Source organism: Lepisma saccharinum, chromosome 2 (genome assembly GCF_977018435.1).
Source record: "Lepisma saccharinum chromosome 2, izLepSacc3.1, whole genome shotgun sequence".
NCBI lineage: Eukaryota > Metazoa > Arthropoda > Insecta > Zygentoma > Lepismatidae > Lepisma > Lepisma saccharinum.
The window spans coordinates 205940976-206085154 of NC_139230.1; the positions used below are offsets into that span (position 1 = coordinate 205940976).

Here is a 144179-nt window from a genome sequence, read left to right on the forward strand (position 1 = left end):
TTGCGTGAAGTTAAAGAACTGCGCACAGAGCAAACCGCCGGTCTTTCATTTATATGGATGAAAGTTTCGTGAACACACACCACACTGTCCCCAAAGTTTGGCTGGATTCCAAAGATTCGGGGGGGGGGGGGGTGTTAAAAGTGCCAACAGGAAAGGGTCCCAGGTTTATTATTGTGCATGCCGGTGGTGAAAGTGGATTTGTGGAGGGGCGAAGTTAGTGTTCCTTTCAAAAACAACTTCTGGTGACTATCATGGGGAGATGAACGCTAACCATTTTATGTTGTGGTTCGAAGAACAGCTTCTTTCCAATCTGCCCCCAAACTTGTTATTGTGTGTGACAATCCTCCATACCACAACAAGTTACTGAAAAAAATCCCAACATCAAACAGCAGAAGGATGAAATGAAGTCGTGGCTATCATCTCACAATATTCCGCATGCAGAAGGTTTGCTGAAAGCCGAATTATATGAAATAATTAAAATAAACAAACATAAAATAAACATCTAACAGTGCTAACATTAAATTGAAGATTGGTAGTTTGCACCGCGATCCTTGCTGCTCGTACTCTTACTCGTGCTATGGTTCCTTTCATAGTAGTTGGCAACGCTGACTTAGCAGGGAGTGACGTTACTGCCAGGTTATTTCTTCCCGGCTGTAAAATTCTTGCAAATCTAGAAAATCGTCAATGATGTTTTTAAAGGTTTTTTCATAGGTACACATTAAATATTTCATCGAGGCTTTGGGAGCTTTGCGTCTGCGCTAAGGGTGACACACCTCCTCCTTCGCGTGGTCAATATTGTTCCCCGCCCCCAATATTTTCCCCCGCCCCTCATCGACGACGCCGGCGCACAATAATTAAGGCTGAACCATATATTACGGTGCCGGTTTCGGAACGACAGGCATTTTATTTCCTGATCGCATCCGATTCGAAAACGAGGGTGTCACAATGTGCCGGATCACGGATGAGAAACGAACGTGTAATGTAACGTGAGCGTTGTTGACACTAGGGATGGACACAAAATCCGGATAACGGATACCCGGATTTCAAATTATCCGATGTCCGTTTCGGATGCAACGGATAATCCGAATATCCGGATAATTCTAATATAGCACGGAGAGTACAGATTTGATGGGGAGTTTGTAGAAAATCCGTACAGTGAAATACGAACATTACGAATAAAAGAATATGTGGATAGCCCGTAAAGCGGACAAACTATAAAATTGTTCAGATAATGCACAAACATCGAATATCCAGACATTTCGCATAATTCGAATATACCGACATCGCTCATTCCAATCTTCGCAAATTAGCCAAAAGTGGCACAAAAGCGAAGTATAATAAAGCAAATCAATCATTCAATCAATCTAAGCCAATCAAACCAGTTAAACCCGACTTGCAGAAGTTTTGAGTTTGAGATTTTGTTTTATGATCACTTTATGCACAGATAGGCTAATTGAGGCTGGATTTACTCTTTAAAGTGGGATTCGAACCACTGTGCGCCTCTACCCTGGACCCCTTGATTAGAAGGCGACTTGCGGAAGTAACTCGGAAGGTGTTATTTGCCGAAGTAGCTCGACGGGCATTACTTTATGAAGTAACTGAAAGGGAGTCACTTGCCGGCGTAACTCAGAGTAAATTACTTACCGTGACGAAACAAACCAGAGGAAGTTGGTTACTTGCCGATGTAGCTCGGATGAAGTTACTACTGTAAGCGGAAGTTACTTGCCAAAGTAACTCAGAGGTTGTTATTTGCTGAAGTAGCTCAGAGGGTGTAAAATCCCGAAGTAACTTGTCGAACCAAGTAAGACGAAGTTACTTGCGGAAGGAACTGAGAGGAAATTATTTCCGAGGTATCCCAATTTCAAAATAAAATATGCATTTATGGTCAAAATTGCCAAAATGTGTATAACATAGAGCGCAAATGTTGTTTTATTTACGTTCATTTTTGTTAAAATTCATAAGAAAACAATTACTTTTGAAATATGCCTTTTCAATGAAACATGCATTTGCATAAATGCTCAGCCTATACACAACTCAGTCACTTTTCTTTCTTTCAATCTTTTATCTTGTAATTTTTTAATGAATGTTGCTAGTTTGTGTCGTTTGGTTATCCGTGACGGGACAGCTAGAGGGAAGGGAAAAACAAGGAACTCGAAGAATGAATACATGGCCATTTGTAAAGGTACCATCGCAGCGATCAACTTGATTGATTGAGAAAACTATGGAAAATAATTTTAGATTCTTATGCAACAAATGAAAGTACTGTGTACTCAAAAATGGACTCCTAACAGAAATGTATCTTCGAAGATTTTTTTAAAAATATAATACCGGGTGTTTCAACAGAAATGCCGTGATTTCAAATGGCATTTTAAAATATTTATGATAACTACCCAAAAAAAATAATTACATAATGTGATAGAAAAAACCCAAAAGTTTAATGGAAAACATGTTCGAAATGTCCACCTTGACGATTTATCACTTCTTGCACCTGGTTGCACATGTTGTCAAATACCTGACCAAAGGTTGCACGACTAACTTGTGCAGTACACTGTTCGATGTTTTCTTTCAAATCATCTAGTAATCGCAGTCCTCGTTTGAAAACTCCCTGCTTTAGGAAACCCCACAAGAAATAGTCTCACGGGTTTAAATCAGGGCTAGTTGGAGGCCACTCTAAACCATTTTGAAATAAATGTGTGTAGCGATTGTCAGGACAGGTTGAGTTGTATGCGGCCTAGCTCCGTCTTGCTGGAACCATTGCTGACGAATTGGACAACGTTTCCGTCGAAGACCAGGAATGAAGTATTCCTGCAGCATTTGCGAATAATTTTCTGATGTGACATAGCCATTAAAAAAGAAAGGTCCAATCAAGCCACGTTTCGATACAGCACCATACCAAAACCTTTTGTGCGTATATAGGTGTCTCCTTCTTTTCATGTGGATTATAATTTTTTAGACTTTTGTCAATAATAAGTTCATAACATATACAAATTATTACTGTGAATATACTAATTATTTTTTTAGGGTCATTTGAAATCACGGCGTTTCAGTTGAAACATTTCGCAAGTAGGCTACATATTTAAAATTATTTAAAGATATTAAGAATGTTATTTAAATATTGACCACAATCCATTTAGTAATTGGATTATTAATGAAAGTGCTGTCATTAAATACCATCCAGTTTAAATTTTAGCCGGCACGGTGGTCAACCTCTTTGAGGGTGCGATTTTCGATCTCGCCAGGCCTGGCCGAGGGTGTTCTTGGTTTCTGGGTTCCTTCATCATTTCATCTAATCATCACTCATCCTCATTGTCGCAATTAGCCACAAGTGGCAGAAATGTGACGTACAACAAAACATTGATTGATTGATTGATTTGTTTTATTTTACTTCGCTTCTTGTGCTACTTTTGGCTAATTTGCGAAGATGGGGATGAGTGATGACGATGAAATTGATGAATGGACATAATAATAACATAATAATTCCCTTTATTACATTACATTACATATTGAATTTGCATTATCATATAATTATAGACAATTATCAACCATAAGCAACCAATATACACGTATTACAACTTTTCAATACATGTAATAAGGGGGGGACCCCCGAAGTAAGCCCGCCTCCTCCCGCATACATTCGAGGGTGTGCTCTTATTGTCCTGGTTCCTAAAAATATACCAGGACGTCAGTTGCTCCGAATTTGACGGTTTCCCCAACTTTATTTTCTCTATTTCATTTTAAAATAGGTATAATAATAAATTGTAATGCTATACAAAGGAATATATACATGACATAATTGATATGTACAATACTTTATGTGATATTATTTCTGTTCTGGGATCCAGAACATAAGACATGAACCTCGTGAGTGACATTACATGTATACATATATATATTTTTTTAAACCAATTGTGAATAGTGTAAATATAACATTTTCCATTATTGTACGGTTTCTGATTTCGACTCTTATGTTTACATGGTAGGACAGTATTAACAATATTAATAATAATAATATTTTTTAATAACATTATCAATAACATTCTCAATAACGTTTCCCGGGCAGCGAGACAGGCATGCACAATCTCGGAGTGGCAGTGGATTCCGTTCCGGCATTCCAGAGCGCTTTGATATACAAACTCGCAGAACCCAACTCACAAGTCCTGAACCCCAGTCTGGCATACCAGAGCAGGGAGCCCCAAAGAAGGCCGCATTCTGCGCCTGCACTGATTGCCATTCATTCAGTAAGGAAGGAGAGATAAAATAAAATTCGGAGTGTGAGATTTGTATTTTGGTTTGAGTTGGTGTTTTAAGTCCACTTTATGCACAGTAAGGCTAATCGGGACTGGACCTACGGTTTAAAGTGGGATCCGAACCACTGTGCCATGTGGCTCCACCGGGTATCGAACCCGGGACCCCTTGAGAGATTTGTATTTAAATATTGGTTCCTTCTCCCTTGTTCTTTAGGGTCTTTGCCGCCGCGTGCACAAATCACGACCGACAAGTCCGTGTGAAGAACGATGCTTTATTGTCTTTGCGTCTCCACATTATTCTAAGGGCCGTGCATTATGTTTCCTGCATCGATTTCGTTTGGAAATGCCAAAAATAAGATAACGTGTAATTAAAAGAAAATGGCATCCTATCACGCCCGTCTCACTACCCGGGGTCATATCAACGAAAATCAAGTCTGATATCATATTGTAGATTTAACTAATTTAGACTGGTAGAGTCGGTGTTGAAATAATTTGAATTTGCTCCAAGTATGAGATTAACATCATATAACTTAATTTGGAAAACGTAAATGACTCAATTATAAGAACTTTTTGTTTTATTACATTATTATTTAATTATTTAGTCAATGTAACGGGAGTAAAAGTACGTGATTAATGTTTATGAAAGTAAAATATACGATTACCTTCACCTGTTAAAATTATATATGTGTAAAGTACAGAAAATATAAACATATTAATATTACATAAGAAAAATAAAATACCAATTTTGCATATTGTTTGTGAATATTATATTGTGAGATATATACAAAATGACAAAATTACGTTATATTATATAGTGTAAAGAAGAAAGAAAAGTATGTAATTATCATTTCCCTGCGTTACCTTCCCCTATTGCAATAATATATGCGTAAGTACAGGAAATATGAGCATTTTAACATTTCATGAAGAATAAAAACTAATTTTGCAAAGTTTTAACGAATATTATCACACAAGATACATATATTGAACACTGAAAGTATGTTAAACCATCCTAAGCGTACAACACAGGTTGTACTTGTGTAAGTTAATTGAACGCAGTGTACATAGTTATTACAAAAATTGCATAGAGCTCTATAAAACATTAGATAAATATGTTAGTTGTTGTTAAATTATAATCTTAAATTCTAATCTCAGTCCCGAGCCCAATTCCCAGGGAGTCCACTGGCTTCCAGCAGTGATTCATTTATTCGATTTAATTTGATCAGATAAGCTTTCATAATTAAATTTAAAATCTCCGGAAGGGAAGCTCTCGGGATGTCAGTTTCTTTGTTTTGGGAGTTTTGTTTTAAAGTTGTTTCATTAGCATTTTTTGGTCCACCCGCGGATCGAGCTGAGATCGTTTACTTAATACTGCTTGTTCCTCCTAACGCCGTCCCGTCCGTCTCATGTAGTCCCTGTGTCTTCCCCAGGCGTGCGGGGTGGGTGGATTCCTCTCTCGGCCGCCTCCCTTCGTCCAGCGGCGACAACGCAGCAGCGACGCCCCGACGCACCCTCCGGCAACTCCTCTTCGTGTCGCCCCCGTTCGGGGAGGAGCTCGGAAGGGGGTGCATGGATTCCTCTCCTCGGATTTCTTCTTGGTGTTTCGGCGGGGGCTGGGCGGGGCAGGGGGGCAAAAGGTCGCCGGCGATTGTTTCGCATGAATATCTTCAGCTCCGCATCGGACACCGTGTCTGCCAGAGCATTTAGTTTATCAAAATGTGGACTCCTTAGCAGATTGTAGACGTCCGTGTGGGGAAGTTCCAATTCGCTACGAGGATACTTTCGTCCGAAGCTTGGCAGAAAAATACCTTGTGCTCTGGGGTGTCGATTTCCGTCGTGCAGGACCTGCAGAGATCGTTGTCTCGTCTCTCCGTTTTTAAAAGATGGGTGCCGTATGGGCCGTGGCCCGTGAGAAAATGGATCAAGCCCTTTGAGAACCCCTTGTTTTTATGCACCAAAGGCTCGTTCGTGTTCGGCATGAACTGGTAGAGTCTCCTACCCTTCTCGGAAGAGCTCCATTCCCTCTGCCAATCCTCTCTTACTCTCTGCTTTATGTCACGGAATGTTGGGTAGAAGTTTCCTAGCATCTCGGTTATCTTTCTTTCGTTGCCCTTCCTGAAAAAGTAGGAAAGGGCCCGGAGCTTTATAATGTAATCCAACGGCAAGGTGCCCGTTACTGTGAGCAAGGCTTCTGTAGATGTTGTTCTGAACGCCCCGGTTAGCCTGAGCAGAACCTTTATCTGCGACGATCTGAGTTTATGCACGTATGTCGATTTCCCCGGGGACGATGCCCACGCAGATGCACCATACGATACTATCGAGTCATAAATGGAGACCAAGTACGTTTTCCAGGTTGAGGGTGGCAGATGGAATTTGTTGGCGGCTATCGTGGCCACCTTGTTCATTATTAGTTCTGCTTTAGAGGTAATGTTTTCGATGTGCCTCTTAAAAAGCAGCCCCTCGTAGAGAGTGACTCCGAGATATTTTACTTCCTTCACTCTTTTGATGGAATTATTATTTATTTTAATTGTATGGTTTCTGTTAAAACTTAATTTTCCTTTTAGTAAAATATAGTTGGTTTTATTCGCAGAAAGATCCAATTTGGCTTTGTTACACCATTGCGTTAATCTATAAGAACAGTAGAAGTACGTGATTCAATCTCCCGTCTGGAATTTCCAGTTATCACCAGCAATAAGTCATCTGCATACGCAAGAGACTTATGTACTACCTGTAGGCCCTTCATGAGTTGGAGACATGGTTCGAAATTAGCATTACACAAGTGTGGACCGAGGACCGATCCCTGTGGCACCCTTTAGATGTAAGTTTGTTGATTTTTCCTTCTGGAAGAGATAAAAACATTCTCCTGTCGGTGAGGTAGTCAAGTAAGATAGTGTACAGTGTCCCAGGATAGTCCAAGTTCCGCAAAGTTTGGAAGAGGTGGGGCCACCAGAGGTTGTCGAAGGCCCCCGATATATCTGCCAGCACCGCCACTGCATATTTCTCATCAACCAAGCCAATCGTGTTTAATATATTGTTTATAGCGTCTTCGGTAGATCTGCCTTTCGTGAAGCCGAATTGAGTGCCTGAGCTGTTTGTTAGAGCTGTGAATTCCAAAAGTCTTTTAGTCAGTAATTTTTCGAATATTTTTCCCAATATATTGATAAGACAGATCGGTCTGTACGACTTGGGGCGCGTTTCCTATTTATTTCCGTCTTTTTAAATAATAATAAGTTCGGATTCCTTCCAAATTTTCAGAAATTCCTTAACAATGAGACATTGATTGTATAGAGACGTTAGAAAGGGGGCGATTGCCGGGGTTGCCATTTTAATGATTTTTGCAGCAATTTTGTCTGGACCAGGCGATTTTTTGCTTCTTGTGGCCGTGATTGCAGTTATGACCTCCTCCACGCTGAAGGGAAGAAGGGGTCTGTTGTTGTTTTTTCTTTATAATTACTTCTGATGTATTTATGGGTGTCGTTATCTTCATTTACGTTATCATCTGGAAGTAGAGTGTTAAGTAGAAATTCCGCTGTGTCTTGCAGGTCCTTGGTGTAGGTGCCGTCTTCTTTCTGCAGAGTTGTAAAACCAGTTCAAATCTTTATCTTGTCCATTGCAACCCTATAGGGGAGTCCCCATTTGTCATTTTTAAATTTTGATTCGACGAAGCGTTTCCAGCTATTGGTTTTAAAGTTCTTCAGCTCGGCTTCGTATCTGCTCTTGGCCCTCCTGTAGAGATCTAAGTTTATTACCCTGAGAGCGTGTATTCGCGTCCTCTGGTACAGCTTACGCGCTTTCTTCATGACTTGCTTTAGGTTTTTAAGTTTTTTGGGCCAGAGCTTACCAGATTGTCTCCCGCTGGACGATAATTTCGGGGTTGATTGATCCATTGCATTTTTTAGTTCTTCTGTCACGTATTTTGCCCATTCGTGCACGGTCTTTGTAAAGTCCACCTGTGGTGGGAGATTTATTGCTTGCACAAGAAGCCTATGATTAGTTTTTCTCCAGTCGTACGTACGTAGTTTCGGCATTGGTTGTGCGTTCGTTGATGTCAGTTAATAAAATGGTCACTCCTGGTTTCCATGTCGAAGACCTTCCACTCTCGCACTTTTCCTGAGAGTTTGTTGTTTGATAAAGTGATGTCTATATTGCTGAGTCTCTTCCCCTGTACGTTGGCGGATTTCCAGGAGCATTTTTGATAAAGAGGTTGGGGCTCGCAATACAATCTTCCATCAACTCTCCGTTAGGATCCGTTGTGTCGCCGTGCCACCAAGGGGAGGGAGAGTTCGCATCCGCAGTTATCAGTAATTTGTGGTTGTTGTAGGCATCGCATGCTTCCCCAATCTTGTCAAGAGAAATTTCAAGGTTAGTGCTGAATTGACAGTAACTATTTATAAGGATGAACGTAAAGTTCTCTAGGGAGAGTTGTACGCAATTAATGTGCGAGTTCGAAAATTTACTGATTTTGGTTGGAATGATGTTCTTGTTCATTAAAATTATGGCAGCTTGTGGTTTCTTGCTGTCATGTAATACTTTTATTCCTGACGGTACGTATGGTATTTTACTATTAATAGTATACGGTTCTTGTGTGGACAGTATATCAATTTTATTTATAGCGAATTCGAATATTTCCTACGTAGCTAGTTTTGCGCCATTGAGGTTGGCCTGTAAGACTCTTATTTGGCTGTTCATGGATGCCTGACGCTCTGGTAACATTGCGGCTATTCTTTATGGTAGATAAACACGACTCTTCCGTACGCCCTTGCGAAGTCAGCATAAATGTCTTCCAGCTCGAAGGGCACTTCCTTACGTGAGAAAACTTTCTCAAGGAGTTCAAAGAGTTCGTTCTCCGTAATTGGTATGTTATTCGACGCTAGAGTTATTTTGTCTATAGCCTCCGGGTATGGAAAAGTAATGTTTCTGCCGTTCTTATGTTTATATCTTATTAGTCTCGGTGCGGTTGCCAGGTTATCTTTCTGTTCCAGCCGACTGAGGCGTAAAGACGTTTCGAAATCTTTATATATTGTATCTGGGTTTGTGTTATTGAAAGTTACTTCCGGTTTAGGTGGGTTTAGGAGTGTCGGTTTGCAAAAGTTTGGGTATTTATTGGAAGGTTGGAACTCAGGAACGTTGGGGTTGAGGTTCTTTTCTACAGCAGAGGTTGTGTTTACAAGGTTTGTTCGCGGAAGTTCTGAGGGGATGGGCTCCAGGTGCAGTTGCCTAAGGATGTTTGTTGGCGAGGGGGGGGGGAGTGGTCCTTTTGAGTTTAGGAGAATAGTTGATAGTGTGAGGTCTCTCGGGTGATTCCGATGGGGAATCGGGTGGGGTCATAGGCAGAGTTAAAAGATTGTTTGTATTAGGTTCATGGACTGGTGAGGCACAAACTGGTGATGGCGGGGTGGATGAGGAAAGTGGGGAATAACTGTGTGGCATTTCCGAGTAGGATGACTCCGGAGAGCCATAAGGAGGGTTATGTGTGGGGAAAATGCAGGGCAAGGCGGTGAAAACGCTCATGGGTAGCCCGGGAATGTTTTGACTAATTATTTGGTAAAGTAGATCGTCAATCGGTTTCTCTTCTTTAGTAGCTAAGATTAGTTTCCATTCTCTTATCTTTCTTTCTCTGTATGCTGCCGCCCTTGCTGCATCGCGGCGAACGCGGCTGGGTGTTTTCCTGTTCTTGGCCCAGGATGACTGTTTGGAGTTTGTCTTATACTCCATAATCGGTTCTTTCAATTAGTCTTTGTAAATGGATGTTATATGTGGGGCAGTCTTTGCCGTCACATTCTTTTTTCCTTCTGATTGATTGATTGATTGATTTGGTGTTTTAAGTCCACTTTATGCACAGTAAGGCTAATCGGGACTGGACCTACAGTTTAAAGTGGAATCCGAACCACTATGTGCCTCCACCGGGTATCGAACCCGGGACCCCTTGATTACAAGGCAACGACGCTACCACTGCGCCATCGGGGAGGCCCTTATTTCCTTCTGAGGCAGGGTATACACTTCTTTGGTTCTTTGATCCTGGGACACTTATTTCTGGTATGTCCCTCGCAAGCACAGTGATTGCAGATTTCGTTGTCCTTGCAGTTTTTGCTTACGTGTCCTAAATTTCCACATTTATGGCAGTTTGACACGGCAATGTAGTCTTTTATAGACAATGACTGGAAGGATATGAAAACCTGGCCTGTTTTCAGTAGGATCTTTCTTATCAGGGGTAGCTTCCAATACGCAATGACAATTTGCCCTGTTGCGTGGTCCTGTTTTAAATCTGAGATTAAACTTTTTGATGTAGTCCTCCCATGATATATGATTCTCTAAATTCAACAAGAAAATCTCCTCATTAAGTTCCATTTTGGTTTTATTTGAAGGGACATCGTAGACAATGAGAAGTGGATTTCTCTTTTTAGGATATTCGGCCCTGATCTTGAGTTTGGCAAGTTCGCGATGATTTATTATTTTCTGTGCCTCTTCCTTGGTCTCTGTTTCCACTATAAGCATTTTGTTGGTCGTTCGCATTTGGGGGGGTTAATTGACTTTGTAAATACCTCCTGCACCTTTTTTGAATCTTTTGTTCGATTCTCATCTGATATGAAGACAGTGTGCTTGGGTTTCTGCACTGTCTTCTATATTTGTGCAGTTTTCCCTGATTGTGTTACCGCCGGTTGGGCCAGCGTTTGAGCGTAGGAGGACTTGGAGTCTGCTTTGGCAGTGCTCTGCAGAATGTCGCATGCTGTTTTCAGAGACTTGTTCTCCGCCACTGTGTCTTGGTGTACCTGAGCCATTTTAGCAACTATTTCCAGAATAGATGTCTTATTCTCTGATGCGATGTTCTTGTCTTTGGTTATTATCAGGTTTAGCTCTAATGACGATGAATGGACACTCACAAACATCCATGCCCAGGCCGGAATTCGAACTCGGAACCTCTGGCGTCGTAGCGCGATGTACTAACCACTCCGCCACGGGGGCCGGCATACAACAAAACAAATACTTGGTTAAGATTAAGAATTCCTTTTCCTGTGAAACCTTCAAATTACAAAAAAAGGACCGGTTGATTACTGGAGTGATTATAAGCCGTGAAGATGGCAGTAAGCTCTACCCTCGGGTTTTAAATAAACTAAAGTGTATTTGATACTCTGGGTTGTAACGACCCTATTGAAAGAGCATTGAAGAAGCACAGATAACCAACCCGTGATTGAAGCAAGCTCTCGATTTCTGCCTGACCACCAAGCGCCTTGCGTATAGATAACCCAACCAACATTGCAATTCTGCGGGCTTGTATACCATTCACGTCAGAGGATGGAGCAGTGCTGTGAAAAGAGAAATACGAGATAAACCTTGTCAGAACTTATGTCTCGTGTTCTTGACATGGAGTAATACTCGATTCACGGTATGTTGGTTTATTTAATGCTCCTTGGGAACGAACCTAACAAACTTGCTTTATATTTATACTCTGTACATTAGTGCAAACTCTATATTTGAAAATTATATTAATGTAGTTGGAACATAAATTAAGAGTCATTGAATTAGGCACACACAGGAGACGTACTACGTAGAAGTTTCGCAGGCTCGACCAGGAGAGTATTTGAAAGAAAAATCCTTAGAAACATATTTGGACCTAAAAGAAATGAGGAAATAGGTGAGTGGAGAAGGTTGCATATTTAAGAACTGCATAATTTGTATTCCTGTCCAGATATTATTAGAATAATTAAATCAAGAAGACTTAGATGGGCAGGCCATGCGGCACGAATGGGAGAGCAAAGAAGAGTTTTCAGGATTCTTGTTGGGAAACCTGATGGTAAGAGACCTGTAGGAAGGCCAAGACGAAGATGGAGGGATAACGTTGAGATGGACCTGAAGGAAATCGGTAAGAATGGAAAGCTTTGAATGATCATGCCCAATATAGAATTTGTATTGCTGCAGCCATAAACTTTCGGGTTTATGAAAGGTAGAGAGTTAGTAATTAGATAGTTAGTTATTTGAGAAAAACAATACCTAGAAGACCCAACACACACACATATGAAAACACACAAATCTAAGTTTTAATTTCCAAATTAATGTCTTAAGAACGTAAAATGGAAAGTACGATATGTAAAACGTGGGATTTTTCATAGTAAGAATGCCTTACCCTCTGCAAGGTATGTGCAATATATAGACGTATTCTCCGAATTCTCATTTTTACATTGATGTATAATACACCGCACAATTTTGTTTCATGACTGCTGTCACAATTTTAAAAGTTTCCCCTTGTGATGGATTTTCCAATGCTATCGCGCAGGGAAACATCACGTGACGTTTTTTTTTACTCAATCTTGCTCAGTGACGTCACACTAATATGGTCCATTAGAGGCAACATCTCAACGTTTCTTGTCACGTCAGTAATGAGACGTGATCACTTGTGTTTATTAGGCAGAACAACTTTATACATTTTAATTAATTATATTTGTAATAATTTTGAACGGGGTAGTTACATCTCTTAGAAAAAAATTATATTCATTATTTGTACACGGTGATTCACAGAAAGATTAATTCTATACTAATATTTTTGACAGTCTTATGAAGTGTCAACTTAATTTTGAAATAATTACACAAATCTTTTGTTTGCTGATAATTCTGTAAAAAATCCATCTGTGTTGGAAAAAAATATCCACCAAAGTTCACTAACATGTGGAGTGCATGATTGGTCCATCTTTAGAAGCTTTAAGCTTCATACACTCCTGTTCAGATAAAGTGGCACATACTTCAACTCTTCAACCTTACATGTGTCATTTTATTTGAACAGGAGTGTACATTTCTAGACTTCGATTATTCCATGTGCAAAGTTTTGACCCTTTTGGTACAACCTGGGGGTGCAACAGCTGAGAATATTTTTCTGGTAGAGGTTTAAGCGCTAGTCAAGAATTTATGTGATAGCAATGTCAAAGGAGTAAATTTCTATGAAAAGTGGATTCAAGATGACTGTTGAATCATTCCGCTTCGATGGATTGAAGTAATGATTATTTTTTTAGAGAAAGAAGAGATGTCCTATCTTCAAAACGTAGAAAGTAAAATATGGAATATATTTATAATTGAAGCCCCCCTCCCCTATCATTTCACCACAGTGATATATTAAACTTTAATAATCATGTTGAACATTGGCTTCATGGAATGTTTGGAGCAAGTTATGTAATTTTTGTCAAGGAGTTCTCATTTATGTTGTACAGTGACGGACACTTATGGGCTGTAACAATTCAATTTATTTTCAAATTGTTACGATCCAGAAGTATGCATGACTGTACCTGCCATAAATAAAAAAATATATATTTCTTAAGGTTTCCTGTTGGCGAATGATGAAGAGTTTTTCTCTGGATATCAACCAGGTGATTTTCTGATAGACTTCCAAGCTTTCAAGAGCTAACGTCACCGTCATCCTTCAGAGATTGATGCGAGATGAAGATGAGAATCTTCAATCCCTGAAGATGAGAGTGACGTTAGTTCTCAAAAGCTCAGAAGTCTATCCGGAAATCACATGGCTGATTCCGAGAAAACCTCTTCAAAATATTTTCAAGTTCTTGTATGATGATGTAACAACATATCTTATTGGCTGGTGAATATATCCTACCTTTACATAATTTGACACTTACCAGCCCATTTCACTCTTTCGTTTCTTCCATTGAAAATTACTAATGCTATTTTTTTAAGAGACTAGTATTATCTTTATTCAATTTCTATTGAAATATACAAACATCATTTTATGAAATTGATACAAAATCAGGTACAAATAGCAAAGAAAAATAATTGCAAAAAGGTATCCTGAGTACATCACAGCTAAACAGCTAATAGAGAGAAGTGGTGAAAGTGATAGTATCTTAGACGTATTTAATGTCTGTTTTGATTCATATTAACATGATATTTTCACATTAATTAACTTGACAGTTACAGGAATAAAAATACTACATGTGTATTTTATAGTGTCAGTTCTCTGTCAGTCAGTAATCTGTCAGTTCCCACACTAATACTGTTGGTACTAAAGATGTCTAATATGAACAAATTTCAACCATTAATGTTAGCTCTCTGAATACTGAGTGAAATGACATATATTTTGAGTACATTTCTTCATTAAACACAATTTGTGTTTTAAAAATATAATTTGACTAGTGATATATACCTGCAACCCATAAATGACAACATTTTTCTCAATGTAGATGACAAATTATTGAACATTTTGGACGAAAATATATCTTTTCACATACCACTAAAATCTCATACACCCATAGTTAAGATATCTTTGATAATTTACTGCTTTCATCTGGCCTAATTTTCCACTCACATGTTAACAAATGTGAGTAAAAAATCAACAAACTTTCTATATAAAATGACTATGAACATACACATCACAAATGACAAAAGAACATTCAGTAAATGTATAATCTTGTGCTGTGAGTTATGGAAGAAGAAGTGTAATCAAAATAAGACATGGAAAACCAATATAAAAATCATATCAAAACTTGAATATGAATATTTTCACATGTCATGCTACATTGCTACTAAACACATCTCTGAAAAATCCCCACGCATTAATAATTTTTTAAAAAAATTAAGATATAATTAGAGGCTGAATCTCTAGGCACAATAATAGCCACTTAAAACAAAAAAGCATATAATAGGTATTACCACCTCATACATACTAAAAAAAAACCTAAAATTCAGAATCACTCTTCCAAAACTTAGTATGTCCATAACATCAACAATGGTAACTTTGTAATATGGGCAGAATGTGCTAAAACTTTTGCATTGTCATAAATGGCATTATACAGGGGTCGGCAGTCAGTTTACCAAAAATGCAATAAAGTAGAGTGCTTCTGCAAACTGACTTATGCTGACCTCTGGATGTTTATTCATTGTTTATTGGCTTTCAAAACTGATACATTTTTTTTAAAAAAAATCTGTTCGAACATCCTCGAATAATAAAACACTTTCATTGTATATCAACAATTAATTAATTATGAAGTTAGAAAATATTGTTAAATTAGAAAGAACATACTGGAGCATATTTCAATCTAAAGTTTGTCTCGTGTGTTTGAAACAATATTTACTTTCACTTATGCAGAGAAGCTAATCATGGCACATAAAATACACAAAAACACCAGAAATAAGATAACATACTTGCAAGTATTTAATAACATCCCCTCTCAATCGACTTAATTTTCATGTACAAAGAAAGCCTTTGCAATTAACAATGACCAAATTAAGGGTGTCACTACCTTTTGCCCATTTGTCTAAAGCTGACTATAAATTTTCAATTAACATAAGAGTAAATGACGAATTCCTTCTTCTCTGACATCCCCCATTTGAGATGTCTATAACAATGAAACTTCAATGAACATAGTGTCCCTTCAAGAGAAGACAATTATTACAGCACTGAAAGTAATAAATTATTCTAATTTTCTAGAACTTGAAAGCTGTAAGTTCAACAAGCAGGGATGGATGTTTTTTCTCTTGATGCTTGAGAGGACCAACTTTTTTCCAAGTTATCACCACCAGTGAACACTGAAGATGGATGGCATCAAGTACGCGATTGTGCATTTTTCTTATGTTCTCTGAACATTTATTGTAAGTTCAGAGATGATCAATCCCGACCTGCCGTAACCTTCGCTTAGGCATGGGGGTAATAGTATCCCTCAGGGGCCTTCATTGCGAGATTGAAACACTGTGAAATATACTGCACACGAGTGGTTTTGTGTAGCTTAATGTTCTTTCTTTGTCTTTGTTCTAAGCTTAGTTGCACAGTTCTGCTGCACTTCTATGTAATGTTAAGAAATATATTATTATTATTAATAATAATAAATAATAATAGTAAAATGCCATGTAATATTATAAATTTAGTCGCATGTTTCTAAATATATGACAAGAAAAATATTAACGCGTTGAAAGACAGAGCACATTGCCAATTCTGATGTTATATGGAAATGAGTTAGTGAGGTAGGGGAGGGCATGTAGTTTTGTGTTGTGTTAACTTTATAATATTACGACATTTAAAAAGTGCAGCAGAATATTGCAGCTGATCTTTGAAGAAAGAAAGAGAGAATGAAAGAACATCTTGCACATATGTGCAATATAATTCACAGTGTATTTCATATCTTAAAAATAGTTTAGAGCATGCATGCTACCCAACAGAGGGTTAACAGGACAAATACATACTTCAAGGGTTAACAGAAGGACAAAAACATACTTAAAGGGTTAACAGGAGGACAAAAACATACTTAAAGGGTTAACAGAAGGACAAAAACATACTTAAAACATTATTTTGTCTCTTTCAAAAACACTGTAGGTACTGATAGTCGAAAAGCAGTTGAAATATAGAATATACAAGCTCACATGAACCTTGAGAGCAACAAAACAGAGTAATGGAAAAAACCCTGCTCTACTTATAATTAACACACAAAAAATAAAGCTTTTGTTTTGCACAAACCAGAGTTAGCTTTCAGTGAAGACTATGTCTCCATGGAATCGATTCCAATGCCGCATCTGAAAGTGGAAGGAAAGAAAAAAATATATAAATTAAAGCACATTTTAAAAAAATCAGTATAAATATGTAGTTACAATGAAACATCTTAAGTGCTTCTGTTTCTAGGGTCTGCCAGAAGTGGGTATTTCGGGAAGTTACTTCCCCCCTCTCAAAATATCTGTGAAATAAGAGTGCTAAAGAAAACATATAAAACCTCCTTTCTATGTTCACTTCTCTCACATATGTAATACTACATTACAAAGCTCTCTGCAGTGGAGTAGAATTATATGTAAACAACTGACGGCCCTATGTTGCAATGAAAGTTTTCTAAAATTTTAAATACATTCAAATAATTAGAATATAGCTCAAAAAGTATTGTAGCTCTCACACAAGAAAAGGGAGAGCTAGATAGATATTTGTTCACCTTCCACCACCAGTGACAGGGAAAATATCATCAGACGTTTCAAGTGTTTGCAAATCACCAGGAGTATTTCAGGATTCCCAAATTTTGCTACTGGATTGGGGAAAAAATCTGTCACTTCCAATTTCAGGAAATCTTTCTTGTGATTTCTGGGGACCCTGAATAGTCCTCCAGGAATTTTGAATGATTCCATATTAAGACGGCATGTGTGTCAAAAATTCTTTGAAGATTTCATATTTTTATTCCAGAAATGAGGAAATAATCAGTTCAGGGGAAAAAATGTGATTAGAAGTCGAGATTTGTGTGTGTGTGTGTGTGTGTGTGTGTGTGTGTGTGTGTGTGTGTGTTTTATGAATTGTCAGGCCTGAAAAAATATATGTCAATGGCATATGTTGGGTTCAAAACCTGGACTATCTGACAATACTATAGTTTTCCGATGGACAAAAGAGTGTCTAGAGGGGTATTTATTGTACATCCGGGGGGGTGAAGTGACAATGTGATTAAAAATAATTTACATACCTCACAAAGAATTATGAAAATATATCATTAAGAGAACAACAATAAGGAAAGAAGGATTTTGATTTTTTCATGCATTTTATTCTCCATTGTTGATTCTGGAAGGAATGGCTGATGATTTGAATGTTATCGTCATATGGAAGCCAATTAAATGGTGTCAATGTTAATAGTTCTTTAATTACTACACACATATATTATATCATACATTTTGAGTTCACTACACACAACACACCACATAATGTCATTCACAAAAACATATTTCAGTCGCTCATTACATTTCAAGCACTACTGAACTGCAAACGAATTATCTTATAAGACTGCCCAATGTGGTTTTGGCTCCAACCAGGGACGTAGACAGAGGTTCTGGCAACTTTCACTTTTCTTGTTTTAGCTGCAGTCATAAACCAACAGTATATTCTCACTCCCCATGGACAAAATGAAACTTCTCTCATCACTATGGTAATGCACCTTGCCTGTTGTTTCAAGGAGTCAATGCCTTCCTCATCTATTTATCTAGAAATGTTCATTGGAACAGTGATATTCCTGGGAAATTCCAGAGGAAAATTCTGCTGTCATACCACAAACAATTCCCTTTTGTACCTTGAGAATCCTTGTTCTTATGTATTTGTTCAAAATCTGGTGTCTTTCTATTCAATCTGGCAACAAACTATGGTAGGAGGGGAGAACCTTCTTTGATGTTTCTCCTTTTTACCCTTTTGTGTAATTTTTGGCTCCAAAATACCCCATTCATAGGAAACTGCTGGGAAAAACACTGGTGACAAATAGAGAAAAAGGCCCTAAGTGTAAGCAAGCTGCAAGAGTGGGAGAGTGGGGACTACACTTGACAAAGTTCAACTCCTGAAGCACCATCAACTTATTGAAACAAATAATTTTATGCAGATTTTCTAATTGATTTTTCTTCTGTATTGTATTCTCTGGGTTTGAGGCTTAACAGATAATCTAGCGAAACTAGAATATATTCTCCTCATATACACATACACCATTTATGACACTGGCAAAACCTCTCCCAATATTTTTTCCAGGCATGACCTGTAATTTTCTTTAGGTTGGCCATACTGCCCTTTGCACGTGCATGTCAATAGAGTGTATATGAACATTTGCTATATTAATATTAGCCTGTGGCACAACAGCACATTGAGGGCCTAGGCCAACTTATTGACTGCGGGCCTCACTCCCACGTCGGGAGGGTGGGAGATCATTCAACCAGACGGGGTGACATGTGGTCAGCACGTCGACCCCCAGTTGTTTTTCAGGGTCCTATTACGCTACTCATTTATGATGGTGGGTGGCCGGCCACCAGTCCCATAAACAGGCCAAAATCTCAAGCGAAAAGTTGTTATGCTTCCCCTAGGAGACTCGAACCTGCATGCATCCCATAGCCGAAGCCCAAAGCATTGTGCTTTAGACTGCACAGCCATGGTGCGGGGCACATTTGTTATTGCTTAGTGCACATTTGACTTTTCTTACTTTTTTCATTCTTGCTGGGTAAACATGACCACACCAATCTCAATTTGCACCAAAGAAGAACAGCATGCAGTGATTATTTATTTATTTATTTATGGTCTGATGGGTGTACCAGAGGCTGAAATCCACATAAGGCTTGAATCAAAATATGGGGAAAGTGCTATTCCATAGCGAAGTGTGCTTGAATGGATTGAGGAGTTCAATAACAGTCAGACAAGTGTTACACATGAAGAAGGAACAGGATGTCCATTCACAAACATAACAGCATTGAGCAAGACTGTGCCACGATTCTGGCAAAACCAATGCGTGACTAACAATGAAGTGGCAAGTCATATGCACATTAGTCCCTTGTATTGCGATACAAGTCTTTGACCCAACCTCTGTGAAAGAGTGGTTAGCACACCAGAAGTCTCGGGTTTCAATCCCAGCCTGGGTATTCTTTGTGAATCTCCCTTCATCAATTTTATCACACATCTTCATCTACACTATTGGCCAAAAGTGGCAAAAATAACCTCATTCAATCAAGCAAGCAAGTCTTCAGTAGATTTTGGCTCATGGTACACATTCAGACCACAAAACATAGCGGGACTTGGTTTTCCATGATGGGCACGTGGTGTTATACCAAGTCTGCCCAGTTTGTCATAGGTCATCTGGGAAGGGTCACACTCAGATCACTGCTCACTGTTTTTCTTTGGTGCAAATGTAGAGTGGCACGGCCATGTTTACCGTATAACAACAAGAAAAGAGAATGAGCGATGAAGATCACATAAGCACTAAAGCAATGACAAATGTACATTCAAGAGTGTAGAAAGCAGTACAGCCAACCTAAAGAAAATTACAACAAATGTGCGGATAATTCTTGACTTCCTTGAATATATGTTTATTAATCAATTCAACTTATTGTCCGAGAGAATGAAGCATGAAGAATGAATTCTTAAAATTGAAATGACAGTAATATTATATTTTAAAAAATAAAATCCCTAAACAAATATTTGGACCCAAAAGACATGAAGCAGCATGTGAGAGATAAGGTTTTATGATAATGCATTTTATGCATGACTACATACCATACAAAAGTGTATATTCTGGGCTGAAACAGCATTTATTTATCTAGTTTTTCTTCTTTTCTGGAGGTAGAACAAACAAAGTGATAAGGTAACATATTGAATGATGAAGTTATTTAGTTATGTATTTTTAGCAGAATGTTAGGTAGTTGACTACACATCACCTCGTAACTGGTTGGATGACCTTCCACCTCTGGTAGGAGTGAGGCTGGCAGTCGGTAGGTAGGCAATGTCGTCCCTCATGTATTGTTACACTACTGGTTGCTGTTGTTGTTGTTGTTGTTATTATTATTATTAAATAAGATTATGTTTTTATTAGCTCCTTCCACATGAAAATATTAGCGTCATGCAGCGGCACCTGGTTAATATGTGTTGTAGCACAAAAATAATTATTTAAAAATTTGTAGCATGTAAATGAATGTTTCAAGTTTGGTCAGTTTTCTGTTCACATTTAGATTCTTTGTCTTCTATGCAATTCAGACACATTCTCATGCTCGTGCAATTTCTCCTAAGAATGGGCTATCATCATTGTGCCCAGAATACTTACATGGATTCTCATGTGGAAAGTAGTTTTTCAGTATAGGACATTCCTCTGGAACTGGTCTGCTGCTACATCCTACATGTTTAGTGTTGCCAACACAAAGTAAGGAAAAAGTTTCAGAAATTACATTGGTTGTGTCTACAGTGAATAGATCACATATTTTTAAACCCATTGATGGCTGTGTAACTGAATTACTTAGTTCCATGAATTATTTATTTATTTCTTTTTCACAAGGAAAACTTTCGCATAAGCTTTCATTATTTTTATTTTTGACATCTAATCAGTGCTCGAAGGGGAAATTTCTAGCTGGGGAGGATGCTTGATGCTTAAGCAAATTATCCTAACTGGGGGGTGTTTTGCATTGAATTGTTGTTTCAAGTCCGCTTTATGCACAGATAGGCTAATCAGGACCTACAGTTTAAAGTGAGATCCGAACCACTGTGTAATTGGCCTCCCCCATGTGTCAAACCCAGGCCCCCATGATTACAAGGTAATGATTTACCAGTATGCCATCAGGCATCGAGGAGGCTCTGGGAGATGCTTTAACTGAGGGATAGCATCCTCTGCAACCCCCTCCCCCCACACACACTTAGACCACTGCATGTAATTAGAAATAAAGAAGGTGCAGTTCCTGACAGCCCTTTTTGAGTTCATCTGTAGCTTCATGGTGTTGGTCAACTTGGAGGTGATAAGGGCAGGTTGTAGGTTATGATAGTCATTGTGGATATTATAAATAGCCGCTAGGTAATGTGTAACAAGAAATGAATCTGATATGTACTGTAATGATTTTTAGAGTAGTATAGACTCAAAATGTGGAAAATAATCACACATGTCTCTGAGCTATGAAAGATGATCAAAATTAGATCTACAGGGTGGGTCATAAGTCTCCATACAAATGGTGAAAACGGTGACTAATGTTTATTTTTCCTTTTCAGGCAGGTGAACCAATGAAAAAGAAATGGCACTAATGAAGGAAGAACGGATTGACATCATTCTGTCGGCTGGGAGTGGTACCTGATGGGTGGTACCACTCCCAGCCAACAGAATGACGTCAATCCATTCTTCCTTTGTTAGTGGCATCTCTTTTTCATTGGTTCACCTGCCTGAAAAGGAAAAATAAACATTAGTCACCGTTTTCACCATTTGTATGGAGACTTTTGACTCACCCTGTATAAAACATTTTGATTCAAATGATCCAGGTTTGAAAATTTGGAAGCAAATGCACTCTATGGACACTTCAAGTTGCACATTCGTATACTGTGATATTAATTTATTTTTATGTGGAGATTTAAATTTCCATTAACTTTTGCATTAAGCAGATATGATAATTGAACTGTGAGAAGGGCCTGAATATTTGTAGCACACATTCTTGAAAGCAATAAGCCAGCCACTAGCATTCCAGAAAAGGGGGGGGAGGGGTTGGTGGGAGTCATAACCTCCCTCCTCTGGCCTAGTATTCCTTAAAAAGAAAAGAACGTCAAAAAAAGGAAAAGATGGCGAAGTGAGGGCTGACTACTAAGAAAAGTATATCTGTAATCCCCCCTTTTGAAAATCCTAGGCACACCACTGAAGCCAGCAGTAGTAACTTCATTTTTCCTTCATGCACTTCAGTTAAATTCTCTACTCAGATGCTAGTAAACTAAATCAAATAACTTTCCTACATGCTGTGATTTCCAGGTTCGTATTGTTGCTCGTAATTTCAATATAGCAAGTTACATTAACTACGTTGAAGATAAAATTGGATGAAATTTAATTAAACAAATACAGTGAAATACATATCAAAGGGAGGGGTGGATAGAGAGCATAATTTTAAATTTCATTTTCCTGTTCATAACTGCATTCAATTTTTTTAAGCAGGTGTTCACAGTAGATTCCTATGCTCAAACCATTCCCTTAGGTGGCAAGATTGAAATAGTTATTCCACCCAGCTAGCAAGATATGAAGTGTGAAGTTAATTAGGCTGTGAGAATTAATAATGTGGTGTCATTCAATTATGGAATTGTTTTCTCTCATTATCAGCATCAGTCCCATGACAGATAAAGACAACATTCATTAGAAATATTAATTTCTCCATGTATATATATATATAAATCAAATAAGGTAAAAGGAAACACTCACCGGACAGTAGGAAAATTCAAAATTTTCGCTAATTTATAGCATCATCGGTGTGAGAAGAAACAGAAGACGGAACCGGAAGTTGGGGTCCTGCAGAGTTGCCAGGTCCCCATTGAAGAAGAAGTGGTGCGTACAACGAAAAAAACACTGTTTCGTCACCAGGCTCGTCGTAAACTGTGAGTGTGTAGGATGAGTTGGGAGGGAGGGCGGGAGGGTGGGTGAGGGTTGGGCATTACTGGGTGGCCTTGTTCAGGCCAGGTGGAGTGGTTGCACTCATGGCCGATATATAGGCCCTCTCCCATCTTTTGCGAACAGAGGTGTTGGCTGGTTGGGGTAGAAGGTGGATGATCGCTACCCGGAAGCAGTCGTTGAAACTGATGTTGTGGTGGTTGGTGTGGACGGCGACAGTGAAGTCCAGGTTGTGGGTGGAGGAGCGGTGGTTATTGATGCGGAGGTTGAGGGCCGTTGATGTTTCCCCCAGGTAAAAATCACCACAGATGTTGCAGGTGAGGATGTAGATAAGGTTTGAGGCATGGCAGGTCCCTTTGGGATGGAGGGTAAATTTGCCAGTGGCCGTGTGCACCTGGAGGGTGTGAGAAGTGATGAGGATGGGACAGGTCTTGCACCTGGGTCGGTTGCATTTATGGGCAGGAGGGTGTTGGATGTGTGGTGAAGGAGTGTTGTGGACCAGGATGTTTTGGAGGTTAGGGGGGCGTTTGAAAACCACCCTGGGTTTGTTGGGAAATATGTTTTTGGTTTCGGGATCACTGTGGAGGATTGGGAGAAGAGAGTGCAGTGTGTGCCTGATTTTGTTGAGGTGGGGATGATATTGGGTGATGAGTGCAGGTGGGTTGGTGGCAGCAGGTTTCTTGGTGGTAGTGGTATGTGAGGCAGCTCGTGATATCATATATATATATATATATATATATATATATATATATATATATATATATATATATATATATATATATATATATAATATGTCGCCGTCCACACCAACCACCACAACATCAGTTTCAACGACTGCTTCCGGGTAGCGATCATCCACCTCCTACCCCAACCAGCCAACACCTCTGTTCGCAAAAGATGGGAGAGGGCCTATATATCGGCCATGAGTGCAACCACTCCACCTGGCCTGAACAAGGCCACCCAGTAATGCCCAACCCTCACCCACCCTCCCGCCCTCCCAACTCATCCTACACACTCACAGTTTACGACGAGCCTGGTGACGAAACAGTGTTTTTTTTCGTTGTACGCACCGCTTCTTCTTCAATGGGGACCTGGCAACTCTGCAGGACCCCAACTTCCGGTTCCGTCTTCTGTTTCTTCTCACACCGATGATGCTATAAATTAGCGAAAATTTTGAATTTTCCTACTGTCCGGTGAGTGTTTCCTTTTACCTTATTTGATTTTTACTTAGCCCTTTTGGCCCTCCTTGCTTTTATCCATTATATATATATATATATATATATATATATATATGTATGTCTTCTGGACAAATGCCAAAACTTGTGCACCCTCTTCAAATTAATCTTTCGCAAATTGGCAGTGTCTCTTCCACAAATTATTTGCAGAGTTTTCTGTCAATTTCTGTTGCACCATGAAGTTAAGTTGTTTTTTTTTATTTAAAGAACAGATTTATTTTCCTTGTTCAAAAGGAGCCATGATTTACTGTCCCCCAATTTGTTTTTGAATATTAAATAAAATAAAATTAGAAAAATTTACCCAAGCTTACGGTGATGCTTCCATCATGTACCTTGCAATTACTTCTTTACAATTGTGTCCAATTCAAATACATTTTCTTGCAATGCTATAGTGGAACCACAGGCAAAAAAGCCTGCACAGACCCTCGACTCCTGTGCATGCACCATACTTCTGCAAGGTGGGGAGGGGCAGGGTGAACCATGTTTCCTTATGGCCCAAGCTGAATAGATCGAGGAAAAGGTGCGCAACGATTTTAGTCCAAGGTTTTTTTGTTTGTGGTCGGAAGAGGAAAATGTTCATCTATTTGGTTTTTCATTGGAAAACCTGATTTTATTTTACAGTAATAAATCAATCAAAAATAAATTGATACACTTCAAGTGAGTAAATTTTGGCAATTATTGACACAAAGATTTGTCAGTATGGTGGAGCCTGTGCTCAAAATAAATAGACAGTTTGTTGGTCAGAGAATGAAGAGATTCTGTAGTTAAGAACTTACCCAACAAATATATGAGCAGCAGAAATCTTTATTACAGATTATGCAGATGAAATTTGCTGGTCTATTACACCAACTGCAGTAGTGGCTCACATGCTGAGGACTATAACCAGAACCAGCAACCTACAGAGAAAATGTACGCATATTAGTAAAATATTGCAAAAAAAACAAACACATAATCACCTTATATCATGCATAAATAACACTAGCCAACAAATGTTAACCTTTTTTCTGTAGAAGTCATGCTGCTGGGTATTCTTAAACAATTCAGATGCAATGAATACCAAAAATCATGTCAAAAAATGTGTGTCTCATCAGTAGCGGCTACTGCCTATTCACGCACTAGCATGTGCACACCCAAATAAATGTGCAGTGTAATTGAATTTTATTATATTTATTCATTGAAAGCCATTTCTTCAAAACAGCAAATGTTCCCAGGCCACACCACCTTTCATTTACTTCCCTACGTCATCTTTTCTATCTGAGTAACTCGCGTGTAACGGGCATGAACCAGCAGGAACACAATTAGGAAGTGCACGCAGCTGCACATCGAAATGCCACTGTGTTCGACGGTGGGTAGAGGAACTAGAAAGGCTCTTATGGCTTGGATCAAGGGCTTTCGGACTTGCTTCGCACAAGTAATTGTAACATGGTAGCTACGCACATGCGCTGTTCCCTCTTCGTCATGTAGTGTTGCAATCTTTCCACTCCTTGCTGTGTGACAGAGTCAGGAACAACCCATGCATCATTGCAAATTGAGGGATTTTTTTCTCAGCAAGGGAAATTTTGATCTCTCTCACCTCACGCGGTTCTGAGCAAAGCATTTAAATCCGAATGAGGGGAGCGTGGGAAAGGAAGGGGAGAGGGCATGGCATGTAGTGACCAGCATATTAAACCATGCAAAGGCCAGATGCGATGAGTGGAATACGTTGATACAGGTGCTGGAAAAATAGTCTATAAAATGTTAGTGGTTTGAATTAAAAACAATCACAATGTCATAGGAATTGGTGCATTTAGACGCTCTGACTTGCATTTGGAAGTTGAATGAAAATTTCAAATAATCAGAGTTTAATCTTGTATTTTTGTCACAGAACAGTCAATCCAATTCTTTATTCAGTTCATACGAGAATCTGTAACTTGTACTATTATGTCAATGATTTGAGATAATATTTGTAAAGGTGCTGGCATGAATTAGCTGCATTTGATTAGGATCCTCATTACAATGACTAAAGTGAATAAGTACATCAAAAATGGTAATTAACTAAGTGTAAGATGAAATGTTTATGTGGCATTAAACTTGGGTTTCTGATGGGACATATTTACATTGAAGATAGATAATGTACATTATTAAAACACGGCAATTACACAAAATTATGTCAATATTATTATCCCTTACAAACCATAGCAGTTTATCAGTATAGCGTTGTGAGTGATTTTGTCAGGTTGTCGAATGCTGAATTTTCTACATGTCACGAAAGAGACCAAACAACACATCTTCTCTCGTGATCGATTAAAAATGTCACTAGGGTATTTTGCTTTAGTTATAAACTTTACTTTTTTAAATTTTCATGAAATATAACTCTGCTATTGTCTATTATCAGGGAAATGTGTGTCATAACTTGGATTGCAAATGCGATTAGCAGAAAGGGCAGGAATAATTGAGTGGGAATAACAAAACTTCTCCTGGACGTGAGGCCAAAGTGCACATCCATAAACCCAGATCAGAAGCCGCCACTGTGTCACATTACACTTCTTGTCTATAGGATGTCCCAAAAATAACAATGACACACAGTAGCGTACGCAGGATTTCATCAAGGGGGGTGTTATTTCGAAAACTTTCTACAAATTCACATTACCATTGTTTTATTATACTTTATTTAATTAATAATAATAATAAATTAATTAATAATTCTTATAATTAATTAATTAATTAGTTTAATTACTACTAATGCAGCTGCTATTTATGAAAGAAATAGAACAAAATTACATTTCTTTTGTTTCTTTGTTACAAAATAATTGTCTAGTCAACGGTTATTTGTATATGATAAGTGAGACATTTTAAATGTGAAGAAAATCCATAAAAACAAGCAAATATATTAAATTTATTGAAATAATCGAAATATGAAACTCATTCAAGGAGCCGCACTGGTCTAGTCTGACAACTTCGTGGGATATACGGGTTCGATTCCCGTAATTGGTTGGAATTTATCCAGTCTTGTCTCCGTAGCCAGCCTCATAGCAATGGGTACCTGAGAGCAACCCTGGGAGATGAAGGCTGCCGGAGCATGGTGCTGACCACATCACCTGCAAAATAGTTCGAGATCGAAAATCTTTGGGGCCCACCACACCACTACGTGTGCCTTCATGGCACGGTGCTATATACACGGGGGAATTTACATTACCTTTACCTATGGAACTCACCCAGGATGATGATGAAGGGTGAGAATACATGTTGCTAATTTCCACTGAGTCTATGTTTTCGTTCAAAAGTAAGTTTATAGATATTCCAACACATTTATCACTTCTAGGTGATTCACAAAGCACTTCTTCAACATTATTTAATGATGTGGATGTAGACTCAGCATCACTTGAGAGTTCACAAGGGGATGTGAAATCAGTACAGGGAAGAACGTTTGCAATGAGGTCAGCACACTGCGACGAAGCAAGGAATTTTCACAATTCTCGCGAGAGTCACTGCGCGACTTTTTGCAAAAAAAATATTGCAAAATTGAACTTGGCGGCCGCTTAGATTGTGTTTGGAATGTTGTGTTTTTCTTCATGCTGCATGAGAATAATAATTCAAATTATTATTATTATTATTATTATTATACTGTCGCAGATGTTTGACTGATAAATTATCCATTTTAATTTTTTTTCTACAGCATTTTCCATAATATTTCAAAAGCACAAGGGGGGGGGGTTAAACCCGGTAATCCCCCCCTTGCGTACGCCACTGATGACACATATATGTGATATTTACTGTAACATTTGATGCACCTTTACCTTTAACATTTCAACTAATAATACTTAAAAAAGATTTTGTTACTATACTGTAATTTGAAATTCACCATGTGTCCATATAAATAAATATTCAAAATATAAAAATAGAGACTGTGTTGCACAGAAATTATGTGTATCAAGCCATTATTCATACAATTTAAAAGTGTAACAAATTACACAGGAAAGAGATTAGTGAAAATTTCAAACAATTCTATTCCACCACACAGACCATCAAGTGGATGTTGCAAAACTAAGAAAAATGCAAAAGAAGAGGGTAACAGAAAATTAAAAACACTGAGAAATAATTAGATAGAAAAAGGTTGAAAGATTAATTAGGAAACGGAAAAAATCAATAATGATTAGAAAGAATTAAGAAAAGAAAAAGAAAGAACATACATTTATATTTTATGCAATGGGTCAACCTAGGGAGGAAACGAGAAAGAGGGCCTCCTCTCCAATGGTGTAGTGGTAATGTCATTTCCTTGTAATCAAGAGGTCCCAGCTTCAATACCTGGTGGAGGCACAAGTGATTTGGATCACACTTTAATCTGTAGGTTCATTTCAAATTATCCTTCCTGTGCATAACATAGACATAAAACAAAAAACTCAAACTCAGAAAAAGAGAGATAGAGAGAGAGAGAGAGAGAGATGGAGAGAGATAGAGACAGAGACAGAGACAGGCAGACAGAAGGGATGAGTGAAAGAGAAGAACTGAACAAATCAGAAGAAAATATATTATTTCTGTGCAGAATACACAACAAAATGTCATTGCTATAATACGCCATATCACACCATTGATACCAGATGACACAAAATGGCAACCTGGCCCTAATAATTAGAAATAACAATTAAAATATTTTCTTTTACATTTTCAGTGGAATCACAATGTGTAATATGTATAAATTCTTACCTCTAAATATTAACATCACATCTATTTTCCATTGAAATGCCAGCTAATTGAAAAGATAGGTAAAAGTAGAATAGCTTGATGATAATTCAACTTGGCATAAAATCATTTAACCTTAATAGAGATGAGATTAATACACAAATATAGAAACCAGTTTAACACAACCTGGGGCAAATAGTTCCAGGATTTACTCTAGATCAGTATTGAGCTATTATAATTAATTGAGTTAGAGGACTATTCCTACAAGAAATAAAAAATGTTAGTTCAGCAAATCTGACAAGAGCAACAATAAGAGTTGACATGTTAGAAACACATTACCTGGTCAAATTCTATTTATGAGTCCTTAATTCTCAAAACCTGTTAAATCAGTTTAACTTTATCTTGTTACTTGGGCTTCTATCTTGAAGAATTGGTAGTGCACAATTTCTTTAAGGGCTCCTGAATAACTGAATGGTTAGTGATCTTGCCTTTGGTGCAAGCAATCCTGAATTTGATTATTAGTGGGAGCTTTAAAATTTTAGTATTGCCTCAAAAGCATCAGGACAATGAAGGTGCTGTTGAAATTAATAGCAGACTCCAGTCTCAAAGTCCAGGAAACAATTGTAATGGAACACCAAATGGAAGTTAATGTAGAACAATACAGAGGTTGTTCGCTTTATATCCGACCATTGTCGATTCGGTGCTGCCACCTGGCATATCATGCTGGAACTATGGGTCTGCTGGTGGGAGCAGTGTTGTGTCTGACCTTGTAGGTGCGTGAGTGTTGGTAGTGAATGTTATGAACTGGCGCCGAAAATCAACCGGTATTGGGAGGGTTACGTAATGGCCCTTTTCCACGCTAAGTTTTCATATGTGCATTGTGAACCTGTATGAAAGGTACCTGGCGGGTTCCAAATGGAAGAAAGTTGTCACAATGGATGAATCATATGTCCATCTCACTGCTGGTGGTCACATTCGGGCGATCACATACCGTGATATTGACAGCAAGGAGTGCAGCAACTTTGTTCATCAGTGCAGGGAAAGTTTCCCTCGTGGCTTTATGGTTCTGACAGGATTCGGATATGAGGGTAAGTTGATGATACGCAAGGTGGACAAAAATGTGAAGGTGAATGCCAGATACTTCCAAAACTCCATTCTGACACCTATCTATCGGAGAGACATCCCAAAATTGTATGGAATGGACGCGAACCAGGTGATGATCCATATGGACAAGGCTTCGAGTCATACCGCCAGAACATCACTACGTTTTTATCAGGAAATGGCAGAGGAACTAGGAACTCATGTCATTCCGTTTGAAGACATTTCTGTGAAAAGCCCAGATGCCAGTCCAATGGATTTTTGTGCATTTGGACTGTTGTGAAACGACGTCTTCAACATCGCTGCCCACGCACCCTGGATGGTGTATGGAAAGCTTGCAGGGAGGAGTGGGACAGAATTCCCATGCCTGTCCTGCACCGGAGCTTGCTGCAATGGAAACTGCAATGCCGGGCGATAGTCCACAATGCTGGGGGTCCAATAGAACATGATCAGTGGTGGCGGCACGGTATCTGTTAAGGTGGGTACCCGTCAAACATGGTCGGCTATAAAACGAACGACCTTCTATATAATTAAAATTAAGACACATGTGCAGTCAATATTATTTTATATTTCATTGATGCCCATGTACAGGATAAACCTTTAAGCTGAACTCTGCAAAACTTTGACATCAAGAATTATACAGGCTGTTCCCCTCCCAAAATGAATGATTTTGTTTACTTCACTTTTATGCCATTTTGGTTAATTGCAAAGATGAGGATGAGCGATAATATTATGAAAATTGATGAAGGGACACTCACAAGGAACACCCATGCCCAGGCAGGGATTCAAACCTGAGACTCCTGGCATTATAGCACAATGTGCAATGGAGTTTGGCTCTGCCCCAAAAAAGGCAACTCAGATTATTAAGTGGTAAATATTTTGGTTACCTTTTTTTAAAACACACTATTGTGCAAGAGAGATGGCATTCAAAAAAGTAACATGAAATATGAAGGATAACAGGTATTTCTCACCAAAACAATCCACAACATGTTGTCCAATTATAAAGAAGAACAGTTTATATTGTACAAATTGAATTTGTTAAGACATCACATTATTCTTGAATAGCTAGTAAAGTTATGACTACCTGCCCATGTGGTCGAGCTGCAAATGCCATAGGAACTTGAGTTGAATGTGGACGCTGAAGCATCATAGATGGATGTACCTTTTAATAAGAAGATTGGCAAAATTATAGCTATAGGTAAGTGCGAGAAGTGCATATATATATATATATATATATATATATATATATATATATATATATATATATATATATATATATATTTCAAATCACGACAAAAATGTTTTCTTTCCTTAGTTACTGCCCATATAAGGAACTTACATGTTAATTTCAAAATCACTGCTGGTCAAAAGAATACCCTCTTTCTAGGGCTGAGCCAATACCACTTCGAACTGATACCCATACTGATACTGATACTCTTACCGATTCCCGCCAATACTGATACAAATGCTTGAAAATTGTAACAATTTAAAGTTGTTCAAAATATTGATTAATATTACTGAATGTGTATTCCACCCAATTATGAGCATAGATTTATCAGAGTTTTGCTTTAAAATAATCAAAAATTACATCAAAATGTGGAAATACCTGTTATATATTAACACAAAATACTGTATATTCACATAACATTGGTACAAAATCAATGGAAAATTCAAATTGTGCATAAGTTTCAGGATAATTAGTGTCACATGCCATTTTTGTGAAGCCCGTGAATGAACAAAAGTGCTGGAAAAGTATCAGCTGGTATTATTAAATAAAATTCAACCCATATTTTCCAATACTGATACCGATTCACTCACATTGGTATTGGCTCAGCCCTACCTCTTTCACATCATAAAAATATTCTATAAATCCCAAGAAAAAATTTCAATTGACATTATTTTGGGCTTATTGCACCATGTTATGAATGCATGTAGCCAGTTGTGGAAATACAACCTGATCTTTGTTCACGTGGAAATGAGTGTGATCATCATCATACCATAATCACAATAATTTAGCATGTAAATATTACATAGTACCTATGATATATTCCATTGTAGCATAAACTACTCAACTACAAGTAATTTCTGAAAGTTTCCTACGGATTAAAACAAAGCTTGTCACGTGAAAAAAACAAACACAGTGGAAGTTTACAATTGAAATTGTCCACAATAACTATCAAACTGGTAAGTTATATTAATATGTAAGTTCTGTTCAGCAGAGGCTAAGATATAGTACAAGCAATGCAAGCACTCCTTGCGTTATTCGAATATCATTTAATGTACTTAATGTTTTAGCCTTATTTAGTTTCCATCACACTCGATTTTGTGAAAATTACCGCTGCAAACTCCCTCAGCAGCTCTGTAGCAAGCACCAACCTCAATGCTTGCGGCTGCTCTTCAGGAGAATAACAAGCACCCGAAGGAGTCACATGCGAAGCGTGAAATTTAGGTGGAAACCGTCCACGATGCTTCTACAAAAAGCTCTGCTTCCTCAGCTTGCGTGATTCCCGAAATTAGACGAGCTCAACCGAAAGCAGAAGGATATATTGCCACCAAAAACTAGTAACGAATATTTGTCTTCATGAACACGTAAACAAGGTCGCGAATATAATAATAATTCTTAGTCATAAAATAACTAAAAGAAGTTATTATCACTGTGCTAATTTCCATATACATCATATTATTTGCAAATTATTTTAGATTTCGTGAAATGTAAAATGCGTAAAAAATTGACATTGGGAGTTGGGGCGAGATGGCAAAGGGCGAGCGTTTGTATCTCCAGGAAGTGGAATGTGCACCCCCATGAAGAGTTTCCCCAAGGAGGGGGAATATTCGATGGACCTTGGTCTACACCCTGTGTCCAGCTCGGTCCAGCTCAAATTATGTCAGAAGTGTTGACCGCTACCAGTGTTTGCAACTGTCAAATTATTAACACAGTAATTCAAGTGGGCTGTTTCTCCAATTTTACAACCACATTCAATAAACTGACGGCTTTTGAATAGAACTTGGGGTGAAAATAAAGCTATCTGATAAAGAACTATCTACTGATATTTGAACACAGCATGGAAGTAAATAGTATACATTGTGCACATTGTGAACAGAAGAACATGTTTTAAGTTTTATTGTTGTTGTTGAGTTCGTGTCTTAAGTCCACTTTTGCACAATAAGGCTAATCGGGACTGGACCTACAGTTTAAAGTGGGTACTAAGAAATAAATAAGAAATTCCGTACACCTTTAGTCGTATGCAGAAAGTTCGCATATGCAAGACGTTTACTACCATACGAATAACGTTACCTGGAATTTCAAAAGTAAATGTGACGTTTCCGGATCATATGGTTTATTTTTAGTACTGTCACTTATTTATGATATTTTGTCAAATCCAGCGAACGGGTCAATGAGGCTATAAACCTCGACCCCCCCATTCCTTTGGCACACCATTGTACTACTTGTTTTGCTGCACTGAAACATCGCTTGCCTCCTTCGAAAGACTACGCTTTGCTACTGCTGTCCAGGATTCCTACATAGCTGCTTTTGCTAGTCACCTTGCCTTTGGTGCATGCAGTACAGCATTCGAACCCTGGTGAAAAAAACGCTATTGATGGCACTCGAGGCAGAAGTCGATGTAGAAGAGTATGCATGTGTAGCTAATATTATTTAACATTACATTGATGCCCACATAAAGGAACAAGCCTATAAAGTTAATTTAAAACATACTCTGCCAAACTTAAACATCAAGGTGCCATACCAGAGGAACATAACTCCAAAAATGCAGTTTTCAGTTTAGTTTTGTTTAAATAAACTACTCTGAACAAATACATTACTTTCTCTCTCCAGTAAATTAGATCAACTGAAGTTATGTGCTCTGGTTCTCACATGATGAAGGAATATGCAGGCTGTCCCAAAAAAGTAACCAACATTATTTATTAAATGATCTGTATTTTGGTTACTTTTTGGATACCTTGAACTATTGCTGTAAAACAGATGTAGTATCCATTCCAGCAACATGAAATAGGAAATATAACAGGTATTTCCAATAGAGTATAACATCACACGCAATTGTATTTCTATTTTGTGAATTCAGTTCTTGCAGATCTCCTTGTAGATCACACACAAAAATAGACAAATATGTAACAAAACAACAAAATAAAAATAGAAAAAGCCTATAAACAACAGTATATAATTATACTGTCCCATACTGTGGCTGTGTGATCTAAGGCGTCATGCTTTGGACTCCAGCTACAGGATGCATGCAGGTTTGAGACTCCTGGGGGAAAGCATAACAACTTTTCTCTTGAGATTTTGGCCTGTGCATGGGACCAGTTGCCACACCCCATTGTGAGGAAATTGGGGAGCTATGAATGAGTAGTGTAACCTGGTCATGGAAACCTACATCATTGTGCTGACCACACATCGCCCCATAACTGGTTGGATTATCTCCCACCTCAGCAGATGGGAGTGAGGCCAGCAGTCGGTAGGTAGAACCTGGCCCTCATGGGCTGTTGCACCATGGGTTATCAGTATTAATAATAATAATAATAATATTATTATTATTATGATTATTATTATTATTATTATTATTATGCCACATGGTAAAATTATATATGTTGCTTCCAAATTTTGTGTATGGAAAATGTATAAATCAGAGGCGAGGCATCCTGTCATCGGGAGATGCAGCGATGACAGCAAAATAATAAATATATTGCTTTTTAAATATTTTAGAGACGAGGTAAAGAAAACAAGTAAGAATATTCACATATTTGAGCAAAATTTTCAGCCCCATGTTTACAAATGCAGCAGGGTTTCTATGACGTCATCAAAATGAAACTTCTCAGAATGTCCAGCAATGTAAAGCATGCAATGCTCATGTTTTTAAGAGAAAAATATATTGAAGAGCATCGCAACACAACTTACACAGAATACATGAAAAACAATATAAGCAAAAGCATAAATTTCCCACGGTTAGTGCTAGAAGGAACTCGAAAAAAAAAGAGTTCTGGATCCATTGTATTTCCTTCATAGCATTTCTTTTATCTTTGTTGGATCCTGTGGTTCAAATATCGATTTTGGAAAAATATGTTCTTGTTTTACAAAATATGAAGTGCTTCCTGTCGTTTTGTGTTTACTATGTTTACCAATGATAGGACTCGTCAAAATTTTTGTTCTCAAGGTGACAGACATACTTACTCAAACAGAACCTTTTTCCTAACATATCTTACCTTCACACCAGGGATGACCAAAAATATCAGGATTCCGTAAAATTTAAATTCGGAAATTTTACTACCCGGATTTCGGAGGCAATCTTAATTTTGGAGAGAGATGTTTAACATTTTTTTCCTTTTTTTCTGGTAGAACGTATTAAGAAAGTTTTGTCTTCCTTATTTTTCGATCATATACTACACAGAAAGAAAAATGGATTTGGCTATCTCTACTTCACACATCATGTAGGAACACTGTTATCATCATTATCAATGTACGAATATCCCCCACCACCCAAGTTGAAAGACTGACCCTGATGTTTGGCAAGTCTTGCGATGACTATGTCAAAATGTCATGCTTCGCCACTGTTACAAATATGTCATACATATGTGAGGGGGTTAAGAGGTGACCCTTTGTGAAGACATGTCAACATCCCCACGTGGTACACCCTGGACTGTATTTTGAAGACTAGTGTGGCTCTGGCATCTGCACACATGGCCAATATAATCCTCCGAGGAATGTTTTTCTGTCATCCCTACATGTTTGTGACTGTCCCCTCCATTCATCTTCAGAATTAGCCAAAAGTGGCAGAAAAGCAAAGTAAAATAAACTAAATCAATCAATGTATGTGTCTGTGTTAGTGCTAATGAATTATTCTCTTACACACAGTATCTGACTGTGTTCTCACTTACTTCTCGACACAATACTACATAATATGCTGTCAAATTTTGAAATATATGAAAAACTGTTTATATTGCAAAAATTGCAATTTTTAAGACCAGAGCACTGCACCTCCGCAAGATTTGCTTACTATGCTCACCTGGCTGGCGAGTGAGTGAGTAAAACTGTATGCCTGAGTTTTGAACTTTCAAGCATCGAAAGCCCATGGATAACTGGCAGTCCTTGCGAGACCCAGCTCGCTTATCTGCAGCAAACAATCATTCCGGTTTTGCACCATCTCCAGATACATGATTCATGCAGTCACTGTTGCCAACTTTTAGATTCTAAACTATTCAAGGTGCACTTGAAATGTTCATCACTTTTATCAATTTGAAATTGCAGAGATTTATTCCGTGGTAGAAAATATTTGTATCAACACACCTAGTGGCGGCAACTGGGTTCCAAAACTAGGGGGGTAATGTGCAAAAAAGTGGGGAGCAAGGACAGATTAATTTCCCTAGGTACATAAGGTTAGCATGATTCGAGGGGCAAAAGTGGTAAAAAGTGGAGGGCAACTGCCCCCCTCCCTCCCCCTCCACCACTGCTGACACCTGTAACGGAGTACGAACAAAGTTTTGCAAACAGTGCCATTGTAAATATTTTGGAACATTGTGTGTCTGGTGGTTGTTCTACATTAGATTATTTTGGGTGGGCTCCCTGATGGCAGGTAGCATTGTCGTCTTGTAATGCAGGGGTCCCAGGTTCGATACCCGGTGAAGGCACATGGTGGTTTGGATCCCATTTTAAACTGTAGGTCCAGTCCCGATTAGCCTTACTGTGCATAAAGTGAACTTAAAACACCAAATCAATTAGTCAATTAAACTATTTTTTTTCGAAGAACTTTGCTACAGATTTTCTTTCTGGTGTAATTTTGCCAATTCAATATCCGAATTAGTTGCTCAAGATATTCCATTTTGAAAAGTTATACTGCTCGTGACTTGCTTAGTGTTATTATCCCCTCGATGGCACAAAGATAGCTTCTATTGTTTTTGTAAATTGCATTCTGAAGGGAATTTTATACTCAATATAGGTGTAATGTAGTACTTTTTCAACAATTACATTTCTGATATCACGTGGTGCTGAATACTAAAGTACGGGTGTCCATAAAATGAACATGAAATCAGAATTTACATTTCAAAAGGTTTATGCATATTGCCATCTATTTCAACAAATTGTTGTTCTCTCATGCTGTTACAAGTTAACTAGTTGATAGTAATTGTTAGCTTCAAGGCCGCTCACAGGACCTTTTTTCAGGGGTGGGGGAATCAGTATTTAAAGTGGGGTGATGCTTTCCCCCAGTTAAGAGAATTCTCATAAAACATCTCCAACACTAGGATAATTTGCATAGGCACTTATTCTGCTGTCTTTCACGGCACCTCTCGTCTATGTTTTCATGCTACAATTTCAAAATTTGATTATATTATCCAGAAATCCAAAGAGGGGGGGTTCCCCCCCTCCCTGGGCACCCTTTGTTAGCTTGTATCTTCAGACAGGTGCAAATAGCACGCAATGCTATTTACACATTTCAACAAACAAACAACGTAAAAATGAAACCGAGAGAAAATTTACAATTTCAAGACCAGAAATGTGACATAAAAATGAACAAAACACACATAACTATTTCAAGTTCTTGAAAACAAATTTGGAAAATATGTGGTAGTCAGTTTTACATAATAATGAAACTAATTTTAGAAGTTACAAAATCTAACAGTTACACAACCTCAAGGCATCTACGACTAGCATAAATTCGAATGTCTCCATGTGTAGTGAAATATAATGGCCATTGGAAACACTGACAGTGGTGCTTGAGTCTGACTGCAGATACTACATTGGGTCTCACGTGACTTCTTAGTGCCCAGGTAAAGAGAAAAACCTGGCAAGCATTGAGGCCTGTGGAAGGGAGGCTCACTTGCGCAATGTCGAACACCTGTCTTGAAGTGCGTGTTGCATATTATTGTAAGCGCGACTCTTTCTGGAGGGGTTTCTTCCGGGTCTCGTGCAGGCCTCTGGTTAGGACATCACATTATGCATGCAAATTCTATCATATTTATGGAAAAGTTATTTCATTTCACTCAATTAAATTGAAACTAGAATTTTAAAATTGATTTCTTCTAAATATTACACTAATGTGAATCTTCTACTCAAATAGAACATATTCAGAGAATTCACAAACAAAATTAATAACAGCTAAATTTATGCCTACCTGAATATGTCGTCTAGCTGCAGATCCCACAGGAACTTGAGTTAAAGGTGGAGGCATAAGTATGGTATCTGGATCAACCTTTAAATGATAACATTGTCAAAATTATAGTGATAAATAGGTGGGAGAAACAAATAAAGCATTAAATATAAACATTATATAAACCAAACATATTAATAAAATTCAGTGATTCATGAAAGTCTGCAAATTTAATATTATAAGGTAATCTTTAACAATAAAACATATTTTAATGTGAAAAGAATGTAAATTCCAGAGGATCTTCCCCTCTGGACTACGTTTTTCAACAAAAGTAGGTATTTTTCCTTTGACACAAAAAACATTTTTACAATGTAACCATGTGATCTAAAAGATAATTAAACGAGCTTTCAAAATATGTATAAAATATTAACATTCGTTAATTTCAAGGATGTGCATGCACACTTTTCTTACTTATCTTAATATAACGACAACTAATCTCTTTGATCCCTGACACAATATCTTACATAAAATGGCTGCTGGCAGCCTGAGACAGTTTATTTTCTGCACAGTGCACCAGAGGGGGACTGGGTATACTGAAGTAGTGCCATTTGTTAACTTTGTTAAATACCTAGGTACTAATATGATTTTCATGAAGTGGGCCACCTTGGGAACTATGGCCACTTTTGGCTCACCAACCTTATGTAGAGGAAATAGTTAAGGTACTCGCATGTCGAGCAAGATGGAGCTAAAGCTCTTTTTTTTTTAAATTCACAATATATTCCAATTATTAAGCGTGTCTATTCAGTTTTCACTTTCTTTTTTTTACATTAACAAAGAACCAATTAAACTATTTGTGATGATAAAAATCATACATGATTTCATTTTGTAATTCAAACATGTAGTAAAACATTAGTCAGCTCATCTTGCCACACCTTCCCCTATGTTGCCTTCAAATGTTATGTCAGTAGTTTTAGGAAATTCTGAGATTTATATCAATATATCATATATGTATATGTGTGTGTGTGTGTGTGTGTAGGTGTGTGATAATGATTTATTCTCACATCTCACATATGCAGGGCTTGATTGTGCTCTCAGTCACTTCTGAACACAATAATCCATAATATGCTGTTCAATTATGAAATATGAAGATCTGTTTATGTTGAAAAAAATAAATTTGTTTGGAAATTCTAACATTTATGGAACATTTATTTCATTTCACTCAATTAAATTGAGATATAATTTTAAAACTTATTTCTATAACATTTCAAACTAATACCCAAATTCTTCTGAAGTGTTTCCAAACAAAATGATTAGCCTGTAAAAGTTAAGCCTACCCGCCCATGTAGTCCAGATGTAGAGGCCATAGGAACTTGAGTTAAAGTTGGAGGCTGAAGCATGGAAAATGGATCAACCTTTAAATAACAACATTGGAAAAATTATAGTAATAAATAAGAGAAGAACATTTAATCACTCAACAATACATAAAGTACCTAGGTGTTTCCCACAAGAATATGAACTACAATACTTCAGTATCCTAATGGAGTATGCAATACATGCCACATCCAAAGTTTAGAAGCTTCCTAGCTTGTGTGATCCTGACATTGGCAGAAACACAATCAACATTCCTGTCAGAGGATTAAATTTTTAGAAAATTTTCCTTCATGTCTTGTACTTGTACTTCACCAAATTAATAGACTTTATAATATATAATAACATCTGATAATATTTTATAATATCAGAGATACTGATAAAGTCACCAGGTATTCAATGTTTCAAAGGATCACCAATAAAGTGTCAAATCACACTTATTTTCTCTCCCCATACACTTTTATTCACAATGTTGATATTTTCTGAATTTAATTCAGAAATGACAATGTGAATGCAAATGAAGCTCTCCAGACGAGATACAACATAAAAACAAAAAAACACCATTTTTGGAGATACATTCCTCAGGTTCTCATACGACAATATGTTGCATCCAAATTTTATGTTAGTATTATAGTTTTAAAACTTTTCAGTTACACACACATGTGTCTGTGTGTGAAACATATTTATACATGTGTGCGTGTGTGTTATTTATTCTCACACACAGATGGTCTCTTTGTGCTCACACTCACTTTTCAACACAAGAATCCATAATTTGCTGTTTAATTCTGAAATATATGAAGATCTGTTTACATTGAAGAAAATGAATTTCTTAAGACCTCACATTATGTATTGAAATTCTAACATCTTTATAGAAAACTTATTCATTTCCCTCAATTAAATTGAGAGAGAGTTAAAATTTATGTTTTTAAATTTTACCCTAATGCCCAGCTTATACTGAGTACAATATATTCACAGCCTTCACAAACAAAATGAATAACAATTAAATGTATGCCTACCTGAACATGTGAACCAGCTGCAGATCCCATAGAAACTTGTGTTAAAGGTGGAGGCATAAGTATGGTATCTGCATCAACCTTTAAATAATAACATTGTCAAAATTATGGTGCTAAATAGATGGAAGAAGTAAATATAGCATTAAATAACTGATCACTACATAAGTACCTACCCTAGCCATAAATACTGTCAGAAACTTTCAACTAGACTGTACATCCAGTTGTAGGTCACCATACTTGTGCCTAAGCTCACTCTTGGACATTGTGTCTTCAACTGTGAAAGAAATAGCATGTATGTTCTTGCACTTAGCATGTTCTGAAGAGAATATGAAAAAACAGAATAGCCAAAACTGTTCTCCATAAAGCAGGAGTTTAACAATGAGCCCTGGAGCTTCCAGCAAGATACTACCCCTGCTCATAATGCAAGGATGGCACAACCTGATTTCATCTCCACTGCTGATTGGCCATCTGCTAGCCCTGATCTCAATCCCTGGACTACAAACTGTAATCAGTGTTAAAGGGGATTGCATTGTCTGCAAGAAGAGACACCCTACAATTGAAAGTTTAAATGCTCTTTGATGGCAGCAGTGGCAGATTCTACCAATGAGTTTGTTTTTTAAGTCCACTTAATTCACAGAAAGGCTAACTGGGACTGGACCAACCAATATGCAATGTGCCTCCACTGGGTATGTAACACAGGACCCCTTGATTACAAGGTGATTTTCCCATTGAGACCACCTGTGCCACAATATATGTCTGGTCAGACACTTTGAGCCTGTGTGAGGGCATCTGTATCATCCTTATGAGCGGCCGCCCCTGTCTAAGTATTATAGTTTTAAAAACTCTTGATATATTGATATAGGAATAGGATGAGAAAAAGTACCAGAAGGCAGAATACTGTGCCCCTGCACTACGTAACACAGTGATACTTCTTTCTTGTCCGATGATAATGCGGTAAATACCGGTGTGTGATTTATTCTCACATATAGATGGTCTTATTGTGCTCTCAATCACTTCTCAACATAATGTACAAATTTAAAGTATATGAAGAACTCTTTATGTTGAACATATGGAATTTCTAAAATTGATCTTTTTAAATTTTACACTAATGCCTAGCTTATACTGCAGTAGAACATAAACATTGTGGATAAGGAAAGAGAAGAGAGAACTAGTGAGAAAATGGAAAGAGACCAAAGAAATAGAAAAGAAAGGAGAAGACATAATGAACTGGAATGGAGGACTTATGATAAACAATGAATGAAAGAGAGTGTTAGAAAAAATGAAAGGATGAGAAAAAGGAAGGAGGAAAGAAGAACAAAGAAGAAAGAGAAGAGAAGAAGCCCAGGGGATGAGGCATCCATACCAGAGGTGAAGCGTCCGGTCATCGGGAGATGCGGCGATGACAAAACAAAATAATACAAAAAATTGCTTTTTAAATATTTTAAGAGAAGAAGTAAAAAATAAGTCAGAATACTCGCATATTTGAGCAAAATTAGTCACTCAACACCATGAAACAGCTAGAAATACCCAAGAGATTCGCTAAGTTTAGTAAATCGAAAGGAGAGCCCAGTTCAACCCCCCATGCCCAGCCGTCCCGCTATGTTTCCTGTTGAGTGCAATGGTGTCAGGCAGGCCAACTCATCGCAGCAGGTTTGCGAATCCATGGTCCTTCGACCACTTTTCCCCCCGGTCTTGAAAGTCTGGTTATAAGAGGCCTTTTTTCAGCCCCCTTGTTTACAGACACTGCAGGCTTTCAGTGACATCATAAGTAAGCAAAAGCATAAATTTCCCCACGGTTAGTGCTAGAAAGAGCTGGGGGGGGGGGGAAGCAGTACTGGATCCATTGTATTTCCTTTACAGTATTTCTCCTTTTCAATTTTTTTCTTTCTTTTGATCCTGCGGTTCAAATATCGTTTTCTGAAAATAATGTTCTTACTTTACAAAACACGAAGTACTTCAATGTTGTTTTGTGTTTACTATGCGTATGATGTTCTCAAGGTGACAGACATACATACTTAGACAGAACCTTTTCCCTAACATATCTTACTTTCACACCAGGGATGGTCAACAACATCAGGATTCCGGAAAACTTAAAATCTCGATTCGGAACTTTTACTACCCACATTTCGGAGAGAGACGTTTAAAAAATTTTCCATTTTTCGGGTAGAATTTAAGAAAGTTTAGTCTTCCTTATTTTATGATCATATACAACGTAGAAGAAAATGAATTTGGCTATCTCTACTTCACACGTCTGTAAGAACACTGTTATCATCACTCTCAATGTAGAAATCCCGAGGGCTCCCCCTCCATGGTTGAAAGATTGACCCTGATGTTTGGCAAGTCTTGCGATGACTACATAAAAATGTCATGCTTTGCCACTGATCCATACACATCCAAAAGGCAGGAGGGGTGGGGTAGGTAGTCCCAGACACTTGCTAATCTTGACCTGTCAATCATCTGTCAGTCAGAGATAGAGAACCATTAGTCACCTGTCAAGAGATGGCATTCATGTAAGGGCCTCTCCATTGGCGTAGTGGTAATGTCGTTGCCTTGTAATCAAGAGGTCCAGGTTCGATACCCGGTGGAGGCACAAAGTTGTTTGGATCCCACTTTATAAACTATAGGTCCAGTCCCAATGAGTCTATCTGTGCTTAAAGTGGACTTAAAAACAACAATTCAATTCAATTCAAAATTCATGTAAATTCCTTTAGAGAAATCATCCAAGACAAGGACTGTCAACATGATGGTTTTTTGTGTCTAGACATCCTGCTATGTGTATAAATACTTTCTGATTATCTATTCCATCATTTTGATTTAGTTTTCTGTCTGAGGAAGACCCTGATATAGGGTAGAAACATAAAGTGTAAAGTGTTTTCCTTTTATTTTTAATAAACTGACTTGGTAAGGAACTTTAGTGTACTCAAGATGAAGAAGATTTGGAATGTATGTGCAGTCACTTATGAGCAACAGTGAAGATCTTTCCATTCATCTGCATGTGGACTGAGGGAATTGTCGAACTTCCTACTCTATTTGTAAACTTGCTGGCATGGTAAGAATACATACACACATTGAACTTTAATTTGCCATAGAATGTCTAGGCTTGCAGAGTAAGAAACCACTGCTCTTTGCTGGTGCATGTGCATGCAGGAGGCACCACCTTTAAAATGACAAAAATTGTGTTGTGAAGTTCACTTGATAAGAGTTGCAGTCTTGAGGTCATTCTGTAAATAACAGTTGACACCTCATTTAAGTTTGTCCTGTAATTTGTGTCGGACTTTTAAGGTTTTCATTTGACTCTCACTTGTAAACCCCATCTGATTGATTGATTTGTTGTTTTAAGTCCACCTTATGCACAGTAGGCTAATTGGGACTGGACCTACAGTTTAAAGTGGGATCCAAACCACTGTGCCAAGTGCCTCCACCAAGTATCGAACCCGGGACCCTTTGATTACAAGGTGACGATGCTACCACTGCGCCATCGGGGAGGCCTAAACCCCATCTGGAAGCAGGTGATAATGACATGGGAGGTGAACATCTTACAATGATTGATGTGGATGTACTTAATGAGGACCTTGGTCTTTGAGCTTACCGGTGGAGTACTGCAACTGAAGACGCAATGGAAAGGGGACAAATTCTTCAGTGGTACTGTGACAGTGGGCATAGTAGGATTCTCTTCATTTATGGGAGTGCTCACCTATAAAGAGAGTTTTAATGGCCAAAATAACAATATATGTGCTTCAAGCTCTCGAGAATTTCATGAGAGAGTTCCCAAAGTTCAAAGAGACCACCACCCCTCTTCGGTCATGTTTTTTTTTTGGGGGGGGGGGTGAGTTGTGAGGGTTTCACCAGGGTTCATTTTTGTGAAAAGGCTTAAATACTGGTGCTAACAAGTATGTGGAAAGTGTTCTCGACCCTCTTGTGATGCTGATGAACCAAACCATGTTTAACAATGGAGCCTGAAGCTTCCAGCAAGATTATGCCCCAGCTCATAAGGAGAGAAGGCCAATATACCCATCATTTCCACTGCTGATTGGCTATTTGCTAGCCCTGGTCTCAATCCTCTGGACTACATACTGTGCTTAGTGCTAGAGGGGATTGTCTGCAAGAAGAAACACCCTACAATTAAAAGTTTAAAGTGCTCCTTGATGGCATCATTGGTGGATTTTCACATAGTGTTTGTTTTTAGGTCCACTTTATGCACAGAGAGGCTAATTGGGACTGGACCTACCACTGTGCAATGTCCCTCTATTTGGTAACCAACACAGGACCCCTTACTTACAATGTGTTTTTTCAAGTGAGACCATCTGTGCCACAATAGATGACTGGCCATACACTTCGAGCCTGTCTGAAAATTGATTGTTGCCAATTTTGTGTAATATATATAAGTGTAATATACTAAAAGGAAATATAAAATCTCAAACCACATTCAACTTATTCACAAAACAATGCAAGACAGTATTTATGGCTATCTAGGTATTTCCCACAAGAATATGAGATATTAATAGCTCGTGTGTTCTTGATATTGACAGAAAGACATTCAAATCATCAAGATTACTGAGAGGCGCCAAAAATTTAATACAATTTTCCTTCATATCTGTTCTTGTATTTCACCAAATTAATATTTTTTATAATGCCTAATAACATCTGATAATATTTTATAATATCTGATATACTGATAAGATCACCTGGTATTTATTGTTTCAAACAATGACCAATAATGCTTAAAATCACACCTATTTACTTCCCCATACACTTCATCCAGAATGTTGATATTTTGTGAATTCAGTTCATCTGGATCTCTTTATTGATAAAAAAAAGTTCAATTATGTAGAAATACAGCAAAATATAAATATTATAGAAAGAGCAGAAAGAAAAGAGTATATAATTTTGCCACATTGTAAAGCAATATGTATGTTGCCTCCAAATTTCATGTCAGTAGTTTCAGGAAATTTTGAGATATATATATCAATATGTCATGTGTGTGATAATGATATATTTTCACACATGCAGGGTCTGATTGTGGTCTCAGCCACTTCTCAGCACAATAATCCATAATATGTTTTTGTTTATGAAATACGTGAATATCTGTTTACGTTGAACAAATAAATTAAATTTGTTTGACATCACATTATGTGTGGAAATTCTAACCATCTTTACAGAAAATTCATTTAATTTCAATCAATGAAATTGAGAAAGAATTTTAAAATTGATTTCTTCTACATTTTACACTAACACCCAAATTCTACTGAAGTAGAATATAGTCACAGTTTTCACAAACAAAATGGATAGCCAAAAAAGTTATACGTACCTGCTCATATGGTCCAACTGCAGATGCCATAGGAGCTTCCATAGTTAAAGTTGGAGGCTGAAGCATGGGAGATGGATCAACCTTTTAATAACAACATTGGAAAAATTTTAAGAGAAGAATATACAACATTTAATCACTCATCAATACATAAGGTACCTAGGTGTTTCCCACAAGAATATGAACTATTAATAGCTTGTGTGATCCTGACATTGGTAGAAAGACAAATAGAATAGAATAGAATAGAATACTTTATTAGTCATTAGAGTTTGTCATAATAAGTATATAAATGTTAATATAAAAATTACAAAAGAAAAGAAAATTAAAAATACATATGAAAATATTACACATTCAACAATACAGTTTGCAAATTATACTACATGTTTTATTAGAGCAAATGCAATTGAAAAATAGTACTCTATTTTGATTACAATACAAGCCATGTACAAAAACCCATTTTACAGCTCTGTGATGCATTATGAGTAGACATTTACATTTTACAGGTCCTGACGGAAGTGTTCTTCAAATACCGTGACACTATATACACAATATCTTACTAATATATTATTAATGTATTCAGCAAACTGCTTGTTTCACCTAATGTCAAGGGGGCTGAAAGCAGTGCCAGGGGATGCTGAGCCTCCCCTGGCCCCTCCATAGCTATGGGCTTGCAATGAAGTATCAAATCACACCTACTTAATCCCCCATACACTTTCATTCACAATGTTGATATTTCATGAATTCAGTTCACCTGGATCTCTTTATAGATTGCACAAAACAATATACAATTATGTAACAAAACAATGAAATGTAAAGAGAAAAACAAATACAGTATATAATTATGCCATATGCTAAAATAATATATCGTTGTGCGAAAACCAGAGGGACGTAACTCTAATTTATCAAACTTACAGGAAAGAGTAAATAATGTATTCTTAAGAATATGCCTGACTCTTAAAAGCGTCAGTAAATTAGAGATACATGATTCCACCTCACTGCTAAGGATTTAGAAGTGGAGATATGTCAATCTGAAATCCAAAGAGAGCTTTTCAGAGGAGATATGTTCAACAAAGCCTAAAAGAGCATTTTTGGAGTTATGTTGCTCTGGTTTTCAAACAACCACCATATGTGCTTCCAAATTTTTTGTTAGTATTATTGTTTTAGAAACTTTTGATATGTAGAGTAAAGTAGACAAATATGGAACACATTTTTTGTTTTGGGTCATAACTAGTAAAAGAAAGAAGTATAAAAGGAAGATTTTGCTCTGATGTGTATGGAGATATGTTAGGTGTAACATGGTATATATCTTGTTTAGTAAAAGATAGATACTTAGCAAAAAAAGTAAACAAGAGTAAAAAAAAGGACAAATGTGTACATTTCGGAAAGGGTCAACAATTATGGAATACCTGGTGCTATAGTATATAAAAAATAAAATTCAAGAACTAAATGTTATCTTTGTACACCAAAATAAGGAGAAATATATTGACAAACTAATACAATTGTGGAACATGACAATCTGGTCAAATATACTATGTTAGATAGCAATGAGGGATTTAACAGCAGAAACTGTTCCAGCAGCCAAAATGTGTCTTATGAGACATGAAACTATTTGCAGAAATCAAAACCATATTTGTCGCTTCGCAATGTTGGCTTTGTCTTCCCTGCAGCAGCCACCATTCTTCAAAACATTTTTCAAAACCCCCGCCTATTGATAGCTCATAATGTAAACATTTCAACATCAACGTAACACATTCATGGCACACACACACACACACACACACCCACACACACACACACACACACCCACACACACACACACACACACACACACTAAATTATTTGTGACTACATATATACTTCCAAAACTTTTTCCACAGCCAAAAACAGTTTTTCTTGTGCATCAACCAGCAAAATCTTCCAGTTTCCACCAAAGTAGTCTCACAGTTAACGTCCGGCTACTAAGATGTGGTTTATCAGCTTTCTGCCAGATATTGACACATATTAAACTAGATACGTCGGTATTCCATATTTGTATACTTTCCTCTATATATGTGTGTGGGGGGAGGGGTCATGTACATGATATATTTACGTATATATATAGATGTGTGTGTGTTATTTCTTCTCACATATAAATGTTCTTATTGTGCTCTCACTCACTTCTCAACACAATGTCCACGTTTGAAATATGTAAAAAACTCTTTATATTGAACAAGTGAAATTTCTTAGAATCTCACATTATGCATGGTAATTCTAATCTTTACAGAACAGTTACTTCATCTCACTCAATGAAATTGAGATACTTTTATAATGGATCTTTACAAATTTTACACTAATGCCTAGCTTATACTGCAGTAGAACATATTCACAGTTTTTAGAAACAAAATGAATAGCCAGTAAAAGTTAAGCCTACCTGCACATGTGGTCCAGCTACAGATGTCATAGGAACTTGAGTTAGAGTTGGAGGCTGAAGTATTGTAGTTGGATCAACCTTTTAATAATATGATTTTCAAAATTATAGCCGTAAATAAGTGGGAGAAGCATATACAGCATTTAATCACTGATCACTACATAAGTACCTAGTCTAGCCATAAAAACTGTCAGAAATATTGGCTTTTATTGTGAATCCAGCTATAAACAATTCTTTCACTGAAGCTCACTCCTGACCATTGTGCCTTCAACTGCGGAAAAGATATCATATATGTTCTTGTGCTTAGCATGGAGTGGGGAGAATATGAAATTATTTGCTCTGCATAAGGTTGGACGTCACCCACAGACTTTCCAGACTGGGAAAACCATGATGATCAGTCAAAGACATGCATATTGGACAATCCAGATATTCAATGAGACTGGTAGATTGCCTGAGAGTTGGTCGACTTCACACCATGCAAACAGAGGCAGCTTCTTAAAACAGTGGCAGCTCTGATCTGCTGAAACCTGTCTGGAAGCAAGCGATAATGGTGCAAGAGCTGAACATTTCACAATGATTGACATCCAGGTACTTAATGGAGACCTTGGACTTTGAGCTTATCAGAAGAGTACTGGACATTTCCAGATGCCAGAACTGATGATGCAACTGAAATCGAGAGTCTCCCTAAAGAGGAAGTGGGGAGCATTGTCACCTTGTAATCAAGAAGTTTAAGGTTCAATACCTGGTGGAGTCACAAGTGGTTTGAATCCTACTTTAAACTGTATGTCCAGTCCCAAATAGCATTTATGTGCATAAAGTGGACTGGATATATTATTTAAGCTCTCGAGACGATTGTGAGAGAGTTCCCAAATTTGGAGAGGCCACCACCTTTCTTCCTCAGTCATGGTTTAGTGGCTGTGGGGAGGGGGGCTATGAGAGTTCCATCAGGCTTCATAATAAAGGCATAACAAACCAGTGCAAAATTGTAGAAGTGTATGTGGAAAGTGTCCCAAACCCTCTCGAGATGCTGTTCACCCAAATCATGTTTAACAATGAACCCTGGAGCTTCCAGCAAGATTCTGCCCCAGCTCATAAAGCACAGATGACACATTGGTGACTTGAAGCCAATGTACCAGATATCATCTCCACCACTGATTGGCCATCTGCTAGCCCTGATCTCAATCCTCTGGACTACAAACTTGGTCAGTGCTAGAGGGGATTGATTGTCTGCAAGAAGAGGCACCCTACAACTGAAAGTTTAAAGTGCTCCTTCATGGCATCAGTGGTGGATTATCCTATTGAGTTTGCATGTTTGAGTTTCTTTTTAAGTTCACAGAAAGGCTAATCAGGACTGGACCTATCAATAATGTACAATGTGCCTCCGCTGGGTATGCAACACAGGATACCTTCATTACAAGGTGATTTTCTCATCGAGACAATCCGTGCCACAATAGACTGGAAAAACACTTTGAGCCTGTCTGAGTGTTAAAGGTGGACATTTTGAAAAATAATTGATGCCATTTTTGTGTACTATAACATACTAAACATACTAACATAGTGTAACATACTAAAAGGAAATTAAAAATCTCACACCATATTCAGCTATTTCACAATATAGTACTTATGGCTACCTAAGTATTTCCCACAAGAATATGGGATATTAATAGCTTGTGTGATGCTGATATTAAGAGAAAGACTCTCATTATAGATCACACATAAAAATAGACAATTATGTAACAAAACAACAAAATGTAAATAGAAAAAGCAAAAAGAAAACAGTATACAATATTGCCACATGCTAAAATAATATATCATCATGTGAAAACCAGAGAGACGTAAGTCTTCTTTACCCTCCCACACCCGAACCGAGCCCTGGATAAATGAAAAAGCAGGGTTAAGGTCTCAAAAGACAGCCAACCCTGATTGGAGCAACAGACACACTTCCTTATTGCACTACTGTAAGGTGCACGTTCTTGAGGTGAACTCTCCTGGATAAAAGGTAAAGGTAAAGTGCTCCCCTGTGCTTAGTACCACGCCATGAAGGTGTATAGGGGGTGTGGGGGTAACGCCCCACACTTTCTTGATGCGGTCATGAGTGGGGGTGATGTGATCAGCATCACGCCCCTGACCGCCTTTACCCCCCAGGGTTTCCCCCAGATACCCATGTTATTCGATGCTGGGTGGGCGCCGGGGCCGCTTCCAACGTTAGAAAAGTTCCCGGATTTGAACCGGCCGGGGATCGAACCCGGGACCTTGAGCATGATAGTCAGATGCGTTACCCACTGAGCCACCGCGGCCACTCTCCTGGATACCAAGACTAAATGAAAAAGGAAGCTTTTTTTTTCTTTTTTTCTTTCCTAACATTTGATGGCCTGTAATAAGGAGCAAGTCAATATATTTGCTTTACTTGAGAGCGATACCGATGCCCGCAGCGTAATATGAAATTATCAGGTGCGTGAATGCATGAGGTGTTGTGTGTGTGCAAGGGGGGTGGGTAGGGGGAGAGGGACCACACACGCATTCATCAAAATGTAAGACATGCAAGTCTAAGTCTTGACCCACACTGCTGACTTACTTAACGGACTGGTGAGCAGAGCACACTACATTGCAAGGGACCCAGGTTCGATTCCCAGCTACCTGGGAATGGGTGTTTTTTTTTTAGGAGTGTCCCTTCATCAATTTCACCATATCGTCACTCATCTTCATGATTAGCCGAAAGTGGCAGAAAAGCGAAGAGAACAAACAAAAGCAATCAATCACACAGTCTTAATCCCCACTCACCCTTTTCTCATACGTAGCACCAAAAAAGTCTCGACATGAACCCCTCCTGCATTTTCTTAAACGTAACTCAGGTCTTCTAATGGCTGTTAATGTATTTTAAAAAACAGACAAGGATAGCATGAATGATTTCCCCTTTACATGCATTTCAAGAAGAGAAATTTGTAAAAAGATTATCAAGCAATTAACATGCAGGCCTCCCCGATGTTGTAGTGGTAACATCGTCCTTTGTAAATGAGGGGTTTGGTTTTGATACCTGGTGGAGGCACATAGTGATTCGGATCCCACTTTAACCTGTAGGTCCAGTCCCAATCAGTCTGTCAGCATAAGAAGTAGGTTTAAACAACAACCAAACAAACCAATTTATCTGCTGTAATTATTAAAATTAATATGTGGCTAAATTTGCAATTATTAAGGACATTTTTAAATTACATATAAATAAAGTAATGCTAATAATGAATTATAATACAACCCAATGTAAATAACTAATTTTGATTTGATTTTTTTTATTTACCGTAAAAAAAAAACTTAATCAATCAGTCATTACCTTCTTATATTCCTTAAAAAAAAAAGAGAGTCTATCATTTCCAACAGTCCACTTTGGTTCAGTCTCTGGGTTCTCGACCTGTGTATAGGACCGGTGAAAACCCATCATCGTGAGGAAATTGGGGAGCTACGAGTGAGTAGCGTAACAGCGGCTGAGGGTTCGACGTGCTGACTCATGTCACTCCATTACTGGTAAAAGATCTCCACACCTATAAGTAGGATTGCTGGATGGAGACTGGGAGTTGGGAGATAGGCCAAGGCCCTTCCAGGGCTGTAGAGCCACGGGTTGTGTTAAAATTTCCAACATTTTTTTGAATTCGTTTTCCGTATGACTTGTTTTGAAGATACATTCATGTCTGTCTAAGGTTCTAACCTGGAACCTCTGGCCTCGTAACACTTTATCCTTACCACTCCAAAGGCCGGAAAAAATAAATTTGTATTAATTTGATCAGGCGAATGATGTCTGTATGTACAACATTGTGTAACTAGTGAGGAACCCTTAACATATGCAAACCGATGCATAAAATTATGAGCAAAGAAGTTCGCATGTGCAGAGGATACAATTTTCTACCCAAAGCAAAGAACCTCGATCACTTACAAACCTGTAAAATATCCCCCCCCCCCCCTTGCAATTGCAGGATAAAGCCATACGTTTGGGGTTAAAGAAATTTTCATCTCTGTCCTATGATCTCCGGCCAGATGTGAGCCTAACCACTAATTTATTTATTCGATAGCGATTCAAGGAAGCAGTGGTATTTACACTCCCCTGTCACTTACAACCAAACAGACAAAAAACCCTGGTAACATGTTGAATATTTCTTGAAATGTACATTTGAGATGTATCTAATACCTTGCGTTGGTTGCGTACGGTCTCTTGTTCCGGGTGTGTGATTTTAATGTCCTTATTTTATCAGTGATTGTTTTGTCAACACCCTCCCTCTGTCTAGATGAGTTTCTAACCATCCTCTCTTACTTCTCGATTTTATTTTCAGTGTTAGCAAGATTATTTGAAAATAAGATCCTTAGGAAAATCTTTGGGCCTAAAAGGGATGAGGAAACAGGTGAGTGGAGAAGGTTACATAATTTAGAACTACATAATTTGTATTCATGTCCAGATATTATTAGAATAATTATATCAAGAAGACTTAGGTGGGCAGGCCTGGCACGAATGGGAGAAGAAAGAGGAGTTCACAGGATTCTTGTTGGGAAACCCGATGGTAAGATACCTGTAGGAAGGCCAAGACGAAGATGGAGGGACAACGTTGAGATGGACCTAAAGGAAATCGATAGGGATGGAAAAGAGTATATAGATCTTGCTCAAGATAGGGACAGATGGAAGGCCTGTGTTGCTGCAGCCCTGAACCTTCGGGTTTAAGAAGGCTAGAAAGTTAGTTAGTTTAGTTAGTGTTAGCAAGATCTTGGAGCTGCTAGGGAGGGTTCATTGAAGCCCCTTGCTGTCTGAGTCCATGCGTGGCTATAGGCGGACCTAGTTTTTACTGAAACTCCGATATGCCATTTAATGCTCGATTAACAAAGAGTACCTTTTTATAATTTTATAGAATTTAAACATTTATAGTTTTATAGAATCTCAATTGTTGAAAGAAAAGATCTAATCGTAATAATTGAAGATTTTGCATTTTAGACCACTAATTTGGCACACTTTAAAAACCCGGTATCTGAGACCGTGTGCGACCATCGACGTAACGTTTCTCGCACGACCCACAAAGGGTAAAATATGACTTTCACCCAGAAAATATTCACCCCCATCTATGACTTGCCAGACAGGCACATATTTAGAAATTTATTTCAGGTGGGCCGAACTTATAATTATATTAAATTAAAATAATGATAATTAATAAATATTAAATTAATATTGTATTACTATTACATTAATAGGTAAAAACAGTGTAAGAATAGAGATATAAAAAAACATGTATTCATTAGCTAGCGTGTAGTTAAGATTGCTAAAATTTGTATTAAAGCAACTGCCCTGGCAAGGAAATCAGTGCCAAATGGATAAAGAATAGAATATTTATTAAATAACATGAAAGAATATTAAATCCGGTTGACGAAAATTAAAGTGTCCGATTAATATCTTTGGTAAGGTCATTCAAAGTTCGGCGGAAATAGATAACCCTCGATTATACAGCAAATGCTAAACAAATATATTTTCATTGTTTTATGTGAGTACTTGGTAAGTCTTATGGGGAGGGTTCCGGAACCTTGAACTTCACCCTTAAATATGTCCTTGACAGTGTGGTAGGATAATTTAGTGAAAAGCGTCTGCCAATAAAACAATTATTTTATTGTTATGCAGTCATTGTACTATGTTAGCTTTTGTTTATACACACACACATATGAAATTAATGTTAAATAAAGGACTTATAAAAACTAAAAATTTACTGCCTTCAAATAAATTGAAACATTGAAACATAACCCTCGATTATAAAACAAATGTTAAAAAATGCATATTTTCATTATTTAATTTTTGTACTTCGTAAGTCTTTGGGGGGGGGGGGGGTCCAGACTCCCTGGACCCCCCTAAATACGTCCTTGTTGCCAGACTCTCTCTTTAATATAAATGACAGTACCAGATTGAATTTCACAGATTGGAGTTTCACGTATATTGCTAATTATTATTTTACCTAGGTACATATTTAAAATTTGCACTGATATACAATATTACTATTTCCCCTAGACCAGGCTTTGAGATGTCTTCTATCTCTCCAGAAACTGGCATTTTTTTTATTTAACGTCGTTTCTCACTGCCACTCTTGCCCAATCGCAAGGATGAAAATCAACGATTGTTTGGTGACATTTGTGAAAGGGCACTCCCAATGGACACATCTATGTCCAAGCCGAAACTCGAACCCGCAACTAAGACAACTAAGGCAGAAAAGGTTTTTGTTATTTTATATGTTGCTTTTCTATCTTCTGTGTTAACCTGGGACCTCTGGCTTCGCAATGCATTATGTTGTCCATTTGTTTTCAGATGTTTTTATTTGGCTCTAATTTCCCATACATTAGTTGTAATAGTGGAAACATATTTCTTGTAACAAGATCAACACGTCAAATGATGTTTTCGAACTGACACTTACTTATCTTAGAGATTACGTGTGTGCGCGAATGCACACACATACAAAAACACCAGATAGACACATTTGTCACTATCACATAGAAATCCTAACTCCCACAAATACACGTAAATTCGTTCCCTGAGTTGCATTTATAAAGCCGCGCTTCTTTTCTTAGTATGTTGACATTACAGTGAAATGATCCTGTATTAAACTGTATATCAGTTCCGATTAGTAGATCTGCATGAAGTTGTTTTCAGGCAAAAAATATGGTGTTATATTTCATGTATTGTTGCCAGCACATATGAAATAAAATCAGAATACATTCACGGGCGGGCACACAAAAAATGGAATTTATATATGTGAACATATCTGCAACCGCATCACTAATGTATTTGTATTTTTGGTTATGAGTCACTCTTCTACCACTTCTGGGTAGCGTGACAATCAGGTGATGATCAGGATAGAAAATAATTAGATGAAATTTATGAAGGGACATGCAGAAAAAAACATCCATGCGCAGGCCCTGAATCAAACCCGGGAACTTCAGTGGTAAGATAGAAATTCGACTATGTAATGCCTTTGGCTATTGAAGGGGAGTCTATGCTTCTCAGTGAATATCAGTGGATCTAAACACCCCTCCTCCTGTTGGTTTTGTCAATCATGAACATTCAAGGTCTTGTTTGCATTGTGTTCAAGTGATAAGCAGGTAGCAGGTGTGGGTGGAAGCGAGGTCTTGGACATGTTTTCTTACTAGCCAGGACTGCATTGCATAGCATGACATAATCAGATTAGATGCAGCAGTTCTTTTTGAGGTGGCTGTACAAGAGAGGGTAAATAATATATTCATAAGAATATATTAAATAATATATAAATAATTATATATAAATAATATATTCATAAGAATATGCCTGACTCTTAAAAGAGTCAGTAAATTGGAGATACATGACTCCACCTTACTGCTAAGAATTTAGAAGTGGAGATATGTCGATGTGAAATCCAAAGAGAGCTATCCAGAGAAGAAACAGCATTTTTGGAGTTACATTCCTCTGGTTCTCACACGACGATATGTTGCTTCCAAATTTTATGTTAGGGTTATTGTTTAGAAACTTTTGATATATATATATATATGAGTGTGTGTGTGTGTTATTTATTCTCACATAGAGATGGTCTGATTATGCTCTCATTCACTTCTCAACACAATAATCCATAATATGTTATCCAATTTTGACGTATATGAAGTACTGTTTATAATGAACAAATTGAATTTCTTAAAATCTCATATTATGTGTGGAGATTCTAACTTCTTTACAAAAAAATTACTTACTGTCAATCAATAAAATTGAGAAAGAGGGAGTTTTAAAATTGATCTTTTTAATTTTAAACTAACGCTCAATTTCTACTGAAGTAGAACATATTCACAGTTTTCAGAAACAAAATGAATAGCCAGTAAAAGTAATGCTTACCTGCCCATGTGCTCCAGCTGCAGAAGTCATAGGAACCTCCATGGTTAAAGGTGGAGGCTGAAGCATGGTAGATGGATCAACCTTTTAACAATAACATTGGCAAAATTATAGTGGAAAATAAGTAGGAAAAGTTATTTACAGCATTTAATCACTGATCACTACATAAGTATCTAGTCTAGCAATAAATACTGTCAGAAACTTTTGGCATGGACTGTATAAACATCCAGCTGTAAAGATCATAAACCACTCTTTAGCTGAAGCCCACTCCTGACCATTGAGTCTTCAACTGTGGAAGAGCATGGAGTGGGGTGAGTATGAAATCAGAGTAGCACCGATTGCTCCGCATAAGTTTGGAAAGTCACCCACAGACATTTTCAAACCCTTAAGAGCCATGATGTTCAGTGAAAATTTTGTGTATTTGACAAAACAGAGATTCACTAAGACAGTTAGCATGAAAGATCACATAAAAGTTGGTCGACCTCACACTGAAAAAAACAGAGGCTCACATCTGCTGAAATCTTCTCTGGACACCAGGTGACAGTGGCGTATGCAAGGGGGGGGGGTACCAGGTGTAACCTCCCCCCCTTGAGCTTTTGAAATATTATGGAGTATTCTGTAGAAAAAAATGAAAATGGCTAATTTATCACAGTCAGAGATCTGCGACAGTAATAATAATAATAATAATAATAATAATAATAATAATAATAATAATAATAACAATATTAATAATAATAATTTGAATTATTATTCCCATACAGCATAGAGAAAAGCACAACATTCCAAACACACGCACCTTTAATAGTGGATGCCTTGAAAATAAACATGAATTCTTGAAAATTAAATATGAGGGCAACTATGATTTAAAGAAAAAAGTTGTTTTGTATATCAGCTGCAACAATGTTCAACGAACATGTATTTTTTTCTGTGAACAATGAGCATTAACTAAATAAAGTTCTTGGTTTGTTGTAAGCTTCTGATGAAGACAAATGCTAGGCCAACAAGAATACACAATCACCAGTCCACCTTCCTATTGTTTACGCGGTACGTTTGAATTTCTGAATTCGAACTACAATGTTTCTGTTGGTAAGAACAGCGAGACAATCCAGAGGTGAATTATCGTGCCCGTGCATAGTAGATTTTGAGAGCGGTATGGCGCATTTGTCATAAATCTTTACAGTGTAGTTTGGCGGCCACAAAGTTCAATTTTGCAATTTTTTTTCAAAAAGTCGCGCAGTGACTCTTGCGAAAATTGTGAAAATTCCTTGCTTCGTCGCAGTGTGCCGACGTTATTGCAAGTGTTCATCCCGGTACTGATTTCGCATCCCCTTGTGAACTCTGAAGTGATGATGCTGAGTCTAGATCCACATCATTAAATAATGTTGAAGAAGTGCTTTGTGAATTACCTACAAGTGATAAATGTGTTGGAATGTCTATAAACTTACTTTTGAACGAAAACATAGACTCAGTGAAATTTAGCAACATGTATTCTTGCGCCTCATCATCATCCTGGGTGAGTTCCTTAAGTAAAGGTAATATAAATTTCCCCGTGCATATAGCACCGTGCCATGAAGGCACATGTAGTGGTGTGGTGCGGCCCCACACATTCTCAATCTCGGCCATTTTGCGGGTGATGTGATCAGCACCATGATCCGGCAGCCTTTATCCCACAGGGTTGCTCTCAGGTACCCATTGATATGAGACTGGGTGTGGGGACAAGGCTGGAAAAATTCCAACCAGTTCCAGGAATCGAACCAGGATTTCCCGCGGCTCCTTGGATGAGTTTCATATTTTGATTATTTCAATTAATTTAATATATTTGCTTGTTTTTATGGATTTTCTTCACACTTAAAATGTCTTACCTATCGTATACAAATAACCGTTGACTAGACAATTATTTCATAACAAAGAAACAAAAAATGCTCCTAGAATTTGTTAACAATCGAATGACTAGAAAGTAATTTTGTTTTATTGCTTTCATAAATATATTTATGTAGATCTCTACCACTTAATAACAGTAGTGATATTAGTAATAACACCAGCTGCATTAGTAGTATTATTAACAGTAATTAAACTAATTAATTATAAGTATTGTTAATTAATTACGAGTATTATTAATTAAAGTATAATAAAACAATGGTAATGTGAATCTGGAGAAAGTTTTAGAAATAACCTAACCCCCCCTTGATGAAATCCTGCATGCGCTACTGCAGGTGATAATGGTAGAGGACGTAAACATTTTGCAATGAGCTTACCAGTGGAGTACTGGGCATTTCCTGATGCCACAAAGGAAGAAGCAACTGAAATTGTGACAGCTTCTGAAGTGGTACTGCAACAATGCACATCATAGGATTCTCTTCACCGATGAGAGTATTCAAGTTTGAAGAGAGGTTTAATGGCCAAAATAACAGGATATATGCTTTGAGTTGCTGTTTTAAGTCCACTTTATGCACAGTAAGGCTAATCGGGACTGGACCTACAGTTTAAAGTGGAATCCGAACCACTTGTGCCTCCACTGGGTATCGAACCCGGGACCCCTTGATTACAAGGCAATGACGCTACCACTGCACCATGGGGGAGGCCCTAAACAGGATATATGCTTCAAGCTCTCAAGAAGTTTGTGAGATGAAAAGGACTTAAAGACCAATGTTAAAGTGTATGTAGGAAGTGTTCTGGACCCTCTCGTGATGCTGTTGAACGAAACTATGAAACCTGGAGCTTCCAGCAAGATGCTGCCCCAGGTCATAAGATGAGGATGCAAATGTACCAGATTTCATCTCCACTGCTGACTGGCCATCTGTTAGCCCTGATCTCAATCCCCTGGACTACAAACTGTGGTCAGTGCTAGAGGGGATTGTCTGCAAGAAGAGGCACCCTACAATTGTAAGTTTAAAGTGCTCCTTGAGTTTGTTTGTTTGAGTTTCTTTTCAAGTTAACTTTATGCACAGAAAGGCTAATCAGGACTGGACCAATCAATCTCAATGTGCAATGTGCCTCCACTAGGTATCCAATGATTGATGATTATTTAATGATTAGTTAATGATTTATTCTCACACATGCAGGGCATAATTGTGCCCTTAATCACTTCTCAACACAATAATCCACAATATGCTGTTCAATTATGAAATATATGAAAATCTGTTTATGTTGAAAAAATTAAATTTTGTTTAGACATCACATTATGTATGGAAATTCTAACCTTCATGGAACATTTATTTGAATTCACTCTATGAAATTGAGAAATAATTTTAAAATTTACTTCTTTTAAATTTTACACTAATGCCCAATTTCTACTGAAGTGGAACATATTCACAGTTTTCAGAAACAAAATGAATAGCCAGAAAAAGTTAAACTTACCTGCCCATGGGGTCCAGCTGCAGATGCCATAGGAGCTTCCATAGTTAAAGTTGGAGGCTGAAGCATAGTAGATGGATCAACCTTTTAATAATAAGATTGGTGACATTATAGCAGTAAATAAGTAGCAGAAGTGTATGTAACATTTAATCTCTCATCACTACATAAAGTACCTAGGTACTTCCCTCAAGAATATGAGATATTAATAGCTTGTGTGAAACTGATATTGGCAGAAAGAAAATCATCAAGATTCCTGAGAGGGGCCAAAATTTCAGATAATTTTCCTTGATATCTTCTTCTTGTATCCCAAGTAACCACAACCGTTAAAGCAACTGCAGTATTTACATGGGAAAGTTTGGGTTTATGTTGGTTTGCAAATTGAAATTGGTCTTATGATGGGCCAACGGTTGATGCCAACATTTGCCAAACCATGGAAAAGTGAGTCAAAATCAGCTTTAAAATCTTCTTTCTCATGTTAAGACAACATTCAAGAGTATGCTGTGAATTCTAGAGTGTAAAATAAGTGACATGTAACAGTGTTCCTTTAAGAATATTTCAGTCACAGCACACAGCACACACAGCATATATTTTTTTTTAAATTGAAAGAAGAAGCTATTTTTAACTTGTAGTCACTCACCAATGCTTTGTCAGTCATCATGGATGAAAGATGTGTTGGAATTTGCTTATTGTTTGCCTGTTTAGTTGTAGCAGAACAAGAACATTCTTACAGGTACTTTTGTGAAGTTGGTTAAACAATGTTATGTGCAGACTAAATTCCATGAAAGGTGGAAAACTAAGCAAATTGTAGAAGGTTTTTGTGCTACCACTTGAAGGTACCTTGAAAACAATGATACCATATGAATGAGAAAGTGCTGTGCATTTTTTTTTATTTTACACAAATAATTTGTACTACAGTTTATATTTGACCTCACAATAAATTATATAAATGTGTGTATATATATATATATATATATATATATATATATATATATATATCAGAACACACCTATCTATACTTAAGCCGGCCCCCGTGATGGTGTGCTTAGCACATCGTGCTATGATGTCAGGGGTCCCGGGTTCGAATTCTGGCCTGGGCATGGACGATTGTGAGTGTCCATTCATTAATTTCATCATATCATTACTCATCCCCATCTTTGTACATTAGCCAACAGTGGCACAAGATGCGAAGTAAAATAAAGAAAATCAAATCAAATCAAATCTATCTATATTTAGTATTCAGTATGTTGGCCCAATGTAAAAACCACACGTTGGGCCAATGTTCGAACAATGGCCAAAATTACCATTGCCCAATGTTTGGCCACCCATTTTCAGTATTTTTAATTTTGGATACTTGGGATTTCACCAAATTTATATATTTTATAATGCGTATTAACATTTAATAATATCTTAGATTCTGATAAGGTCACCTAGTATTTATTGTTTAAAAGGATCACCAATAAAGTATCAAATCACACCTATTTACTCCACCATACACTTTCATTCACAACGTTGTTTTGTGAATTCAGTTCACCTGGATCTCTTTATGGATTCCACACAAATAGACAATTATGTAACAAAACAGCAAAATGTAAATGGAGAGAGCAAAAAGAAAATAGCATATGATTTTGATTGATTGATTGATTTGTTGTTTTAAGTCCACTTTATGCACAGTAAGGCTAATCGGGACTGGACCTATAGTTTAAAGTGGGATCCAAACCACTATGTGCCTCCACCGGGTATCGAACCCGGGACCTCCTGATTACAAGGCGTCGACGCTACCACTGCGTCAAGCATATGATTTTGTCACATGATAAAATAATATATGTTGCCTCCAAATTTAATGTCCATGGTTCTTGGAAAATTTCCAAATATTGCAAGCATTAAATTTGGAGAAAACATATGTATCAATATGCCATACACAACTGTATGAGCGTGTGTATGTGTGTTTATCCTAGAACAGACAAGCTGGGTCTGTCAGACCCAGGTAGTAATAATATTTATCCTCGATAAAATTTTCAACATACTGTACTCCCAGTACCTTCTGTAGGTGTCACTAGTTGTATTGTATAAACTCTACAGTTTACTAGGAATCGTTCTTCAAACTGTACAAGCCTGAAGCACTTGCTGGCATGTTAATGGGTACAAGGGCGTACCCAAAAGAAACTGGAATTTGCCAAAAACATTTTGCGGAATATGCCAAAAAGATGAGTTTTATTAACTTTGAGTTACAAATACCTTAGTCTCCTTTAAAGTATTGTCCATCTGACACAATGCACTTATCCAAAGAGTGTTCCCATAGCTTGAAACATTTTTGGAAGTCCTCAACTGGGATATTGTTCAAGGCCTGGAGCGCATGTTCCTGAACTTTAGCCACATCGGCAAAGTGTTTGCCTTTGAGCTCGTTCTTCATGCGGGGGAATAAAAAAAATCACAAGGTGCAAGGTCCAGTGAATACGGAGGGTGAGGAACAACAGGTATTTGGTTTTTCGCCAAAAACTGTTGGACACGCACCACAGTGTGGGCTGGGGCATTGTCACGGTGAAGCAACCAATTGCCATGCTTCCACATTTCTGGACATTTTCGCCACACATTTTCACGCAATTGCCTCAACACACCCAAGTAGACATCCTGATTAACAGTTTGACCTTGAGGAACAAATTCCTTGTAAACAATCCCTTGCATTTCACACTTTTTCAATGTTTTCGTCATTTCTTGCTGTAGCAGGTCATCCAGATCGCGGTTGGTCTTCCACTGACATTTCCCCCTTTTTGATACGTGCAAACCACTTGTACACTTGCATTTTACCTAGGGTGTCTTCTTTAAATGCTTCTTTAAGCATCACTACAGTCTCAGCTGCAATTTTCCCTAACAGGAAACAAAATTTCACACACACTCTCTGTTACTTCTGATCCGCCATAGCAAAATTTACAGCAAACATTTCTCAACACAAAGAACGTGCAGCACAGCACAGCTCCATGTCTACACAGGGCAACAGCGCTCAGCACACTGGCGCGTTATAGTGTCTCCTCACTACATCTAGTGGTGGAAGTTGGAAGTACATCGGGCTTTCCTGCCAGATATGCTTTCTGGTTTCTTTTCGGTACACCCTTGTATCCTTATAACTACACTGGAGCTCACTTCTGAGAAAGAACTACAACAAACACAAAGTAGGGTTACACAAGCTTCTATTGACTGGTCCTTTGGGGTCAGGGTTATATACAAAAGGGAAAGGACGTTACCTGCTGGTTCTTGAAGAGATGACTTCCTCTTTGTCTCTCATGAATGGAAATTCTAACAACTGTATGAAACATTTATTTCATTTCACTTAATTAAATTCAAAAAGAGTTTTAAAATTGATCTTTTTTTATTATAAACTAACGTCCAATTTCTACTGAAGTAGAACATATTCACAGTTTTCAGAAACAAAATGAATAGCCAGTAAAAGTTATGCTTACCTGCTCATGTGCTCCAGCTGCAGAAGTCATAGGAACCTCCATGGTTAAAGTTGGGGGCTGAAGAATGGTAGCTGGATCAACCTTTTAAGAATAAGATTGGCCAAATTATAGAGGCAAGTTAGTGGGAGAAGCATGTGTAGCATTTAATCAATAATCACTCTATATAAGTATTTTTCACAAGAATATGTAATATTAATTGGTTGGGTGATGCTGATATAGGCAGAGAGACCATCATTTCATCAAGTTTTCTGAGAGAAGCCAAAATTTCAGAATGTTTTTCTTGACATCTTGTACTTCATCAAATTAATATATTTTTCATTATGTAATAACATCTAATAATATTTTATAATATCTGATATACTGATAGATTTTTTGATTGATTTGGTTTATTTTGCTTTTCTGCCACTTTTGCCTAACTGCAAAGATAAGGGACACTCACAAAAATCATCCATGCTCATTCTGGGATTTGAATCTGAGACCCCTGGCATTTAGCATGCTGTGCTAACCACTCTGCAATGAAGGTCAGCAATATCTGAGATACTGATAAAGCCACCTGGTATTTATTCTTTCAAAGGATCAACAATAAAGTTTAAAATGACACATAGTTACCCTCCCCTACATTCATGATTTATGTTTATATTTTGTGGATTCAGTTCTTCTGTATATCTTTATGGATCACACACAAAATTATGTAACAAAACAACAAAATGTAAATAGATAGAGCAAAACAAAACAGTATATAGTTATGCCATATCTTATGCAATAAAATAATATATGTTGCCTCCAAAATTAATGTCAATAATTTTAGAAAATATTGAGATATACAGAGGTTGTTCGCTTTATATCCGACCATTGTCAATTCGGTGCTGCCACCTGGCGTATCATGCTGGAACTATGGGTCTGCTGGCGGGAGCAGTGTTGTGTCTGACCTTGTAGGTGCATGAGTGTTGGTAGTGAATGTTATCAAATGGCGCCGAAAATCAACTGGTATTGGGAGGGTTACGTAATGGCCCTTTTCCATGCTAAGTTTTCATATGTACGCATTGTGAAACAGTGTCGGGAGAATGGGTTAACACTTGGGGTGACTACTGCAAAAGCTATTGTGACCCGTTACACACAACAGGCTCTCCATGCGAAACATTCACCCACGAAAACCACCAGAAGGGCTGCAAGCAAAGTGTCACCCGTAGTGCGAAGGGGGATCCAGGGGGATCCGTCGATTGGCGTGCCACGGAAATCCCCCGACTCAACCTGATATGGCCCACAGATTTCACCTTGCACCGTCAAAGGGGCGAAGCAACTTTGTTCGTCAGTGTAGGGAAAGTTTCCCTCGTGGCTTTATGGTTGTGACGGGATTCAGATATGAGGGTAAGTTGATGATACGCAAGGTGGACAAAAATGTGAAGGTGAATGCCAGATACTTCCAAGACTCCATTCTGACGTCTATCTATTGGAGAGACATCCCACAATTGTATGGAATGGACGCGAACCAGGTGATGATCCATATGGACAAGGCTTCAAGTCATACCGCCAGAACATCACTACGTTTTTATCAGGAAATGGCAGCGGAACTAGGAACTCATGTCATTCCGTTTGAAGACATTCCTGTGAAAAGCCCAGATGCCAGTCCAATGGATATTTGCGCATTTGGACTGTTGAAACGACGTCTTCAACATCGCCGCCCGCACACCCTGGATGGTCTATGGAAAGCTTGCAGGGAGGAGTGGGACAGAATTTCCATGACTGTCCTGCGCCGGAGCTTACTGCAATGGAAACTGTGATGCCGGGCGATAGTCCACACTGCTGGGGGTCCAATAGAACATGATCAGTGGTGGCGGCACAGTATCTCTTAAGGTGAGTACGCATCAAGCATGGTCGGATATAAAGTGAACAACCTCTGTATACATAAATATGTCAAATTATGAATATGTTTTAATTATTGTTTTCTCACATACAGAGGTCTTACTTACTTATGGATAAAGATAACATTAAAATTTTCCTGGAGAATGAACTAGGTAGTTTTTGGGAAGATTTCTGATCTTTTGAGAGTTAATATCCAGACAGGGGCTAGGGGAAGCTCAGCCCCCCTGGAACTGCAGTCAGCCCCATGGAAATGCAGTCAGCCCCCCTTTGCATTAGGTAAACTATTTTGCATAATTTGTTTGCAGTGAGGAGTGAAAATGTAGACAACTCACAACTTTAAGGATAAATCCACAGAATATGAACAGTATCTATTACATTCGCTCATTTTGTTTTTGAGCAGAAGTAGCTGCAAGTATTTAGAATATTCTCAAGACTTCAGAAAGTTATTTCATAGGGGAGCTTCTTTATCTGTACCTTTACTGTCCCTGTTGCAACCTCCCGTTTAGACAGAAATCTGTGACTTTGATGTCATCATGCAAGTTCCCTCCACATCTGCATCAAAGGTCAAAAACAACTCCCAAGTTTTGGGAAGGAAGGGGAGTTTAATTGCTTCGGCCGGGGGTGGAATATACTGTAGGCACTGTGATTAAATACTGTGAGTTTTGTGTGTGTGATATACATATCTGCATCATCTAAAATAGTATGGGGTGTGTAAGGGATAATTTCAGTATCAGTCAATTAACACTTCAAGAGATGTTTTAAAAGATGTAGAAAAATGTAGTATTTGTGTAGTATATGATATTTATAAATGAATGAGCCCCCCTCCCCCACACACACATAATTTACCTTCATTTAATATTGTTTTTAAAAATGGACTTCATTTACAAAGCTCCCCTGATAACCCGTGAGCCCCCCTGGAGATCAATTCTAGCTACGGGCCTGTAATTGGAGAGATAATTGTAGAGAAGTAGCACATCCTGGGTTAGAAAGCCAGATAATGGCAGTTATGAAACTTGATGCGCTGACCACAGACCATTCAATAAAGGGTCACCTAACATGCCTTAATCTTCAATGACCTGAAGTTCCAGAGTTTTTAGCCTAGGCGTTAGTTCTTGAAAAAACTGAAACTTTCCAGAAGTATAATAGTTGATATATCCATAGAAAATCATATTTACTTGTTGCCAAGAATGTTGCAAGGCATTTTTTAAAGATAATTTTATTGTACCATATTTTGATATAATGATTCTTATCTATCAAAGTTGGCATCAGTTGGTCTTTTTCATCCAGGGAATTTAATCTTTGTAACATTAATACTTTCTAAAAAAAAGTTACAGGTAATTAACTCGTGCAGTTTGGCCAAGGTGAGAAGAACCCCAGAAAACTTGTGAATTAAAGTGCACAGTCATTTGTTTTTTCCTCTTGTTTCCCTTTGTTTGCACCCAAGTTCCTCCATGTTACCATATTTATAGCTCCCCTCCCTTGCCTCATTTTCATAGAATTCAATAACGTTACATATTACATCTATACTTTCATTGGATTGATGTTACAAACACTTTGCATTGAATAAAGGCAATGGTGATGTAGTGAATAACATTTTGGCAATGCAAGCAGCTGTTTGCATTGCCTACACTCCCTTTGCTTGCTTATAGTTGAAAATTTGACGACAGCACCACAATGTTTCTTTTTCTTTTCTTGTTGAAGCTGTACAGATAGAAAACTGAACCAAAAAGATAGTTACATTTTGCAGTTGGTATTTCATAAGTTTTACAGAACACAAAGTTCATATTCATATTGGGTAGTTTCTAAAATGTCAAGAGGTTAATAACAATTCATTTGGTAAACATTCTTTGCTGCACTAAATCTACAGTAACCTAATCCTCTCAAAGTATTAACTGTAAAAATGTTAGAGAAGGGTGTATGTACTACCTGATCCTCGTCTGTAGCAGAAGAACCAGAAGCTTCATTTAAAAGGGTGAGGTGAGACAGGAAAAAATAATCAACCTGTTGATAATTACAAGAAAATCATATTTCTTCTACTGATCCAAAATGTGGCCATGGTGCAAAATATGTGCATTTTTTCTTCTGGTTTTGTTTTTCTCATTTTCTTCCCCTTTGGCTCTTTTTCCATTTTAATACACATGCAAATACACCCCCTCCCCCCACACACACATGCATACACATGTATCAATCTTAATTACAGGCATATTAGTAAAAAAGAGTTGTTAGAAAAAATAGAGGAAATTATTGTTCTCATGAGATTTAAAGAAAATGAAGTTGGGCATATGATAAACCATATTTGATACAACTTGTCATGTTTGCCACATTGCTCGACAGTTTCTGTGCCAATGAGGAAAAGCTGTCTGCTAGGCAGCAACAAGTGAATGGAAGCTAGAAGAGAGGTGCTTATGAGGACACTTGTTGTCACATTTAGTCTATCTCCCATGCATTTTGTTTGTGTCTTGTTCAGGCGTGGTTGGCCCTATAGCGCACAGGATCAGTGAACCCCCAGTAATATACGATAATCACCTCGAGAATGAACAATGTCTTTAAATTTTCACATTATTTTGCTAAAAATTCTACACAATAAGTCATGTATTTGTGCCCGTAACATGGCGAACTCTCTTGCTGAGAAGAAGAAACCGCGAATCGGCTGCCCTGATACAGACCCTCAGTTGAACCCCCACAGGACAGCTCGTGCCATTGTGAAAGCTTCATGCGGGAGCAGAAGCGCGAGGAGGGTATAGGACAAAATACATGGGAGATGAGATTCCAGAACCTATGTCTCTACCCAACGGTCATGCACAGTTCGTTCTCTCGCAGAAGCCGCGGGACAAGGCTCCTTTCTCGCTGCTTCCTCCCTTCCAGTGTTGCTGTGTGCGGTTCAAGTTTGAAGCGCACACATTACATATTCAATCTTCTCTTGTATCATTTTTGCACTGAACTTCTTGGAATAAATGCAAGATTGTGTCAGAGATGGATGAGTGGAAACAAATAGAAGCTGGAATTAGATGCGATGAATTAAAATAAAGGAGATACATTACCAAAATACGTTGTGCATGCATTCAGAGGTTTTTCCTTAAAGGTGGAAACACTTCGGGTTCGCGAAAGAGAAAGAATGGCGCGAAAACGTGACTCGCTGTCGCTCGGTGAAAGTCTCAAGTTTTTTAGTTTTTGAAGTGCTTGGATACTTGTTGGAAAGTATTAAGTGATGCTGCGAGTGAAGCGAGGGATGGACTTTACCTAGGTTATGTCATTTGATGCAGTGTAGGCGTTGCTGTCCGCGCAGGTAAGAAATGACCGATAGAAATGCACATAATTAACGTAAACAAACTTCCTTGTCCACTGAAAAAAAGCGTATGCTGGTCGACCAGCCCCAAATTTGAACAAACCTGTCGCGTATAAATGAAAGGGTCTCAGGTTCGATTTCTAGTATGAGCATGCCATTAGTTGCCATTTCCCTTTAACAAATGTAGGACCAGTTCTGATTAGTCAGCATGGACGTCTGGAAGGGGAAAAGGGGGCCGCCCCCCCCCCCATGGAAATTGAATGTAAACCAAAAATTATATATTACACGCATATAATTTAATTTCAGTCACAGTAATTTTTGGTAATTATTATAAAAGCGTTGCAGTAACTTCAGACTGAAGGAGTGTTTTTTGCTCCTCGTGGGGAAAAAATATATTACTTGACCCTACTTGAGGACATCCATGATATTCCAACAAAACTCAACTTTTTTCATAAAGGCACAATTTATTGTAGTTTCAGCCCTAAATTTATTCGCACACCCCTACAACAAAACCTTATACTCCCAGATAAAAAGAATTCTTGACAAAGCTTTTAAACCCTCCCCCATCCTTTTGTTGGGCGAAGGAAGTATATTTTGCGGAAAGTGAATATATGTCACATCACTTCAGTGAACCCCCGGGTAAATAATGCACGAGCCGCGCCTGGTCTTGTTGAAGAAGCTTGTTTTGTAAACATTTTACTGGTTAGTGTAACGTTATCACATCACACATACCTTAATCGCAACCTGACCTCAACATCTACCAATGTGGAGTTCACGTAGTCTACAGTGGCAATGCCATGTGGTTTCTGCTAGAAATACCAATGATCGACAAATGCAAGAAACGTGACAGGTTGTACCAAATGCGGTTTAATTTATGGAAAATCTTGGAGATATTATGGGGGAGTTATTGATTAGCAGTCAGATATTAGAAGACAGTAGTTGTTACATTTACCCTGAATGAGTTTTAGGGACACCAAAATGCTACAACAGAGATATTGATTATCCAGGGGGGAAAACCTTTCTCAGCATAAATAAACCTAACTTTCTGAAATGAAAGATAAGATAGAAAGTGAGAGAAAGGGGAGGGGATTGGATAGAAAGGGAGTAGATAAGGAGGATAGGGGAGACAAAGTAGAAATTATTTCTTGTTTGTGGTACAACATGCAAGTTAACCTTAGAAGTGGATGTGTCGATGTTACTATAGAGCGACCACAAAAAAAAGAACCTTATTCAAAAAGTATCTCCATCGGGTGTATGGTGCACAGGAGTCATAGGTCTGCACAGGCTTTTTTGCTTGTGGTTCCACTGTAATATGTATTTCATCCTCCTTTTTTTTCCTACCTCTCTACATTAGACATGAAACAGATGAAGTAATAAATGCAACGTCTCTACATACACACAGGGTTGTTAAACGTCCAGAAACCCATAAATTCTAATGGGTTCTATTGGGTTCCGCTGCAGGACAGGAACATCTTTTCTCGCACAATTTAAATTCGGTCCAAGTTGCGTATTGTTACATTGGAAAAAGGTTCCTGGACCGAATTGAAACGATTTAAATATGAAAAGGTTATACACTGTCTAGAACTCATTTACGTTTGCTGATTTTCTCTCCCGGCCCGGGATTGAATTTATTTACAATTCCTGGACTAGGGTTGATGAATTAAAAGTTGCCTTCTAAAAATGTCCGCGAGTACGTTTTACATTGGAATGTCACACTGCAGTTGTAGAAAACGTAGTGCAGGGAATGAATCTCTTGTGGGCCAGTTTAAAAAAACTCCCTTGTCAAAGAGTTACTGTACATAATGCAATGGGCTATATGGCGTCACACTGAGTTCAAACAAACCCGTCACATGTTGCTTCGCATCTGATCCAGGAACCACAGCCAATAGGAGCCGTCGATGAGGTAAAGTGAGGCTGCTGTGTTCCCAGCAGATATTACAGCAGGGAACAGCAGTGCTGCTACAACCAAGTGAAGGAACACACGCGAGAGAATGGGGCTATATGGAGAGTGGTAACGTGACTGCAGCAATTGTGTTTCGCCCATTTCTATCTTGTACCTTATATTCTCGAGACAGCCAGCACCTGTATTAGTCTTTCATGCTCACGAGTGCATAATTGTTTATCGTCAGGTCCGTACTCGATCCAAGTTGCGTATTGTTTCATTTCAATACGGAACTTGGACCCTATTTAAATTGATTCGGAAAAAGGTTCCTGGACCGTATTTAAATTTATCTGGAAAAAGGATCCTGAACCGAATTGAAATACTTTACAGATAAAAAGGTTCTTTGCGGTCCAATACCCATTTACGTTTGCTGATTCTCTCTCCTGGACCGGAATTGAATTTATTTAAAATTCCTGGACCTTTAACAATCCTGCATACACATGCTATACTAACCATTCCATCACAGAGACTGTCAAGTGGATGTTGCAAAAATAAGAAAATTGAGAGAAAAGTTAAAAATTATAAATACTCAGAACTATTCATTTTGCATAATAATAATAAAGAATAAAAACTTTTGAAGATTAATATGGAACAGGGATGTACCAGTACCTATGAAATGCAAGAAAGTAATACACATACTATGTGCCAATAATTATGTATGGAGCAGGGACTTGGACAATGACAGAGAGAAAGACAAAAGAAAGATGCAGGCAGTGGAGATTAAATTTTTAAGGAGTATATTGGGGAAGACTAGAAGGGATAGAATAAGGAATGAGGAGATCTGACAGACAGTGGGTGTGATGAAGCTTCGGGACAGAATAGATCAGACACAGATGAGATGGTTCGGACACATGAAGAGGATGGATGCAGAAAGACTACCAGTAAGAGCTTACCATGTACAAGGAGTGGGAATAAGGCCAAGGTGGAGACCAAGATGTTGGTGGAAAGAGCAGATAGTGGAGAGTGTTTGGAGAAGAGGACAAGATTGAAACTTCTTGGAAAGAGAGGAGTGGTGAAAGACCAGAAGAAAATGAAGAGGCTTGACTTCTATGCTGATCCAGCCAGAGGCAGGAAACGGTGAAGGATGATGATGACTGAAAAAATGACAAGAGTAATTAGAAGAATGAATAATCAAGATTGATGTGGAAGGATTAGAAAGAGAAACAATTAAAAAGAAAAAGCTTAACATTTATTTACGTAATTATTCAACCTGGTGAGGAAACGAGAGAGAGAAAGAGGAAAACTAGAAAGATTAAGAAGAAAATATATTACTTGGTGCGTACTGAAAGTCGTGATCAACTTTTTATTTCAGACGTAAATGTTTACGTAGAGCGATGCGCTGTATAAGACAGTTAGAACCATCTATTGTGACAACATACACTTGAAAGTGGGGTGATCGGCGCAGTACGTATGCGCATTAGCGAGTAGCGAGTAATGGCTCCGTTTGACATGTCGTTTCGCCAGCGTGCAGTAATTTAATTTCCGTTGAAGGAAGGTGCATCGGCATCAGATATCCACCGCCGATTGCAGGAAGTGTATGGTGATCAGTGTATGGCTGCCAGTAGCATCCGGCGATGGATAAAACATTTTAGAGGTGGAAACACAGACATCAGTAATCTCCCTCGCACAGGCTGCCCGAGAACTGCCTCGAACAACAGGAACGTGGCTCGCGTCCAGGAAATCATCCAGGGAAACAGGCGTGTTTCGGTTAGGGAACTTTCACACATTGTTGGAGTAGGGCACAGTGCTATCCAGGAGATGATTGGTGTACTGGGTTACCGGAAAGTGTGTTGCAGATGGGTGCCAAGGGATTTGAATGCGGCACAAAAACGAAACAGAAAAGATGTTTGCACGGAACTTTTGGTGCGGTACCGAGCAGAGGATGGAGACGAGGGTTTCTTGAAGTGTTTGGTTACTGGAGACGAAACCATTTTCCACCTCTACGAGCCTGAGAGTAAACGTCAAAGCCTGGATTGGCAACATCAAACATCACCAAGAAAGAAGAAACCGAGGACAATGTCATCAGCTGGGAAAGTAATGGGAACTGTCTTCTGGGATTCGGAGGGTGTTCTTCTCGTGGACTTTCTCACTCCTGGGGAAACAATCAATGCATATCACTACGTGCGCACTTTGAGAAAACTTCGTCGTGCTATTCGTGAAAAACGTCCTGGCAGGGATAGTGTTATCCTCCAACACGACAATGCCAAGCCGCACACAGCACAGCTAACGAGGGATGAAGTTGCCAGATTTGGGTGGGAACTCCTTCGACATCCTCCCTACAGTCCAGATCTGGCTCCTTCTGACTTTCACTTGTTTTCTTTTCTGAAAGAACACATGCGGGAAAACAGATATGACACCAACAAGGAAGTGGAACTTGCCGTTAGGAGAATACTCAGACGTGCCCGAACGGAGTTCTACATTTTCAAACTTCCAGAACGTTGGCAAAAATGTGTCGATTTAGATGGTGATTATGTTGAAGACTAATAAAGGTATGTACTTTAACAGGCATATATTAGATTCTTTTTTGTACAGTTTACTTCCTTCTTGTAACATGTTGATCACGACTTTCAGTACGCACGATATTTCCAAGCAGAACCAAAAAAACATATATATTGCCATTGGTATAATATGCCATAATCACAGGCCTCAAACCAGGTGACACAAAATGAAGACCTGGCCTTGTTGATTAGTAATAATAATAATAATCATAATAATAATAATAATAATATGTAATTAAAATATTTCCTTTCACAAAAAGTACATTTTAAGTTAAACCAAAACATGTGTATAAATCCTTACCTCTAAATATTAACATCACATCTATTTTCCACTAAAATGCCAGCTAATTAAAAAAAAAGTACAAATAGAATATTAAGACATCACATTAGGTATGGGAATTCTAATGTCTTTAGTGAAAAGTTATTTCATTTCTCTCAACGAAATTGAGACAGATTTTTTTTTTTTTTTACACTAATGCTCAACATATACTGAAGTAGAGTATATTCATGACTTTTACAAGCAAAATGAATAGCTAGTAAAAGTTATGCCTACCTGTCCATCTTGTTCAGCTGCAGATGCCACAGGAACTTGAGTTAAAGTTGGGGCCTGAAGCATGGTAGCTGGATCAACCTTTTAATAAAAACATTGGCAAAATTATAGAGGCAAATTAGTGGGAGAAGCATAGATAGCACCGATCACTACATAAATATTTTACACAAGAATACGATATATTTGTAGCTTGTGCATACTGATATTGTCAGAAAGACATTCAAATCATCAAGATTCTTGTCAGAGGTCAAAATTTCAGAAAACTTTACTTGATATTTTGTACAACTATTCCACCAAAATAATGTATTTTATAATATCTAATATCATTTGATAATATTTTTTAATATCTTAGATACTGATAGTCACCTGGTATTTATTGTGTCCAAGAATCACTAATAGAGAATAAATCACAGCTATTTATTCCCCCATACACTTTTAGGCAATGTTGATATTTTGCGATTATTATTCTCATCTGGATCTCTACATTTTTGTGTGATAATGTCACATACACACACACAAACACCCGCAAATGAACAAGTGTGTCATAAAAATTATAAATCAAAGACCCCTGTATTGTGGCCATGCAGCCTAAGGTGTAAGCTTTGTGCTCTGGCAGTGGGACGCATGCAGGTTCGAGTCCCCTGAGGTAAAGTGTAACAACTCTTTATGATATTTCGGCCAATGTATGTGACCGGCAGTGGCGAAGATATAGTACAAGCAATGCAAGCACTGTTTGCACTATTAAAATATTATTTAATGTATTTAATGTTTTAGCCTTATTTAGTCTCCATCGCAATGGATTTCACAAGATTTTACGACCTCAAACTCCTTCACTCTCTGCTTGCGCCGCCGACATGGGGAATCGATGCACCAGGCGAGTATATTCTAGGCTACCTAGACTATCGCCGAAGCCCAGATTAAATACAGAAAATAATCGACTATCAAATGTGACTGATGCTTCACTCTCAAAAAAATGATAGTATAAAACCCACGACTCCTGTGCACTGTACTCCCACGAGGAGAGGAAGGGGAGAGTGGACCATGCTTCTTTATGGGCCAAGCTGAACGGAAGAAAAGGCTGCGTGGGGATTTTTCGTCCAAGGTTTGTTTTCCTTGTGCTCGCTCTATACATGGGGATGGACTCCATTCCTTTAAAACTACCACCAGGCTTCAGCGGTCAAATTCTTCCCCGACCAGCACCTGGAGACGGTCGGTGACATATTTGTAGTGGCTTCATAGAAAGGGAACTCTTGGTTTTACAACGGCAGTAAAACCTTACAGTGATGCCAATGCGCTAACCAGCATGGCATTTTTCCAGGTAAGGGAAATTTTGAAACTAAACTACTATTACAGGAACGTGAAAAGAGTGGCTGGCATGTGATAGGGAATTTGTCCTCTAGGCCAAAACAACACTGTCCCATCGAACGCATGCAGAACTTACAGGCCGCTGACCTTCAACCAACCACGCTTTACAATGTTTTCAACCCCTCTGCTGCTTTGTTCATGACTGGCTGGGGTAGACTGACTGGTCGGAGATGACAAAGGCATTTTGCGAGTAGAGATCACGTTGAAGGAAGTTTAAGAAAATTAGGTTTCTTACTGTGTGGATTTTCTTAAGTGTATTGAGTGAGTGAATTACGTATATATTTGAATGATCTGTGCTGCATCATGTAGTGAATGAAAATGAATGACATAATTAACGAACTATTGCCGAAACAATTTACTCTGTTTCTGCATGAGGATAAACTTCAAATCGTGAAGATATGCAGGCCTCTGGCATCGCAAGGAAGAGAAGAATGGATTTGATTTGTTATTTTGTGTTGCTCTTCTGCCACTTAAGCTAATCGTGATGATGAGAATGAGTGATGATAAGATGAAATTAATGAAGGGTCATTCACAAAGAATACCTATGTCCATGCCTGGATTTGAGCCTGGGACCCCTGGCATCGTAGTGCGCTGTGTTAATAACCATTTTACCACAGAGGTTGCCAAGAGAAGAATAGAATTCCTGTCCAAATTAAATATTCAAGGTAAGAAGTTTATTATACATGTATATTTTATTCTCGCACGTAGGCCTACATAAATATTTCACAATATGGGCCATAATATTTTATAAATAATCATGAAATATTTTAAATGTTTTCCTTATTGTTTTAATATTAATGAAACAGTGATATTTTTATAATTATTAGTAAATTGTAATGTATGTATTTTAATCGCAATGTCACATCACCTTAAAATCCAAGAAATTGAACGAAAAAGAGTCTCCCATTTGAACATTTTGATAAAAAGAGATAGCCCAGGTTTTAAACCCAGCATACGCCACTGCTATGCACCCAAAGGATCATATGGCGAAGTGTGAAATCTTGTTGGGGAAACGGGCCTCAACCCTCACAGAAAAGCTGAGCTTCTTAGTGCTTCTCGGAAAGCAGAAGGAAACATTGCCAGCAGATGTGTGTCTTCATGAGCACATAAAGAAGATCACAAGGATACTGATAATTAATAATCATAAAATAACTGAAAGAAACCATTATCATTACTCTACATTTCATGTAGGTCACTTAAATTACAAATTATTTTGTATTTCGCAAATTTTAAAATGTATCAAAAATTTGACGGGTTGGGTCAAAGATGGTAAGGGTGACCGTTTGTGTTTCCGGGAAGAGGAATGTCTGCAGTCTTCACCTGCATCCAGCTCGAATTACTCCACGAGTGTTGACAGCTACAGTGTTGGCAACTGTCAAATTATTTACACGGTAATTCAAGTGAACTGTTTAACAAATTTTACAAGTTAATTCAATAAATTGATGGCTCTTGAATAGAAATTAGGGTGAAAAAAAAGTATCTGAAAAAGGGACTATCTTCTGATATTTGTAAACATCACAATCTAAATTGTATACATTATACACATTAAAACATTTTGTATTATTATGGCACTTTATTACATAAACATTGTGTATATATACTCTTTCTGTTGTAATGATTCTGATTCCACACCGTAATTTCTATTTCCAAACTAATAAATCTTCTCTCCCGTGAGTGATAAAATTACGGAAATAGGTTGGTATCACTTTCTGTTGTTTCAGAGCTTTTCAAAGTGATCTTGTTTAGATGTTTTGTAGCTGGGGAAAGAATCTGTGAGGAAGCGAGTGTTTGTGTTCTGAATTAATCGAAATGAACATGAATTTGGGTGAATGTGTGTCAACTGGGTATTGAACCTGGGACCCCTCGACTACAAGGTGACATTACCACTATGCCATCGGGGAACCCAAAGAGGTGAGTGTATTATTTAGCAATTTATATCTGCTTCGTTTAGCTTGAGGGAGAAAAGTGTAGAAATGAAAATTGTGGAAGCGAGGCGACCAACATCCGATTTACCTGACTTTAAAGAATTATCTCATGGAGGCTTTGTGCGACACTTACAGGAGTTTGGAATTTATTGTGGTGAGTACATCGTCCATGCATGTGTTTCTCTTGGATGGAGATTTTAATGTTTATGTCCCCTGAGTCAGAAGCACCATCTTAATATGAATTGGGAGGGGGCAAAATTTCAATCAACAATTATATATATAAATATCTGTCTCTAATCGCTTGCCTTCTTCTTCAGTCCACGCTTCTCTACTGGCCACCCACCATTGTGAGGAAATTAGGGAGCTATGAATGAGTTGTGTAACCCAGTAATAGAAAACATACAATAATGACTTGGGAGTTGTCTTGTTGACTACACATTACCCTGTAACCGGTTGGATTATCTCCCACCTCTGGTTGGAGTGAGATTGCTAGTTGATAAGTAGGTGCTTGCCTTCATGGGCTGGTATGTGACAGGTTATTATTAAAAATCGAAGAAGGTGTGAGCTTCAAAATTTCTGTGTTGACCCAGCAGCTTGAAGGCAACTGGGAAGTTCCTTGAAAAAGATGAAGTAGTGGGCTCTGGTTTAAAAAGGGGCAAAGGGGCTTGATGGGCTCATTGCGCATCACCCAATAAAGAAGATATTTGGTAGGCCCTGGCCCTCCAAGATCTGCTGCACAATGGAGTTCAGTTTATACACGTTTTTTTTTTTTTTAATCCTCACAGACAAAAAGTCTGATTGTGCTCTCTCACTTGATGATGGATAGAGATAAAAATTTAAATTTTCATGAACATTTCTGAACTTTTTGGAATCTAATATCACTCTTGTTATATTGAAGTGTAACGGAATCAAAGGAACAAAATTGGAGAGTTACTGGAATAGAAGAAGTATTCTCTGGATTAGAAATATAACACTTGCTATGAATCTCAATGCACACACAACACAAAAAAGTCACCTGACAGGCATTGTTCCTCAATGGCTGTTCTGCCAGAGTGTTTAATTTAAATGTTAGTTGTTGAAAAATCTGAAACTTTCTGGAACTAAAGATGTAATTAAAATAATTAGTTTTATCAACAATACAACAAAGCACTACTTAGTATTAGTTGTTTTTTTTAGTCCATAAAATTTAAACTTTGCAGCATTAATAATTTTTGAGTAATTTATAGAAGTTTGATTTTTGGCTCTAACAGAAAGAAAGATGGACCCTCAAGATATTTACTTTGTGTCAAGTTAGTATTTGTTAAGTCTTACAGCACACAAAATTTTGTATTCATATTGGGCAGGAAAGACACTATGAGTATGGAAATGATTTGATTATGGCATTCCTAGATATAGAAAAGGCATATTATAGCATGAACAGAACAAAGATTTAGAAGGCTCTAAGAGAGAAAGTAGTCGAGGAAGAGATAGTGTGTAGAGTGCAGAGCACATACAAGGCCAACCAGAGCTGTGTGAAGACACCAGTGGGAAGAACGGAGTGGTTCAGTATAAGTAATGGACTAAAATATGGAAGTGCTCTTTCCCTACTGCTCTTCATAATTACAATGGATGCAATTAACGAAGAGGTGGGGAAGAAGATAGGAGAGGAGGAGATGAAGCCCCGGTTGTTTTCTGATGATTTAGTAATATGGGAAAACAGGGAAGAAGAAGTACAGAGACAGCTTGATAGTTGGAATGAGGAAATCAGAAGAGCAGGAATGAAATTCAGTGCAGAAAAGAGCGAGGTGCCAATAACAACAAGAAACAGAGCCAGAAACGAACCAAGAATAAAAATGGATTGGAAGAGTTGAGGGTAGTGGAGAGCTTAAAATATCTAAGAAGCATAATTGAGAGAAGTAGAAGAATAGATGAGGAGGTAATCAGAAGAGGACAAATGGGTGGTGGACTATATCAAAGTGTTCGGAGATTAATTTGGAACAGGTATGAACCTATGAAATGCAAAAAGGTAATATACAACAAGACATACTATGTGCCAATATTTACGTATGGAGCAGAGACTTGGACAATGACAGAGAGAAAGACAAAAGAGAGATATAGGCAGTGGAGATGAAATTTTTAAGGAGTATATTGGGGAAGACTAGAAGGGATAGAATAAGGAATGAGGAGATCCAACAAACAGTGGGTGTGGTGAAGCTTCAGGACAGGATAGATCAGGCACAGATGAGATGGTTCGGACACATGAAGAGGTTGGATGCAGAAAGACTACCAGCAGATCTTATAATGCATAAGGAGTGGGAATAAGGCCAAGGGGGAGACCTAGATGTCGGTGGAAAGAGCAGATAGTGGAGAACGTTAGGAGAAGAGGAGAAGATTGGAACACCATGGAAAGAGAGGAGTGGTGGAAGACCAGGAAGAAATGGAGAGGCTTGACTTCTATGCCAACCCAGCCATTGGCAGGAAACAGCGAAGGATGAAGATGATTGGGTAGTTTCTCACATGTCAAGAGGTCGTACAACAACTTCTTTGTGCTTTGATACAAATTCTACACTACCATAATCCTCTCAAAGTACGTATTATCTGTAAAAATATTAGAGAAAATTATGTGTACTACCTGATCTATGCCTGTAGCAGAAGAACCAGAGGCTTCATTTGTAAGTGTGATCTCAGACAGGAGAGATGAATCAACCTATTGATAATTACAAGAAAATCGTTAAACTCAGATACTTTACATGCTTGATTTCATACAAATCTAAAAATAATTTTATAATTGTGTTAATAATAACAATTCATTTGTGCTTTGTTTGGTACAGGTTCTTTGCTGCAGTAATTCTACATTAGCCTAATCCTCTCAAATGCTCAACTGTAAAAATATTAGATTTCATTTGGTTTGATATTTGTTATTTGGCGTCGCTTTTCTGCCACTTTTGGCTAATTGCAATGATGAGGATGAGTGTTGATATGATGAAATTGATGAAGGGACACTCACAAAGAACACCCATGCCCTAGCCATTATTTGAACCTGGAACAGTGGCATCATAGCGCTCTGTGCTAACCATTCTGCCACAGAGGTTGGCTAAAAATATTAGAGAAAGGTATGTGTACTACCTGTTCTGTGCCTGTGCCAGGAGAACCACAAGCTTCATTTGTAAGGAGGAACAGGAGGCATGAGTCAACCTACCAATAATTACAAGAAAATAATTAAAGTTAAAGATTTCTAATATGCTTCATTTCATACAACTCTGAAAATAATTATATAATTGTGTTCATAATTTTCTAGGCGTTAGTTAATAAAATATAGCATAAATTATTCATTGTAATGAATTTGGTTCCAATTCTACTAACACAACTCTATCCCTTGTTGAGAAAGTGATTTTAAAGGATCCTGCTAGAACCCTTATATTCATCTGCAAGCTTGCAAGAAAAGGGGTATATGTCTACAGTACATGGGACAGATTGGGTGTTTGTAGGAGTTTATACTAAAAAGTAGATTTCATGTTTCTGAATTAATGAATTAATCAATTCTAACATATTGAGTGGAACCTAGAGTAGAGAAGGTTGATTCCTTCCAATTGTTGCCAATGGTCCATGCCAGAAAAAACAATATGTGTTTCTACCATTGATCATGCTGTATTTGATGGTGCTTCACTGTAGCAATAGCTTTGAACCTTAGTCTGTACTAAAGAATAATTTTCAGCTGTGCAGGCATCTCCATACGTTCCTTGGTTTGAGTTGGTGTTTTAAGTTCACATTATGCACAGTAAGGCTAATTGGGACTGGACCTACAGTTTAAAGTGGAATCCGAACCACTATGTGCCTCCTCCAGGTATCGAACTTGGGTCCCCTTGATTACAAGGTGACGATGCTATCACTGCGCCGTTGGGGAGGCATCCATATGTTTCTAGTCCTCCAAAGTCTCCCCCATATCAGGGTTTCTCAACTGCTAGTTTGTGGCCCTGTACCAGGCCCCAATATCAATTATAATACCATGGGAGGTTCTCCTTAAAATTTCTCTTATTAGTTTGTGCAGCAATTGTCATTAACAAATGTATTGCAGTGAAAATACTCTGATTAGTTGGAAGTTTTCACACTTTTTAGTGTTCGAAATGCAACATGCCAACAGAAATCTGCAGTTATCAAGTAAATTTAATGATTTTGGCCTGAGGAAAGTACAAGATTTCAATACATCCAATGGTTGACAACTAACTTAATACTAATTTTGCAACAGACCTAGACATAATTGAACTATTACTCCTTATTATTTATTAATGTTTAATTTCAAGGGTAGATATTAATTAATGTAAAAGATTAGAAATTAGAAATTTAGGAGTAAAATTGTGGTAATCTGAGCATCGACTTTTCAAAAAGAATTTACCGAGTCAAAGCCTCATGAAGGTTGAGAACCACTGCCCTATAGGACAAGGACTGATTGTAGTGCCTTTTCAGGACCTAAAGGGCACAAAACTCCATGAGACCAGGGTTACCTGACTTAGAAATGTAAATGAAAAGTATGTATGAAGTGTATTCATGTTTCTGTTCCAGTGTACCTAAAAATAACAAGATGAAACCCGAGGTATGACTAGATGCCTCTCTCTGATGCAGCTGGACAATGGTATACAAAGATGAGATCACATCACAGTAAATTGGGTCAGAGCCTTGGTTTGATAATAGAGGGAATTGGTGTTAGACTTTGCAGTAACTCAGGTAGAGTTAACTAACATCCTGTAATAGCTGTATAAGATTTTCCTCCTTTGGACCATAATAAATGGGTAAAAAAGGTAAAACTACCCCCTGCTCATTGCATGCCATGAAGGTAAAGGGTGGGGGGGTGGGGGTGAGGCTCTACTTAATCAAATTCTCGGCCATTCACGGAGATGGTGTGATTATACTCCAGGCACCTTATTCGCTTAAGGTTGCTCCCAGGTATCCATTTATTAGAGAATGGACCATAACCCAAATAACCAGAACTGATGGGGCAACTAGAGTTTTATGTAGGAAAGGTTGCGGTATAAGTTGGTTGGCAAATTTAAATTGGTCTTATGTTGGCCCCACAGTTGTTGCCAATGCTAGCCCAACCATGGAAAAGTGAGTCCAAATCAATTTAAAGAACTGCTTTCTCCTGTTATGACAACTTTCAAGAGTATTCTGTGAATTCTAGCGTGTAAAATAAATGACACTTGATGGTGTTTCTTTCTGAGCATTTCAGTCACAACACATACTGAAAATATAATATTTTGTTAATGAAAATAGAAGCTATTTGTGAAGTGCAGTCACTCGTCAGTCATTTGTCAGCTGCCATAGCATGCCATGCAATGCCATAGCACAACAAGAACATCCTTACAGGAATTCTTGTGAAAGTGGTTCATACATATAAAATAGAGTGTGTTAAATTCCCTGAAATATGTAAAATTAAGTAAACTCTCTAGAAATGTTTTGTCCTACCATGTGAACGTACCTTCAAAACAGTGAATCCCTATGAACAAGAAAACGTTGTGTAATTTTTTTTATTTTATTCAATTACTTTGTACTAAATTTTATATTTGGCTTCACAAAAAATTACATACATCACAACACAAACCTATCTATACTTTTGAAACCATGGCCAAAATCATCGTTGCTCAACAGTATGTTCTCACATTTGGCCAACAATTCTTTTAGTATGGTTGGCCGATTGTTAGGCCAACCATTTTTGGTTACTTGGGAATGAATATACATGTAATACAATAAAAAAAAAAGAGTCTATAAAGGTGCAGCAATGCATGTGTTAATGCTATGCCTTGTAAATTACAATGAGGTGCTAGACCGTGAGATTACTGACTTTGTTCACTAAAATGTGGTGTCACAGTTGTATTTTGAATTCATTTTCTGATATTGGAAATAACCCCTGTATTTAAAATCAGTGCCAGTACTCTTTATTGAGTTATTCAGTCATTCTTGTCCCATCCATAATTTCATCTTATGTCTATAGACTCTAAAAAATACGCACACTCCTTTTGATTGATTGAGTTGGTTTTAAGTCCACTTTATACACAGTAAGGCTAATCGGGACTAGACTTACACTTTAAAGTGGAATCCAAACACTATGTGCCTCCGCTGGGAATCAAACCAGGGACCCCATGAATTACAAGGCAATGATGCTACCACTGCACCATTGGGGAGGCCTGCACAATCCATTTGGTTTTAATGTGAAATTGACATTGTTTAGCTAGCACCATCTTTGGTGTCCTGTTACATCTGCTTTCAAACAAGACCAAGTATTGAGGTCATTAACACTCAATTAGGTGTTGCATTACACAAATTAGGGTGTTACACCACTTTTATCGGGACTCAGTTGCATATTTCTAGAATGTACATGAGTGTGTACAGGAAGACTTACCCCATCAGCATGAACAGAAGAATCACATGAACAATCAGCTGAATTCTGGTATGCAGTAGGCCATTCAACCTATTGGAAGAATAAATAAAATACAATAACCACTATTAAACATAACACTAGGAATAATTTTAAAATTTCACTTGGTAATTCTAATCAGTGGTATACGAGTGATATATGGTATATGGAGTGGTATACTCCAAAGCCTATTGAGCCAATTTTTCTGAACAAAATTAAACTGGTATTTCAAGACACCCATTGATCTACTGTAAACACAATGATAACCTGTGGCGCAAAAGTCCTTGAGGGCCAGGGCCTACCTACCACCCACTGGCCTCACTCCCACATGCCTCAGCAGAGGTGGGTCATCATCCAACCAGTTACGTTGTAACATGTGGTCAGCACGACGAACCCCCAGTCATCATGGTAGGTTTTCCATGTCCTGGTTACGCTACTCATTCATAGCTCCTCAATTTACTCATGATTGTGGGTGGTCACCAGCCCCATACATTGGCAGAAATCTGAGGAGAAAAGTTGTTATGCCTCCCCCATGGGACTTGAACCAAACTGTTGTCCTGTAGCCGTAGCCCAAAGCCTAGACCACATGGCCACGATATGGGATGATCCACTGTAAACAGCAGACTGAATTTTAGTTTGCACTCCATGAATTAAATGATTCACAAAAAAACCAGATGCATACATTGCCTCTCCTGCATGGCAACTAATAATCTATCTAATCTACATTACAGTTACCACGTCTTACATGCATTCGAATTGGTGGGTGTCTAAGATATAAATACCTGTTGATATCCAAGCTGGTCATTTGTCTGGGAATTCTGCACCCCAGTAGAACTAGAGACCTATGGATAAAGCACAGAAATGTAACAATCATGCATCAAATACATGAAAAATATAAAATAACATCACTTAATTTAAGATTGGTGATATTTCAATGAAAGCAGCAAGATAAGTTTTTGACAAGAAACCTTCCAGATCTCAGTTAATTAAATGCAATATACAGGGGCTGGACAAAATAATATGAACACCCGATTAGATGAGCCCCATTTTTGGAGTTGTGTGCTGACTGCACTGGCATGCACGGAACGCGTCTTTTGTTTTCTCTGTGTCCTATGATCCCTCTGCTAGAGGTATGAGCCACCAGTAAGCCTGTGAACGGATTCGTGTTGTGTTGCGCTGCCATTATGTCTGTCATTACAGACTTCCAACGAGGGCAAATTGATGGTGCCCGATTAGTTGGTGCATCTGTAACAACGGTCGCAAAGTTAGTAGGGGTATCGTGAGCTACTGTATCTACCGTCATGACAGCATACAAAGTGCAGGGGAAAACGACGTCTGTGAAACAGAATAGTGGCAGAAAGACGAAACTAACAGAGAGAGACAGGAGGGCATTAAAGAGGATTGTTGGCTCTCAGGGGAAGACCACCTCAACCAAAGTGACTGCTGAGCTGAATATGTGTGTCAAGAATGCAGTGTCAACGAAAACAGTGCACCGAGAACTGCATAAACAGAATATCCATGGCAGAGCCGCTATTGCCAAACCTCTTGTAACACAGGACAATGCCAAACGGAGACGTCAGTGGCATCGAGAGCACAAAACCTGGACTACCGACCAATGGAAACATGTCATGTTGTCCGACCAATCAACCTTCACACTATTCCCCACCAATGGACGTGTTTACGTATGGCGAACACTGGCCGAAGCATACAATCCAGACTGTCTGGTGCCAAGAGTGAAGCATGGTGGCAGTAGTGTAATGGTGTGAGCAGTAATTTCATGACATTCACTGGGTCCTAGTGTCACACTGAAAGGAAGGGTAACTGCCAAGGTGTATGAAGGCATTTTAGGTGACCATGTCCATCCAATGGAGCAGGCATTGTTCCCAGCGGGAATACCATCTTCCAGGATGATAATGCCCCCATTCATACCACTGGCACTGTCCAAGATTGGTTTGATGAGCACAATGATGCTCTTACACATCTTCCCTGGCCTGCACAATCATCGCCTGATTTCAATATTATTGAGCCATTGTGGTCAGTATTGGAAACCAAAGTATGGACTCGTTTCCCTCCACCAGCCAATCTCAAGGAATTGGAGTAATTATAACTCCATTAAGCCTTGTTTCCATGATTATGAAAAACTAAATATGCTGACCAAGGCAGTAATTTATTTTATTAAAAACATAAACTAACGTAACGTTTCAACCTTCTAGCAAGGTCTTCTTCAGACTCTGTATCAAGTACAAAAGTAACCAGATACAACAAGAAGGGTAATATATATACACAAACATTACTCCCTCCAGACTATTTAGAAAGTTGTTTGGAACTTTCTAGCAGATGACTTTCACTTTCCAACTTTACTTTCACCTAAAAGGCTAAACACAATTACTTCCATATAGAATGTGGTTGGACTTTTTAATCTCACGCTCTTTTCCCTTCATTTTTCTTCCTTCTCCTCTCCTCTTTTTCTCTTGTCCTTTCCACTCTTTCCAACATCTTCTTCCATTCTTTGTTTAACTTCAGTCCCCCATTCCAGTTCATTGTGTCTTCTTCGCCTTTCTTCTCTATTTCCTTGGCTTCCTTCCATTTTCTCACTAGCATTCTCTTCTCCCTTCCTATTTGCTTAGCCTCATCCCACTCTATGTCATGTCCTGTTTCTCTCGTGTGTTTAAATATTGCATTTCTCTCTCTCTTAAGTCGTACATCATCCCTATGTTGTTTCAACCTGTCTTTCAGCCTTTTTTTCGTTTCTCCTATGTACACACTCTGACATTCTTTACATTTTACTTCGTAGATAATCCCTTCTTCTTCCTCTTCTCTGTTTTCCTTTTTCTTGTTAGCATTCCTCGCTATTCCTAAGATGCTTCTCCCTCCCTTCCTGTAAGTTTTAATTCCTGCTTTCCTAAGTACTTTGCATATCTTTTCTGTGGTCTTCCCCATACTCCTTATTCCAAACCTTCTCTCCTCTTTTTCTTTCTTGAAACCGCTTGGCATCAGAAGAAGTGTGCAGCAGGGGTATTCTGCCACAAAAGAAGTGATGTAAGTGAGGTGACAAAAATAAATTTTATAAAGAATATGGAGGACAGAATCAAGAAAATATGCATGAAAGAATGTGAAAAAGAAGGCAAAATAAATAGCCTATGGAAACAGCTGGAAAAGAATGGCTATGAGAAGCAGGATAGACTGGACATAAACAGAAGAAGTAAGAAAACGGGCAGGGGAGAATTGGCAGAGAAAGAAAAAGAGGAGAGAAGGTTTGGAATAAGGAGTATGGGGAAGACCACAGAAAAGATATGCAAAGTACTTAGGAAGGCAGGAATTAAAACTTACAGGAAGGGAGGGAGAAGCATCTTAGGAATAGCGAGGAATGCTAACAAGAAAAAGGAAAACAGAGAAGAGGAAGAAGAAGGGATTATCTACGAAGTAAAATGTAAAGAATGTCAGTGTGTGTACATAGGAGAAACGAAAAAAAGGCTGAAAGACAGGTTGAAACAACATAGGGATGATGTACGACTTAAGAGAGAGAGAAATGCAATATTTAAACACACGAGAGAAACAGGACATGACATAGAGTGGGATGAGGCTAAGCAAATAGGAAGGGAGAAGAGAATGCTAGTGAGAAAATGGAAGGAAGCCAAGGAAATAGAGAAGAAAGGCGAAGAAGACACAATGAACTGGAATGGGGGACTGAAGTTAAACAAAGAATGGAAGAAGATGTTGGAAAGAGTGGAAAGGACAAGAGAAAAAGAGGAGAGGAGAAGGAAGAAAAATGAAGGGAAAAGAGCGTGAGATTAAAAAGTCCAACCACATTCTATATGGAAGTAATTGTGTTTAGCCTTTTAGGTGAAAGTAAAGTTGGAAAGTGAAAGTCATCTGCAAGAAAGTTCCAAACAACTTTCTAAATAGTCTGGAGGGAGTAATGTTTGTGTATATATATTACCCTTCTTGTTGTATCTGGTTACTTTTGTACTTGATACAGAGTCTGAAGAAGACCTTGCTAGAAGGTTGAAACGTTACGTTAGTTTATGTTTTTAATAAAATAAATTACTGCCTTGGTCAGCATATTTAGAATTGGAGTAGTTTCTTGTTGAAGAATGGTATAGCATCCCACTGACTACCATCCAGGATTTGTATGCATCCATTTCCAGGAGGATTGAGGCTGTTCTTAAAGCCAAAAGTGGTCCCACACCATATTAGGTGGATGTTCATATTATTTTGCCCAGCTCCGCACCTCCACCACGTAACGAACCGTAAAGTTTGTGGGATCTTACGAGTACCTAGAATGTTAACCAATTAATCAATGGGTGATGTATGTTACTCATCATTCATCCTCTGATGAGAGCACTCGTCATTGGCATGATGAGTTAACGCTTGGCAATGCGAAAGGTACAAAATCACACTAAGGAACTAAACTACAGAAAAGACAATGGTCACTCGTTGGGTTTTGTGAACCGTTGAACCTGAATCATGGCTGGGTGTTAGGATAATTACCTGTCTATCTGAAGTATTAAGCTGAATAGAATATGCGAAGTCCTCTGTTAGCTTCTCCAATTTGTCGACCAGAGCGTCGTTCCACTTCTGACCTACTGCTCTGCTAACCACCTCTTCTCTCTCAACTCAATCCCAAAAGTCAGTCCCCTCTCAGCTTGTCTCACCTCTATATCACTAGGCCATCGAGCTCTTCCTCTATGCCGAATCGTGTTTTTTTTTAATTGCAACCATGCAAACCGCTGACTCTATAACCAGAAGAATTACCTGTTTCCTGAATGCTCAGGAGGTTTGCATGGCACAACACTGTGCATTGTAAACATGCCTCAGAGGTTGAGACAACTGAGAAAAACAAGTGAATGCCCTGGTCAATGTGAAGCATTCAGAGAGACTTAATAAAATAAACATATAATCTTAGGGATTGATACGATATAATTTATAAAGCTAATTAATTATATCTAGCTAACAGAGATCTCCAATATGTAAGCAGTAACTTCTACATGTTATGTCTCAACAATGATATGTTACTTTCTGATCTGATAGTTAGACAAGTACGAACTTGCAGTTTAGTTTTTGTTTAGTATATTAATTATACAATCATGGCATATTTCAATCAAAAAGAGTGTTGCTATAGCTATCATATATTCAACCACACACACAACTGTCTCAGTTATGGTCACTTGCTGCAAGGACTTGTGGCTGGACTTTCCGATGTGTTGTGTCTGTAATGTTACTTTACGTGTTTGGCATATTCTTCTTGATTCTTGAATGTGGCAATTGCACTTTCCTCAAAGTTTTAATCTTCCCAACTGTTTATCTTCCATGTTGGGAGATAATGACAGCATTTGAAGAAATGCTTTTAGCTTTTTGAGAAGAGTGGAACTCATACTGATTCTGACAAAGTTTTAGATTAGCCTTTGATGTGTTGTGTTTGTCCTGTGCAGGTTCCTTTACAACTTTACTCTTTTAACTTTTCTCAAGAGTTGTGTAACCCCATTTCTTCTAACAATAAGGTAAGGGTTTTAGATAAGAGGATGTGTTCCCGATATACTCAGAAGGGTGCAAGAAGGCCACCTGTGAAGACACACCCAAAAATTTTGACTCATTCATTCATTCAAAAGGATTTAAAACAAACTTTATCAAACATTTTTACATACATGTGAACACATAAAATTAAATCTATAAAAGATCAATTTTCCATTTTTTAATAATGATTAATGTCATCTCTTACTGCACCTGAAAACTTAACTCTGGACAATTTTAAAAACAGTACATACATTCATTGGCTGCAATATATACATAAGGCACTTAAGTGAACCCATTTAAGTGAAGAATCATAACAATTAATCAGTTTTTGCATAATACAGGGTGGTCCATATTGATGGGACATGTTTCAAATGCACATTTCTAGAAATGGAACAAGTACATTTATTACACACTATGTGTAATACATAACCAAGATACAGGAGTTTACAGCACTATTCATCATTTGAATATAGCATCCCCTATAGCACCCTATGCCACAGAAAGTAGTCCTGTGGGGGCTCTATCTGGTGATCTGGATGGCTAATTGATATCGCTGAATCTGGAAATGAATAGACCACGGAAATGGTCTCGAAGGGTTCTCACTAATCCTGTATGACTGGTGACACCATCTTGTTGCATCCACATTTGTGCAAGACCGAAAAATAATGAAAAACGTAATTAACATGACATCGTGGCACTCATCAGTGACTGTTACGGTTGGGATATTGCTCATCTGTATTCACCAGGCGTTAAATGTTCTCTGCACTATGAGATGTTCGAGGTCACCCTGATGAAGGTTTCTTGTGGGCATTAACTGTCTCACGGATGTTTTTCACAGCATGCAGGATTACCTTCGGAGATGATTCTTCATGCTTCTTGAAATGTTTTCTGAATCGCCTTTGTGCTGTAATGATGAAGCTTCCACTAGTGAGGAAGCTTCCACATAATAAGCAATTTCAACCCGAGTACACAGTACCATAATTCATTAGAACATAAAGTGAAAATTGAATTAATATAAACTCCCAAGCTCAGGCTTCCAAATACAATGCATTTGAAATATGTTAGAATATTCCTACTGTCTGAAAATACAAAATGAAATGTGTCCTATCAATATGGACCACCCTGTATATGGATCAAATGTATCCATTGTTTCATTAGATGTAAAGCCCGCAAAATGTACATACCTCAACTTCTTGTACAGGTTGCAACTGTGTAAGGCACTGTTGTGATGAGTCCTGAGATGGGGTGGAATCATAATTCTATTTGTAATAAAAAGAAATACCATTATATTCAAAATAACTAACTAACTAACTCTCTAGCCTTCATAAACCCGAAGGTTCATGGCTGCAGCAACACAGGCCTTCCATCTGTCCCTATCCTGAGCAAGATCTATATACTCTTTTCCATCTCTACCGACTTCCTTTAGGTCCATCTCAACGTTGTCCCTCCATCTTCGTCTTGGCCTTCCTACAGGTCTCTTACCATCAGGTTTCCCAACAAGAATCCTGTAAACTCCTCTTTCCTCTCCCATTCGTGCCACATGGCCTGCCCACCTAAGTCTTCTTGATTTAATTATTCTAATAATATCTGGACATGAATACAAATTATGTAGTTCTAAATTATGTAACCTTCTCCACTCACCAGTCTCCTCATCCCTTTTAGGTCCAAAGATTTTCCTAAGGATCTTATTTTCAAATACTCTCAATTTATGTTCCTCTTTCCATGTAATTGACCAAGTTTCACACCCATATAATACTACAGGCAAAATTACTGTTTTGTAAATTTTAACTTTTAGTTTCTTAGATATTAAACGAGAAGACAAAAGTTTATGAAGAGAGAAGTAACATGCATTTCCTCAATTAAGCCTACTTTTTATTTCCTCTTTAATATCATTTTCATTTGTTAATATTACTCCTAAGTATTTGAATTTGGAAACTGGTTCAAACGAGTTGTTATCAATAATTAGATTTTGATTATTACCTAACACTTGGTTTCGGCCTGTAAGCATATATTTAGTTTTCTCTTTGTTAACTTCCAAACCTATCTCTTCAGCAGTTTTGAAAAATATTTTTGCATTATTCTTAATTGTATTTATATCATCCCCTAATAAGTCTACATCATCTGCATATCCTAACAACTGAGTCATATCATCATATACAAAATACACTGAAGAATTCAGTGGAAATTCTAATGAAATGGAATGAAAATATACAAAAATATATGTGATTAAAATAACTCTGATAACACTGAATCAAACACAATGTATTTTTTTTTCTACTTATCAGTAGCAGCAGACAATATTTTTGTAAGATTTCCACATTATTGTTTCCACACATGTGAATAATTTTATACATTTATTATTATTATTTTTATGTGACTTATGATATCCATATTAGAATATTAATGATGATTCAAATTACATTTTTACATTACAAAAAATTACATATTTTTGTCTCCCACCCCTCCCATAAGGATTGTAAAGATGTCCTGTCCTGCAATCTGAAATGTTTTCCTTAAATAATGTTACAGTACTTTGTGTTAAGAAATCATGTAACAGAAGGTGCAAGAGAAAAAAGATATTAAAGGTAAAGGTAAAATGCTCCCCTGTGCTTAGCACCACGCCATGAAGGCGTATAGGGGGTGTGGAGGTAATGCCCCACACTTTCTTGATCCGGTCGTGAGTGGGAATGATGTGATCAGCATCACGCCCCTGACCGCCTTTACCCCCCAGGGTTTCCCCCAGGTACCCATGTTATTCGACGCTGGGTGGGCGCCGGGGCCGCTTCCATCCTTAGAAAAGTTCCCGGATTTGAACCCGCCGGGGATCGAACCCGGGACCTTGAGCATGGTAGTCAGACGCGTTACCGACTGAGCCACCGCGGCCATGTCATGATATTTCATGTCAAATTTTATAATTGAGTGTCTGCCATTTGATGACATCATAAAACCTACCACAACTCAAAAAGTATTGTGGCTTAAGATTATACCAAACTAATGTAGAATCGAATGGCATATGTGAAACATAATTACTCTGGATGAATTATGATCCATCCTGGCTCTAGGACTATTAGAAAAGAGTATTTAATGCAAGAACTCACCTCAAAATTGGTATCAACTGCTACTGGTCTCAATTCAATAAACTGCTTTACTTCATTCTCCTCATTTATCCCAGAATTGTTAAAATCAGTCTGCATGTTGGGAACAGACCATTGTTGTAAAATGTTGCTCTGCTGTAAATAGTCAGTTGCAGAATGTGGTTGTAAAGCATCTTGAGTGGATGATATTGCAAGACATCCATCTGGTGTTGTGTATTGTTGTTGGTAAACAACATTTTGTTGTGTACTTGGTCCTGGTAATGCTGAGGCACTTGGCAATGACTCATCCTGCACACCACCTATACTAGTATTTCCAGTGCCATATACATTAAATTCCTCACCAGCTGCATGTGTGTTTAGTAAAGGAAAAGTACTCTGATCTGAAATTTCTTCTCTTGGAAAACTTCCCAAATTTTGAACGTTCACAATATTTCCCTGCGGTACTGTTTCATTTGTTTCACTTGAGGCAGCATTTTGTGCCAACGGTTCACTATCATCGTAGTTTCTTAAATATGACTGGATTTGTTCTTTCATCCTACCTATCATTAAGCTGTTTAAGTTATCTTTGTCCTCACATGCGTCCTTTTTGATCTGCGAAATACGAACATTTCCTGGATTTGATTTTTTACCACCATTGCCATTGCGCCTACGGTTCGAAGAGATGGGCCTTCTTTCTTGTTCATTAGTTGATTTGCATGTATTGTTTTGGAAACATTCGTCCATTTTTGATCTTTTGGACATCACAGGCGTAGGCATATTGCAATTAACCCTTTTTCTTGCTGTAATGAGATTACAGTCAACGTGATTGCTTTCATTTTGCAAGCACTCATCCACCTTTTCCCTTTGTTCAAGTTTGCTTGTTTCAAGTGGCATGTCATACTTTGAGACATTTACATTAGTATAAACTGAAATTTCATTCCTATAGCTGCTAATCCCTTGCTCATTATTTACATTTTTTGATTGCATCTGACTGTTCATGTCACATTCTGTTGCTATGGCAGCAGCATTACTGGGAGCACAACCTCTTTCTTGTTCTTGGGTCTTGAGCGAAGAATTCATTCCATTCGTATCCTTCATTTGATGATATTCTGTATTTTCAATTGTCCCATTGTCATTTCCTGATATGGCCACAGGAACACAGTCATCTGGTGTCAAATTCTGATTACTCAGGTACTCTTTCATCTTAGTTTCTTCAAGATCGTCACTGAAATATCAAAATAGATTATTAATTAAAAACAAACATTTAATACTTAAAATACTTAATAATAATTGTAACGATGATTGGATAATTGATAATTAGAAACAATGAGTATGGTGAAAGCAGGTATGGAATGTGAAAAAGAAGAAACTTAAAATGCGTTTTTCAAAGATGATGGAATCCATGTCCAAAAGGTGCAAGTTCATACTTTAAGTGCATAAATCTCACATACGTTCTTGGTAGCTCCAAGGTCTACCCAATGGTGGAGTGGCTAATGTTGTCACCTTGTAACAAAACAGTAACAGTCCAAGGTTAAATTCCAGGTAGAGGTGGTGGCACATTGATTGGGAAACAAATTTAAACCACAGCTTTTCGATTGATTTCATTGATTTTGTGTTTTAAGTCCACTTTATGCACATATAGGATAATTGGGACTGAGCCTACAATTTAAAGTGGGATCCGAACAACTATGAGCCTCCACTGGGTATCCAACCTGACCTGGGACCCCTTGATTACAAGGCAAGGACGTTACCACTATATCATCAGGGAACAGGTTCTCGAGTAGCCTACCTGAGCATGAAGTGGGCTTATACATTATGTATTCCCTTTTTCAGTCTTAAAATTTGGACTGAAAGTAAATACATTTCATTTCGTTGTGCACTTCGAACGAAGCTCCAAATGTGACAAATTCTCACCAAATGTATAAACGCAAAACATTCACAAAAATAGTCACCCCCAATGGTGTGACTGGACCTGCGCAGTTTAGATTGGCATCCGAACTACTGTGCATGCAATGTGCCTTCACCAGGTATCGAACACGGGATCCCTTTATTACAAAGCGATGACGTTACAACTTTGTCATTGCGAAGGCTGTCCGACAGCGTCGTGGTAACACCTGTTTCAAGGCGTTCCGGTTCGATCTCGAGTTTCTGGTGGTGAAAGCACACTGCACAGAGGTTCGGATGCCACTTTAAATTTTAAGTCTGACTGAGAATAAAATAATTTACTTATTTTCCAGAGCAATTGTTCTTAATCTATATGAAGATATGCAGATACTCGCTCCAGATATTCATTTTCAACAAACGAGTGAACGAGTTAACAACTTGGAATGCTGAACACTCGATTGTTTATCTTACGAAGTAATATTTGTTCAACAGTCCCTTTTTTAACGACCAATTTATCAAGAACCTCTTGGACGCCCAGATGACATAGTGCAATGTCTCCTTGTAGTCAAGAGGTCTTTGGTATAGGTAGTGCCATGCCAAGAGGTTAAGGGGGGTTGGTAGGTTCATAACCGTCCTTTTGGCTCATTTTTCTTTGAAAGAAAGTCAAAGAAAGGAAAGGTTTTCAAAATGAGGGATGACTACTACACAACGTAATCACCGCTTCCTTTCGAAAATCCTGGGACGCCACTGGGTATAGGCGCTCACTTTGGAAAAGACAACGAACTTTCTGCTACCCCAAAATCCGTCAAGAAGGGCAGATATTAATACTCTATTTATATTGAAATAGTGTTTACGTCAATATTGCCCTCAAATTATTTTAAGTGGGCGCTATTAGTTCCGAGTTCGAGCCGGGACCTCTGTTGTCGTACAGCGTTGCGCTAACCACTCCGCCATGGAAGTCGGCTGCTTTTAGACTGTAGTTTCAAGATAAATTGCAAAGGAAGAAACTATGACAGATGCATAACGTGAGCGTTGATCAATTCACTTCGTTAACCTGCACTGGTTAGGGTATGCTCGGATAGTGTGGGGGCTACAGCTGGCTTCCTCTGCAAACGGGCTTCCACTGGAAGAAAATTACTTGAAAAGGTCCACAAAATGAAGAGTGTGAATTAACGGGGGCTGTGGCGGAACCCATCCCCACACACAACATTCATCCTCAACAGAAGGAATATTTATATCCCTAACAGCGATTTTTTTTCCTCTCCAAAGGAAATGGAACTGAAAATGTAGAACCTACGGTGTAATAACAATGGTCACTGAAAAATCACGTATTTAACATTTAAAATAATAACTCTCCTTCACTTGTAACACCTTGGCGGAATGGTTAGCACAGAGCGCTACGACGGCAGGGTTCCCAGGTCGAATCCAGGCTTGGATGTTCTTTGCCAGTGTCCCTTCATCAATTTCATCACATCGTCACTCATCCTCATCGTCGCGATTAGCCAAAAGTGGCAGAAAACCGACGCTATAACAAAAATAAAATCAATTATTGCTATGGATAGGCTACATTCCTGCACTTAATTTCTGCAACTTTTTTATCGGGCAACTAAAAGAAATGAACAGCCAACACTCAAAAACCACAGACAAAAATCGCTTTTCCTTGTCAAACTCACAGATTATCTTCTGACCATAGGTTCGCTCTGATTGGTTGTTACCAGAACAGAGAAGCAATTGCGCGGTCTAGTCGTTAAAACCAGTGCAGCAACCAGTCTGGCAGCTATCATTTCTAACCAGGTAGCCAGTGCATGGCCGATGAAAGCCGTTCGTAATATAAATCTGTCGGTTCACTCTTTGAAGATACGCGGCGACTTCTCCACACGAGAAAATGTTTCTCTCTCAACATTCCTACGAATGTCCAGGGAACCGAGTGGGCATTGGGGAAAAAATTACCCACGCTTACTTAGCATTGACGCCCAGAGGTTCCAGGTTCGAAACATAGTCAGGGTGTATAATTGTGTTTGTCCCATCGCCATATCATATCTTCATCGTCACGATTAACTCAAGTGGCAAAACACGGATATTAGCTTTGCCCGATGCATGGACGTCGCCAGAAATCGTTGTAGGTGGGTCACGGCATTAGCAGAAATAATAACCAAACACCAAAAAGATGTTAAGAAAAGTTTAATAAAATATAATGCATTAAATGGAATCTTGATAGGAAATTTTGGAAAACAATGATAAAAGAAATTCAAATTACATACTATAAGATCTTGGGAAACAATAATAAAAGAAATTCAAATTACATACTATAACATAATTTAAAAACCGGCTTTTCTACATGGTAGCGAATGTTAACATGGAAAAACTAGAATAAATTAGGGCTGAGCCGATACCGATACCGATTATCGGTATCGGTTGGAATTCATCTACCGATACCAACCGATACTTTTCCGGCGTATTGGTCTTTCACGGGGTCCGCAAAAATGCCGTGCAACATTCTCGCGGAGTTTATTTATCCTGGAAATTATGAAAAAATCAAACTTATTTTTATTTTCCACAAAAAACTGTATTTTTTGATAACATAACATCTATTTTAATATTCTGATGTAATTCTTGAATATTCTAAAGCAAATTTCTTGGTAAATTGATGTATATAATTGGAGAAGAATATTTACAAACCAATAATGATCAATATTTTGAAAAATATTAATTATTGTAATTTTCAAGTATCGGTATCGGTGGGAATCGGTAAGAGTATCGGTATGGGCTCAGCCCTAGAATAAATTGTTCACAAATGAGATTTTAAGTGGAGTAACCTTACGAGACAAAATTAGATGTGAAGAAATTCGAAATAAATTTGAAAGTGCAGGAGAAATTTTAAAAAATATATCAGATGCAGTGGAATCAACGCTTTCTTAGGATGCCAGGCAGTCGTTTACCTGGAAAATTATTAAATTACAGGCCAAAAGGAAAAATAAATTTAGGAGGAACAATATTGCCGATGGAATGATGAATTATTTTTTTAAGTCGCAGATTGGAATTTGGTTACCATTGCATGCAGCTAGTGTACTGAAGTTCAAAGGTATTCTATTTTGTTATTAACTTTTGCATTCGTTCAAGAAAATCTTTAAAAGTTATGGAGAAATTTTAGTCATAAAGGTAAGTTGTGTGGCCTCTCACGTAAAACCGCAATTCTTTTAAATTAAATATTGTGGAACCATTTATTCTTTTGTATTAAATGGTTGAATGTGAAAAAGAACATGTTTCATGTACGTATTTTGCACAAAGTTCAGTCGATCTAACATAGTGTTTGCCTTCGTTATTCTGTTATAATACTATCCAACTAAACTTGATTTCAACGCGCATGCACTAACGATAGGAATAAGCAAAGATTCGTTTATCTTCTAGCATTGATATTACAGTTTTCGGGAAATTCACGAGAACAAATATGGGAATATTTAAAGCAATTTTGTCTAAAACTTGCGGGGAGCAGACGATTTTGTATGGGAGCCCCCTCTCTTAAATTCGCCACTGGACATTGTATTTTATACACCTCTCGGTTGCTTCTTTAAGTCCATTTTACGCTCAAATAGACTAACCATCACGTAACCATAAGTTTAGTGGGATTCTAACCATTGTATAACATGCCCAGGCACGTATCTAGAAATATGTTTCGGGGGGGTCAGAACCTAGTGTCTCAGGAATAATAATAATAAAAATAATAATAATAGTAGTAGTAGTAGTAGTAGTAGTAATAATAAAAATAATGTTTAAATTAAGATAATTATATTAAATCAAATTAATACTAATTACAATACATAAATTAATATTATATTATTATTACACGAATAGGTAAAAAGACTGTATAAGAATAGAGATGTAACAGCGCATATTCATTACGTAGCTTACCTGTAGTTAAGATCGGAATAATTTAAATAAAAACAAGTGCCCTGCAATGAAATTAATGTCAAATAGATGAATAATTGAATATTTATCGAATAACAAAAATGATGTTACATGTACTTGCAGAAAAGTGAGTTTCTGATTAATATTTTATGCATATTATTTTGAGTAGTAGTGTACATAAATCTTCTTTGTGATGTCATTCAAAGCCGTATGATCCCAATATAATACTTGCCTCTAAAAAGTTCAGAGGAAATTAATAACCATTTATTATGCAAAAAATGCTAATATTTTCATTATTTAATTTTAGTACTTGGTGAGTCTTTTGGGGATCCGGACCCCTGCCCCCCCCCAAATACGACCTTCCTGTCCTTCAAAGGCGTACGATCCCAATATAATCTTTGTCTTCCAATAAGTTCAGAGAAAATTATACAACAAATGCTAAACGAACATATTTTTCATTATTTAATTTTAGTACTTGATAAGTCTTTCGGGGGGGAACCCCCTGGACCCCCAAATACGTCCTTGAACATGTCCCCAATATGTGATTGCTGAAGGAGAGGCCCGACAAAAAAACTTCTATTGACATCGTCTGTTGGATTGCCGACCTCCGAGGCGGAGTGGTTAGCGCAGCGAGCTACGACCAATCGTGGCCAGAGCATCGGTGTTCATTATAATTATCCCTTCATCAATTTCATCATATCATCACTCATACCAGGCATCCCCAATGGCGGAAATCAACGGATCCCGGGTTCGATACCCGGTAGAGGCCCATCGTAATTCGGATTCCACTTTAAACGGTAGGTCCGGTCCCGATTAGCCTATCTGTGCATAAAGTGAACTTAAGACAACATTCACTCATGATGTGGACTTAAAACAGCAACCCATCTTCGCGATTAGCCAAAAGTGCAGAAAAACGAGGTAAAATAAACCAAACCAATAGTCGGTTGGATTCATTGAAGATTGGATGGCTTCCTCCTGGTTCCTTTGTTGACCACCGAAGTGCTTTCCGCGACAGCTTCTGGAAGTCCTTTTGTCATCACTGCTTCCGTTGCACTTCAGTTTTGCCTAACTGTGTCGCTCTTCAGGTCTTCTGGCACAACTTCCGGCTGCAGCCTGACTGCCAAGAGAAACGTAACGACCATAAGCATCTTCTACTGCAGAGTTCAGATGCATCTTCTACGTTTCTTCTATTGCGCGTCGGGGTTTTCGCGTTGAATTGATCTTTATGTCTTCATATGTTTCTTTGTGGCCTTGGAGATCTTGAGCGTACGCAGGATTTCATCAAAGGGGGGTATTTCTGAGCCGATACCACTTTGAACCGATACCGATACTCTTTCCGATTACCACCGATACTTCAAAATTGGAATAATTAGAATTTGTTCAAAATATTGATCAATATTGGTGTGTAAATATTCTTCACCAATCATACGGATCAATTTACCAAGAAATTTGCTTCAGAATATTAAAATTGATGTTATGTAATCACAAAATATAAATTTTCGTGGAAAATTGATGCAAAAGAAAACTAAACTTTGAAAAATTGTCTCGCAGCATTTTTTCATACCCCGTGAAAGATCAACATGCCGGAAAAGTATCGGCTGGTATCGGTAAATGAATTCCAACCGACACTTTCCAATACCGATACATCGGTATCGGCTCAGCCCTACTGTTTATCCAAATTCACATTGCCAGTGTTTTATTGTAGTTTAATTACTACTACTATTACTACTAATGCTGCTGCTGTTAATACTAATACCACCACTACTACTACTGCTATTAAGTACTATAAATCTACATAAATATATTTATGAAAGCAATAGAACGAATTTACTTCCTATTCTTAGTCATTCAATTTTTAACAAATCCTAGGAGCGTGTCTTTTTTTTTTCTTACGAAATAATTATTTAGTCAACGGTTATTTGTATGTGATACGTAAAACATTTTGGTGCAGTGGATAGTACTTCGCGCTATGACGCCAGGGGTCCCGGGTTCGAATCCCGGCCTGGGGATTGACGTTTGTAAGTGTCCATTCATTAATTTCATCATGCTGGAACCTGTGGCTGAGTGGTTAGCACATCGCGCTGCGACGCCAAGGGTCCCGGTTCGAATCCCGCTCGGGCATGGTTGTTTGTGAATGTCCATTCATCAATTTCATCATTTCGTCACTCATCCCCATCTTCGCAAATTGGACAAGAGGCACAAAACGCGAAGTAAAATAAAATAAATCAAATAAAAAAAATAATTTCATCATATCATCACTCATCCCCATCTTTGCAAATTAGCCAAAAGTTGCACAAGAAGCGAAGTAAAATAAAACAAAACAAATCAAATGTAAAACATTTTAAGTGTGAAGAAAATCCATGAGAGCAAGCAAATATATTAAAATAAATTGAAATAATCAAAGTATCGAAGTCATCCAGGATGATGAAAAGGCACGATGTAGAATTCACGCTCACTCTATGCATGTTGCTCAATTCCGATGAGTCTATTTTTGGGTGTGAATTGATCTTTTAAGTCCATTTTATACACAGGTAGGCTAATCGGAACTGGACCTACAGTTTAAAGTGGAATCCGAACCACTGTGCTATGTGCCTCCAGGTATCGAACCCAGGATACCTTGAATACAAGTCGACGACGTTACCACTAAGCCATCGGGTAGGCCTTCGGTCAAAAGTAAGTTTAAAGAGCAACATATTTATCGCTTCTAGGTGATTCACAAAGTACTTCTTCAACATTATTTGATGTGGATGTAGATTTAGCATCACTTGAGAGTTCACAAGGGATGCAAAATCAGTACCGGTAAGAACGTTCGCAATCAGAGGCGCAACCACGAATTTTTGTCTGGGGGAGGGGCAAGCACCAGAAGGATAAACGTGCTAATAATAATAATAATAATAATTATTATTATTATTATTATTATTAATGGTATTTTCCCTGGTATATTTCCAACACGTTCAATTTCACATTAGCTAATAATGGAAAACACGCACACAAACTGTATTTTTCGAAGACAAAAATTACGAATATAATTCTATTTGTACATACATATGACATGTATAACTTTCGTGCAGAACATATATTTTGCACATTTGCAACATGGGGCGACGTAAAACAAGAAAATACATATGCAACATGTTAACACTAAATTGTGCACTTATTCAAAGTTACATATACATATTATTTAAATACATTACATATAATCAATTCATTCAGCTCATAACAAACCAACAGCAAAAATGATAGAAATTGTATCTCACGTGTGTGTGTGTGCTCCTTTTCCTCAAAACAATTGTCCGTACATTTAAAACGAATTTGTTTAGCGGCAACAGTCTGAAGTACATATTTGGTCTTGCTTCTCTCCCTCTAGTAATTTACAAAGCATTACAGAAAATAATAGCAATGCGAGCGAAGCGAGTAAGAACATTTTTAGATCCAAATTTTGCAAACTCTAAACAATATTGATTTAATAGTGCGCAAATAATTTCACTGGTCCCCATGGCATTCTCTCTTTTACAACTTTCTTTAGATCGTTCGGTGATCAGGTCTGACTCCTGACCCCCCCCCCCTGATCTGAACTTGATTGATTGATTGATTGATTTGGTGTTTTAAGTCCACTTTATGACCAGTAATGCTAATTGGGACTGGACCTACAGTTTAAAGTGGGATCCGAACCACTATGTGCCTCCAGCGGGTATTGAACCCGGGACCCGTTGATTACAAGGCGACGACGCTACCACTGCGCCATCGGGGAGACTCGAGGCTGTAAGAAAAACAGGTACTGCGAGCGAAACGAGCAAGAAAATTTTACGAAAAGTATTTTTACTTGCATAAAATTTGAAATCGAGGGGGGAGGCAATTGCCCATCTGTGCCCCCCCTGCAGATGCTGTTGGCCGTCTGGAAGAAAAGTGCAAGAAATATATGAAAATTAATTCCATCTTGAGTATTATTTTGTGTTGTTACTCTTAGATTCTGATAGCCTTGGTATTCTTAACTTCAATGTTTACCCTTCCTTGACCCCCTAGAATGGGTTTCCGTCCAGGTTTGGGGGAATGGCAATGCCCCCTGCGGTTGCGCCACTATTCGCAATAGCGTTCGCCACACTGCAACGAACCACTTTCCAATGGCATGGAATTTTCACAATTCTCGCCAGAGTCACTACGCGACTTTAGTTATATACATCTCTTCTATAGTTATCAATTATAGAGGTTCAAAAAAAATTGCAAAATGGAACTTTTCGGTCGCTTAGATTGTTTAGACATATCGACAGATCCCAAACGACACTGCAAAGATTTATATTCACATTAGAAACACGCAAATACTGCTCTCAAATTGCACGTGCACGATACTTCACATCTGGATTGTCTCGCTGTTCTTACCAACAAAATATATCATTAATAGTTAAGTTCATTGTTGTTCGAATTCAGAAATTCAAACGTGCCGCGGTAAACAATGGGAAGGCGGACTGGTGACTGTCATGTGTATTGTCGGCCTAGCCACTACAACGAACCAAGAACTTTATTTAGTTACTGCTCATTGTTCACAGAAAAAAAAATACATGTTGAACAGTTGAACAACTTTTCTTCTGTTTAAAATCATAGGTGCCCTCATATTTTATTTTAAATAATTCGTGTTTATTTTCAAGAATTCATGTTTATATTCAAGGCATTCACTCTAAAGATGCGTGTGGTCTGTGCTTTTCTCCGTGCTGCATTGGAATAATAATTCAAATATATATTATTATTATTTTCGCAGATCGTTTGTTAACTGTGATAAATTGGCCATTTATAAAAAAATCCACAGCATTTTCCATAATATTTCAAAAGCTCAAGGATTTTAAACCCGGTAACCCACATTACCTGCTTGCGTACGCCACTGGCTGTGAGTTCGTCATGTGCCACGTGTTCAGCTGCGTGTTGTCTTGATATGTTTGTCTTGTTTACATATTTTATGTGCTCTAGGTTTCGGATTATATCCGCCAGTTCGTTGAGCGTATCGAGTTAATCTGTCATTCTATTCTGTGTGTTTTCGCCTCTGGCTCACAGTTGTACTACTCGTTTGGCCTCATACTGACCGGTAATGAACATGATGATTCTCACATCGTGAACAGGATTCACTCCTGCCGACCTCGCGGTGGTGGTTAGCACCGCGCGCTACAACGCCATGGGTCCCGGGGACGAATCCTGGCCTGGGCATGGGAGTTCTTTGTTAGAGTCCCTTCATCGATTTCATTATATCATCATTCATCACTCATCATCGTCATCGTCGCGATTAGTCAAAAGTGACCGAAAACGACCCCAATAACAAAAATACAAAGGTAAAAGGTAAAGTGCTCCCCTGTGCTTAGCGCCACGCCATCAGACCCGTAGCTAGAAGGGGGGCAGGGGGGGCAACTGCCCCCCCTGAGAGCCTGCTCTGCCCCCCATGTGAAAAATACAGAAAACATTCCTACCTTGAATTCTCACAAATCTTTACAATTATTTCATGTGTTATTCTAGCAACATTACAAAGACACTTATTGATTTTGTGATTTATTAGGGTGTATGGGATTCCGTATAATGTCGTATCAGGATTGGGGGGGGGGGAATTCCCTTCCAGATTGGACTTCGGGAAATGATTTCACAATTTTCAGTATCTAGAACAGTTGTGACATTTTGAGTAGTATTGTATTAAAGGTGCCTAATGTGTTTGGATGTTTTTCTTGGATGTGTTGCTATGAACTTTGAATTGCTTAAATTTTTGTTTCCCAAGTCGATCTTTTGGTAATAGTATGGTAGAGAGGGGGAGTGGATATTTTATTTTTGTTACTTTGCGTTGCATTCCTGCCACTTCCAGCTAATCGCAATTCGCAACAATGAAGGATGACGTGAAATTGATGAAGAGACACTCATAAACAGTGCCGCAACTACAGGGGGCATTGTCCCCTCCCCCTGACCTTGGACAGAAATCCTTTCTAGGGGAAGCAAACATTTAATTAAAAAACAAGACTAGGAGAATCTAAGAATAGCAGGACAATTGGATACTCATGATAGAATTAGTTTTTACGTGTTCGTTGCATTTTTCTACCAGACGGCCAAGGGCACTTGGAAAGGGCACAGAGGGGCAATTCCCCACCCCCTAATTTCAAATTGTATACAAATAAAAAATACATTTCTTAAAATTTTCCTGCTCGCTTCGCTCGCAATATCTGCTGTTCTTATTAAACAGAATGCCATGGTGCCCCGTGAAATTATTGCACCCTATTAAAACAATTTATTTCTATGAAACTTAATATGAAATATTAATGATGACACTGTTATCCAAGAAGGCATTCATCAATCAAGGGATTCCTATTTGTTTGTCAGGTGTCAAAAAATGTATTTTAACTATAATATAATACAATTCACACAATATTTTGCAAAATGGTTAACGTAACCAGTAGGCAAACGTTATCTGTAGTGATGCAAGAGTCTCCCCTTTTAAAGAAATAGAGTCCGTGGTGGACTAAGGGACCCATGTTTTAGTGTTTTAGCAAGTACAATTTTTTTACACAATTCATCAAAGTGTAGGTAATATGTAACCATTATTATTTAATTAATTCTATTTTTCTTGCATAACACAACACAATGGTGTTGTTGGATTCTCGTTAGATTCCTTTGTGCGTAAAAATCTTGCATACTGGAAACTAGAGGGAATCATTATGAAACATGATTTATAAAGGGCTCCCTTAATCAGTTCTGCAGAGTGTCCCAAAGTTGTTGGTGCATATTAATCATCTATTAACATTATCGACCTGTAAATATCAAGTAGATACAGTCCCTATGAGCCTACCTAGGTATTTATGTTAAACTTCATATTCTTTGGCAATCTGGAAAGGTCATTATCGAAATATTGCTATTTGATGTTGCTCGAAGTTCTTTTGTTCGTTGCAGTTTCAAGATATCATCCCTTTTCTGTTACTTATCTCTTTTGGGGGAGGGGGCAGGTGCCTCTGAGTACCCTGTTATATCTGGCAATGCGACACAATATATTAAAAATTTGTCCCCTCTAGGATTGACTTCGCCCCCCGTACAAAGAATTCCTGGCTACGGGCCTGCACGCCATGAAGGCATATAGGGGGTGTGGGGGTAACGCCCCACACTTTCTTGATCCGGTCGTGAGTGGGGGTGATGTGATCAGCATCACGACCCTGACCGCCTTTACCCCCCAGGGTCTCCCCCAGGTACCCATGTGATTCGACGCTGGGTGGGCGCCGGGGTCGCTTCCAACGTTAGAAAAGTTCCCGGATTTGAGCCGGACCTTTAGCATGGTAGTCAGACGCGTTACCGACTGAGTCACCGCGACCACCTCAAAATAGAAAATTACAAAGATGAATTATAATTACATATTTAACATGATGAAAGAACAAACAGAGTAGAACACGCATGAAGTGGCAAGGATTCGAACACAGTCACTCCGGTGGCGAGGTATTGAGTCACCGCTCGGTTTGCTCGAACACAGCGGTGACAGAAAAATAAGAAAACTCAACGTATCAGCACTCTTTACATTATAGTAATATAAATTATTTACAAAGACCTTAAAATATGTTGCTGCAAATAATTAGCGAGTCTTACAGGAAGAGTTGTGTCGGTATTTCACGGCTTCCCTCTCCCAACCACCCCGATTCTTTTAAGTGTCGTTTGTCATTAGAGGGCATGGGCGTCGCCAGAAATTTTTGCAGGGGAGGGTCAGGTAATTGATAAAACATGAACTTCAGAAATAATCATGATAATTACTATTTTGCTTATGATTATTGTTATTATCAAATAATAACTATTATAAACTAATGAAAACAAATGTTATTTCTATGATTATAATATCCGTGGGGAGACTTTTCTACTCGATCCAACAAATAGTGAATATTAAGCACAACCGTTTTTCGTTATTTTCTTTACATTCACACAGTTAATATATACCGAAATGTGTAATCATTATATTTTGTTATTGATTTGTACACGCCTCGTTAAAAACAACAACTTTTTTTAACCATTGTGTGCCCTCTCATATAAAATTCTATTTTTTATAATTATGAAACTATGGAACCTTAGGCTCAGATTGTGGGACGGCATGGGTTAGAGTCCGCCTGGGTTCAGTCTCTGAGTTTTCGGCCTGTGTATAGGACCGGTGGCAACCCACCATCGTGAGGAAATTGGGGATTACGAGTGAGTAGCGTAACCCGGTCATAAAAATCTCCTATTAACTTCTGGGGGTTCGACGTGCTGACCCCACGTCACCCCATTACCGGTTGAAGAACTCCACACCTTTAGGTAGGACTGTGAGAGGGAGACTGGCAGTCGGGAGATAGGCCAAGGCCCTTACGGGCTGTAGAGCCACGGGTTATTGTTATGAAACTATGGAACGACTTACTCTTTGGTTGAAATGTGATTTTGTGATTTGATTTACTTTACTTCGCCTTTGGTGCCACTTTTGGCTAATTTACGAAGATGGGGATGAGTGATGATAACATGATGAAATTGATGAATGGACACTCACAAATATCCATGCCCAGGCCAGGATTGTTCAAAGGGAGAAAAATATAAGATTATTATTAGATCATTGATTGCAGAAACGAAGTTCAGTAAATTAGCATTCAAACTAAAAAACATCGAGAAATTTAGTGAGAGTTGGCAAATTGGAAAAAGTGAGGGTTTTATGTGGAATGTCAAAGTGAAATCTGTGGATAATATTTTCCCCCAACTTTCGATTTTTGCTTGAATCATGCGTGTACTTGATTTGATTTATGTAATTCAGCGTCGCTTTTCCCCCACTTTTGTCTAATCGCGACGATGAGGATGAGTGATGATATAATGAAATTCATGAAGGGATACTCACAAAGAACACCCATGTCCGGACCGAGATTCGAACCCGGGACCACTGGCTTTGTAGCGCGCTGTGGCGTGTACATTCAAGAAATGGAATAGCTATGATTTACGGACTACGAAACTAAAAAAATATATAACGAAACGAGAAGAAGAGTCTTTACATGAAGATAATGATTACTGTTATGTGAATATTAATATTTGTATTATTCAATTTTATGTCGAAGGCCTGACTTTCCCTCTAAAAATTTCTGGCGACTCCCATTCACATGCAAAAACACACTCAGAGAGAGAGGGGGGGGGGGTAATGAGTAAGGAGAGGAATAGAAAAGAGAACACAGAAAGAGAGAAAAAAAGGAAAGAAATCAAGAGAGAGAGAAAAAGAGAAAGGAAAGAAATCAAGAGAGAGAGAAAAAGAGAAAGGAAAGAAATCAAGAGAGAGAGAAAAAGAGATAGAAAAGGAAAGAAGAAAAAAGAGAAGTAGAGAAGAGATAGAAAAGGAAAGGAGTAAGAAGAGAGATAGAAAAAGAGAGAGAAAGGAAAAGTAGTAATGAGAGAAATAGAAAATGAGAAAGAAAAGGAATGGAGTAAAGAGAGAAAGAGAAATACAGAGAGAGAGGGGGGGGAATGAATAAAGAGAGGAATAAAAAAGAGGAAGAGAACACAGCGAGAGAGAAAAAAGGAAAGAAATCACGAGAGAAAGATAAGGAAAGGAGGAAAGAGAGAAGTAGAGAAGTGATAGAAAAGGAAAGGAGTACGAAGAGAGAAAGAAAAAGAGATAGAAAGGAAATGTAGTAATGAGAGAAATAGAAAATGAAAAAGAAAAGGAATGGAGTAAAGAGAGAAAGAGAAATACAGAGAGAGAGAGAGAGAGGGGGGGGGAATGAATAAAGAGACGAATAAAAAAGAGGAAGAGAACACAGCGAGAGAGAAAAAAAGAACGAAATCAAGACAGAAAGATAAGGAAAGAGAGAAGTAGAGAAGAAATAGAAAAGGAAAGGAGTAAGAAGAGAGATAGAAAAAGAGAAAGAAAGGGAAAGTAGTAATGAGAGAAATAGAAAAGCAAAGGAGTAACGAGAGAAAGATAAATACAGAGAGAGAGAGAGAGAGAGCAGACAGACTGAGATAGAGAAAATAAAGGAGCAAAGAACGGAAAAGCTTATCGTAAAAGTAATCAATGCTGAAATCTTATTTGTTTCATTTTACGTCGCAACGATGAGGATGAGTGACAATTAGATGAAATTAGACGCAAAAAAAAAAAACGACACCAATGCTCAAACTTGGACTCCAATCAGTGCCTTCTTAAAAATATGGCCTGTGCAGAAACAGAGAACGTCATCAGTCATGGATGCCACAGTGCATCACACACCGTGGCGGCGCCAGGATTACTCATCTGCGGGTGCTGGATGAAATTTAGGGGGTGCCATGTTGAAAAATAAAGAAAACATGAACCACAGATGCAAACATTAGCCACTACATCAAATACCAAGAAACATTTAGTAGGCGTCTATGAAAATATGCGACTTGTTTAATTTTTGATTGATTTTAACACAACAACTACATGTTTGGAAATTTGAAAGGGACAGCTTATTCAAGGGAGGCCAATAGAATAGAGGAACGTCCGTGGGATTTTCTTTCAGGGACTGGAGAGCAAGGAATTTTGCAGAGTGAAGAGGGCGCAAACGAGGCATATTTTCTCTATAATAGTGCTGATCTCTTTCTCTAAAAGGAATACTCCTTCAGTTTGAAGCTATCATGTTTCTGCAACGCTCTTATAATAGTTAACATAATTTATGATTGAAATGAAATTATATGAGAAAAATAGAATTTTAGGTTGACATCCTTCTTGCAGGGGAGGCCGTGGCCCCCTTTACCCCTCCCCCTTACGAACGTCCATATTACGTATTACACTCCAAGAAAATGGCCATAGAGTGTAAATATTCAGACAAACGTTAGTTATATTGAACTATGTAATGAAATACAAAATAAAATCATCCTTGAATTTTGCAATACAACCAATGAAGGTACAAAATTCAGTTATTAATCAAATGTTAAATACGTTATACAGGTGATAATTTTGAGTGTTCAATTTGTGCGCATTTGGTAAAAGAAAAAATCGCGAACTGAACACCACTTTGTCTATGTTAAAATTTATTCTGCCACACGAAGAACTGTAACATGTCTTCCTCCTCTCTCTGTCTCTCCTCTCCGCAAACTTTGGGCCTCTTCATAACAGTCTTTGAAAAGTCTGATATGGTACGTTTACTAGGAATGTTACATACAATAGAGCACTCAATACAAGGCATTAGCAAGAAAACTACCCGTTAATAATTACTACAACTCGCGTTAATACTTTCCCGAGCGCGACCTGAAAGCAACTGAATTTTTTGTTCCAGTGCGACTTGGGGAATAGAGGAAGAACAAGCAGGCAGAAAATAAAACCGTTTATTAACAATGCCGAAATAGCATAAACAATCACACCGAGATGTAGGCAATTATCGAAAACTACAAAGAGACCACTTGAAGAAACTATTCTTAACAACAATGCTGACGAAAGAAAGACTAGCTGCTGATCTTTATAGAGACCGCTGCCAGTACTTTGGGGGGGGGGGGAGGGGTGATGTCAACTCGGTGACGCTTCTCCGTTTTCCTTTTGGGAGGCAGATTTTTTTTTTTTTTAACCTTTGACCCTCTGTACCCCCTATCTTGCATGGTTTATGAAGATTTTGTTGTTTATGAACGTTTTCAGTTGATTTTAACTCTCGGAAATGTGTTATTGTGAAGTAAAGTACGTCTGTTACCTTAGCATATTACTTTACGGTGAAGCAGAAGAGCCCCGAGGCTTCACGCAAGTGAATATAGCACCCAAAACGACTTTCCACAACAGCAGCTATAATTTTACGTAGTTAGGTTAGGTACTGATAGTTACTTTCGGCGTGCTCTTTCGCTATTTTAGTATACATACAAACAGTTTTTACTAACAAAAAGCTGTGAAAATACTTCAAAATTGCGGTTTTTAACTTACATGTGCCATTCTTTGGTATCAAATATCTCCGTTATTTGTGCTTTCCTAACGCAGGAACCACTTTTACATTACATAAAACATTAATCTATCGATTAAAGAAAAATCGATGCAATTCTCGAGGGGGTACAGTGGGTAAACGGTCCCACCTAACTTAGAAACACTATATTTACATTCTAAGAAAACCCAAAATCACAAATAAGAAGAGCTGCCGAACTATACGGCGTACGGTTTTAGAAGCGATATCGGGCGGGGCCACGCAGAGCCTGTCTGTGGTGACCAGCCAACGGCAGGAGTGCAACGTTGTACAGTTAGGAAACTGCTGCGCGCAAATCAAAACCATGTTTTCTATTTTTCTTGCGCGCAAGACGTTTTCATAAAACTCGCCATTTCAAGGTTCATCATAACATGGGACAAGACATTTTGAACCCGACTGTCCAAGTCCCATGAATTTCCGTCGCCTACAGCGGGAGTTATCGTTTCTCGAAGAAACACTGGGAAACAACACATCTCAACACACACACAATGACCCTTTCATTTGCCTTCAGTCTGCTTTTTTTCGTTGCCATCGTGTTGACAGCTGAGTTGTGTCTTGGGAAAACAATGGGTGTTAAATTCGTTTCAATATAAACAATGACAGTTCATTGTCGTGGGCGTTCTCAAACATTGCAAGTCTGAGTCAGTTTGAGTTATATGCTGCAGTTATATGATATGATAATCCTGTGTAGAAATATTCACTTATTGTTTCACTGTACTCATTGTGTATGCATTTAAAAGAAAAAGATAATTGATTATCGGACTCTGTGTTTCCCTTCCGTTAGCAGTTAGTCTGGCAACAGCGCAATAGCACTGGCTGCGTATTGGCTGAACTCATGTTCCTTCTAAAAACGTACGCCGATAATAATAACACAGAAAACATTACCATATTTATATTGCCAAGTTCAAACTTAAAACTCTATCTAAGTTCAAACTTAAAACTCTATCTAACCTTCCTATATGTTTCCTATGTACACTTTAACACATGTAAATATCAGCACAATGCCATGAAAACTTGAGTGGAAAACAGCTTGCCTGCATTTGTTTCGACTCGGCGAAGTTGATCAGTTGCAGGATGGCGTATTTTAATCCACAAGGGTGCATACCTTTCGGCAGGGAAATCTTTTGATGACTGGAGCATTAATGGGCACGAATAATTTTTCAGGTGTGTTTGTTATATGATTAAGAAATAGTTTAGTTTCTGCTTTCAATCCAATTTCCTTTGAGGGGGATAAATATATTGTTTTTTGGCAGGGGTAAATTTTTTTGAGGGAGGGAAATCACGTTAATTCGCACACTGTCCATAAGCCTTGCCGGTAAAAATAATAATAAAAGATCGTTTCTTCATTTAAGGCACAACGAAATTGAAATATCAACGACGCATTTCTTAAAATTTAGAAATGCGTTGTTCCCAGTTCTTGCTTGCAAAGTTCATTCCGTAATCAAGTAAGGAACGATCATTGAGATGTATTTGCAGTTTAAATTTTTGTGTTTCAAAATTCTTATGCAAGGGGTCTCGGGTTCGACACCCGGTGGAGGTACATGGCATTTGCCAGACTGTGGTGTTGACGAAGTTGCATGCAGAGATTTCGGCGAGATCGTGAGTCGAACACTCAACATTGGTTGCTTTCGTGTTTTAAGTTCACCTAATGCACAGTAAGGTTAATCGGGACTGGACTTACAGTTTAAAGTAGGATCCGAACCACTATGGCCTCCACTGGGTATCGAACCCGGGACCCCTTGATTACAATGCAACGACATAACCCGAAAACTCAACGTGTTTGGCCACTGAGGTGGCTAGATGTGATATGTTTCTACTGCGTACCGATTAAATGCATGCACGAACCATCCTACTTCACAACAGCTAATACTTGTCAGAACAAACTTACAGTTGGGAGATGTCAGTCGTGTTGAGCAGCTAGCCTAGAAGAGTGCTTCAACCCTTAAGCACAGCTGAGGGTATTTCCCGCAACCTTCACCACCATCACCACCGGTGTTAGTACACACACCCAAACAAATGCGCGCGACAGCTGATCGAGGGACTCGCGGAACGCTGGTGCTGCCACAGTCTGGCTAGAGTTGGTACTGCTGTTACTTCTGCGCGCTGAAGCGAGGGACGGGAGTGGCTTATTGTCGCTCATACCTCCCCTCTCGCTGTTTCCGTGCAAGGCCCAATGTGCGCGAAATGGCTAATGCAAAAATGAAACTAGAACAACGTGCTTAAGCGATACCCTGTTCATTTCTGCAAAGTGTGGGCGGCGCCTGAGTGGTGGAGTGGAAAGGGGAGGAAGCGAATGGCTTCTTTTTTTCAAAGAAAAAAGCTGTCACTCACAACTCCGGTTCAATATTTATTGTTAATTTCAGAAGAAAAGGGGGGAGGGGTCAAAATTAACCGAAGATTTGTTTATTTTGGGCGTTGGTGTGGACGTATCCCCTCCTCCCTTCTACCTGTTGTCCTCTTTGGTACATTCGGGCCTCCCCGATGGCGTAGTGGTAACGTCGTCACCTTCTAATCAAGGGTTCCCGGGATCGATACCCGGTGGAGACATAGGCACAGTGGTTCGGATCCCGATTTAAACTGTAGGTCCAGTCCCGATTAGCCTTTCTGTGCATAGTGTGGACTTACTTAGAGGTATAATGAGCTTGTTGTTGACCATGGAAACGGACGTTCCTAGGGAACTTAATAAAGTTTATTTTCACCCCGAAAGCTACTGTAAGTGAATTATGTTAGACTTTTCGAATTTCAAAACATGAGCGTCAGAATTTATTACAGAGGAGAGGTAGGAATTCGAGGGGAATGACGGAAAACAATTATTTTTCAATTACGTTTAAAAATGCGAAAATGACGAGAGACGTAAAATATTGCTTTTCCGATTTAGTGTCGCTATTGAATTCGTTTATACAAAACATCCAACTAACTATCTTGAAACGGTTATTACTTACATAGTTTATTATTAAGAAAATAGACAATATTTGTACCATTTTAGAGCCCATACACACATAACATTACGTTGAAAACTTTTCATATAAGCGAACCACATCGGCGAGAGCACGAGACGCTCACTTAGCCTTTTCAAAGGGTGAAAATGCCCGTTTCATACTCCCTAGCAACGTCTGTTTTCGTCCCGGGGCTAGAAATCCGCCATTTTTCCCTTATGGGTATTGCAACTTCTACATACAATAATTAAATTTGAAATTGACATACCTTCTTTAAATATTTTTCTAATTGCAAACGAAATTGGAAAATAGTTAATCTTGATATCTAAAATAACAACAAATCTCCTGCATATGTTTCGATTTTTATGAATCGCACTGATTCATGTAAGCGCAGATGTTGCAATGCTAGATTAAAAATGCACACGGTCACATTCGACTGAGGCTTTCGCTTTGTATCTTTCGGTGCTTAGTTGAGAGTTTTTAGTGCCTTTGAACATTTCTATTATCCTCGAGATAATCACCATCACATATGATTAAATTCCTAGTTAGAAAACATGCATCAGACAAGAGTGACATCTACATAAGAAGATTTAGTCCAGAGATAACATAAACACTCATGTATAACTTACTTAATTAGTACTCAAAATTCGATACACCATGGTTATTTTAATGAAATGTTTTAGACATGTAATACTGTCGTGTTAGCCATGCCTATAATTGAACTTGCAAACAGACGTTGAAAATGGTACCTTAATGTCATATTTTTCAAGTAGTGACGTCACGTAAAATATGACTCGTATCAACTGTCCATACCTTTCTGAAAATAAATTTTGTGGTGGGAATTGACTACCAAAGAAAAAACTAAGAGTGTAGCTTATGTTGTTTAAAAATTATTCGTGTGCACAATAAGAGATTTTAACAATATACCGTAGAAAATTATGGGCTGTATCTGTCAAGTGAAGATAACTTATATTTCCTTAATTGTCTTGTTGAAAAAACAAATGAACATTGATGGATAGTATGTTAGATATAACTAGAATTACCTTCACCGTAAGTTAGGTTTCAAGTTTTGAGCAGTATATATTTAGTGTTGTCTTAAAAATGGATACTAGGGAACGTAAAGAAAGCATATTTTCACCCCGGAAACTACTATAAGTGAATTATGCTAGACTGTTCGAATTTCAAAATATGAGCGTCAGAATTTATTTGAGGAGAGGTAGGAATTCGAGGGGAATGACGGAAAGCAATGATTTTTCAATTACGTTTTAAATTGTGAGAATGACAAAATACGTAAATATTGCTTTTCCAATTTAATGCCCCTATTGAATCCGTTTACATAAAACATCCAACTAACTATCTTGAAACGGTTTTTACTTACCCAGTTAATTATTAATAAAGTAAACAATGTGGATATTTTGTATATTTGTACCACATTAGAGACCGAACACACATATCGTTATGTTCAAAACTTTTTAAATAAGCGAGTCGCGTCGGCGAGCGCACGAGACGTGACGCTATTTAATTCGTTTATATGAAATATCAAACTATTTTGAGTATATTATTATGAAACTAGACAATAATATGTTAAATATTTGTACAATATTAGAGCACGCACACACACAAGCGAACTTATACACTTGTTTCCATTCATCCAATACAACATACACGCATCTTCAAAATCATTAAGATCATTGAGGAACGCCATCTACAACTACAACATGATTGCGCCCACAACGTGGCCGAATGTCACGCATGCGAGCGTACAAGACGTGGCCAAAGGCCACGTCGAAAGTACGCAAGTCTTTATATGTGCTTTTATTTATTTATTGAGCGCAACATGTACATACTTAATTACAGAGCTCATATAATAATGCCGACCACCGTGGCGGAGTGGTTAGCACAGCGCGCTGCGAGGCCAGTAGTCCCGGGTTCTAATCCCGGCCTGGGCATTGATGTTCTTTGTGAGCGTCTCTTCATCAATTTCATCACATCATCGCTCATTCTCATCTTCGCGATTGGCCAAAAGTGCCAGAAAAGCGAGGTTAAATAAACCAATTCAATGAATCGATCAATCATTTGTGCTTAGTGCTCCTTTACAGCCTTAGCTTTTAACCTAGGTAAGGAAATATTAGTCCTCAGAGATCGTTGTTGAGTTTAGTGTGATGGGTGCAAATACCCCAAGTGATGACGCACCCACAATGTTCATTTCGGTCATATCAGACAATTGTGCACCTATTCCTTATCCAAGATTCGAACCTGGTACCTTTGGCTTCATGGCGATGTACGTTGACCAACCCGCCAAGCAGGTGGACAATGTCGATAATTAATTCCTAGACGTTAATTACATGGAGTTACCAAGTGAAACTGGGGCAACAATTTTTGGGCTACATTTGGATCATTTTGTCTATACGAGTGAGTTAACAAGAAGAAAATTGCACACAGAACGACAGTAATTACCGAGATTATTAACCAGTTTTACGATATGTGGCAAGCTGCGATGATTATTGCTCTTATTGCTACACACGTTCAAGGTTGCAATCGTTTAGCCCGAATGGTTGATTGATATTTGCACTCAAGGTACGCGTCTTACACTCTCGCCACAATATGGTCCAAAGTACAGCTTACAGAAAGAAACCGGATGTAGAAGAGAGGCTGGGGTCGTAGTTTTAACAAAATTGTATGCCTATATGTAAAAGTATGTTGTTATTATTATTATTATATTATTAAGTTATTTTAAACGTTGCAGGCATTTGATGGAATGAACTTTGTACCGCCATATTGAAAAACTGGTTGATCATATTTCATTTTTTTAAAAAAAAGTTCTCTTTAAGACGAAGCTTTATTGTAATTTCAAAGTTTCCTCTACACTATAAAGACTACACACAGTTTTTATAAAAAATTAAAATAGAGCGCTGAAAAATATTTCTCCATTGAATAACAACCAATTTGATTCGTGATGGAGAACTTTTAATAGTCATAAATTAACAACGAATAGAGGCTTATAAACTTCCTACCACACCCAATTAGTAACTTTGTCAACCTGAAATCCCAAACCTAATAATTATATCTCATATTATATACTCTATACTAGTATTAACCTTTCTTTTACTAACCTGTTCTCTCTAACTTTAAGATGTAAAGATTAATAATTGTAAACAATTCCAACCATTAGCTTCGGTTACATAGTAACCTAGACCAGCGGTTCTCACACTTTTTCTCTTTGTATCCTTTAGTTGTAACTAAACGTCTAATGTAACTCCCCCTCATAGGTTTTCTCCGAAGAGTGGGTTTCGGGAATTTATTTTGGCTGCCTGATTGGTGGGGAGTTTTTGATATGTTGGAGGCGTGTATCTGCAATAGAGGAATTCGGGCATTGTATTGGTAATGCAATGAGGCGTTGCAGATACGAAGGGCGAACTCAACAAACGTACTTTGTGAGGGAAATGCGTTTCAAGTTGTCAGGCACAGTGCGAACTCCACAAAAACTTGGTAACAGTAGATCGGAATGTTTCATGCGCAACACGTCAAATAATCATGAGAATCTGTTTATTATTTTATTGGGTGTTCCTACGTTTACAATCTTTATGCTTAGTTACAAACATGAAAATGTGAAACATGTATGCTAAGAAATACACAAAAACTTTAATTTTCATATATTCTATCCATAGTTATTGAAAAAATGTAAGAACAAAAATAAGTTTGTAAACAAACTGTTAAGAACAATTTTGGAAGTTTTTGTTGTAAATCCTCAGAGTTGCTAATGAGAAGGATGTGCCTGCATAGGCTGACACAGTTTCTTGATGTCTGGTTGTGCACTTGAAACCTTCAAGCTGAGATTTGTCTCCAAATGTATTCTATTTCAGTACTGTTCCCAGTCGTTTTTACACTTTAACAGATGTTTGTGGGTTTTTGAGTTGAATAATAAAATGGGTATAGATTTTGAACCACTATTTTATTTCAAAACTTATGAAACAAGGATAAGAGTGTCAGTCAGAAAAGCAGCCTTATTTTCCTGTTGAGCGTTGAAGCTATGAAGACTGATCTGCGATTTACTAATTAACGGTTGCTAATTTCGAAAACATTAAGAAAACCTTAAATATAGAACGCATCTCACGCTTTCGTTTATAAAAAAAAGAATATTGAAATCTGATCATTCGTTTCAGAGATATAGTAGTCTTTTTCAAAAGTCAACATCCGCCATCTTGGATTGTACGCCATTTCTATTAGCTACCACTTTGAAATGGCAATCATGTTTTTTTTGGTATCCTTACATACCCACTGTAGCATGAAGGAAAATTAGTACCTCCAAATTATACCGAATTCTTAGCTGGGCCATAGAGTACTGTAAGAGTAATCTGTAATTCTTCTTTCAGCAATGCACGGCATCGCCATATTGCCGTCAATACAATTAGTTAAGCGAGTAAGGATCATATTATCTATTACACGCAATGAAAACATTTATTTACGTCAACGAAACATTGTCATGGGGGAGCATTTTGGATGCTCCCTGCAGATTGAAAAGTAAAAATAAATAAATTGTTCCAATAGACTATACCCAGAATTTGTATATCTTCCATCTTTGCTTGTGGATATTATAATTACATTATTTTCACTAATCTTACACCTGGCAGGGAAATTAGGTTAAAGAGGGTAATATATACCCACAACTATAACTTTTCTGGGTAAATCACTGATTAGTAATGGTTTCTCGGTATTTGGAACAAGAACAATACACGACCACTATCAACAGATATATTGCTGATGACGTTGCAATGCCAGAAAGAAGAATACAATAGATATCGTACATAGCATTGTGACACTTACTAAATAAATGAGCACAATAGAATAGGAATGTAAATTGCCAGCCATAGCAATGTGTGCGCATTTTTTCAACTGTGACTAACGCTTTCTTAAAATCCTTTAAATGACCTAGAATACGATCTTAAAAATAATAAGAAATTACCAAAAAAAAATATAAAATTTACATAGTTATTTAAATATTGAAATGTAAGTTTGGACTTTACGTAAGTTCACTTACTTGTGAAAGCAGTTGAATAATACGTATATTCTTAGTTTAAACTAGGCCTCCCCGATGGCGCAGTGGTAGCGTCCTCGCCTTGTAATCAAGGCGTCCCGGGTTCGATTCCCGATGGAAGCACAAAGTGATCCCACTTTAAACTGTAGGTCCAGTCCCGATTAGCCTTACTGTGCATAAAGTGGACTTAAAACACCAAGTCAATCAATCTTAGCTTAAACTAAGGGGGAAAATTAAATGCTACTCTATTCCTTGTTGTCAGTTGTCGCAATGTTAAGTCTTTGATTTCCTATCTCTGTCGACCTTCCCGATGGCAGAGTTTTAACGTCGTCGCCTTGTAATCAAGGTGCCTCAGACGTAAAGGCGGCTCGAGCGTGGTGCTGATCGCATCATCTCCACAGCGACCAAGATAGTGAATGTGTGAAATGCCTATATTTCCTGGCTTGTTACAATACACAGAGGAATGCTTTACTTATTTTTTACCTGTTTTATTTATAATAATAGAAAATGCAGTAATTTTACTGGAGATCTAAGGAAATAAAAGACACTTTGAAACAGTAATAACAGCTTGTTGTTCATATTATAGCTGCGCACAACGGAAGAGAAGAGGAGAAACCGAGTTAGAGGAGCAAAGCAGTGCGCGCTGCTGCAAACGGCTGGTAGCTGCACTCGCCTTCCCTCTCACGAGTTCATTGGTCGAGCCTTTTCGAGTCATTACTTGAGCAGACACTTGTTTTCTTTCGCTAGCTCCGGAGATTCCCTGGACAGAGTGTAGTATAGAACACAAAAATGGCTACTCCTTCTACCAAAAACAATGTTGAATATGTGGGAAAGTGGATTGGTTGGTTTTCATCTAATTAACGTCGTCTTTTATACTATTGCGTTAACCGAGACGACGAAGTGAGAGAATGATGAATTCAAAATTCAATCTTACACTGTTCCAAGAAATGAAAATGGAAACGTACATTTGAAATTTTATAATAGTTTAAATTATAGAAAAAAATAGATTGTAACAGACATAGGTGTGCTGTAGAAAGTGAGGTCAGAACCCCCCCGTTTTATTCTTCATTTTTCCGTTAAAAAATAATGTAACATCACTGCAAATTGAGCCTTTTGCTTTAGGGGGGGTCACTCAGTGACGTATTTCTGATTTCATTTCGGGAGCTGGGATTTTTGGGTATGCAAATTTGTGAATGTTACCGGTCGCTAAACTAAGTACCTTAAAACATTGGTTTTAATCTAGTTCATTACATTTTATGATAACTTTTACATGTAATTTAGAAACACTTAGTTTATTTACATTCTAAAAAAAATCATACACAAAAAGAGATGTCGAATTCGTAACACCGAAAACGTGACCAAATTTCTATTGCCAAGTTCAAACTTAATGTCCATCTAACCTACCTATAAATTTCTTGTGAACACTTTAATATACCCTGTCCCAGCTAACTGTGGAGCAAGAAGATGAGGGGAATCTATTGGCCAGAGCAAAGCAGTAGACGCTGCTGCGAAGGCAACCGCTTTCCTCACTCCACGAAAATCCGTTCTTCTCACGTGTTCATTGGTGGAGCCGTCTACCGTCACTACTTGCGGAGAGACTTGATTTCGTTTGCCTGCTCTACAGTTAGCTGGGACAGAGTATACATGCAAAATATCAGCACTATGCCATGAAAACTTAAGCGGAAAACAGCCTGATGTTGTCTCGGCTCTGTGAGGTTGGTCAGTTGCAGAATAATGTCCTTTAAGGCACAAGGTTGCATACTTTTTCAGTTTGATGACTGCACCATTAATGGACACGGAATGATTTTTCAACTGTGTTGGTACATATACTCTGTCACAGCTATCGCTGGAGCAAAGGCCGCGCACAGCGGCAGAGAAAGGGGGCGTGGATCGAGTGGGCAATACAAAGCAGTTCACGCTGCTGCGAAGGCTGGTAACTGCAGTCGCTACCCCCACCCCTTTCCACACAATTCCTATTCTCTCTCTCGTGCTCATTGATTGAGGCTTCTCGCGTCACTACTTGCGCAGAGACTTGTTTTCGTTCGCTTGCTCCAGAGATAATTGGGACAGAGTATAGTTAAGAAATTATATACTATATGCTTTCAATTCTATTTTCTTTCATGGGGATGAAAACATCCCTGGCAGGGATAATAATAACTTTCTTTTGCCTGCGATACTTTTTTGGTGGGGGGGATCACCGGCATTCCCCCATTAATTCGTACACTGGGTAACATTAATATTTCGTTTAATTTTAATGTTCATAATTTTACTCAGTTTTTCAGCAGTTCAATTCTCCAACCTTAAAAATTTCCTGATTGTGCTTATGAAAACAGACATTTCAGCGAATGGACCATTACAAGAACGTACTGACAATATCAGTACTTCAAGGAAAGCAAATGCGATTTAGAAATTTTATGATTGGCAAAGGAGTACGGGAGCGACAGAAATAGTCCAGCTGTAACTCGCCTTTTATGATCCACTAAAATTTCCCCGCATTTTACAGTTGGTTTATTTCTCTGTCCGTGGGTTCAGATAGCCGTTGGCCTGATATGGAAATAATATTTCGATCGGACTAATTCTTTTTTCGCATTCTAAACTGTGCTCTTTCGTGCGAAAGAATCACAGAGAAGTGGAACGATTGTCGATTGCTTACATGACGTCAGAAATCAAAGCACTCAAAACAAATATGATATATTTGAGCTTTGTTTAAGAGTGAATTCACACCGAAGAGACACGCGACATGCGACATGCGACATGCGACAAGAGAGTTTCACACCGAAGAGACAAGATGCAACACTAGTTTCTTTGCTAAGTTCGCATGGTGGTACCGATATAATTGCATTAATCAGTTTATTAGTCACCCGAAAGAAACGTAAGAAGAGACATTGTTACATGTAAATTGCGTTGTAAAATTTGTGCAAATTATTAAAACTTGGGAGAGACATGTTGTGCATGAGAAAACTAAGAAATAATATGCACTGACCTCAAACTGTATACTCTAGACTTTGCAGCCTGAATAAAGCGTAGAAATGGTTCTCAACCTTCGTGAAATCATGTCACGGTATTTTTTAAAGTCAATACCCTTAGCCGAAGAATTTTCCTCGTAAATCTTTACAGTATTTAAGATTTGATGCATGAATTAACATGTACCTATGAAATTAAATATTGATAAATAAATTCTAGCATAATCATAAAGAGTAATAATAGTTTGATTACGTATGTAGGATTGTTGACAAATATAAAAATATGAAAGACAAAGCAGTAACGTCGTCTCCTTGTAATTAAGTGATCCCGGGTTCGATAACCGGTGGAGGCACCGGGCAGATCCAGTTCTGATTAGTCTATTTGTGCATAAAATGGACTTAAAAAACGAAAACTTATAACTCAAATATGATATTGGGATTATGATAGTTGTCAGCCACTTTCAGCAGAACCTTTTGCTGCTCAGTATAGTTGATTCGAGGGCACGGTATCGGGTCGCGGCCCGGCAGTTGAGAAACAATGCACTAGAGTACTTTACCATGTTGACTAATATAATTTAGTACTAAAGTGCCTCCATATGCTGGCTTTTTCAAATAAAAGCAGTCAGGTAAATGGCCAAATCACGGCCTCTTTACACGATGTTGAAGGCAAATTACAGCCGATAACTGCATCAAAAAACTTGATAGCCTAAAGCGAAAACAACGTTGTGTTTAAATCTTAAAACAATGTTAAAACATTGTGCATATCGATACTTTATTATATCAGCAAATTAGAGGTTCAAATATGATCCCGGCTGGGCTATCCCAGAGTCTAAATATAGATCGTTGCAATGAAGCATTCACTGCGCATACGCGAACAACAAACTGAAGCGACTGGCTGCACGGTATTGAGAAAACGGCACAGTCCGAGAGACCCATAAGCGACACGCGACACGTGCATCTTGCCGTGTCTCTTCGGTTCGAAAGGTTGCATTGATTACTGAGTGTTGGCTTCCAAGCGACACGTGTTTCGTGTCGTATGTCGCGTGTCTCTTCGGTGTGAATTTTTCCTAAAGTCCCACTTTGCCGACCTCCTCGACGGACTGGCTAGCACAGCGGGCTACGACTCCAGCGGTCCTGGGATCGAATCCTGGACTAGACATGGACGTTGTGATTGTTTCTTTATCAATTATCAAGTTCCTTTATCGTCCCCATTGATACGATTGGCCAGAACTGGAAGAAAATCGACGCTAAATAATGAATGATTGATTAAATTGCTTTATTTTACTTCGCTTCTGTGCCACTTTTGGCTAATTTGCGAAGATGGGAATGAGTGATGATATGATGAAATTGATGAATGGACACTCACAAACATCCATGCCCAGGCCAGGATTCGAACCCGGGACCCCTGGAGTCGTAGCGCTCGACGCTAAATAAGAAAAATCAAATTAAGCCCACTTTATGTACAGATATGCTATAGGTCTTTTCAGTTCTTGCGGCGGGCCCTCTACAAGCTGGCAAGGGAAGTGGGAAACTGGGAAGCGACCAATCCAGCGGGAAAAGAAACGCAGCAGCCTGTGGAACGAGGTTCACGTAGTATGTACTTATTCCCACCACGTCGTATCTCTCTGCGCCACAGCTGTCGTCTGCTTGGTCTGCGACGTATTCCCCGCTCCCCAGTTCCCTTGCCAATGTGTAGAGCGCCGTAAGAACTTAAAAGACCTCTAACTGGGACTAGACCTATATTTGAAGTGTCAGGGGACAAAACCAGGTGAATCAATTTTCTGTCTAAAGCGAGGTAGTGGTGTAATTTCCTGCCATGTCGATGCTGTGCTGGAATTCACAACACGCTTTCTTTCGAGGCCTTCGTGGCGGAGTGTTTAGCACAGCGCGTTCCGATGCTGAGGTCTCGGGTTCGAATCCCGGCCTTGGCCTCTGTGTTCTTTGTGATTGTTCCTTCATTAATTTCATCATATCATCACTCATCCTCATCTTCGCGATTAGCCAAAAGTGGCAGAAAAACGAAGTAAAATAAATCAAATCAATCAAGCTTTTTTTACGTTTCATGCATTTGACACTTCCATTCATCAAAACATATGTTTTTTGTAACTTTTATGTTGAGTAACGTTTTGCAATTAAAATTAATTTTTCTTTGAGTTTGACGAGCTTTGACTAAGTGCTTTCCCCCTTGACCTTTCATTTTAAAGTGAGATCCGAACCACTATGTGCCTCCAACGGGTATCAAACCAGGTACTTTTTCATTATAAGACAACGATGCCATCTGGGAGGCAAATATTTAATATCAAAGGAAACCAAGTCCGTTATATCATTCGCTGCCTCTTGTAATGAAGTGTTCTCGGGTTTGATACCAGTGAAGGTACATAGTGGTTCGGATTCCAATTTAAACTGTAGACTCAGTTCCGAGTATGCTATCTGTGCGCAAAATGAACTTAAAACAAAAACTCAGAGTAACACACAATGGCATTTTGTTATGGAATCGACTGTTTCTGATCTATATATCCAACTTTGAGAAGATCTTTTAATAAGGTTTCATTGCCCTTGAAATGCAGACAGGCTCATAAGGACCTTTGCATCATATTCCGTCGTTAACTTTAAAAATGTACGATTGGTGCCTTTGATATTAGTCCCCACATATACCGGGTAGGGCACCTAAAAGTACCACCGGAAATATTTCGTGAACAACAATAAATATTGAAAAACTGCTTTCGCAGATATATAGGTATGAGAGGGGCACATGAAGTTAGTGGACACAATACGTTCAACTACGTAAGGAAATATGGTTTTCAACACAAACTTTTTTTTTTTAAATGAAAACCCCATTTAAATTTTAGCTAATTTGAAAGTACGAAAAAATTCGTTAAGAATGGCGTTTGTTACATTGTAATACGTCAAGTAGTTCTCAAGTAATTGTAACGTGAAGTTGAGCGTGAATGCACATCCCCACTATGCCTGTCGGCAGGGCCGAGCGTAAAATACTATTGTGCATAAGGGCCCGCACGCTTGTGCTGCATTTTTCCTACACTCCCCATAGATAAGTATCATCTCTCCCTTTTCACAGTTTGAAAATACTATTTTCGCAGCAACAGTTCTGACTATCACAAACATCTGGTTAATCAGTGTACTTTGTTACGTCCTTGCTTTATTTCATAAATTTGATAAATCAATTTGAAAGAATGAAAGAAACAAAAAATGTATAAGGTGCAAAGTTTAATAGAAGAAAACTTAAACATTTGTCATGACCAAACGAGAAAAGTTGATTGTTCAGATGTACTAAAAATTATGACGTAAATGAGTGTACGTCAATTAAAAATTAGAAATACGTTAATGTACTACATTTATGTATGTAACTGATGGCAGAATGTTTAAAATTTATACTTTTAAATTAACAAATATTTGTTAACTCCGAAAGATGTATCAGAACCTTTTACATAATTTGTCAAAGCTTACTCATGTATAAACTACACATTTTACTGTAACCTGCAGTTTTTGGAACGTTACAACTTTCCTAAGCACAACGCATAGTTTGCAGAAGAGTAACATGTTTGTTACGATACCCGAATGGCGTTAAAAGGGGGATATGTATGTTACGACATACAAATGAACTTGTGAGAATGTTCGTTTCAAGCGTCAACTTCACGTTAAAATTACTTGAGAACTACTTGACGTATTGCAATGTAACAAACGCCATTCTTAATGATTTTTTTCCATTGAAAAAAAAAACTAAGTTTGTGTTGAAAACCATATTTCCTTACGTAGTTGAACGTATTGTGTCCACTAATTTCATGAGCCCCCCCTCATACCTATATATCTGTGAAAGCAGTTTTTCAATATTTATTGTTGTTCACGAAATATTTCCGGTGGTACTTTTAGGTACCCCACCCGGTATAATGGCCTGTTGAAAGTCAAGCAAATTTTGAAAATATTCGCTGATAGAAGCGTCAGAACTGGGGTCAAGATAGTCCGAAAATCAGATCTAGACAGAGACTTGAAAGTATCAGCAGAATGACTTGCTTTGATTAATCTTAATAAAATGCAATATCAAGACAAGTCATTCATCTAACTATTCTCAATTCCAGATTAAAAACTCCAAATATGTTGTACTTATCGTGGTCACTGTATTGGCGACTTGCCCTGGATTCTACCCATCCTACACCAACCACTATACAGTGGACTACATTTAATTCGAACTCCAAGGGGACACGAAAGAATAGTTCGAATTATCCAAAAAATTCGAATTAACAAAAAACATCACATCATTAAAGATGATTTCAATGGGAATAAATTTCTCTTCGAAATACCTAGTAATTCGAATTATCGAAGTTCGAATTAAAGAGAACCCACTATATTACAGAGGTTCCAGCTTAAAATTCAAATATTTAGGAACAATTGTACTTTTGCTAAAGTGTGGAAAATGTGTTAATTATTTTTAGTTTAGTTTAATTGTTATTATAAATAGAAATAGTCCAGCTATAACGCACGTTTTATATTCCATTAACATTTCCCCGCATTTTACAGTTGGTTTATTTCTCTGTCCTTGGATGTACAGTGGGATCCATGAGTATTACCGTGCAAATTGTCCATCACCATGTTCGTGCACTTTATTTGGCCCAATAAGAGGTTCAAGAATTAAAAGAAAACTCAAAGCAAGCTGTTGATAACTTCTGTACCAGTATACATAAAAATCCATCGTTTGAAAACGCATAGGATGTAAGAGAAAAATTAATGAAAATAGTAATGGACAATTTGCACGGTAATTCTCATGGATCCCACTGTACAAAGCCATTGGTCTGATATATAAATAAGATTTCGACCAGACAACGCAGCGCTTTCACCACTCGATTTCCCTCCTCCTCCTCTGCCGCTATGCCCGGCCCTGCTCCACAGTTAGCTGGGACAGGGTATAGATCATAGGCGTAGCTAGAACTTTATATTTGGGTGTGCACAAAGAAAACAAATGAGGTCTTGCACCTTTTTAATAACATATTTTGCAACACAATCACTTGGCTCTTTGCACTGATGTTTGTAAAGGAATATAAATTCACTAAATGACAGTGTTGGAAATTTCTGAATATATGTAGTAGAAAAAAATCAAATTGCATAGAAATTACACACACACAAAATGTTCATAAATGTTACAAACAAATAACATCAAAATACACGTCATCTATAACGGGAGACGTCTGTCAAAGGGTACAGTGGGATCCATGAGTATTACCGTGCAAATTGTCCATCACCATGTTCGTCTACTTTATTTGACCCAATAAGAGCTTCAAAAATTAAAAGAAAACTCAAAACATGCTGTTGACAGCTTCTGCACCAGCATACATACAAATCCATCGCTTAAAAACACACAGGATGTAAGAGAAAAATTAATGAAAATAGTCATGGTCAATTTGCACGGTAATACTCATGGATCCCACTGTACAATGTTCTTAAACTCATCAATAACTTCACTTACATCAATAGACTAAGCTTTTTCCTGTTCCACAAATAGCAAGAGCAGGGCTTCCAATCTATTCTGCTTTCGAGTTGCTCTTAATTTAGTTTTAACTTGGGTAAGCTTGGAGAAAGCTCTCATACACGTGCAGCTTGTGACAGGTATAGAAGAAAGGAGCTGCAGTACAGAGTAGAATGCAGTAAATATCTTCTTTCTCCAATGACATAAAAAAATCGAAAAACTATAGACAATAGTTTCATCAGCGATAATGCACACGTTTGTACCAAGTAATAATGACATTTTCAACTTCTTACAAACTGCCGCTTATTTTATCTCTTATTGAAATATCTGTCTTTAATTCTCTTCGATAAAGCAGCCCATTAGGGTGTGCCTAGGCACACCCGGCACACCCCGTAGCTACGCCTATGGTATAGATGGCGTCTCTCCAGACCACTGTAGCACTGTTGTGCTTAGGAAGCGCACACACCGAAGCAATTGCCACACGCTACGTGCTTCCTGTTATAAAACAGCCAGAAACAGATTAAGCATTCATACTAAAGTAGTGTGGTGCTACGCAATTCCAGTGTGAATGCTTCAATTTTTGTGTGTGTTTTGAAAATTCATCATGTTTCCAGAAAGCATGTTGAGCGTAGCATGCTACTTACCTGTGTAAGCTATATCCAAGCCATGTTTTTCCAATACACGTCCTTTCACGTCATACAACCTGGACTGCATTTAGCAGACTAACGAGGCTCTGGCGTCTGGACTCACAGCCAGTATAATCCTCTGCAGGTTTTGTGTTGTGTGCTGTCCATGTGTTTACTTCGCATTTTGTGCCACTTTTGGCTAATTTGCGAAGATTGGGATGAGGGATGACATGATGAAATTGATGAATGGCCACTCACAAACATCCATGACCAGGCCGGGATTCGAACCCGGCACCCCTGGAGATGTGCTAACCACTCCGCCACTGCGGTGGGCCCCATCTGTTTGTGATTGCTCCTTCATCTATTCATTTCATCATTCATTCTCGTCTTCGCAATTAGCCAAAAGTGACAGAAACGCGAAGTAAAATAAATCAAATCATTCATTCATTAATTCCACCCTCAAACTCCTCCGTCACATTCGTGTGTATTGTGTGCTCTATTGAAGATCCGTGTCTTAGTCATAGAAGGATGCGTCGTTCTAAAACTCGAATGAGAATGATCCAATGATAACAGCGAATTATATCAAGTGGTTTACTTACTGTATCGGTGTTCCGGATTCCAATCATCGCCTGGGTATGAGTGCTTTTTCTTCTTCTTCCTTTCATCAGTTTCTAATTATTATTGATCCCAGGCACGTAGCCAAGGGAAGGCTCGGGGGGGGCTAAAGCCCCTCCAAAAGTCCCACAAACGTCTAATTTAAATAGTGATAATGAATTGTACTTCCGTAGCAGGATTAAACATGTTCTATAATATGTTGTAACATACTGAGAAATTAGTCTTCAGGGCTTCCACCCTCCACTTTTTTGTCTTTAGATGGAGGCTGCTGATAAGGGATGACCCCCCACCCCCGAAATAAAATTCGGTCTACGGGCCCGATTCGTCCTCATTGTCGTGAATAACCAAAAGTAACAGAAAACGGTGTAATTTTTTTTAAAAAAAATCGAACAACAAATTGCAGAAATTTGAGATTATGCATGGATTACGGGCAAGACTCAGTTTACTCTGTAAGATCGACAGCACTAGTCATGTGTTTTATTTAAATGAAATGAAGTCCAATAATAATAAAATAATTTATTTATCTCGATTCTTTCTTACATTATTTGCTTCTTAATCTAAGGAAATTTACTATTTTTTTTCTATTTTTATTAAAACATCTACAAACACGTTGTTTCATAAGGCAAGAGTTTCTCTTCAACACACGTATTCAGGATATAATACCTACTAATGACATATATTTCAATGTTGCTGATTTATTATTGAGGTAAATATAAAAAAGAGAGTAGTTAATATGAAATCGTGAGGCAATATCTTGCAATAAAAATAAAGAAAATAAATCTATTTTTATGAATATTATTGCAGTAAGATGACATGTATTGTAATAAACGTACAAGTATATATTTAATTTTTAGCCGCCTCTTCTCATGACCTAGAGATAGGCATTTCTTTGTGTTTTACGGGTCTCCCCGATGGGAGGTGGTAGCGTCGTCGCCTTGTAATCAAGGGGTTCCGGGTTCGATACCCGGCGGAGGCAACATTGTGGTTCGGATTCCACTTTAAACTGTAGGCCCAGTCCCAATTAGCCTTACTGTGCATAAAGTGGACTCAAAACACCAAATCAATCAATCTTCGTGTTTCTTCATTCATCATGTCATATAATTATTATCGTTGTGACTGACACAAATATAAAAAACAACGTAAAGTCAAAAATAAAAAAGTACAAGATATATTAAGTAATTTGCAGTTTTTCATATTTAATATATTAGACCAATTTTCACTCTAAACATTATTGACAATACCTGAAACTTGAAATCAAAATTTTAAATAAAGAAAGAAGGCATCACAAGACAATTTTTAGAAGATAAGAAGATACTTCCAAGTAAATAAAGGTTTAATATTATGTAATTAAATACAAGAGCTAATAGACACGTGTGTGGCACAAATCATTATACAATATAAGCATGGTTTGAAATCAAAATATCGTTGTAGAAGTAGCGAGCTGATGGACTCATACTCTTTTCTTTTTTTATTTCAGAAAAGGAAGGTTACATTTAAAAATACTGTGAATTATACACACCTACCCCCATATATATATATGTATATATATATATATATATATATATATATATATATATATAATGAACGTTTATTAACTTCTACTTTATTATCTAAATACAAAAGAGAAAATTAACTGAACTCTCATATCTCACATCAGACACTTTCCTTGAAAATTTATTTTTAACACTTAAAATGAACACTGAAAATACACAGGGGCTGGACAACAATATGGAAACCCTATGTCATGGTAATGCGTTAAACTGTTGCAGACATGGTGCTGTGCAGTTAATTGTGAATCATGTCCAAGCTTACAAAGTTGCAAAGAGAGCATAAACTGTTGGTGATTTCGTACCGAACAGAGAAGCCAGCTTAATCGAGAAGTGCTGCATCCAAGGTCATAGTGGAATATAATGTTCTGGGAGAACATAATCGGAGAAACACAATCGGGGAAGAAAGTGTAAGACAAGTGACAGAAACCGACGAACATTAAAGAGGACTGTGATCAGGAATAAGAAAGCAAGTGCTGGGAAGGTGACATCGAAACTGAAGACATGTCCATCAAACCCCATGCCTGCAAAAACAGTAAGGAAGGAACTCCATAAGCACAATATTCACGGGGTGCCACAATTGCCAACCACTGGTAAACCAGGTGAATGTCAGATAGAGAAAAGAATTGTGCAACATACATAGACTGCTGAGCAATAGAAGACTGTCATCTGGTGTGGTGAATCGTCCTTCACACTGTTCACAACCACAGGACGAGTTTACATGTGGAGAACACCGAACCAAGTGTACGGCCAAGACTGTCTCGTGTCAACAGCAAAGCATGGTGTTGAGATTGGCCATGATGTGGATTGTCATATCATGACATTCTGCAGGCCTCATTCTCATCTGGAAATGTAGAGTCACTGCCGAGGACTATGCACACATTTTGAGCGACCACGTCTGTCCCATGGTCAAGATGCCCGATTCCTACAGCTGGATTTGTCGAATCCTGCGTTGCAGAGCACAAATACAACGTCTCGTGACTTCCTTGGCCGCCATGGTCGTCGGACCTCAATAGTATGGAACCTCTGCGGTCAGTTATGGCGAAGAGGGTTTGCAACCGTTATCCGCCTCGAGTATTCCTGAAGGAACTGGAAAAGGTTTTACATGAAGAATGGTAATAATTCCATTATCCACCATCCAGGACTTATATTTGTTCATTCCAAGATGAATTCAGGCCGCCTTGGATGCCCAGGGCGATTCTACACGATATTAGATGAGGAAGTCCTGTTTTTACCAGGTGTTTTCATATTTTTGTCCAACCCCTGTAACTTTCTAATGACGTACGAACATTTCTTCTTATGCTTTCTTCTTCTTCTCCGCTCTGTTTATTACTGTTCGTGATTTTCCATAAGTCTGTGCTACTTATGACCTTGATGTAGGGCCTTACAGAACATACATGATCCATAAAATACATGAATGTCTCCTAAGACCATAACCACGATCATTGTAACCGAACATTTCTTACAACAGTCCACGCGATGAAAGAACAGATCTGCAGTTTCCGGTTCCAAATGAAGCAGAGATCCAAGGGAAGGGTACAGTATTGTCGCTTCCGCCAGTTAACATCTGCTGTCCTTTCGCAGTTGAACAAGATAAGGAATCCCAGAAACATACCATAATGTTACTCATCCCCTATTGTTAAACGGTTACAACTGTTAAATTTGGCAACGGAGTACAAAAAGTAAATTGCCTGGATGATAGCGAACCTTTCTTGATTGATTCAATGGTCTACACAGCACCTCTGTCCGACTATAAAAAAAAGTGGCAAATGTTCTCTGACAGCTCTGAACTTTCGTCGCTCAGAGAATAGATAACTATTTCTCTCTAGTCTCAGTTATATTTTCTTAGATTATATATTACTGTTGTTATAATAATGGGTAGAGGAATGCCACCTAATTGTAAACACAAAAGTTGTTTCTACTAAAGATGTACATCTATGGAGAAAATACTTTCATGCGGTGTAAGAAGACTCCCAAATGTCAACCTCTCTTCCACGTAGTACACCTTGGACTGCATTTTGCAGACTAACGAGTCTCTGGCGTCTGGACTCACAGTCAGTAAAATTCTCTGTGAGACTCGTGATGTGATGTGTCAAATCAAGGAGGTCATTTAAGGTCAAATCATGGTCATTCAAGGTGAAATCAAGGTCATCCAAGGTCAAATCAAGATCATCCAAGGTCAAATGAAGGTCATCATTCTTGGTCAAATCAAGGAGGTCATTCAAGGTCAAATCATGGTCATTCAAGGTCTAATCAACGTCATCCAAGGTCAAATCAAGGTCATTCAAGGTAAAATTAAGGTCATTCAGGGTCATTGTGATTGTCCTTTGATCCATCTTATCTTATCATCATTCACCCTCATCTTCACGATTAGTCAAAAGTGGCAGCAAAACGAAGTAAATTAAAGTAAATGAATCAAACAATATACTTTCCTATTTTGAAATTTAAAAATTATATATATTATTTTCAAAAATTAAAAATTTAAGTTAAAATTTATTGGAATTGGCGAAAAATATAAAATAATCTAATTAGCACGAAACTTAATTTGCATTTTTCGTGTCAGAGATACATTGACGTTCCCGCGGGGGAAGGGGGAGGAGCAGTGCAATACAGAAGGCTGATCGTGCTATATCTGATCAGGAACAGGAATCCGTGTTATTCCCTTTAATGACATTCCTATCAAAAGCCCTGATGCCAGTCAAATGGATTTCTGCGCATTTAGACTGTTCAAACGACGTCTACAACATCGCCACCCCCGCACCCTCACTGGCCTATGGAAAGCCTGTAAGGGGGAATGGGATGGAATTCCTATGCATGTGCTCCAACGTAGTTTGTTCCAGTGGAAATTGCGATGTCGGGCGATAGTCCCATAGAACACAACCGGTGGTGGCAGTACGGGTGTTCATAGGGTAAATACAATTTACATATCGATCGTTAATAACCCGATCAAACCCTGTATTTCTATGCATTAGGACAAATAGTTGATGACACTCCAAGAAACCACTCCCTGGGCACGCCACAGGCCGTGTAGCTGTTAATAATGTAAATACCAATACCATGCCAAGCCACATATTAACATGGCGCGTATTTACATGCTATAGAAATATTATTTCCTAAGTTGTAACGTGTGTATGTATTTAAATTTCTACATATTAAACGGAAGTTCAACATGTGTGAGGGATATAGATTTGCACAGTGCTTTTTTCTGGATAGAAAAGTTCCGGTACTCTTCAGCTTGGTTTCTTATTGTTTTGGATGGTTATTGTGTTCATCACAAGAACTTATGGGCGTCCGCAGGGAATAGTCAGGGCCTCAGGGGGAGTCACTTGATCTCCCCTCGTACTTCTCCTTCCTCTCGCCCTTTTATTTGTAACTCATTTCTCACTTTCTTTCCTTGTATCTTCTTTCTAGCCATCGACCATTTATTGTGCCTGTATATTTGTGTTTACTTACTCTCGTCTTGATCATTTCTTCTTATATGTTTTCCCTTCCAGTTTCTGTCAGGGGTGTAAGGGATGACCTTCCACGTAGTACACCCTGGACTGCATTTTGCAGACGAACGAGACTCTGGCGACTGGCACTATGGCCAGTATAATTTTGTGCGTGTTGTCCTTATGTGTGCTGAGTGCCTCTAAACAGCCTCAGCTTTTAACTGGTCAGAATATTTTATTATTTTAATATTTTAGTTACGACACGACATTTCGGTTATGTTATTTTAGTTATGGTAAGGGGCTGGACCCCGTATAAAGTGACGGGTGCAAAATAGCCTAAGTGCTGACGTACCCAAAATTTTAAAATTCAAATTAAAAATTTAAAAAAAAATTCTGTCAGTTTCTTCTATCGATCTTCTGCTACTCTTCTTCCTTCTCTCTCTCTCTCTCTCTCTCTCTCTCTCTCTCTCTCTCTCTCTCTCTCTCTCTCTCTCTCCCCTTCTGCCTCTTTTTCTTCTAAAATTCTCTTTCCTTTCTCTTTCGTTTTTCCATTTATTTCTTTCTCTCTCTTCATTTGTTTCTCTCTTGCTTCTCTTTTTCCTTTACTCTTCTCTCGCTGACTTATCTATCTTTCACTTTCTCTCTCTGTTTCTTGTTTCTTTCTCTCCCTCCCTCTTCTTATTTCTTTCTCTCTCCCTCTCTCTTGTTTTCTATTTCTCCCTGTCTTTCTCTCTTCTCCCTCCCTTTCTGGATTCTCTATTTCTTTCTATATAACGCTTCTCTGTTTCTTTCTCCCTTTCACTTCCTCGCCTATAAAAAGATGCAGTTACGCATTACCGTTGCGAACCGCCAGAAAAATAGCACTGGCTTTACAGATCTTTTACATTAAAAACGTTATATTAGTAAAAATTACACACTTGTTCAGCCTGGTCTTCATTCTTCTTTTCTTCTTAATAAACCTGAGCGATTTATGACCTTGACGTATGCCTTATTGGACATACATGATTCAGAAAATGCATGAAGGTCCCATAAGACAACCATCAGTGCCATTTATAATCGAAAACTTCTCACCTCATTTTGGCATCCTTCATACAAAAATAGGGGTAAACTTTATAATTGTTATTGTTATAATTGTTAGTAGCCGTAGAAATAGTAGTAAAAGCATACTGTCTAACTGTGTTGCACTATCACAAAGCACCTTCGTTCTCCAAGCATGAGGGTGGTTTCGATGTGTTCGTCTTTTGCTAATGTCATCTTTGGTTGCCTGCAAAAGAAAGCACATTTGTAACTTTGACAGATATTGTTCTATTTTCCATTTCGGCTATTTTGCAGTGCTTTTCTACCTATGGGGTTAATCGCAAGAATTGAGAATGAGTCATAAACTGATGAAATGGATATTGAGACCAACACTTTGATACACCCAAGTTTTACCTAGGATTCCAACCTGGAACGTCTGACTTCGCATACCACTTCGCCAAGACTTGCAGGCCGCTTCATTACCATTAACGTTTGTACAACTAGTCTACTAACACATATGTCTCATGTTATTTCATTTGTCAGTTAAAATCGATTTAACTATAGTGTCACCAATACATTACATCCCACTATTTTAATAATATGAACACTATTATCGTGAGAAAAAAGTTCTATATTACCCAATCAATAACGAAATAATGTTACTATTGAAATGTAGACAGAAGTGTGTCCAGAGACAATTGATGAAGTTTTAAACCCCGCTTAGACCAAAATTTGCAAGAGGGACAAAGAATAATAGGTACAACTGAAAATCTTAATTTCTTGGCACGCCACTGATTGCAAACTTATTACTAACGCTTAAACTTCAATATTTCACCGGAATACTTACTCCTTCTGAAGGTATGCTTATTCCCTGTGTTCTATTTCTCGTATATTCCATAATCTGCGATGATTACGACCATGATGTAAAGCTCGTGATCTATCGATGTACTATTACGACACATACATGAATAGATCGCGAGGCTAAACATCAAGATTTATTTCAACTATAACTTTTTCATGAACATACTATGTTGCATGAACAATTTCTTCCTTAATTGGTCCATCTTGCAGCAAGAACACCTCCTTAGTGTAAGCAACAATTTTAAGATAGCACAAAATAACAATTGTGATAATTTTCCCCAGATATTGGAAAAATGTTCGTTGATTTGAACTATTTTGAAAATGGTATCAGGATTAATTCACGGCATATTTCATATATGAAATACAGGTAAATTAGTTTCAACATAGCATATATGATATACGTATTACCCATATTAAAATGTGAATTAACATCCAAAAGTTCCAAACTTGAGCTTTATTGGACAAAAAATAAGACATATGAATGTGATGGCTGTTATATTTGAACTGATAGTGAACGACTAGCATTAAATGAGAAAATAGAATAACTTTATGAGATATAGACGTGGTAATCGTATTAATCCGTTTTGTTTTTTTAAAAAAAGTATAAAATGGAAACCAGTAGCTAATAGATGTTTGGGAAGACGCAAGAATAGATGATTCATTTGATTGATTGGTTTAATTTATTTTACTTCCCTTATCTGCCAATTTTGACTAATCGCGAAGATGAGGATGAATGGTGATAAACTGAAACTGATGAAAGGAAAATCACAAATACACATGTACAGCATACAACACAAGCTATGTGGGTCTAGGCGCTATAGCCTCGTTTCCCTGCAAGCCTGCAGTTACCGAGGTGTATTACGTGGGAGAGAGATTGGCATTTGGGTGTCTCACAAAACGGTCACTCTTGTAACGGTCGTATTGACCATTACTGGTTTTGGTATATTGTAATAATTAATTGCTGGCCAGCTACGAGGGTAGGGTTAAGTAACATGTTTCCATGAGTGTACTTTTATGTTATTATTGCATGTAAGTGTATATTATTGGATTGTGCTTTGCTGGATGTTAAATTCCCCTGTTTTTACCTCCCCGGTTGGGGGAGCTAGCTGTCTTACAAAGGACCGTTGGCAGTGGAATTTTCCAACGCTACGGGGTCCACGTCCACGGACGTTTACCCCGACTATAAAAAGAGCCAGTGGGCTTTAGCGAAAAAAACAGTGTTTCCCCATTGATCGACGAAAGAGGAACGTCTCCTCAAGTTTAGTCCACTTATGGTGGCTAAACTGGATATAATAATGTAGCATCTGGTTATGCCAGCCCCTGTTGCTGTCCCAAGTCCCCTTTTAGAAAAAGCTTTGATTATGTGGATTTTTCCGTATTTGATTAATTGATGCCCAAAAGAAGGAGTGAAGGCGTAAGGAAACGCATTTGTAACGGAATATCATTTAAGCTGAGGATAGGCCCACCGAGATAGTTATGCTAACTCGGTGGTAAGGGAAGTGCCGATGGTTATGCCATAGGTGCGCAATTATATTGATTTAGAGATTTGGTAATTTTGGTCTATTCAAGACACTCATGGATGCGCTCTGTAAAATATGTATATATATAACTACGTATAATAAACCAATATATCCTACGAGAATGTTATAATTCCAAGAACTACGGTACTGTCCATTTAACCAGTTGTATATTCACTTGCTGTATATGTGTAAACGAACCAGGGACATACAAATATAAATTGTTATGTGAAACCCCCCCTTTTTGTAATTCCGGCGCAAATATAATCTGCTCGCTTGGCACCCAGGGTGAGGTGAAAAGGAGAGATTGAGGGATGAAAGTAGGAAGTAATCCAGAGGGCCGGATAGAAACGAGGGACAGGGGGGCCGACGCTTTCACACTCTATACACCCGGGAAGAATAGATGAGAGATGAAACAAGAAAGTACTTGATTGGAAATAAATAATTGTTCAATATGTTGTTAAAAAGGGCAAAATTTGTATAATGAAGAACATATATAATGACACGAAATGAATATACCAATGAAAATATTGTTAAACACTAACAAGTAAAATTGAAATTACGATTTTAATTATCATGTATGAATTTAGAACTATTATTTAAATTCAAATCAATTTAAAAAGAAACAGGACTCATCTTAGACAGATGATAAGTTCTCGTTTATCTGGGAAAATAAACTCGACATAACCTTCGTTATTATAGTTAAACTTGGAATTCTTATTTTCAGTTGCTTCTGATACTTTGATTAAGACACTTTAATCTAATTATTACTAATTGAGTAAGTCTGAATGTCTTAAATAAAGCATTACTATATTTGAATATTGTATCATCACTTAATAAAGTCAGATCCATTTTAGAGTAATAGAACTCAATATAGTAAATACTCATTTTGAAGCCTTCATAATACAAAATTTAAATAATATTTCCAAGGTAATGCTACAAAAACTTTGAAATTTTCCACACATTTTGTACTTTTGTACCTTCTTACAAATATTACCATTTTACAATCATTCTATGCAAAATTGAAGTTAGGAAAATTTGTTATTAAAATTATGCTTTGTGCGAAGTAACAATGGGAAGGAAAATGAGCTTAATGAAAACCTAGCCGTATAAAATGGCATATAAGTTTTTTATATGTCAATATAATTTCCGCAGTAATGTTTGCAACACCCAGAGAAACTGTATATCAGCGAAGAAATTAATAGACAATAGACTCCCTCTAACACACACTCACTCCCTCACACACAGACACAAACAAGCACATCAACTATAATTAGGAACTTATTAGAATTTCTCACTGTACCTGCATTCAACAATCTTTTTTGGATAATTATAGTGTGCTTCATTTTTAATCATCCCACTCTATGAAAATCGTAAATATTCCGAACCAAGATATAAAGTATTAAAGAAAAATAAATTATATATTGATAAATGCTATTTTTCAAAAACAGAAATTAATTAATTGCTATAAAATTACAGAAACCTACAAGAAACCTACATGATTTTTAATTATAATTGAGCGACTCAGAAGTAAAATCTGATAACCCACAAAAATATAGAACCAAGAAAAACAAGTGAAACTGCCCATCCCTAATATTACCATATGTTTCTCTGAGTTATAGGCTATGGAATTGACTTCAGTAGTATAATCAGATATGTTCAAACCAACACTTGGTACGAGGCCTATTCTTTTTATAAATTTAAGCACAGTGGAAAACCTATTTTGACGATGTTTTTGTTGATTTTATACTATTGCAAATCTGTGTTTTTTCACCTCACACTTCGTACGAGTGTCATAATTTCTTACGAGTTAAAGTACGTAACACCTACACCCACCTACACCTACGCACACCCATGCACACCCACACCCACCCACGCACACCTATTGCAACTTTGTGATTTTTACCTCATACATGGTACGAGGCCTATTGTTTTTATTAATTTAAGCACAATGGTAAACCTATTTTGATGATGTTTTTGTCGATTTTATACTATTGCAAATCTGTGATTTTTTACCTCGTACTTGGTACGAGTGTCGAGGTCTATTGTTTTTTATTAATTTAACCACAGTGGTAAACGTATTTTGATGATGTTTTTGTTGATTTTATACTATTGCAACTCTGTGATTTTTTTCATCTCGTACTTGATACGAGTGCCATAATCGACAAAACATCATCAAAATAGGTTTACCATTGTGCTTAAATTAATAAAAATAATAGGCCTCGTACCAAGTATTATTTTGAAGAAACCCAATTATACTACTGGTTAAATTAATAAAAACAATTGGCCTCGTACCATGTATGACGTAAAAATCACAAAGTTGCAATAGGTGTGCGTGGGTGGGTGTGGGTGTCCGTGGGTGGGTGTGGGTGTGCGTGGGTGGGTGTGGGTGTGCGTGGGTGTGCGTGGGTTGGTGGGGGTGTGCGTGGGTGTGCGTGGGTTGGTGGGGGTGTGCGTGTGTGTGCGTAGGTGTAGGTGTTACGTACTTTAACTCGTAAGAAATTATGACACTCGTACGAAGTGTGAGGTGAAAAAACACAGATTTGCAATAGTATAAAATCAACAAAAACATCGTCAAAATAGGTTTTCCACTGTGCTTAAATTAATGAAAAGAATAGGCCTCGTACCAAGTGTTGGTTTGAACATATCTGATTATACTACTGACTTCGATCACTATTGTGCAGCAACTGAATCCAACTTTAACTCGATTTCGAACGGAGCGTGAGTTAACATTTTTTTTCAGAGGCACTCAATTATATGATATTATCAAACAAACATTACAATTATATTATTACATATATAAATATTATAATTATACTCTTTATAATATTATACGTTATTCCATTTTAAAGTAATGGACAATGATGTCTGACGCAACATACAATGTTGCATACATCAATACAGACGTAGGCTTACATGACGTCACAGTCTTGGCCTCTCCGATGGTGTAGTGGTAACGTCGTGGCATTGTAATCAAGGGGTTCCGGGTTCGGTACCGGGTGGAGGCACATGTTGGTTAGGATACCACTGTAAACTGTAGGTTCAAGACAAATTAACCTGTTTGTGTATAAAGTGAACTTCAAGAAAAGCTCAACTCCGTATATCAGGCAACGTGTACTGAAGTCAACATATAATGGTGTCCTAATTCAAGGGGGATCGGTATCTGCTCCTCTGTTGGAGGAGGAGGTGGGTGGCGGATGGTGATGGGTTGAAAGTGATTAGAGATGGAAGATTGAAAGGAAGTAAAAATACTATACTTAGTAGAACACTAAATGCACAATGCAGTGAGAAACATTAATTTAATACGTTTCAAGAATAAAGCCTATTGAATTGGATTCAATGTATATAAGTAGTAAGCCTCCGTTATTCAGCAAAAAAAAAAAAAAAAAAAAAATCTGAAAGGACTCTTTCTTATATTTTGTCCGGTTACTTACAAATTACAGTACATTATAAGGTGATGCTGGGTTTGAATCCAACGGGAGTCATCCAACATAAATACATCTGGGAAGCACTTTATCGATTGATTTGCTTTATTTTTACTTCGCTTTTTGTGCCACTTTTGGCTAATTTGCAAAGATGGGGATGAGTGATGATATGATGAAATTGATAAATGGACGCTTACAAACGTCCATGCTCAGGCCAGGATTCGAACCCGGGACCCCTGACGTCGTAGCGAGATGTGCTAACTAACCACTCCACCACAGGGGCCGGCGGGGGAAACACTCTAAACAGGCAGGTAATCTTGTCTTGTAATCAAGGGGGGTCAGGTTCGATATTCGGATCCCACTTTAAACTGTAGGTCAAGTCCCGATTAGGCTATCTGTACATAAAGTGAAATTGTAAAAAAACCTCAAACTCTTTCACACTGTTCTTATGATGCGAATGGTATTAAAGTAACAAGAATAAGTGGCCTAACAGAACCATATAAGTAATGCTGATGAGTAAAGTCTGTAGTGGATTTGGTTGCTGAAATCTATGTACCGAAAACTTAACATTTTCAACCAGACTTATTGCTTCATAATTGATTTGATTGATTGATTTGGTGTTTTAAGTTCACTTTATGCACAGTAAGGCTAATCGGGACTGGACCTACATTTTAAAGTGGGATCCTAACCACTGTGCCATGTGCCTCCACCAGGTATCGAACCCGGAACCCTTTGATTACAAGGCTACGACTGCGCACCACTGCGCAATCGGGGAGGCCCTTATTGCTTCATGTGTTGCAGAGTAAAAAGTTAAACTCTTTCGTGCACAGCCTGTTCCAGGAGTCTGTGGAGCAACGCCACGCATAACGGCAGAGAAGGGGAGGGCGGAGCAATTAAGTGCGCGCTGCTGCAAACGAGCCGAATTCTCCCCTCCATGAACTCACTTCCCCTCTCGCGCTTTCATTGGTCGAGCCCTCTTGAGTCATCACTTGCGCAGAGGGCTTGTTTTTGTTCGCTTGCTCCACAGACTCATTGGACAGAGTATAACTGCTTAGCTCTCCATTGAGTGGCTTTCTTTGTACTCTGTTCTTTATTCCTAATGTTTTGACCTTGATGTACAACTCAAAAGTCAGTCATGTTTTTTTTGTTTTCTTACTACATAAGCTGCAAATGAGATAACACACCAAGGTCAATATGCTTAACTCGGTGTTGTGAATGTGATCAAATTATATAATTATTTTTTAGTAACGTGGTTAGTTAAGAATGTTAATTTCCTCAAAATTAAAAAAAATTGTAATTCACTAATATGAAATAAATTAGATTCATTTTTATGCTTTTGGAATTCATGATCAAAAGATAATTTGTTATCATTATGATATATTCATGTATTATGCATTTGTAACCGAAATGACAAAAAATTTGAAAGTAAACTAGGAATATTTGTTTATATACCTTGTTCATTACAATTGCTAAGACATTGAAGATTGTACATTGTATTATGTAAATTCGAAAGTTTGAACACATAATTATATTCTTAAGGTCAGATTTCAGTAACCTTCAGTCAACAACTTAATGGAAAACGAGCCTTCATCTACCGGGTGTCCCATAAGTCTGAAATCATAGGTATTTTTCGTATTACCCTTTTTTCTGTTACAGGTAAACCATGGCACTGTTTAAGGAAGAGCGAGTCCAAGTTATTTTGCTGGTGGGGACTTTGAACACATTATTTAACTGTGTTGTACAATAATAAGTTCCTAACATTAACTTGTTTTGTTCTTCTCCTATGGTTCCAGACTTATTTGACACCTTATACATGCTGAAATGGCAATTACAACTTATGTTATATACAGGGTGAGTCACCAAAAATTACCACCGATATTTCGTGAACACAAATAAATATTGAAGAACTACATTTGCAGATTTAAATCTATGAAGCTAAGGCTCATGAAATTAGTGGACACAATAAGTTCAACTACGAAAGGAAGTACGATTTTCAACACAAATATCGACGTCGATATTATCGATATCGATATATCGACGTTGATATGTTTACGATATCGAGGCTTCGATATTTTAAAAATATCGACTCTACATCGATATATCAAAATATCGCACATCTCTTCTTCTGAGATGTTTGATTCAATCGTCAACTTCACGTTACAATTACGTGTTATAATGTAAAAAACGCCATTCTTAATTATTTATTTCCCAACTTTCAATTGCACTAAAAATAATATGGGGTTCCCATTTAAAACAACGTAAGTTTGTGTTGAAAATCGTACTTCCATACATAGTTGAATGTATTGTGTCCACTAATTTTATGAGCCCCTCTCATACCATAAAATCTGCGAAGGTAGTTTTTCAATATTTAGTGTTTTTCAATAAATATTTTCGGTTATATCATCACCCTGTACCATATTTTTATTTATTTTAGTTCCATAAGGTCAATTTTTTACATTAATATAATTATGATTAACAATTATAATTTAATTTATAGATGAATTAATATAGAAATAAGAATAACTGTTTTACATCGTATATTGACTCAAAAATTATTTATTTTAATTTTTAGATCTTAAAAAATATACGTTATTATAAGTGGTAAAAATTTTTATATCTCCTATCGGAGTTCATAGACATTTCGACACTTTTTTAAACATTTGTTCATTAAATCTTGCTGAAAGATAATTTCAGTCAATTTGTTTATGCTCTTCGGTTTAAAATTTTGCATTGCTTCCACTGTCCCATGTAGAATGTACATTCTCTTTACGGTCCTCGGTGTTGTTTCAAATCTATGACGTTGGCATAGGCTTCATAAGTCATCATTGATTCATAAAAATACAATAATGAGTTATAAGACCTAAACCAATATCATCAGACCAAACTCTAGGTATGTTTCTCAGTAGACAATGCTCCAGATATGATAAATTCTTAGAAAAAAATCGCATGTTACGCTGTTTTGATGTTACAAGAAAATTATCTGGGACTGTGAATACTCTGAATAAAACCGATATACTCCATGAGTACTAAACAGAAATTAATCATATTTATAGCTAATAGTTCGAAAATGTTACTTAGCATTTATATCTCAACCATTGAGAGCTAAATATATAAGTACTGAATGAAGCTTAACGGTCCTTTGAAGAATAAAGCAATAAACATTGATATTTTAGAACCACATCCACATGTTTCAGATGTGTCACCTATCTTTTATACTTGCATGGATATACGTAAGTCGATTGTTTTTCCCCGTTGGCAGATGATTCGAAGCGATTTTGGTGTCAGTGAACTAATATTTCATAAGTTATGTACTTTCTGGGATATGGGCGTATTAAGTAGTAATACATGTAATAATTCTCATTATTTCGAAATATTTTTATTTCCTTTTCATATTCACTAATAGCATGAAAAACTATACAAAGAGAATTATCTCTATTTTATTTGTAAATCTTCAATTGTATGTATGTATTATAGCTGAATATTGAATATACTAAATTGTAACTGACTAGTCAATATTATACGTAAGAAATAATACTTTTATAAACTTTGATAAACGCAGAGTTACTCATATTGGTTTACTTTATCGATTTATCCACTCTGTGTATTAAATATACATATTCGAATCTAATAAATTACTTGTTAAAGAATTCAGTAATAATAACAACATAATTCAATAATTTAAAATGCACTACATTATAAATTATTTAATTTAACAAAGAACATACATAAGTACAAATATTATATCATTAGTATTAATAACATTAGGAACTTGAATCTTAAGGTCAATTAGAATATGTCTCAGAATTTGACAATAGCAGTAATATAATTATTAAATAAAGTAATACAGTTATGCTCACACGATTAATTGAATCCTCATTTTGCATTACTTCTAGAAGAACACAGGCAATTGGATCATCACGTGTTTTAAATTTTTAGCAAAGACAATGCATTTCCTTACAAGACAGGTGATGTTAGCTGGGCATTTATTTGCATACGGTTATATTAACAGCTTTGCACTACCAAAATATATATTTCATTAGTGATATTATTGAAGATTTACTACCTAAGTAATTAGAATATAAGTTAGTACACATGTTTGTGTATTGCAGGAAAGTATTATTTTAGTATTTCATTTATTGAGAAAATAATTTAAATGCTGGAGGGGTGCTAGGGGGTGAACAGGTCGACAAGGGGGCGTTCGCTTCCCCTAGCGCCGTTATTATCAATGCCCCTTTTAAAATGTTGTTTCCCTCCTTCCGAAAAAAAAATAATCCTGAATACGTGGCTGCTTCCAGTGGAATAATAGCAAAAATAAACTGAGAAAACAAATGGTGTGTTAATAATCTTCTATATAAAACTCATATTAGTGGTTTAGTATTGACTTCGGACATATTTAAATGTTATATTTCTAATTTTTATTTCAGAGTTGCGTCAAAGTTATATAAATTTGTTGTTGATTAATATAGTTAACGTCGCTTATTCATAGTTTTAGCATAATCGCCAGTGAGATGACGATAGAAGAAAAGGAACATGGAAACAGGTAGATGATTCCATGCTGTACGGTAAAGGTACTGCTCTAGCATTCACCTGAGCTGTCCGGGTAACCGGCATGGTAGGATTTGGATCTTCAACCACACGAATACGAGTTCATCACCTTAACCACTAATCTAAATTCGTTCTGTAAATTATGATTTACTTATTGAGAAAATACAAAAACTCATGAGACGGTTCTCTAAATCGCATGCACTGTCTAACTTCAGTTCTTTCTCTTTCATTTTGTGCAACAGTAAAATGTGAAAATAGTCGCTTCGGAGGTCGAGTGCATGGAGTGATGGACACATGATCTCGCCAGCGACGGTCCCAGGTTCGAGTTCTGGTGTGGACATGGGCGTCCCTTCATCAGTTTCATCTGATCATCATCCATCCTTAAGAGGCGAAAAAATGGCGTTTAATTAGAAAAATACAAAAGATGAAAAAAGTAGAAATAAAATATGGATTTATGGCAGATCCTTTTCACAAAGGAAAAAACTAATTTTGTGATATTAAATGTAATCATGTATATTATAATCTAAAATATAGAATATGTATAACAAAGAAGAAAGAAAAATGGCATTTTCAATGATAAAAATCTGGAACGTAAATATGTAAATGATCCTACGAACATGAATACATCAAATAAGAGTTTCAAGCTCATAATAGTTATCTTTCAAAAAAAAAAAAAAACGTAACAAGGAATATTTCTTCTAAATACTTAGATATTTGTTGCTGTAGAACTTCGTCATTCCTTTCATGAACATTTCACAGTGGTGCGATTTATGGCTCTGATACAGTACCCAGCACCCATTTATGATTCATAAAATACACATATGGTTACTGGGTACTTCATCAGAACCACAAATATTAACAAAATAGATTTTCAAAAGTTGAAATGGCATCTTATTTTTTATCTTTCCTATTGTTTGCTAAATACATATCTCTAATCATGTAAATCATGAATGTGTTACAAAAGAATCTAATTGAAGGGCAAATCTAATTAATCGTCAATCGGGTGGGTGATCTAAAGTGGGAATTTTTCAGTGGAGACTTTGCGGTGTAAAGGCAGGTGGAGCGTGGTGCTGATCAAATCATCGCCACTGTGGGCTAGATGGAGAATGTGTGGGGTATAGTTCCATGTGTTTTTATGGTTAGGTGCACGGGTAATTTTATCTTATCAAGGGAGACTTTGTAAAGAGCT

The 144179-nt window shown here is 37.9% G+C and overlaps 1 protein-coding gene across 1 annotated transcript; it reads right to left on the reverse strand.

Moving 5' to 3' along the window:
• Positions 1-16540: 16540 nt before the first annotated feature.
• On the reverse strand, positions 16541-110969 carry LOC145983836 (uncharacterized). The gene is made up of 18 exons (XM_083116882.1): positions 110885-110969; positions 91337-92537; positions 89423-89497; positions 83507-83566; positions 82710-82778; positions 78948-79022; positions 73050-73127; positions 62908-62988; positions 59456-59536; positions 56102-56182; positions 48241-48318; positions 45834-45914; positions 40529-40606; positions 39479-39556; positions 38169-38246; positions 31133-31210; positions 25068-25187; positions 16541-16745 (listed from the first exon to the last, which is right to left on the reverse strand). The coding sequence occupies exons 2-18, from the start codon at positions 92513-92515 to the stop codon at positions 16695-16697; spliced, it is 2421 nt and encodes an 806-aa protein (XP_082973008.1). The 5' UTR covers positions 92516-92537; positions 110885-110969; the 3' UTR covers positions 16541-16694.
• Between the last annotated feature and the right edge of the window lie 33210 nt (positions 110970-144179).

Bases quoted from the DNA above. Each gene is read 5' to 3' on its own strand.
- LOC145983836 (XM_083116882.1), bottom strand. From the start codon at position 92,515: ATGAAAGAGTACCTGAGTAATCAGAATTTGACACCAGATGACTGTGTT. The intron at 83,567-89,422 runs GTATGTACATTT...CTTTATCCATAG, and splicing joins AACCTGTACAAGAAGTTGAG to GTCTCTAGTTCTACTGGGGT. The intron at 62,989-73,049 runs GTAGGCATAACT...TATTCTTAAAAG, and splicing joins CAGCTGAACAAGATGGACAG to GTTGATCCAGCTACCATTCT.